This window comes from Oncorhynchus clarkii, chromosome 17, assembly GCF_045791955.1.
Source record: "Oncorhynchus clarkii lewisi isolate Uvic-CL-2024 chromosome 17, UVic_Ocla_1.0, whole genome shotgun sequence".
Classification (NCBI taxonomy): domain Eukaryota; kingdom Metazoa; phylum Chordata; class Actinopteri; order Salmoniformes; family Salmonidae; genus Oncorhynchus; species Oncorhynchus clarkii.
The window spans coordinates 34,031,275-34,163,485 of NC_092163.1; the positions used below are offsets into that span (position 1 = coordinate 34,031,275).

The window sequence follows — 132,211 nt, forward strand, 5'->3', positions numbered from 1 at the left end:
ATTGGTAGTGGTGAGAGGTTAGCATGTCTTGGGGGTATGATATAAAATGCTAACCTCCACTATTATTGGTAATGGTGAGAGGTTAGCATGTCTTGGGGGATGACATAAAATGCTAACCTCCCCTATTATTGGTAGTGGTGAGAGGTTAGCATGTCTTGGGGGTATGATATAAAATGCTAACCTCTCCTATTATTGGTAATGGTGAGAGGCTAGCATGTCTTGGGGGTAGGATCCTCTGTAACTTTCTCACTCAACATTATTTACCATTCATTAAATGAAAGGTGACATTCTGTACAGTCACCACATATGAAACATTTGAACTCCAATCCAAAACGCTGGTGTATAGAGCCAAATGAAAAGTTGTAGCTTCACTGTCCAAATAAATACGTAAGGGAGTGTACGTGAGATAAGAAAATACAGTATGTCACGTCACACCACCTTTAATAGTGACAGGTCACAATGGTACAGTAAGGGTGTGGCGTCATTGTAAACATCGTTGATATTAAGCATCTCAATCACATCACGATAAAGGGAAGGAGTTCCCATAGGTTGTTTTGTGACCCGTTTACTCACAGAACCAAGGTCACATCCGTAGCCCAGCATTTTCATGTCTGTATTTATTCAAATGGATACAACTGGAGAGTAACTTCAAAAGATACTCATAGCATCTCTGAATCTTTGTGACATTCCTCCTCCAGACCTGATTGGGTGTTAGAAGGCTCCATTACAGCTGCTTCCCTTTGTCACGTTTCCTGTTAGGACCGGCCTGAATCCCAGACCATAAATCTTCCTGAGTTAAAGAGTTACAACGGTCAACAGAATCATCTTAAATGGGATTTTCTTACATTTGCTTGTCTTTATTAATATTGCAGGTCTTCCGGTGTGACCATGCTGAATAAGAGGTTAGACACCACAGTGTATTTCACAACAGGAGGATTTCAAACCAAACCAAATAGAAGGGATGTTATACCCTCTAAATAATCACACTCTCTATCCACCACATCTACATGTGTACTACATTTAATGTGTATACTTTATACGTTTATACATTAGGTGAAGTAGTCAAATCAAGGGCAGGTATTTATGACATAAGCTACTGAAAGAATGTTCATGCTAGTGTTGAAGAGCAGCATGATTGAAGTTGGGCTGAATGCTGCACCTGTTGAGACAGGTCTGAGTGTGTTGGGGCTGGGTCTTGTTCTGCCCATGTTGAGACTGGGCCTGGTTCTTCCCATATTGAGGCTTGGTTGGGGGTGTTGAAAATGGTCCAGATGCTGCCTTTGTTGAGGCTGGGCTGGGGGTTTTGAGGCTGGTCCAGGTGCTGCCCCTGTTTAGGCTGGTACTGATGCTGGTGGCCCTGTTAGGCTCTGTGTGCTGGGGCCTCCCGCTCTATTGCCCTGTAGGGTGAAAGGAACCGTACACATAAATAGCAACACAAGAATATAGATGGTGAGAGTAAACAGTACCTGAACATATAGAAGAGCATGTAGGCACTCCGGGCTCTGGTCCTCAGCACAGTGGCTACATTGGACATTGACACCTGGCTGTCATTACAGCAGAACCAATTTCCACTGGCATGCAATATGTCACTAATGTAGTGCCCTGTGAAACAAGGAAGACAAACTAGAGGTCAAAGGTCAGGCTATTGTGGGTAATAGAGTGTTTTGTAACAGTTAAACAGGTCATTTGGGAGGTAATTTTATCTGTTACATGTGTCAAGTTTTGAAATCAGAGATAAACAGATACACATGGCATTAAATTAGACATGCCTCTCCATTCTTTTCAATTAAATTGAGTAAACTCTAAACATATTGCAGTGCTTGTTGGGATGACACTTCACTCTGAAGCCTGCAGCCTTGCTAGCTTGGCCGAAATGGCTGTTGGAGGGTCTAATTATCCCCTACACCAGGGTTCCCCAAATGGCGGCCCGCGGGACAACTTTGGCCCAAGGGTGATTTTATTTGGCCCCTATGTTTTCTGTCCAAATAAAACGTAATTGTTAAAAGACTGTAAAAACACCAGCAAATCAGCTCCAAGTGATTTTCATTTTGGAAATCTGTTTCAAAGTGTTCCCACGCACAATAAAGAGATACATGTGGTTGTACACAAATGTAAGCAAGGTTTGAAATTAGTCAAATATTATATCTGTTTGGCCTTCCTACGGTATATTTGCAGTCTACAAATTTTAGTAATTTTGTTCCACACCCCTTCCCATCTGGCTAAGAAAATGGACCCGAGGCTGAATCTAGTTGATGATCCCTGGCCCTCACCCTCGATAATTTTCACTCCCTCAGCTTTGGGATGCTTGTGTATACGGCAGAGGCACACGTGAACATGCAAATTGAGATCCAAGGAGAAGGGAGTGATTTGGAAATCAGCTGATGTCATATGTATTGTGCATCTGCATGTGTGTGTTTGATGGTATTTACTTACCGGAGTTTGCGGAGCCTCCCAAATGAGAGACTACGCCAGTCAGCTGGTAGTAACCATTCACTGACTGTACTGGCTTCTGCTTCTGTAAGAAAACACATGTGATCATAGGATTCTCATTTCCTCTACAGTCCACCACACTGTCTACAGTCTACTACAGTACTAGTCTACTACAGGTCTACTACATCGTGTACTCCTCATAACTATCTCAGTGTTCTGTCATAACTTATTTTTCACTGGTTTCACTCTCTCTCTCTATCTCTCTTCTCACCACTGAGGCTGTCAGCAACACTTTCCCTGGTTCCTGCTCATTTGAACCTGAGGGGTCAAATAAACATATCAAGAGCTGTGAAAACGTGGTCACTTGTCTGAATTGCTCTGGACTAAAACAGCTCCCATACATCACTAAAGATATCTGAGAAGCATTTTAAATTGCAGCTTCCAGATTCTCTGTCAGCAGGACCGTTTTGGGAGTGGGTGGTTTGTGTTGTGTTGGAGCAAGAATAGTGTTATTGTGCCATGACCTACCTGAACAGCAGAGGGCGCTGTCTTTGGCCTCTCCAGGTGGGCTGGAGACTTGGCTGGCGAGGGTCTGGAGGATGGACCCCTGGATGCTGGGGGCCTGGTTGGTGAGGGCCTGTGGGCTGGCACTGTGCAGGTGTGGCACCATGTCCCCACAGAGGGTGGAGAGCCTCAGCTCCGAAGGAAACAAAAGAGGAGCCTCCAGCTTCTCCAACCCCCCAGGTCCTCCAAACCTCTTCAGATGCAGAACCAGCACACTGCCCAGAAAGAGAGAGGAAGAGAGATGAACAGACAGATAATGTAACCAGTCAACAAAATAACAGATGAGTGAAATTTGTTTGGCGGTGCTCACCTCTAAGTCCTACAACATGCTCAGGAAGGTAACTACTCCTAAAGGCTCAAGACATTAAACACTGCTAGTACTATGAGAGGTTATAAAGGGACAACTCACAGAGGCAGTGTGTGGAACTGCTCCACCTTTGAGGCGTGGAGGCCTTTACAGCCCTCACATGTGAATTCAACCTGTTCACTCTGGTTAGAAACAAAAGCATTACATAATGAATGATACCACTACAATAATAAGATAAGATAGCGTATTCTGAGGCAGTGGGCAGCTTGCCCTGGGTGTTAGTCTCTACATGCAGGGCTGAGCCCTAAGTGCTGACTTTGAAAGTGAGTGCTAGGCTGTTCAGCAAGGTGCGCTCAGGGCTGATGTCCAATGAGAGGTGGTTGTAGTCCTCTCTGGTAGACGACTCGCGCCCACAGCTTCAGAAGCAGGACAAAGAGAAGAAAAATGCATCAAGTCTGTTTCTGTTTCAGGTCTCTACAATGTTTCTGTTATGCCATGTGTTTTGTAATATTAATATATACTGTATATATATATATATATATATATATAGAAAGATCATGTTCTCAGTACATACACTACAACCAATGGGATCTCTTACCTGGTACATGTGCGCACCGACACAAGCTGGAACTCCAGCTGGGAAACAGGGCAGGTATAGTTCATCCCGAGTGTCTTCAGAATCATGCCCTCCTCCTTCAGCTGGCACAGCATATTGACAAGTAACTCGTGTGCGTCCTATGATGAGGAAGAGAAAGAAACACACCAAGATAAAAGCAAATTAAAAAGAGAAAATGAACCATTGCAAGAAGAGCACTCGTACACAAGAGAGTAGTGCCTCAGTTACCTGTTGCGTGTCCCCCAGATACTTCAAATCGTATCCCGACAAGGAGTACTTGACCTTCCACATGAGGTCTGCTTTTGAGGCCTGGTTTGCCACACTGTCAGGTAGACCTGAACGGTGCACATCAGACAGACACCTGTAGGGGAGACAGAGAGTAAATTAGCAGCTGACTGGATGGTGTCAACCTACTGGCTTACGCATGAAGAGGCAGATGAGTATATACAAATATGTTTTATCTAGTGGCACCCCATCATTAGAAATGATTCATTCGAGTCGATGCAATTTCACCTTTGAGGACGGACAATGAAGCCAAACAACAAAAATGTATTGTTTATTCTCATAAGATATTTGGTTTGGATACTGCTCTCAATTCCAGAGCATTTTAAAAATCTACCAAATTTCTCACGGTAAGGTGGAATGTTCAGTCAATGAGCATTATGGGTCATGTAGTCATTCTACACTTTCCAAATTGGCCTACAAAATGCCTACATCATAATCAGTGTGTCATTGTTGTTCCTCTTGGTTATGAAGATTCCAAAAACAAAAAGAAACTGGAAAATAAACCATAAATACAATACACAGCAAAATATGAAGTGGTTAAGGTTAGGAAAAGGGTTAGGATTAGTGAAAGTGCTCTCCTAACCTGCTACGACAATCCCTTTCTGTAGAAGTGGCGTGAAAAGAGTGTCCCTTCTTTAATTCATGACCACAATTAATGGGTGTGTGGGGTGAGTGTCTGCTTTTGAGCCTTCCCTTACCTGAGCAGGTTGGAGAAGGGGGAGGAGCTCCAGAGTTGTTCCTGGTGCAGGATTTCCTTTGAGAAGGACGACAGGACCAGGAGGCACTGCAGGGTGGCGTTAAGGAAGCAAGTGTTGCCAATGTTAGGCAACCTGTGAAGAAGAAGCGGTCATCAATACACACATAGAGATTAATCATAACCTTCACATCTCTATAAAGTGATGATAATGGCAGGGGATAAGAAATAAATAATATTTAACACAAAGAAGTGGATGTCCTTTAGACCAAGATTGACATAATTCATGGGTTTATAAATATGTAATAAAACGGACATGCTCGATAGTAAGCCTTATCCCCATAGTATATCAGACACTGATCTCTAAACAATAAAGAACTTATATTCAATGCATTTGCAGTGTGTTGTGGTTTACCCAAGAAGTTCCATGTTGACCAGTTCCCCGCGTTCTCCTCTGGCCCCCTGGGTCTCTTCTGACCCTCTGGTGGCTGAGCTGGCCCTGGGAAGAGTCATGCTTCTGGTGGCTGAGCTGGCCCTGGGAAGAGTCATGCTTCTGGTGGCTGAGACTGGTCTCTGGGGCATTGGACTAGAGTGTTCCTGAAGAGACAGAGGTCTGGAGGAAGGAGAGAAACAGGTCTAACGCCTCCATCACAGAGATATTATCACTCTACACAGTCTCTCTATTAAATACTGTATTGTACTATAAACACAGCTGAGTACTGCTGTCCATATAAATGCAGTGTACCAAGTAGACCAGGCCAATAGGTTAGTACTCTCTTTATCCACTAGATGTAGACAGAAGAGGCTAAAACTACAGTTTCAGGAAAATAACTTTCTGGGACTGTGTTTATCAAGTGTCTCAGAGTAGGAGTCTGATCTAGGACCAGTTTTGCATTTTAGATCATAGATCAATGAATCAGATTATTATGGACAGAGAGGACCTGATCCTAGATTAGCACTCATACTGTTGATTAACACTGGCCCTGGTCTGGTAGCACTAAACCCAACTCTCCAAAGAGACTCTAGGATGGCACTGTACTTTATGTTTGGATTACCTGACTGTTGTGCCCTCCTGACTGGTGTCTCCATGACGGTCCAGAGGGTTGGTAGGAGAGGGAGAACTAGGCTGGGACACCACTGGAGAGAATTTAACTGGGGAAGGGTTTTTGGCAGGTGACCGGGGTACAGAGGGTTGTTCAGCAGGAGAGCAAGGCTGAGAGGAACATTTAACAGGAGAGGGAGGTGGATGGAGGGAGGAGAGTTGGTCAGAGGGTGAGGGGTCAGAGGTAGCGGAGCCATTCCGTTCAGAACGGTCAGATGGAATTGGAGAGGGGGATGAAGTGCCCCTCTCCTTCTTCTTTCTTGTCTTCTGCTCCACATCAACTGAATTTGCTTTCTGACGTTTTTTCTGTTGACAAGAAAATGTTATAGTGCTAAATACTTTCCCCCCCAGATCCCCAGCCAATGGAAGAGGGGGGTCATAAGAGTAGGAAGAGGTAGGCCTAAATGGAGAATCATAGGTATCTATCCTAAACCTCAAATAACACAGTATAGACAGGTTACATTGAGTGACATTTGCAATAGCCGAACTTCATGTACATTTCATGTACACTTTTTACGTATTCGTCAATCAGAATGTAATTTTACTTTTATTCTTCCCACTAGGTTAAAGAGAAAAATACTACTCCAGAATTATAGTAGTTGTTAATTGATTAAATGACCTGATTTCATACCTTTTTGCACCAGCAGAAACAAGCCATGTCGATAACCAATGAAGACTGATACATTTCCACATTAACCCATTGTTCAAATTGGCTTTAAGACCATTGTGATGTCATCGGTCATGTATGACACCACCACCTGGCAACCCAATCTATAACATTTTAAAATATATTGAACAATGAACAAATATGTTTTATTGAAGAGCAAAGTTATGCAGTATACATACAATATTGTAGATAATATGCTCCATTGTATTCTTGTTTCTTTTTACATTCATTTTTTGTATGTTGTTTCATTAAACGTAGGACCACAATTAAGGCATTTTAAGTGCCTTCATCTTCATAGTTTTTTGATAGCTTCCACGTTGTTTTTGGTTTGGTTATCGGTTTATTTAAATGCTAAATGCTTTTTCTCTTATTCACCAGCAGATGGACAAAGTGTTGGGTTAAAAGAATGTGAACAGGTGGTAGAGATTTAGCCTAAACCTCAAACAACAATCCAGGTTGGTTAAGGACAGTTTTCCGTATTCAATCTTGCCCTGAGGGCAGCTCTGTCTCAAGGACATAATGAATGTGATTGGTTCAATTAAAACTCAATGGTCAGTGGGCAGAGCTTACAGTGCCCAGTGCGTGTTAAATACACTTGCTAGGTGATATGTTGGTGTTGAATGGAAGGCATAACACAAGGTTGCTGGCATGAATTGTGTTTTCTAACCTCACTCCAACCCCTAAACAATTATTCTTACCTAAACTTAACCCAAACCTAGCTAGAGTCCCAGGTCTGTTTAGTGCTGTCTTGCCAACTCCTACTAGCTAGAGTCCCAGGTCTGTTTAGTGCTGTCTTGTCAACTCCTACTAGCTAGAGTCCCAGGTCTGTTTAGTGCTGTCTTGCCAACTCCTACTAGCTAGAGTCCCAGGTCTGTTTAGTGCTGTCTTGCCAACTCCTACTAGCTAGAGTCCCACGTCTGTTTAGTGCTGTCTTGCCAACTCCTACTAGCTAGAGTCCCAGGTCTGTTTAGTGCTGACTTGTCAACTCCTACTAGCTAGAGTCCCAGGTCTGTTTAGTGCTGTCTTGCCAACTCCTACTAGCTAGAGTCCCAGGTCTGTTTAGTGCTGTCTTGCCAACTCCTACTAGCTAGAGTCCCAGGTATGTTTAGTGCTGTCTTGCCAACTCCTACTAGCTAGAGTCCCAGGTCTGTTTAGTGCTGTCTTGCCAACTCCTACTAGCTAGAGTCCCAGGTCTGTTTAGTGCTGTCTTGTCAACTCCTACTAGCTAGAGTCCCAGGTCTGTTTAGTGCTGTCTTCCCAACTCCTACAGTGGCTCTTCCTTAAAAAGTTGCATCATATTGCAGCACAACTTGCGGGCTGCCGCAGAATTCTATGGCACATTATTTATTATTTAAGTGTCAGACATTGTTGCCATTAACGCTCGTTAGAGCTAGTTTGACCACCAGAGAGCATCTTTGAGAAACATTTAACCGTTTTTAATATGAAACTAATCGTTGGATAACAGATCTGCTCTCGGAACTCATTTACACACGTTACTGTGTGTGTTTCGATTCTCTCTCGCACAAACACACACATACACGCTCACCCTCTATAACCACTCTTTATATTTACAGTGGTGATGGACAGCTGGAGGCATTTTGTTGTGAATTCTGAAAACAAGCCAACCTAACTCAGAAATACATTTCACTGGTTGCCATGGTGAATAACCCAATAATAATTGGTTGGACACATGAAAGGAAACAAAGAGTTTACCGGAAACTCAAAATGAAAATACTTGCAGATCAATTCAGATCAACAAATGACAATAGTAGATCTAATTACATTTAGAGGATTCTAAATTAATATCTAATGGGCTTTTATACAATGATAATGCAGGGATAATAAGACATTCATATATTTGTAGGGGTTGGGCAAATCTGGTTTTATAGTACTTAAGCATTGAATACATGGAAGTTTGCCATTTTGGCCTTTAGGCTACACTTTACAATAGGACTCATTTTTTTATTTTTTTTTTATTTTACCTTTATTTAACCAGGTAGGCTAGTTGAGAACAAGTTCTCATTTGCAACTGCGACCTGGCCAAGATAAAGCATAGCAGTGTGAACAGACAACACAGAGTTACACATGGAGTAAACAATTAACAAGTTAATAACACAGTAGAAAAAAAGGGGAGTCTATATACATTGTGTGCAAAAGGCATGAGGAGGTAGGCGAATAATTACAATTTTGCAGATTAACACTGGAGTGATAAATGATCAGATGGTCATGTACAGGTAGAGATATTGGTGTGCAAAAGAGCAGAAAAGTAAATAAATAAAAACAATATGGGGATGAGGTAGGTGAAAATGGGTGGCTATTTACCAATAGACTATGTACAGCTGCAGCGATCGGTTAGCTGCTCAGATAGCAGATGTTTGAAGTTGGTGAGGGAGGTAAAAGTCTCCAACTTCAGCGATTTTTGCAATTCGTTCCAGTCACAGGCAGCAGAGTACTGGAACGAAAGGCGGCCAAATGAGGTGTTGGCTTTAGGGATGATCAGTGAGATACACCTGCTGGAGCGCGTGCTACGGATGGGTATTGCCATCGTGACCAGTGAACTGAGATAAGGCGGAGCTTTACCTAGCATGGACTTGTAGATGACCTGGAGCCAGTGGGTCTGGCGACGAATATGTAGCGAGGGCCAGCCGACTAGAGCATACAAATCGCAGTGGTGGGTGGTATAAGGTGCTTTAGTGACAAAACGGATGGCACTGTAATAAACTGCATACAGTTTGCTGAGTAGAGTGTTGGAAGCAATTTTGTAGATGACATCGCCGAAGTCGAGGATCGGTAGGATAGTCAGTTTTACTAGGGTAAGTTTGGCGGCGTGAGTGAAGGAGGCTTTGTTGCGGAATAGAAAGCCGACTCTTGATTTGATTTTTGATTGGAGATGTTTGATATGAGTCTGGAAGGAGAGTTTGCAGTCTAGCCAGACACCTAGGTACTTATAGATGTCCACATATTCAAGGTCGGAACCATCCAGGGTGGTGATGCTAGTCGGGCATGCGGGTGCAGGCAGCGATCGTTTGAAAAGCATGCATTTGGTTTTACTAGCGTTTAAGAGCAGTTGGAGGCCACGGAAGGAGTGTTGTATGGCATTGAAGCTTGTTTGGAGGTTACATAGCACAGTGTCCAAGGACATCTCTGACTGCCTGCAACATCTACAGTGGTACAATATAAATATATTTTTGAATGACTTTTTTAAAATGTACATGTTTATTAAGTTGTCTTGCTTTTCTCAGAGCAGGACAAAACGGTGCTGAAATAGTTGACCATACGCAGGTAGGCTTTTGCTTGAAATCCTATTGTAACAATTGGATGACATTGGGAGTTTCAGTAAGCAACAATTTGTTGCCTTCATTAGCCTACTTTATTCTTAAAATAACTCCAGCACATAAAAGAGAAAGGAGTCTTAATTAATTAAACAATAAAGTGATTTAATTCACAAATGCATTTGACTGTACTTAATATTGGCCATCAACCAGAAACACACCGTGGTAGAAACATGTTATTGATTATTATTTTATTTTTTACTATTTCAAAATGCACACGTTTAATAAGCTACTATGCAGTCTGACAAGTAAACATAGCCCACAGTACATAGTAAACATAGCCCACAGTACATAGTAAACATAGCCCACAGTACATAGTCCACAGTACATAGTAAACATAGCCCACAGTACATAGTAAACATGGCCCACAGTACATAGTAAACATAGCCCACAGTACATAGTAAACATAGCCCACAGTACATAGTAAACATAGCCCACAGTACATAGTAAACATGGCAAAGATGCTTCATTCCTTACATAAGGGAGAGCAGGCCATGTCAAGACTTTCTCAGTGACCTCAAGTACTCAATAACTCTGTCTTGAATGTTTTTTCGAGATGCATCAGTCTTGGTCACAGTATTAATGATGAACACCTGGAGGTTCACTGGTCAGCCACATTTGCCTCGGGATCCATCCCAGTTGGGGTGGCATGTAGTCTAGTGGTTAGAGCGTTGGGCCAGTAACCGGAAGGTTGTTGAATCAAATCCCTAAGCTGACAGGGTAAAAATCGGTTGTTCTGCCCCTGAACAAGGCAGTTAACCCACTGTTCCTAGGACATCATTGTAAATAAGAATTTGTTCTTAAATGACTTGCCTAGTTAAATAAAAAATACAAGTATCTGTCTCTACAAATAATGGGTGATACTGATTCACCTGCACCTTTATCAGATGAGCAGAATGGTACTGCTCTGCACCCCCATTGATTGTGGTGTCCTATGATAGAAATGGTAGATCAATTAAGAATGAAAAGTGACTCCAACACACACATTCTGCATAATGAAACGTGTTTTAAGAATGTAGCAAAACCAACCGCTTTCATGGGAACCATGTGTTTTATGGGTGTGGCCCGTTGTCCAGCCCTTTGTCCACCGATCTCCATGGATGGTTGTCTGCATGGTTGTTTGCTCTGCAAAAACACATTCATGTTTTTAGTATACAAGTATCGATTGTATTACACAGTATGCCTACACATGGACAGACTATATACAAAAATAAAATAAGTAAATGTATTGAAACCAATTTCTTTTTAGTTTTGGTGATCCTATCAGCTCTGGCTCATTTTCTCAAGTCCTCTGGTGGGTACAGTCCTAACCCTGGAACATATAGCACCATAGAATGGGTGGAGTTTGGGGCAGGTAGAAGAGTACTGGAAAGGTGTGACTTTCAGGTTACTATAGGCCACAAGTATACAGCAGATCGCCGAAGGTCCTCACTTTGATTATGCTGTAAAAACATACTGTAACACCATGACCAGGATCTCTATTAATTTAAGTGAGCAGATTGGGGCTTTCAGGGGGAACAGACAATCTACTGGAGACATTTAAAAAATACTGGTAGACTTTAGGATTTTTGTCATGTCATCCAGGTCAGGATAACCAATTATACAGTGCCTTGCGAAAGTATTCGGCCCCCTTGAACTTTGCGACCTTTTGACACATTTCAGGCTTCAAACATAAAGATATAAAACTGTATTTGTTTGTGAAGAATCAACAACAAGTGGGACACAATCATGAAGTGGAACAACATTTATTGGATATTTCAAACTTTTTTAACAAATCAAAAACTGAAAAATTGGGCGTGCAAAATTATTCAGCCCCTTTACTTTCAGTGCAGCAAACTCTCTCCAGAAGTTCAGTGAGGATCTCTGAATGATCCAATGTTGACCTAAATGACTAATGATGATAAATACAATCCACCTGTGTGTAATCAAGTCTCCGTATAAATGCACCTGCACTGTGATAGTCTCAGAGGTCCGTTAAAAGCGCAGAGAGCATCATGAAGAACAAGGAACACACCAGGCAGGTCCGAGATACTGTTGTGAAGAAGTTTAAAGCGGGATTTGGATACAAAAAGATTTCCCAAGCTTTAAACATCCCAAGGAGCACTGTGCAAGCGATACTATTGAAATGGAAGGAGTATCAGACCACTGCAAATCTACCAAGACCTGGCCGTCCCTCTAAACTTTCAGATCATACAAGGAGAAGACTGATCAGAGATGCAGCCAAGAGGCCCATGATCACTCTGGATGAACTGCAGAGATCTACAGCTGAGGTGGGAGACTCTGTCCATAGGACAACAATCAGTCATATATTGCACAAATCTGGCCTTCATGGAAGAGTGGCAAGAAGAAAGCCATTTCTTAAAGATATCCATAAAAAGTGTTGTTTAAAGTTTGCCACAAGCCACCTGGGAGACACACCAAACATGTGGAAGAAGGTGCTCTGGACAGATGAAACCAAAATTGAACTTTTTGGCAACAATGCAAAATGTTATGTTTGGCGTAAAAGCAACACAGCTGAACACACCATCCTCACTGTCAAACATGGTGGTGGCAGCATCATGGTTTGGGCCTGCTTTTCTTCAGCAGGGACAGGGAAGATGGTTAAAATTGATGGGAAGAAGGATGGAGCCAAATACAGGACCATTCTGGAAGAAAACCTGATGGAGTCTGCAAAAGACCTGAGACTGGGACGGAGATTTGTCTTCCAACAAGACAATGATCCAAAACATAAAGCAAAATCTACAATGGAATGGTTCAAAAATAAACATATCCAGGTGTTAGAATGGCCAAGTCAAAGTCCAGACCTGAATCCAATCGAGAATCTGTGGAAAGAACTGAAAACTGCTGTTCACAAATGCTCTCCATCCAACCTCACTGAGCTCGAGCTGTTTTGCAAGGAGGAATGGGAAAAAATGTCAGTCTCTCGATGTGCAAAGCTGATAGAGACATACCCCAAGCGACTTACAGCTGTAATCGCAGCAAAAGGTGGCGCTACAAAGTATTAACTTAAGGGGGCTGAATAATTTTGCACGCCCAAATTTTCAGTTTTTGATTTGTTAAAAAAGTTTGAAATATCCAATAAATGTCGTTCCACTTCATGATTGTGTCCCACTTGTTGTTGATTCTTCACAAAAAAATACAGTTTTATATCCCTATGTTTGAAGCCTGAAATGTGGCAAAAGGTCGCAAAGTTCAAGGGGGTCGAATACTTTCGCAAGGCACTGTATATACAAAGTACTAACCCTGACTCTCGTTTTTTAAGTGTTCATAGGTCTCGGTCTATATATTCCTGGTGGGTTTTCACAAACAATGCTTATTTTATTTAAACGCTCTTCACACACCATGCTTACTTGAGACTCGTATATAAGAGTTGAGGTTAGAAGTAGAAGTTACTGTATTTGAGCACCCTCGCACTCGCACACGCACACCACACACACACACACACACACACACACACACACACACACACACACACACACACACACACACACACACACAACAGGTGAGATTACCCTGTAGTACTATATCTTTATTTGTCCCAATCCTGGATGATACAGTAAAACACATTACCAAAGATCTTTAATCATTTGTGATTCAGTACATGTTCAGTGGTGGGAGAGACCCTCTGGAGTTGCTGCACTGCTGTGTGTTCTCCTACTGGCTGGGATCATAGGCCTGTCTGTCTACTGTGAGTTTAGTATGTTGTCACTGAGACTTCAGTTGCCTACTTAATTATAATTACTCATTAATGGTGTTTTAGTTACATGTTTGATTAACTTTTCCTTTATACAGATGGAGTCACTGTTGATCATGACTCAACAGAGAGAGACCAGCTACAGACCAATTATAACAACCTGACTAAAGAGAGAGGCCAGCTACAGTCCAGTTACAACATCCTGACTAAAGAGAGAAACCAGCTACAGACCAGTTACAACAACCCGACTAAAGAGAGAGACCAGTTACAGACCAGATACAACAACCTGAATAATAAGAGAGACCAGTTACAGACCAGATACAACAACCTGAATAAAGAAAGAGAGCAGTTACAGACCAGATACAACAACCTGACTAAAGAGAGAGACCAGTTACAGACCAGATACAACAACCTGACTAAAGAGAGAGACCAGTTACAGACCAGATACAACAACCTGACTGAATAGAGAGACCAGCTTCAGACCAGTTACAACAACCAGACCGAATAGACAGACCAGCTACAGACCAGTTACAACAACCTGACTAAAGAGAGAGACAAGCTTCAGACCAGTTACAACAACCTGACTGAATAGCGAGACCAGCTACAGACCAGTTACAACAACCTGACTAAAGAGAGAGACAAGCTTCAGACCAGTTACAACAACCTGACTGAATAGAGAGACCAGCTTCAGGTGAAATAATGGTATTACAGACTTGGGGGTATGATCCTCTAACTTTCTCACTCAACATTATTTACCATTCATTAAATTAAAGATGACATTCTGTACAGTCACCACATATGAAACATTTGATCTCCAATCCAAAACGCTGGCGTATAGAGCCAAATGAAAAGTTGTAGCTTCACTGTCCAAATAAATACGTAAGGGAGTGTACGTGAGATAAGAAAAGACAGTATGTCACGTCACACCGCCTTTAATAGTGACAGGTCACAATGGTACAGTAAGGGTGTGGCGTCATTGTAAACATCGTTGATATTAAGCATCTCAATCACATCACGATAAAGGGAAGGAGTTCCCATAGGTTGTTTGGTGACCCGTTACTCTACTCACAGAACCAAGGTCACATCCGTAGCCCAGCATTTTCATGTCTGTATTTATTCAAATGGATACAACTGGAGAGTAACTTCAAAAGATACTCATAGCATCTCTGAATCTTTGTGACATTCCTCCTCCAGACCTGATTGGGTGTTAGAAGGCTCCATTACAGCAGCTTCCCTTTGTCACGTTTCCTGTTAGGACCGGCCTGAATCCCAGACCATAAATCTTCCTGTGTTAAAGAGTTACAACGGTCAACAGAATCATCTTAAATGGGATTTTCTTACATTTGCTTGTCTTTATTAATATTCCAGGTCTTCCGGTGTGACCATGCTGAATAAGAGGTTAGACACCACAGTGTATTTTACAACAGGAGGATTTCAAACCAAACCAAATAGAAGGGATGTTATATCCTCTAAATAATCACACTCTCTATCCACCACATCTACATGTGTACTACATTTAGTGTGTATACTTTATACGCTTTATACATTAGGTGAAGTAGTCAAATCAAGGGCAGGTATTTATGACATAAGCTACTGAAAGAATGTTCATGCTAGTGTTGAAGAGCAGCATGATTGAAGTTGGGCCGAATTCTGCACCTGTTGAGACAGGTCTGAGGGTGTTGGGGCTGGGTCTTGTTCTGCCCATGTTGAGACTGGGCCTGGTTCTTCCCATGTTGAGGCTGGGCTGGGTGTGTTGATGTTGGGCCCCGTGCTGCCCCTGATGTTGCTGGGCTCGGGGTTGTTGATGTTGGGCCAAGTGCTACCCATTTTGAGGCAGGTGTGTGAGGGTTGAGGCTGGGCTGGGGGTTTTGAGAGTGGGCCTGGTACTACCCCTGTTGAGACAGGTCTGAGTGTTTGGAGGCTGGTCCAGGTGCTGCCCCTGTTTAGGCTGGGGCTGATGCTGGTGGCCCTGTTAGGCCCTGTGTGCTTGGGCCTCCCGCTCTATTGCCCTGTAGGGTGAAAGGAACCGTACACATAAATAGCAACACAAGAATATAGATGGCGAGAGTAAACAGTACCTGAACATATAGAAGAGCATGTAGGCACTCCGGGCTCTGGTCCTCAGCACAGTGGCTTCATTGGACACTGACACCTGGCTGTCGTTACAGCAGAACCAGTTTCCACTGGCATGCAATATGTCACTAATGTAGTGCCCTGTGGAACAAGGAAGAGAGACTAGAGGTCAAGGGTCAGGCTATTGTGGGTAATAGAGTGTGTTGTAACAGTTAAACAGTTCATTTTGGTCATGTTTTGAAATCAGAGATAAACAAATACACATGGCATTAAATTAGGCATGCCTCTCCATTCTTTTGAATTAAATTGAGCAAACTCTAAACATATTGCAGTGCTTGTTGGGATGACACTTCACTCTGAAGCCTGCAGCCTTGCTTGCTTGGCCGAAATGGCTGTTGGAGGGTCTAATTATCCCCTACCCCAGGGTTCCCCAAATGGCGGCCCGCGGGACAAATTTGGCCCAAGGGTGATTTTATTTGGCCCCCTATGTTTTCTGACCAAATAAAACGTAATTGTTAAAAGACTGTAAAAACACCAGCAAATCAGCTCCAAGTGATTTTCATTTTGGAAATCTGTTTCAAAGTGTTCCCCCGCACAATAAAGAGATACATGTGGTTGTACACAAATGTAAGCAAGGTTTGAAATTAGTCAAATATTATATCTGTTTGGCGTTCCTACGGTATATTTGCAGTCTACAAATTATTATGCAAATTGAGATCCAAGGAGAAGGGAGTGATTTGGAATTCAGCTGATGTCATATGTATTGTGCATCTGCATGTGTGTGTTTGATGGTATTTACTTACCGGAGTTTGCGGAGCCTCCCAAATGAGAGACTACGCCAGTCAGCTGGTAGTAACCATTCACTGACTGTACTGGCTTCTGCTTCTGTAAGAAAACACATGTGATCATAGAATTCTCATTTCCTCTACAGTCCACCACACTGTCTACAGTCTACTACAGTACTAGTCTACTACAGGTCTACTACATTGTGTACTCCTCATAACTATCTCAGTGTTCTGTCATAACTTATTTTTCACTGGTTTCTCTCTCTCTCTCTCTCTCTCTCTTCTCACCACTGAGGCTGTCAGCAACACTTTCCCTGGTTCCTGCTCATTTGAATCTGAGGGGTCAAATAAACATATCAAGAGCTGTGAAAACGTGGTCACTTGTCTGAATTGTTCTGGACTAAAACAGCTCCCATACATCACTAAAGATGTCTGAGAAGCATTTTAAATTGCAGCTTCCAGATTCTCTGTCAGCAGGACCGTTTTGGGAGTGGGTGGTTTGTGTGGTGTTGGAGCAAGAATAGTGTTATGGTGCCATGACCTACCTGAACAGCAGAGGGCGCTGTCTTTGGCCTCTCCAGGTGGGCTGGAGACTTGGCTGGCGAGGGTCTGGGGGATGGACCCCTGGATGCTGGGGGCCTGGTTGGTGAGGGCCTGTGGGCTGGCACTGTGCAGGTGTGGCACCATGTCCCCACAGAGGGTGGAGAGCCTCAGCTCCGAAGGAAACAAAAGAGGAGCCTCCAGCTTCTCCAACCCCCCAGGTCCTCCAAACCTCTTCAGATGCAGAACCAGCACACTGCCCAGAAAGAGAGAGGAAGAGAGATGAACAGACAGACAATGAAACCAGTCAACAAAATAACAGATGAGAGAAATTTGTTTGGCGGTGCTCACCTCTAAGTCCTACAACCTGCTCAGGAAGGTAACTACTCCTAAATGCTCAGGACATTAAACACTGCTAGTACTATGAGAGGTTATAAAGGGACAACTCACAGAGGCAGTGTGTGGAACTGCTCCACCTTTGAGGCGTGGAGGCCTTTACAGCCCTCACATGTGAATTCAACCTGTTCACTCTGGTTAGAAACAAAAGCATTACATAATGAATGATACCACTACAATAATAAGATAGCGTATTCTGAGGCAGTGGGCAGCTTGCCCTGGGTGTTAGTCTCTACATGCAGGGCTGAGCCCTAAGTGCTGACTTTGAAAGTGAGTGCTAGGCTGTTCAGCAAGGTGCGCTCAGGGCTGATGTCCAATGAGAGGTGGTTGTAGTCCTCTCTGGTAGACGACTCGCGCCCACAGCTTCAGAAGCAGGACAAAGAGAAGAAAAATGCATCAAGTCTGTTTCTGTTTCAGGTCTCTACAATGTTTCTGTTATGCCATGTGTTTTGTAATATTAATATATACTGTATATATATATATATATATATATATATATAGAAAGATCATGTTCTCAGTAGATACTCTACAACCAATGGGATCTCTTACCTGGTACATGTGCGCACCGACACAAGCTGGAACTCCAGCTGGGAAACAGGGCAGGTATAGTTCATCCCGAGTGTCTTCAGAATCATGCCCTCCTCCTTCAGCTGGCACAGCATATTGACAAGTAACTCTTGTGCGTCCTATGATGAGGAAGAGAAAGAAACACACCAAGATGAAAGCAAATTAAAAAGAGAAAATGAACCCTTGCAAGAAGAGCACTCGTACACAAGAGAGTAGTGCCTCAGTTACCTGTTGCGTGTCCCCCAGATACTTCAAATCGTATCCCGACAAGGAGTACTTGACCTTCCACATGAGGTCTGCTTTTGAGGCCTGGTTTGCCACACTGTCAGGTAGACCTGAACGGTGCACATCAGACAGACACCTGTAGGGGAGACAGAGAGTAAGTTAGCAGCCTACTGGATGGTGTCAACCTACTGGCTTACGCCTGAAGAGGCAGATAAGTATATACAAATATGTTTTATCTAGTGGCACCCCATCATTAGAAATGTTTCATTCGATTCGATGCAATTTCACCTTTGAGGACGGACAATGAAGCCAAACAACAAAAATGTATTGTTTATTCTCCTAAGATATTTGGTTTGGATACTGCTCTCAATTCCAGAGCATTTAAAAATCTACCAAATTTCCCACGGTAAGGTGGAATGTTCAGTCAATGAGCATTATGGGTCATGTAGTCATTCTACACTTTCCAAATTGGCCTACAAAATGCCTACATCATAATCAGTGTGTCATTGTTGTTCCTCTTGGTTATGAAGATTCCAAAAACAAAAAGAAACTGGAAAATAAACCATAAATACAATACACAGCTAAATATGAAGTGGTTAAGGTTAGGAAAAGGGTTAGGATTAGTGAAAGTGCTCTCCTAACCTGCTACGACAATCCCTTTCTGTAGAAGTGGCGTGAAAAGAGTGTCCCTTCTTTAATACATGACCACAATTAATGGGTGAGTGTCTGCTTTTGAGCCTTCCCTTACCTGAGCAGGTTGGAGAAGGGGGAGGAGCTCCAGAGTTGTTCCTGGTGCAGGATTTCCTTTGAGAAGGAAGGCAGGACCAGGAGGCACTGCAGGGTGGCGTTAAGGAAGCAAGTGTTGCCAATGTTAGGCAACCTGTGAAGAAGAAGTAGTCATCAGTTCACACATAGAGATTAATCATAACCTTCACATCTCTATAAAGTGATGATAATGGCAGGGGATAAGGGATACATAATATTTAACACAAAGAAGTGGATGTCCTTTAGATCCAAGATTGACATAATTCATGGGTTTATAAATATCTAATAAAACGGACATGCTAGATAGTAAGCCTTATCCCCATAGTATATCAGACACTGATCTCTAAACAATAAAGAACTTATATTCAATGCATTTGCAGTGTGTTGTGGTTTACCCAAGAAGTTCCATGTTGACCAGTTCCCCCCGTTCTCCTCTGGCCCCCTGGGTCTCTTCTGACCCTCTGGTGGCTGAGCTGGCCCTGGGAAGAGTCATGCTTCTGGTGGCTGAGCTGGCCCTGGGAAGAGTCATGCTTCTGGTGGCTGAGACTGGTCTCTGGGGCATTGGACTAGAGTGTTCCTGAAGAGACAGAGGTCTGGAGGAAGGAGAGAAACAGGTCTAACGTCTCCAACACAGAGATATTATCACTCTACACAGTCTCTCTATTAAATACTGTACTGTACTATAAACACAGCTTAGTACAGCTGTCCATATAAATGCAGTGTACCAAGTAGACCAGGCCAATAGGTTAGTACTCTCTTTATCCACTAGATGTAGACAGAAGAGGCTAAAACTACAGTTTCAGGAAAATAACTTTCTGGGACTGTGTTTATCAAGTGTCTCAGAGTAGGAGTCTGATCTAGGACCAGTTTTGCATTTTAGATCATAGATCAATGAATCAGATTATTATGGACAGAGAGGACCTGATCCTAGATTAGCACTCATACTGTTGATTAACACTGGCCCTGGTCTGGTAGCACTAAACCCAACTCTCCAAAGAGACTCTAGGATGGCACTGTACTTTATGTTTGGATTACCTGACTGTTGTGCCCTCCTGACTGGTGTCTCCATGACGGTCCAGAGGGTTGGTAGGAGAGGGAGAACTAGGGTGGGACACCACTGGAGAGGAATTCACTGGGGAAGGCTTTTTGGCAGGTGACCGGGGTACAGAGGGTTGTTTAGCAGGAGAGCAAGGCTGAGAGGAACATTTAACAGGAGAGGGAGGTGGATGGAGGGAGGAGAGTTGGTCAGAGGGTGAGGGGTCAGAGGTAGCGGAGCCATTCCGTTCAGAACGGTCAGATGGAATTGGAGAGGGGGATGAAGTGCCCCTCTCCTTCTTCTTTCTTGTCTTCTGCTCCACATCAACTGAATTTGCTTTCTGACGTTTTTTCTGTTGACAAGAAAATGTGATAGTGCTAAATACTTTTTTCCCAGATCCCCAGCCAATGGAAGAGGGGGGTCATAAGAGTAGGAAGAGGTAGGCCTAAATGGAGAATCATAGGTATCTATCCTAAACCTCAAATAACACAGTATAGACAGGTTACATTGAGTGACATTTGCAATAGCAGAACTTCATGTACATTTCATGTACACTTTTTACGTATTCGTCAATCAGAATGTCATTTTACTTTTATTCTTCCCACTAGGTTTAAGAGAAACATACTACTCCAGAATTATAGTAGTTGTTCATTGATTAAATGACCTGATTTCATACCTTTTTGCACCAGCAGAAACAAGCCATGTCGATAACCAATGAAGACTGATACATTTCCACATTAACCCATTGTTCAAATTGGCTTTAAGACCATTGTGATGTCATCGGTCATGTATGACACCACCACCTGGCAACCCAATCTATAACATTTTAAAATATATTGTTCAATGAACAAATATGTTTTATTGAAGAGCAAAGTTATGCAGTATACATACAATATTGTAGATAATATGCTCCATTGTATTCTTGTTTCTTTTTACATTCATTTTTTGTATGTTGTTTCATTAAACGTAGGACCACAATTAAGGCATTTTAAGTGCCTTCATCTTCATCTTCATAGTTTTTTGATAGCTTCCATGTTGTTTTTGGTTTGGTTATCGGTTTATTTAAATGCTAAATGCTTTTTCTCTTATTCACCAGCAGATGGACAAAGTGTTGGTTTAAAAGAATGTGAACAGGTGGTAGAGATTTAGCCTAAACCTCAAACAACAATCCAGATTGGTTAGGGACAGTTTTCAGTATTCAATCTTGCCCTGGGGGCAGCTCTGTCTCAAGGACATAATGAATGTGATTGGTTCAATTAAAACTCAATGGTCAGTGGGCAGAGGTTACAGTGCCCAGTGCGTGTTAAATACACTTGCTAGGTGATAAATTGGTGTTGAATGGAAGGCGTAACACAAGGTTGCTGGCATAAATTTTGTTTTCTAACCTCACTCCAACTCCTAAACAATTATTCTTACCTAAACTTAACCCAACCCTAGCTAGAGTCCCAGGTCTGTTTAGTGCTGTCTTGTCAACTCCTACTAGCTAGAGTCCCAGGTCTGTTTAGTGCTGTCTTGTCAACTCCTACTAGCTAGAGTCCCAGGTCTGTTTAGTGCTGTCTTGTCAACTCCTACTAGCTAGAGTCCCAGGTCTGTTTAGTGATGTCTTGCCAACTCCTACTAGCTAGAGTCCCAGGTATGTTTAGTCCTGTCTTGTCAACTCCTACTAGCTAGAGTCCCAGGTCTGTTTAGTGATGTCTTGTCAACTCCTACTAGCTAGAGTCCCAGGTCTGTTTAGTGCTGTCTTGTCAACTCCTACTAGCTAGAGTCCCAGGTCTGTTTAGTGCTGTCTTGTCAACTCCTACTAGCTAGAGTCCCAGGTCTGTTTAGTGCTGTCTTGTCAACTCCTACTAGCTAGAGTCCCAGGTCTGTTTAGTGATGTCTTGTCAACTCCTACTAGCTAGAGTCCCAGGTCTGTTTAGTGCTTTCTTGTCAACTCCTACTAGCTAGAGTCCCAGGTCTGTTTAGGGCTGTCTTGTCAACTCCTACTAGCTAGAGTCCCAGGTCTGTTTAGTGCTGTCTTGTCAACTCCTACTAGCTAGAGTCCCAGGTCTGTTTAGTGATGTCTTGTCAACTCCTACTAGCTAGAGTCCCAGGTCTGTTTAGTGCTGTCTTGTCAACTCCTACTAGCTAGAGTCCCAGGTCTGTTTAGTGCTGTCTTGTCAACTCTTACTAGCTCGAGTCCCAGGTCTGTTTAGTGCTGTCTTGCCAACTCCTCCAGTGGTTCTTTCTTAAAAACTTGCGGGCTGCCGCAGAATTCTATGGCACATTATTTATTATTTAAGTGTCAGACACTGTTGCCATTAACGCTCGTTAGAGCTAGTTTGACCACCAGAGAGCATCTTTGAGAAACATTTAACCGTTTTTAATATGAAACTAATCGTTGGATAACAGATCTGCTCTCGGAACTCATTTACACACGTTACTGTGTGTGTTTCGATTCTCTCTCGCACAAACACACACATACACGCGCACCCTCTATAACCACTCTTTATATTTACAGTGGTGATGGACAGCTGGAGGCATTTCGTTGTGAATTCTGAAAACAAGCCAACCTAACTCAGAAATACATTTCACTGGTTGCCATGGTGAATAATCCAATAATAATTGGTTGGACACATGAAAGGAAACAAAGAGTTTACCGGAAACTCAAAATGAAAATACTTGCAGATCAATACAGATCAACAAATTACAATAGTAGATCTAATTACATTTAGAGGATTCTAAATTAATATCTAATGGGCTTTTATATAATGATAATGCAGGGATAATAATAAATTCATATATTTGTAGGGGTTGGGCAAATCTGGTTTTATAGTACTTAAGCATTGAATACATGGAAGTTTGCCCATTTAGGCCTTTAGGCTACACTTTACAATAGGACTCATCTCTGACTGCCTGCAACATCTACAGTGGTACAATATAAATATATTTTTGAATTACTTTTTTAAAATGTACATGTTTATTAAGTTGTCTTGCTTTTCTCAGAGCAGGACAAAACGGTGCTGAAATAGTTGACCATACGCAGGTAGGCTTTTGCTTCAAATCCTATTGTAACAATTGGATGACATTGGGAGTTTCAGTAAGCAACAATTTGTTGCCTTCATTAGCCTACTTTATTCTTAAAATAACTCCAGCACATAAAAGAGAAAGGAGCCTTAATTAATTAAACAATAAAGTGATTTAATTCACAAATGCATTTGACTGTACTTAATATTGGCCATCAACCAGAAACACACCGTGGTAGAAACATGTTATTGATTATTCTTTTATTTTTTACTATTTCAAAATGCACACGTTTAATAAGCTACTATGCAGTCTGACAAGTAAACATAGCCCACAGTACATAGTAAACATAGCCCACAGTACATAGTAAACATAGCCCACAGTACATAGCCCACAGTACATAGTAAACATAGCCCACAGTACATAGTAAACATAGCCCACAGTACATAGTAAACATAGCCCACAGTACATAGTAAACATAGCCCACAGTACATAGTAAACATAGCCCACAGTACATAGTAAACATAGCCCACAGTACATAGTAAACATAGCCCACAGTACATAGTAAACATAGCCCACAGTACATAGTAAACATAGCACACAGTATATAGTAAACATGGCAAAGATGCTTAATTCCTTACATAAGGGAGAGCAGGCCATGTCAAGACTTTCTCAGTGACCTCAAGTACTAATTAACTCTGTCTTGAATGTTTTTTCGGGATGCACCAGTCTTGGTCACAGTATTAATGATGAACACCTGGTGGTTCACTGGTCAGCCACATTTGCCTCGGGATCCATCCCAGTTGGGGTGGCATGTAGTCTAGTGGTTAGAGCGTTGGGCCAGTAACCGGAAGGTTGTTGAATCAAATCCCTGAGCTGACAAGGTAAAAATCTGTTGTTATGCCCCTGAACAAGGCAGTTAACCCACTGTTCCTAGGACGTCATTGCAAATAAGAATTTGTTCTTAAATGACTTGCCTAGTTAAATAAAATATACAAGTATCTGTCTCTACAAATAATGGGTGATACTGATTCACGTGCACCTTCATCAGATGAGCAGAATGGTACTGCTCTGCGTCCCCATTGATTGTGGTGTCCTATAATAGAAATGGTAGATCAATTAAGAATGAAAAGTGACTCCAACACACACATTCTGCATAATGAAACGTGTTTTAAGAATGTAGCAAAACCAACCGCTTTCATGGGAACCATGTGTTTTATCGGTGTGTACCGTTGTCCAGCCCTTTGTCCACCGATCTCCATGGATGGTTGTCTGCATGGTTGTTTGCTCTGCAAAAACAAATTCATGTTTTTAGTACACAAGTATTGATTGTATTACACAGTATGCCTACACATGGACAGACTATATACAAAAATAAAATAAGTAAATGTATTGAAACCAATTTCTTTTTAGTTTTGGTGATCCTCCCAGCTCTGGCTCATTTTCTCAAGTCCTCTGGTGGGTACAGTCCTAACCCTGGAACATATAGCACCATAGAACGGGTGGAGTTTGGGGCAGGTAGAAGAGTACTGGAAAGGTGTGACATTCAGGTTACTATAGGCCGTAAGTATACAGCAGATCGCCGAATGTCCTCACTTTGATTATGCTGTAAGAACATACTGTAGCACCATGACCAGGATCTCTATTCATTTAAGTGAGCAGATTGGGGCTTTCAGGGGGAACAGACAATCTACTGGAGACATTTCAAAAATACTGGTAGACTTTAGGATTTTTGTCATGTCATCCAGGTCAGGATAACCAATTATATATACAAAGTACTAACCCTGACTCTCGTTTTTTAAGTGTTCATAGGTCTCGGTCTATATATTCCTGGTGGGTTTTTTTCACAAACAATGCTTATTTTATTTAAACGCTCTTCACACACCATGCTTACTTGAGACCAAAACTAGGGATCAATTGTAAAGTCGTGCAAGTTGGGTGAATTTTCAGCCTACATTAGCCGGGCTATGAAGAGTCTATTCTCCTGCTAATATTTCATCATGGGTGGATGGCTTCTTTTCTATTCCAATGTATTGAATGAATGTATTAATTACTGTACTTTATCATTCTCATTCTCAAAGGTGAGTTCACAATCTCATTTTCATGTTCATGTTTAAAAAATATTGATATTTTGGAGATGATTTTGTTTTCAAATAACTGAAAATGTGCGGTTTTAATTTGATTAAAGGGGAAAAGGCCATTCATGAACATGGGCTTAGACAATAGGCCCTTTTAATTTTGTCTGGCTTCCCATTCCAAATCAAATTGAATATTTTTTCTCATATAATTTACAGGTCGCTAGGTGTAGGCAAAACCATAAAGTAGGTAAACTGTGATATGACTAAAGAGTTAATCAGGGTGATTCTTCCACAAATAGACAGGTATTTTCATCAAGTACAGGAGATGGAGTTCCTCACAGGTGTGCCTGGCATGGATTGTGACTCAATCTCATTCCTCTTCAATGCATCATTTTTATTATATTGAACTTGGCAAGTCAGTTAAGAACAAATTCTTATTTTCAATGACAGCCTATAGGAACAGTGGGTTAACTGCCTTGTTCAGGGGCAGATCAACAGAATTTTACCTTGTCAGCTCAGCGATTTGATCTTGCAACCTTTCGGTTACTACGCTTTAACCTCTAGGATACCTGCCACCCCATGACTCTCCGCATGACTCTCCGACCAATGCCGCCTGACTCTCCGCTAATGACGTGACACTCCGCCAATAATTACATTTAGAGGACTGGAAGATTCTAAATTAATATCTAAGCAACATTTTTTGTTTGGGCAAATCTGATCTGTGAGAATTCGGTGTATTTTTGGGCTGTGCGTGTAGGAAAGAGAAATAGCAATTCCTACACTATTGTTCTAAATTCAATCACCTTCTTCAATAGGGGCACAAGGAGAACCAGATGCAGACACAGGAGGCAGATGGTTCGAGCCCAAGACATTTATTAACAATCCAAAGGGGGAAGGCAAGATAATAGTCATGGACAAGCAAAAGGTCAAAACCAGTTCAGAGATCCAGAGGTACAGAATGGCAGGCAGGCTCGAGGTCAGGGCAGACAGAATGGTCAGGCAGGTGGGAATGGAGTCCAGAAAACAGGCAAAGGTCAACACTGGGAGGACTAGTAGAAGAGAATAGAAAAGTAGGAGCAGGGGAAATAAACACGCTGGTTGACTTGAACATACAAGACGTACTGGCACAGAGAGACAGGAAACACAGGGATAAATACACTGGCACAGAGAAACAGGAAACACAGGGATAAATACACTGGCACAGAGAGACAGGAAACACAGGGATTAATACACTGGCACAGAGAGACAGGAAACACAGGGATAAATACACTGGCACAGAGAGACAGGAAACACAGGGATAAATACACTGGCACAGAGAGACAGGAAACACAGGGATAAATACACTGGCACAGAGAGACAGGAAACACAGGGATAAATACACTGGCACAGAGAGACAGGAAACACAGGGATAAATACACCGGCACAGAGAGACAGGAAACACAGGGATAAATACACTGGCACAGAGAGACAGGAAACACAGGGATTAATACACTGGCACAGAGAGACAGGAAACACAGGGATAAATACACTGGCACAGAGAGACAGGAAACACAGGGATAAATACACTGGGACAGAGAGACAGGAAACACAGGGATAAATACACTGGCACAGAGAAACAGGAAACACAGGGATAAATACACTGGCACAGAGAGACAGGAAACACAGGGATTAATACACTGGCACAGAGAGACAGGAAACACAGGGATAAATACACTGGCACAGAGAGACAGGAAACACAGGGATAAATACACTGGCACAGAGAGACAGGAAACACAGGGATAAATACACTGGCACAGAGAGACAGGAAACACAGGGATAAATACACTGGCACAGAGAGACAGGAAACACAGGGATAAATACACCGGCACAGAGAGACAGGAAACACAGGGATAAATACACTGGCACAGAGAGACAGGAAACACAGGGATTAATACACTGGCACAGAGAGACAGGAAACACAGGGATAAATACACTGGCACAGAGAGACAGGAAACACAGGGATAAATACACTGGCACAGAGAGACAGGAAACACAGGGATAAATACACTGGCACAGAGAGACAGGAAACACAGGGATTAATACACTGGCACAGAGAGACAGGAAACACAGGGATAAATACACTGGCACAGAGAGACAGGAAACACAGGGATAAATACACTGGCACAGAGAGACAGGAAACACAGGGATAAATACACTGGCACAGAGAAACAGGAAACACAGGGATAAATACACTGGCACAGAGAGACAGGAAACACAGGGATTAATACACTGGCACAGAGAAACAGGAAACACAGGGATTAATACACATGGGAAAATATGCGACACCTGGAGGGAGTGGAGACAATCACAAGAACAGGTGAAAAAGATCAGGGTGTGACATCTTCATCCTCATCATTCAGGTCATTGAAATACAATTTTGAATGCACAATTATGAGTTTATATTTGGTTTATACCGCCCATTCAATGACAGCATTAATTCAGGTAGAGACACATTAGGGGTTGGGACCCAAAAGAATGATCAGTGCAGTATATTAGAGTTGAGGTTAGAAGTAGAAGTTACTGTATTTGAGCACACTCACACACACACACACACACACACACACACACACACACACACACACACACACACACACACACACACACACACACACACACACACACACACACACACACACACACACACACACACACCACACACACACACACACACACACACGGAGACACGCACACACACACAAACATATTTAAAGTTCCCCTCTGATTAAGATGCAGACATAGATTTCCAACATTTCCATCCCCTTCACCATGGAAACGGCCAACAGAACCGGAGGAACCTTTACTGTCGGGAGCCACCAACAATCTCAGATTCACTTCCTCTTTCCCAGCAAGCATCTCTCTCCATGATGGCCGGCCAATGGTACGGTGAGCCTCATGGCGCCCGCCAGCACCCCGTCAGGAACGGATATCACCCTGACCATCGAGGCCGAGGCTGATGGAGCCATAGACTTGAACAACACATTCCTGCTTCTCTCCGTTGTAAGCAAGGTAAGGGTCTTGTTTCAAAACTCTAAAATGGCCTCCTTTTCTCATATCCTCTCAACATGATATGAAAGGAATTGGTTGTGTAAGCTACCAGTTCTTATCAGCTACATCAGTTGTCTGACTAAGCTCTCTCTCTCTCTCTCTCTCTCTCTCTATCTTTCCCCTCTCTGTGTCCCCCCCTTCTCCATCCCTCCCTCCCTCCCTACAGGAGACAGGTTTTACCACTCCCCAGAACGGGTTACCAGGCGTCTCCTCCAAGTTACCAGGGTTCTGGTCTAGAAGCACGATTACGATTGCTAATACAGTTTTGTTTCGGTACTGCAGTATAAGGGACGCTTGGCCCAGAAAGACCATTTCCATACACGGCCACGTAGAGACGTCAGATTTGAAAATGTGTAATAAGTCACTTTAGTCATCACCTACGTGAAAAGAATATCCATTGAATTATTCAAATAATTGTCACTGAGGCCGATAACATGTATTTTTTATATTCATCCAATGTCTGCCATGTTTTAGGATGACATAATGACGACATCGCTGTTCACGCTGCTCCCTGTGTGAACTGAGTGCTAGTGTGGATGTGATGTTGGGCTGAGTAAACCGGATGCATCCTGGATATACACCTGATAACCTTGATAACAACGGGCAGACACACTGGACGCAGACTCCAGTTCTTATTAGAAGGACCGAGCACACCCCCATTCTCATCGACGGGGCTGTAGTGGAGCAGGCTGAGAGCTTCAAGTTCCTTGGAGTCCACATCACCAACAAACTAACTTGGTCCAAGTACACCAAGACAGTCATGAAGAGGGCACGACAAAACCTATTCCCCCTCAGGAGACTGAAAAGTTTTGGCATCAGTCCTCAGATCCTCAAAGGTTTTACAACTGCACCATCGCGAGCATCCTGACGGGTTGCATCACTGCATGGAATGGCAACTGCTCGGCCTCCGACCAAAAGGCACTACAGTGTCATAATGAGTCACCTGTTCAGTGATATAGCTGGTATACAAGCTCAGCCATCTCTATATACACACTGACTTAGGAACAGCTCATCTTCACTGGATCTTTACCTTAACATTTGGATGTAGTGGCAGCATTGACTTCAGATCAGTGGTCAGAGGAAACATCACCCCAATCCTTTAATTTATTGTGATTGATGAACTTAGATTGTGGAGTACATTTTTATAATTTCTATCGTTTAGAAACCGTACATTTCTATCGTTTATTACAATACATGCATGTAGTGGAGAGGGTACCGGAGCGCCAAGTCTAGGTCCAAAAGGCGTCTTAACAGCTTCTACCTCCAAGCCATAAGACTCCTGAACTGCTAATCAAAGGGCTACCCAGAACCCTCTTTTACGCTGCTGCTACTCTCTGTTAATTATCTATGCGTAGTCACTCTAGCTCTACCTACATGTACATATTACCTCAATTACCTCGACTAACCGGTGCCCCCTGTATATAGCCTCCACATTGACTCTGTACCGGTACCCCCTGTATATAGCCTCCACATTGACTCTGTACCGGTACCCCCTGTATATAGCCTCCACATTGACTCTGTACCGGTACCCCCTGTATATAGCCTCCACATTGACTCTGTACCCCCTGTATATAGCCTCCACATTGACTCTGTACCCCCTGTATATAGCCTCCACATTGACTCTGTACCTGTACCCCCTGTATATAGCCTTCACATTGACTCTGTACCCCCTGTATATAGCCTCCACATTGACTCTGTACCCCCTGTATATAGCCTCCACATTGACCCTGTACCCCCTGTAGATAGCATCCCCATTGACTCTGTACCAGTACCCCCTGTATATAGCCTCCACATTGACTCTGTACCCCCTGTATATAGCCTCCACATTGACTCTGTACCCCCTGTATATAGCCTCCACATTGACTCTGTACCCCCTGTATATAGCCTCCACATTGACTCTGTACCTGTACCCCCTGTATATAGCCTCCACAATGACTCTGTACCCCCTGTATATAGCCTCCACATTGACTCTGTACCCCCTGTATATAGCCTCCACATTGACTCTGTACCGGTACCCCCTGTATATAGCCTCCACATTGACTCTGTACCCCCTGTATATAGCCTCCACATTGACTCTGTACCGGTACCCCCTGTATATAGCCTCCACATTGACTCTGTACCTGTACCCCCTGTATATAGCCTCCACATTGACTCTGTACCCCCTGTATATAGCCTCCACATTGACTCTGTACCGGTACCCCCTGTATATAGCCTCCACATTGACTCTGTACCGGTACCCCCTGTATATAGCCTCCACATTGACCCTGTACCCCCTGTATATAGCCTCCACATTGACTCTGTACCTGTACCCCCTGTATATAGCCTCCACATTGACTCTGTACCCCCTGTATATAGCCTCCACATTGACTCTGTACCGGTACCCCCTGTATATAGCCTCCACATTGACTCTGTACCGGTACCCCCTGTATATAGCCTCCACATTGACTCTGTACCTCCTGTATATAGCCTCCACATTGACTCTGTACCCCCTGTATATAGCCTCCACATTGACTCTGTACCCCCTGTATATAGCCTCCACATTGACTCTGTACCCCCTGTATATAGCCTCCACATTGACTCTGTACCCCCTGTATATAGCCTCCACATTGACTCTGTACCCCCTGTATATAGCCTCCACACTGACTCGGTACCGGTGCCCCCTGTATATAGCCTCCACATTGACTCTGTACCCCCTGTATATAGCCTCCACATTGACTCTGTACCCCCTGTATATAGCCTCCACATTGACTCTGTACCCCCTGTATATAGCCTACACATTGACTCTGTACCCCCTGTATATAGCCTACACATTGACTCTGTACCCCCTGTATATAGCCTCCACATTGACTCTGTACCCCCTGTATATAGCCTCCCCATTGACTCTGTACCCCCTGTATATAGCCTCCCCATTGACTCTGTACCCCCTGTATATAGCCTCCACACTGACTCGGTACCGGTGCCCCCTGTATATAGCCTCCACATTGACTCTGTACCCCCTGTATATAGCCTCCACATTGACTCTGTACCCCCTGTATATAGCCTCCACATCGACTCTGTACCCCCTGTATATAGCCTCCACATTGACTCTGTACCCCCTGTATAAAGCCTCCACATTGACTCTGTACCCCCTGTATATAGCCTCCACATTGACCCTGTACCCCCTGTATATAGCCTCCACATTGACTCTGTACCCCCTGTATATAGCCTCCACATTGACTCTGTACCAGTACCCCCTGTATATAGCCTCCACATTGACCCTGTACCCCCTGTATATAGCCTCCACATTGACTCTGTACCCCCTGTATATAGCCTCCACATTGACTCTGTACCAGTACCCCCTGTATATAGCATCCACATTGACTCTGTACCCCCTGTATATAGCCTCCACATTGACTCTGTACCCCCTGTATATAGCCTCCACATTGACTCTGTACCCCCTGTATATAGCCTCCACATTGACTCTGTACCCCCTGTATATAGCCTCCCCATTGACTCTGTACCCCCTGTATATAGCCTCCACATTGACTCTGTACCCCCTGTATATAGCCTCCACATTGACTCTGTACCAGTACCCCCTGTATATAGCCTCCACATTGACCCTGTACCCCCTGTATATAGCCTCCACATTGACTCTGTACCCCCTGTATATAGCCTCCACATTGACTCTGTACCAGTACCCCCTGTATATAGCCTCCACATTGACTCTGTACCCCCTGTATATAGCCTCCACATTGACTCTGTACCCCCTGTATAAAGCCTCGCTATTGTTATTTTACTGCTGCTCTTCAATTATTATTTACTTTTATTATTTATCGTATTATTTTCTTAGCTGTATTGTTGGCTGGGGGCTTGTGGGTGGGCGTTTCGCTGTGGGGTCTACTACGCCTGTTGTGTTGGGCGCATGTGACGGATGCATTTTGATTTGCACTGTTTAGAGAAAGACTTTAAAAATAAGTATATGGTGTTTGTCCATTCCCAAATGAGATGAGAATTAATATGTACCTTTGTATGCTCAATACTGGCTGAGTTTCTGTACAGCACTTTGTGACATCAGCTAATGTAAGAAGGGCTTTATATATACATTAGATTTTGTTTTTTTTACAGAGGGTAGTGCGAAAGGCCCAGTACATCACCAGGGCCAAGCTTCCTGCCATCCAGGACCTCTATACCAGGTGGTGTCAGAGAAGGCCCTAAAAATGATCAAAGACTCCAGCCACCCTAGTCATAGACTGTTCTCTATGCTACCGCACGGCAGGCAGTACTGGAGCGCAAAGTCTAGGTCCAAGAGGCTTCTAAACAGCTTATATCCCCAAGCCATAAGACTCCTGAACAGCGAATCAAATGGCTTCCCAGGCTTTTGCATTGCCCCCCCTACACTGCTGCTACTCTCTGTTGTTATCTATGCATAGCCACTTTAATAACTCTACCTACATGTACATAATTACCTCAATTACCTCGACACCGGTGCCCCCGCACATTGACTCTCAACACTTCTACTGCGGTGTCACGCCCTGACCTTAGAGATCCTTTTAACTCTCTATTTGGTAGGTCAGGGTGTGACGAGGGTGGGAAATCTATGTTTACATTTCTTTGTTGGCCGAGTATGGTTCCCAATCAGAGGCAGCTGTCTATCGTTGTCTACTTAGGCAGCCCTTTTTCACACCTTCAGTTGTGGGATCTTGTCTTTTTGTGTTGCATGTGTTGCTCTCCTAGCTTTACGTTCGTTGAGTTGTTTATTGTTTTTTGGTGGAACATTTATGATTAAAGAAAATGTATGCGTACCACGCTGCACCTTGGTCTCCTTCTATCAATGAGCGTAACAGGCGATGGGCCCCAGGGCCGAGAACGTGACCCTGGGGCATCGTAAGGCTCCATCATTATTACCACTTTTGTTCTAAGATGAACTTAGACTTAAAATTATTTTGGGAAACCGGCCCAGGTCTCTGTCACCAACACTACAGCTGTACCTGTAGTTAGTACTACATCCACCCAGGTCTCTGTCACCAACACTAAAGCTGTACCTGTAGTTAGTACTACATCCACCCAGGTCTTTGTCACCAACACCACAGCTGTAGCTGTAGTTAGTACTACATCCACCCAGGTCTCTGTCACCAACACTACAGCTGTACCTGTAGTTAGTACTACATCCACCCAGGTCTCTGTCACCAACACTACAGCTGTACCTGTAGTTAGAACTACATCCACCCAGGTCTCTGTCACCAACACTACAGCTGTACCTGTAGTTAGTACTACATCCACCCAGGTCTCAGTCACCAACACTACAGCTGTACCTGTAGTTAGTACTACATCCACCCAGGTCTCTGTCACCAACACTACAGCTGTACCTGTAGTTAGTACTACATCCACCCAGGTCTCAGTCACCAACACTACAGCTGTACCTGTAGTTAGTACTACATCCACCCTGGTCTCTGTCACCAACTCTACAGCTGTACCTGTAGTTAGTACTACGTCCACCAGAGGGCCACCTTCGACTCTGTCTCTTTATCTAAGGATCTGTGTGATGCTTTCTCTCCTCCTGTGGAATAGAGTAGAGCTGTGGAGTTGTATAATAGTTAATGTAGGTAGATGTCATGTGGAACAGTGGAATCAGTGCAGGGGCAGTTGTGTCATTAGATGTAACCAGTATGTTTATGTTATGTTGTACTGAAAGACAGGGTGGAAATGTGAACGTTTTGTCATAAAACATGTGGAGGGTTTTTATTCTTCTTTCCCTTAAATCTGCCAAACTGAAACTACGGAGATATTGTTAGACCTTCTGCTTTTTCATTCTGAGAAACTCTTCACAGTCAGCATAGATAAAAAAGGACCCCTACTGTAGATGGCCATTGGTTGCTGGTCACACCACGGAAGGAAGATTCCCCTAGGTTCAGATCTAGGATCAGGTCTTTCTCCCCCAATCCTAACCTTAACCATTTGTGGTGGAAATGCAAAACCGACCTAAGATCAGTGTCTAGGGGCAACTTCCCCCTACACCACCAGTCACAGAGTGAGATCCATAATGTGCTCTCCATTTGAAGGCTGGCGGTGCTGTAAACTCAGTCAGGATATATGTAGTGTATATGTCAATTAACAGGATACAAATTTATTTTAGCAGATACAAAATTGGGACCCTGTGAATTCACACATACAGGTACATCATATAGCATGATTTAGAGTCATATCATGTATTATATTATCACACTAAGGCTGGTGGGAGTCATATCATGTATTATATTATCACACTAAGGCTGGTGGGAGTCATATCATGTATTATATTATCACACTAAGGCTGGTGGGAGTCATATCATGTATTATATTATCACACTAAGACTGGTGGGAGTCATATCATGTATTATATTATCACACTAAGGCTGGTGGAGTCATATCATGTATTATATTATCACACTAAGGCTGGTGGGAGTCATGTCATGTATTATATTATCACACTAAGGCTGGTGGGAGTCATGTCATGTATTATATTATCACACTAAGACTGGTGGGAGTCATATCATGTATTATATTATCACACTAAGACTGGTGGGAGTCATATCATGTATTATATTATCACACTAAGGCTGGTGGGAGTCATATCATGTATTATATTATCACACTAAGACTGGTGGGAGTCATATCATGTATTATATTATCACACTAAGACTGGTGGGAGTCATATCATGTATTATATTATAACTAAGGCTGGTGGGAGTCATGTCATGTAATATATTATCACTTCAGTTGAAACACATGTTTAATACTGATGAGCACTGTGGGAAACATACATGTTTAGATTGGCTGGTGCAAGTCACGTGATGACCAGTGTGGTGTTGATTTGACAGTTTCCTCTTCACTGTGGTTACTGTTTAAAACATGTATCACTATAATAAGTCACACTGATGCAGGACAGTCCAGAGAGAACACATAGATACAGACGTACATTAGAGTTGAGATAAGTAGAAGGTACTGTATTGGACCACAAGTGTGTAAGAATGTCAGAGGGAGTCTACGAAATCGCAGGTGGATTTGAAGACGATGAGCCTGATGCAATGAAGAACACAGATATTGATGGAAAATTATATGCCAACGTAGGAGACTTCAAGCCCAGTCCAAGAAATGGAGTTGTTGCTTCAGGTAAGATTGCACAAACACACACACACACGCATTCACACACACACACACACACACACACACACACACACACACACACACACACACACACACACACACACACACACACACACACACACACACACACACACACACACACACACACACACACACACACACACACACACACACACACACACACACACACTGGCACACAAAAAATGACAGGTGTGACAACCCTGTAGAACTCTAGCTTTATTTGTCTCAATCCTGGATGATACAGTAAAACACATTACCAAAGATCTTTAATCATTTGTGATTCAGTACATGTTCAGTGGAGGAAGAGACCCTCTGGAGTTGCTGCATTGTGTCTGGGGCTGCTGTGTGTTCTCCTACTGGCTGGGATCATAGGCCTGTCTGTCTACTGTAAGTTTAGTATGTTTTTACTGAGACTTAAGTAGCCTACTTATTTTACTTAATCATTAATGGTGTTTTAGTTACATGTTTGATTAACTTTTCCCTTTTACAGATGGAGTCGCTTTTCATCATGACTCAACAGAGAGAGAACAGCTACAGGACAGTTACAACAACCTGACGAAAGAGAGAGACCTGCAACGGACCAGTTACAACACACTGACTAAAGAGAGAGACCAGCTACAGTCCAGTTACAACACCCTAACTAAAGAGAGAGACCAGCTACAGTCCAGTTACAACACCCTGACTGAAGAGAGAGACCTGCAACGGACCAGTTACAACACACTGACTAAAGAGAGAGACCTGCAACGGACCAGTTACAACACCCTAACTAAAGAGAGAGACCAGCTACAGACTGAGAGAGATTTTCTAAGTGGTAGGTCTACCAATCTCAGTGATTAAACCTACAGTTGTACATTTTCATTAATCCCACACACTTTATCGTGTGTCTGTATTCATTCATAAAATATCCAGTGTTTTAAGTTGAAGGAAATTCATGCTTTCATCTTCAAGAACAAAACTGTTCTGCTGGCTGGCAGAAGTTTGAATCCAGTTTGTACTTCCTGTCTAATGATGCTAAAACCTGGAATGAGAGCAGAGAGGACTGTCTGGAGAGAGGAGCAGACCTGGTGATCATAAACAGTGATAAGGAACAGGTGAGAGAGAGAGAGAGAGAGAGAGAGAGAGAGAGAGAGAGATAGAGAGAGAGAGAGAGAGAGAGAGAGAGAGAGAGAGAGAGAGAGAGAGAGAGAGAGGGGATATGGGTGTGCAAGGGGTATAAATACAGTGCCTTGCGAAAGTATTCGGCCCCCTTGAACTTTGCGACCTTTTGCCACATTTCAGGCTTCAAACATAAAGATATAAAACTGTATTTTTTTGTGAAGAATCAACAACAAGTGGGACACAATCATGAAGTGGAACAACATTTATTGGATATTTCAAACTTTTTTAACAAATCAAAAACTGAAAAATTTGGCGTGCAAAATTATTCAGCCCCCTTAAGTTAATACTTTGTAGCGCCACCTTTTGCTGAGATTACAGCTGTAAGTCGCTTGGGGTATGTCTCTATCAGTTTTGCACATCGAGAGACTGACATTGGGAAATCTTTTTGTATCCAAATCCGGCTTTAAACTTCTTCACAACAGTATCTCGGACCTGCCTGGTGTGTTCCTTGTTCTTCATGATGCTCTCTGCGCTTTTAACAGACCTCTGAGACTATCACAGTGCAGGTGCATTTATACGGAGACTTGATTACACACAGGTGGATTGTATTTATCATCATTAGTCATTTAGGTCAACATTGGATCATTCAGAGATCCTCACTGAACTTCTGGAGAGAGTTTGCTGCACTGAAAGTAAAGGGGCTGAATAATTTTGCACGCCCAATTTTTCAGTTTTTGATTTGTTAAAAAAGTTTGAAATATCCAATAAATGTCGTTCCACTTCATGATTGTGTCCCACTTGTTGTTGATTCTTCACAAAAAAATACAGTTTTATATCTTTATGTTTGAAGCCTGAAATGTGGCAAAAGGTCGCAAAGTTCAAGGGGGCCGAATACTTTCGCAAGGCACTGTATATATATATATATATTTTTCAACAACAGGAGTTTCTCTTCAACCTCAACAAGAGAGTCTGGATTGGTCTGACTGACTCTGTTACTGAGGGGACCTGGAGATGGGTGGACGGCACCCCACTGACCACCCCAAGGTAATACACTCCTGCTCTAATAACACTGACCACCCCAAGGTAATATACTACTGTTATAATAACACTGACCAACCCAAGGTAATACACTACTGCTCTAATAACACTGACCACCCCAAGGTAATACACTACTGCTCTAATAACACTGACCACCCCAAGGTAATATACTACTGCTCTAATAACACTGACCAACCCAAGGTAATACACTACTGCTCTAATAACACTGACCACCCCAAGGTAATATACTACTGCTCTAATAACACTGACCAACCCAAGGTAATATACTACTGTTATAATAACACTGACCACAGTGTAAGGAGAAGGACTGATTCTCTGTGTTGTTCATACTCTAGGTTCTCCACACTCAACTGATGGACCAACACTGACCACAGAGTGAGAGATGATAACTACTCTGACAATAAGGCTCCAATGTTCAGTTCATTCAACCTTTATCTATACAGGTTATTGTCATTGATGGCAGCAGTCAACAAAGTTGAATTTAAGCTGAAACATTTCTGTACATTATTTAGGATTGTGATGTTATAACCATGATATCTGACTGTTGTTAAACCTGTAGGTACTGGTATTAACCATGATATCTGACTGTTTTTAACCCTGTAGGTACTGGTATTAACCATGATATCTGAATGTTGTTAACCCTGCATGTACTGGTATTAACCATGATATCTGACTGTTGTTAACCCTGTAGGTACTGGTATTAACCATGATATCTGACTGTTATTAACCCTGTAGGTACTGGTCTTAACCATGATATCTGACTGTTTTTAACCCTGTAGGTCATGGTATTAACCATGATATCTGACTGTTGTTAACCCTGTAGGTACTGGTCTTAACCATGATATCTGACTGTTTTTAAACCTGTAGGTACTATTATTAACCATGATATCTGACTGTTTTTAACCCTGTAGGTCCTGGTATTAACCATGATATCTGACTGTTATTAACCCTGTAGGTACTGGTATTAACCATGATATCTGACTGTTGTTAACCCTGCAGGTACTGGTATTAACCATGATATCTGACTGTTGTTAACCCTGTAGGTACTGGTCTTAACCATGATATCTGACTGTTTTTAACCCTGTAGGTACTGTTATTAACCATGATATCTGACTGTTTTTAACCCTGTAGGTCCTGGTATTAACCATGATATCTGACTGTTATTAACCCTTTAGGTACTGGTCTTAACCATGATATCTGACTGTTTTTAACCCTGTAGGTACTGTTATTAACCATGATATCTGACTGTTTTTAACCCTGTAGGTCCTGGTATTAACCATGATATCTGACTGTTTTTAACCCTGTAGGTTCTGGTATTAACCATGATATCTGACTGTTAATAACCCTGTAGCTACTGGTATTCACCATGATATCTGACTGTTTTAAACCCTATAGGTTCTGGTATTAACCATGATATCTGACTGTTGTTAACCCTGTGGGTACTGGTATTAACCATGATATCTGACTGTTTTTAACCCTGTAGGTCCTGGTATTAACCATGATATCTGACTGTTTTTAACCCTGTAGGTACTGGTATTAACCATGATATCTGACTGTTGTTAAGCCTGTAGGTACTGGTCTTAACCATGATATCTGACTGTTTTTAACCCTGTAGGTACTGTTATTAACCATGATATCTGACTGTTGTTAACCCTGTAGGTACTGGTCTTAACCATGATATCTGACTGTTTTTAACCCTGTAGGTACTGGTCTTAACCATGATATCTGACTGTTTTTAACCCTGTAGGTTCTGGTATTAACCATGATATCTGACTGTTAATAACCCTGTAGCTACTGGTATTCACCATGATATCTGAATGTTTTAAACCCTATAGGTTCTGGTATTAACCATGATATCTGACTGTTGTTAACCCTGTGGGTACTGGTATTAACCATGATATCTGACTGTTTTTAACCCTGTAGGTCCTGGTATTAACCATGATATCTGACTGTTTTTAACCCTGTAGGTACTGGTCTAAACCATGATATCTGACTGTTTTAAACCCTGTAGGTCCTGGTATTAACCATGATATCTGACTGTTGTTAACCCTGTAGGTACTGGTCTTAACCATGATATCTGACTGTTTTTAACCCTGTAGGTACTGTTATTAACCATGATATCTGACTGTTTTTAACCCTGTAGGTCCTGGTATTAACCATGATATCTGACTGTTTTTAACCCTGTAGGTTCTGGTATTAACCATGATATCTGACTGTTAATAACACTGTAGCTACTGGTATTCACCATGATATCTGACTGTTTTAAACCCTATAGGTTCTGGTATTAACCATGATATCTGACTGTTGTTAATCCTGTGGGTACTGGTATTAACCATGATATCTGACTGTTTTTAACCCTGTAGGTCCTGGTATTAACCATGATATCTGACTGTTTTTAACCCTGTAGGTTCTGGTATTAACCATGATATCTGACTGTTAATAACCCTGTAGCTACTGGTATTCACCATGATATCTGACTGTTTTAAAACCTATAGGTTCTGGTATTAACCATGATATCTGACTGTTGTTAACCCTGTGGGTACTGGCATTAACCATGATATCTGACTGTTTTTAACCCTGTAGGTAATAGTATTAACCATGATATCTGACTGTTGTTAACCCTGTGGGTACTGGTATTAACCATGATATCTGACTGTTTTTAACCCTGTAGGTGCTGGTATTAACCATGATATCTGACTGTGTTTAACCCTGTAGGTGCTGGTATTAACCATGATATCTGACTGTTATTAACCCTGTAGGTACTGGTATTAGCCATGATATCTGACTGGCTTTAACCCTGTAGGTACTGGTCTTAACCATGATATCTGACTGTTTTTAACCCTGTAGGTGCTGGTATTAACCATGATATCTGACTGTGTTTAACCCTGTAGGTACTGGAATTATCCATGATATCTGACTGGCTTTAACCCTGTAGGTACTGGTATTAACCATGATATCTGACTGTTGTTAACCCTGTAGGTACTGGTCTTAAACATGATATCTGACTGTTTTTAACCCTGTAAGTACTGTTATTAACCATGATATCTGACTGTTTTTAACCCTGTAGGTCCTGGTATTAACCATGGTATCTGACTGTTGTTAACCCTGTAGGTACTGGTCTTAACCATGATATCTGACTGTTTTTAACCCTGTAGGTGCTGGTATTAACCATGATATCTGACTGTTTTTAACCCTGTAGGTACTGGTCTTAACCATGATATCTGACTGTTTTTAACCCTGTATGCACTGGTATTAACCATGATATCTGACTGTTGTTAACCCTGTAGGTACTGTATTAAACATGATAGCTGACTGTTTTTAACCCTGTAGGTAATGGTATTAACCATGATATCTGACTGTTTTTAATCCTGTAGGTACTGTTATTAACCATGATATCTGACTGTTTTTTACCCTGTAGGTCCTGGTATTAACCATGATATCTGACTGTTTTTAACCCTGAAGGTTCTGGTATTAACCATGATATCTGACTGTTAATAACCCTGTAGCTACTGGTATTCACCATGATATCTGACTGTTTTTAACCCTGTAGGTACTGGTATTATCCATGATATCTGACTGGCTTTAACCCTGTAGGTACTGGTCTTAACCATGATATCTGACTGTTTTTAACCCTGTAGGTACTGTTATTAACAATGATATCTGACTGTTTTTAACCCTGTAGGTCCTGGTATTAACCATGGTATCTGACTGTTGTTAACCCTGTAGGTACTGGTCTTAACCCTGATATCTGACTGTTTTTAACCCTGTAGGTGCTGGTATTAACCATGATATCTGACTGTTTTTAACCCTGTAGGTACTGGTCTTAACCATGATATCTGACTGTTTTTAACCCTGTATGCACTGGTATTAACCATGATATCTGACTGTTGTTAACCCTGTAGGTACTGTATTAAACATGATAGTTGACTGTTTTTAACCCTGTAGGTAATGGTATTAACCATGATATCTGACTGTTTTTAATCCTGTAGGTACTGTTATTAACCATGATATCTGACTGTTTTTAACCCTGTAGGTCCTGGTATTAACCATGATATCTGACTGTTGTTAGCCCTGTAGGTACTGGTCTTAACCATGATATCTGACTGTTTTTAACCCTGTAGGTACTGTTATTAGCCATGATATCTGACTGTTTTTAACCCTGTAGGTACTGTTATTAACCATGATATCTGACTGTTTTTAACCCTGTAGGTCCTGGTATTAACCATGATATCTGACTGTTGTTAACCCTGTAGGTACTGGTCTTAACCATGATATCTGACTGTTTTTAACCCTGTAGGTACTGGTCTTAACCATAATATCTGACTGTTTTTAACCCTGTAGGTTCTGGTATTAACCATGATATCTGACTGTTAATAACCCTGTAGCTACTGGTATTCACCATGATATCTGACTGTTTTAAACCCTATAGGTTCTGGTATTAACCATGATATCTGACTGTTGTTAACCCTGTGGGTACTGGTATTAACCATGATATCTGACTGTTTTTAACCCTGTAGGTTCTGGTATTAACCCTGTAGGTTCTGGTATTAACCATGATATCTGACTGTTAATAACCCTGTAGGTGCTGGTATTAACCATGATATCTGACTGTTTTTAACCCTGTAGGTACTGGTCTTAACCATGATATCTGACTGTTTTTAACCCTGTATGCACTGGTATTAACCATGATATCTGACTGTTGTTAACCCTGTAGGTACTGTATTAAACATGATAGCTGACTGTTTTTACCCTGTAGGTAATGGTATTAACCATGATATCTGACTGTTTTTAATCCTGTAGGTACTGTTATTAACCATGATATCTGACTGTTTTTAACCCTGTAGGTCCTGGTATTAACCATGATATCTGACTGTTGTTAGCCCTGTAGGTACTGGTCTTAACCATGATATCTGACTGTTTTTAACCCTGTAGGTACTGTTATTAGCCATGATATCTGACTGTTTTTAACCCTGTAGGTACTGTTATTAACCATGATATCTGACTGTTTTTAACCCTGTAGGTCCTGGTATTAACCATGATATCTGACTGTTGTTAACCCTGTAGGTACTGGTCTTAACCATGATATCTGACTGTTTTTAACCCTGTATGCACTGGTATTAACCATGCTATCTGACTGTTGTTAACCCTGTAGGTACTGTATTAAACATGAAAGCTGACTGTTTTTAACCCTGTAGGTAATGGTATTAACCATGATATCTGACTGTTTTTAATCCTGTAGGTACTGTTATTAACCATGATATCTGACTGTTTTTAACCCTGTAGGTCCTGGTATTAACCATGATATCTGACTGTTGTTAGCCCTGTAGGTACTGGTCTTAACCATGATATCTGACTGTTGTTAACCCTGTAGGTACTGGTCTTAACCATGATATCTGACTGTTTTTAACCCTGTAGGTACTGGTCTTAACCATAATATCTGACTGTTTTTAACCCTGTAGGTTCTGGTATTAACCATGATATCTGACTGTTAATAACCCTGTAGCTACTGGTATTCACCATGATATCTGACTGTTTTAAACCCTATAGGTTCTGGTATTAACCATGATATCTGACTGTTGTTAACCCTGTGGGTACTGGTATTAACCATGATATCTGACTGTTTTTAACCCTGTAGGTTCTGGTATTAACCATGATATCTGACTGTTTTTAACCCTGTAGGTTCTGGTATTAACCATGATATCTGACTGTTAATAACCCTGTAGGTGCTGGTATTAACCATGATATCTGACTGTTTTTAACCCTGTAGGTACTGGTCTTAACCAGGATATCTGACTGTTTTTAACCCTGTATGCACTGGTATTAACCATGATATCTGACTGTTGTTAACCCTGTAGGTACTGTATTAAACATGATAGCTGACTGTTTTTAACCCTGTAGGTAATGGTATTAACCATGATATCTGACTGTTTTTAATCCTGTAGGTACTGTTATTAACCATGATATCTGACTGTTTTAACCCTGTAGGTCCTGGTATTAACCATGATATCTGACTGTTGTTAGCCCTGTAGGTACTGGTCTTAACCATGATATCTGACTGTTTTTAACCCTGTAGGTACTGTTATTAGCCATGATATCTGACTGTTTTTAACCCTGTAGGTCCTGGTATTAACCATGATATCTGACTGTTGTTAACCCTGTAGGTACTGGTCTTAACCATGATATCTGACTGTTTTTAACCCTGTAGGTACTGGTCTTAACCATAATATCTGACTGTTTTTAACCCTGTAGGTTCTGGTATTAACCATGATATCTGACTGTTAATAACCCTGTAGCTACTGGTATTCACCATGATATCTGACTGTTTTAAACCCTATAGGTTCTGGTATTAACCATGATATCTGACTGTTGTTAACCCTGTGGGTACTGGTATTAACCATGATATCTGACTGTTTTTAACCCTGTAGGTTCTGGTATTAACCCTGTAGGTTCTGGTATTAACCATGATATCTGACTGTTAATAACCCTGTAGGTGCTGGTATTAACCATGATATCTGACTGTTTTTAACCCTGTAGGTACTGGTCTTAACCATGATATCTGACTGTTTTTAACCCTGTATGCACTGGTATTAACCATGATATCTGACTGTTGTTAACCCTGTAGGTACTGTATTAAACATGATAGCTGACTGTTTTTACCCTGTAGGTAATGGTATTAACCATGATATCTGACTGTTTTTAATCCTGTAGGTACTGTTATTAACCATGATATCTGACTGTTTTTAACCCTGTAGGTCCTGGTATTAACCATGATATCTGACTGTTGTTAGCCCTGTAGGTACTGGTCTTAACCATGATATCTGACTGTTTTTAACCCTGTAGGTACTGTTATTAGCCATGATATCTGACTGTTTTTAACCCTGTAGGTACTGTTATTAACCATGATATCTGACTGTTTTTAACCCTGTAGGTCCTGGTATTAACCATGATATCTGACTGTTGTTAACCCTGTAGGTACTGGTCTTAACCATGATATCTGACTGTTTTTAACCCTGTATGCACTGGTATTAACCATGCTATCTGACTGTTGTTAACCCTGTAGGTACTGTATTAAACATGAAAGCTGACTGTTTTTAACCCTGTAGGTAATGGTATTAACCATGATATCTGACTGTTTTTAATCCTGTAGGTACTGTTATTAACCATGATATCTGACTGTTTTTAACCCTGTAGGTCCTGGTATTAACCATGATATCTGACTGTTGTTAGCCCTGTAGGTACTGGTCTTAACCATGATATCTGACTGTTGTTAACCCTGTAGGTACTGGTCTTAACCATGATATCTGACTGTTTTTAACCCTGTAGGTACTGGTCTTAACCATAATATCTGACTGTTTTTAACCCTGTAGGTTCTGGTATTAACCATGATATCTGACTGTTAATAACCCTGTAGCTACTGGTATTCACCATGATATCTGACTGTTTTAAACCCTATAGGTTCTGGTATTAACCATGATATCTGACTGTTGTTAACCCTGTGGGTACTGGTATTAACCATGATATCTGACTGTTTTTAACCCTGTAGGTTCTGGTATTAACCATGATATCTGACTGTTTTTAACCCTGTAGGTTCTGGTATTAACCATGATATCTGACTGTTAATAACCCTGTAGGTGCTGGTATTAACCATGATATCTGACTGTTTTTAACCCTGTAGGTACTGGTCTTAACCAGGATATCTGACTGTTTTTAACCCTGTATGCACTGGTATTAACCATGATATCTGACTGTTGTTAACCCTGTAGGTACTGTATTAAACATGATAGCTGACTGTTTTTAACCCTGTAGGTAATGGTATTAACCATGATATCTGACTGTTTTTAATCCTGTAGGTACTGTTATTAACCATGATATCTGACTGTTTTAACCCTGTAGGTCCTGGTATTAACCATGATATCTGACTGTTGTTAGCCCTGTAGGTACTGGTCTTAACCATGATATCTGACTGTTTTTAACCCTGTAGGTACTGTTATTAGCCATGATATCTGACTGTTTTTAACCCTGTAGGTACTGTTATTAACCATGATATCTGACTGTTTTTAACCCTGTAGGTCCTGGTATTAACCATGATATCTGACTGTTGTTAACCCTGTAGGTACTGGTCTTAACCATGATATCTGACTGTTTTTAACCCTGTAGGTACTGGTCTTAACCATAATATCTGACTGTTTTTAACCCTGTAGGTTCTGGTATTAACCATGATATCTGACTGTTAATAACCCTGTAGCTACTGGTATTCACCATGATATCTGACTGTTTTAAACCCTATAGGTTCTGGTATTAACCATGATATCTGACTGTTGTTAACCCTGTGGGTAATGGTATTAACCATGATATCTGACTGTTTTTAACCCTGTAGGTAATAGTATTAACCATGATATCTGACTGTTGTTAACCCTGTGGGTCCTGGTATTAACCATGATATCTGACTGTTTTTAACCCTGTAGGTGCTGGTATTAACCATGATATCTGACTGTGTTTAACCCTGTAGGTGCTGGTATTAACCATGATATCGGACTGTTTTTAACCCTGTAGGTGCTGGTATTAACCATGATATCTGACTGTGTTTAACCCTATAGGTACTGGAATTATCCATGATATCTGACTGGCTTTAACCCTGTAGGTACTGGTATTAACCATGATATCTGACTGTTGTTAACCCTGTAGGTACTGGTCTTAACCATGATATCTGACTGTTTTTAACCCTGTAGGTACTGTTATTAACCATGATATCTGACTGTTTTTAACCCTGTAGGTCCTGGTATTAACCATGGTATCTGACTGTTGTTAACCCTGTAGGTCACTGGTCTTAACCATGATATCTGACTGTTTTTAACCCTGTAGGTGCTGGTATTAACCATGATATCTGACTGTTTTTAACCCTGTAGGTACTGGTCTTAACCATGATATCTGACTGTTTTTAACCCTGTATGCACTGGTATTAACCATGATATCTGACTGTTGTTAACCCTGTAGGTACTGTTATTAACCATGATATCTGACTGTTTTTAACCCTGTAGGTCCTGGTATTAACCATGGTGTCTGACTGTTGTTAACCCTGTAGGTACTGGTCTTAACCATGATTTCTGACTGTTTTTAACCCTGTAGGTGCTGGTATTAACCATGATATCTGACTTTTTTTAACCCTGTAGGTACTGGTCTTAACCATGATATCTGACTGTTTTTAACCCTGTATGCACTGGTATTAACCATGATATCTGACTGTTGTTAACCCTGTAGGTACTGTATTAAACATGATAGCTGACTGTTTTTAACCCTGTAGGTAATGGTATTAACCATGATATCTGACTGTTTTTAATCCTGTAGGTACTGTTATTAACCATGATATCTGACTGTTTTTAACCCTGTAGGTCCTGGTATTAACCATGATATCTGACTGTTTTTAACCCTGAAGGTTCTGGTATTAACCATGATATCTGACTGTTAATAACCCTGTAGCTACTGGTATTCACCATGATATCTGACTGTTTTTAACCCTGTAGGTACTGGTATTATCCATGATATCTGACTGGCTTTAACCCTGTAGGTACTGGTCTTAACCATGATATCTGACTGTTTTTAACCCTGTAGGTGCTGGTATTAACCATGATATCTGACTGTGTTTACCCTGTAGGTACTGGTATTATCCATGATATCTGACTGGCTTTAACCCTGTAGGTACTGGTATTAACCATGATATCTGACTGTTGTTAACCCTGTAGGTACTGGTCTTAACCATGATATCTGACTGTTTTTAACCCTGTAGGTACTGTTATTAACCATGATATCTGACTGTTTTTAACCCTGTAGGTACTGTTATTAACCATGATATCTGACTGTTTTTAACCCTGTAGGTCCTGGTATTAACCATGATATCTGACTGTTGTTAACCCTGTAGGTACTGGTCTTAACCATGATATCTGACTGTTTTTAACCCTGTATGCACTGGTATTAACCATGATATCTGACTGTTGTTAACCCTGTAGGTACTGTATTAACCATGATAGCTGACTGTTTTTAACCCTGTAGGTAATGGTATTAACCATGATATCTGACTGTTTTTAACCCTGTAGGTACTGGTATTAACCATGATATCTGACTGTTAACCCTGTAGGTACTGGTATTAACCATGACATCTGACTGTTGGTAACCCTATAGGTACTGGTATTAACCATGATATCTGACTGGCTGTAACCCTGTAGGTACTGGTCTTAACAATAATATCTGACTGTTTTTTACCCTGTAGGTTCTGGTATTAACCATGATATCTGACTGTTTTAAACCCTATAGGTTCTGGTATTAACCATGATATCTGGCTGTTTTTAACCCTGTAGGTACTGGATTTAACCATGATATCTGACTGGCTTTAACCCTGTAGGTACTGGTATTAACCATGATATCTGACTGTTTTTAACCCTGAAGGTTCTGGTATTAACCATGATATCTGACTGTTAATAACCCTGTAGGTACTGTTATTAACCATGATATCTGACTGTTTTTAACCCTGTAGGTACTGTTATTAACCATGATATCTGACTGTTTTTAACCCTGTAGGTCCTGGTATTAACCATGATTTCTGACTGTTGTTAACCCTGTAGGTACTGTATTAACCATGATAGCTGACTGTTTTTAACCCTGTAGGTAATGGTATTAATCATGATATCTGACTGTTTTTAATCCTGTAGGTACTGTTATTAACCATGATTTCTGACTGTTTTTAACCCTGTAGGTCCTGGTATTAACCATGATATCTGACTGTTTTTAACCCTGAAGGTTCTGGTATTAACCATGATATCTGACTGTTAATAACCCTGTAGCTACTGGTATTCACCATGATATCTGACTGTTTTTAACCCTGTAGGTACTGGTATTATCCATGATATCTGACTGGCTTTAACCCTGTAGGTACTGGTCTTAACCATGATATCTGACTGTTTTTAACCCTGTAGGTGCTGGTATTAACCATGATATCTGACTGTGTTTAACCCTGTAGGTACTGGTATTATCCATGATATCTGACTGGCTTTAACCCTGTAGGTACTGGTATTAACCATGATATCTGACTGTTGTTAACCCTGTAGGTACTGGTCTTAACCATGATATCTGACTGTTTTTAACGCTGTAGGTACTGTTATTAACCATGATATCTGACTGTTTTTAACCCTGTAGGTACTGTTATTAACCATGATATCTGACTGTTTTTAACCCTGTAGGTCCTGGTATTAACCATGATATCTGACTGTTGTTAACCCTGTAGGTACTGGTCTTAACCATGATATCTGACTGTTTTTAACCCTGTAGGTACTGGTCTAAACCATGATATCTGACTGTTTTTAACCCTGTATGCACTGGTATTAACCATGATATCTGACTGTTGTTAACCCTGTAGGTACTGGTCTTAACCATGATATCTGAATTTTTTTAACCCTGTATACACTGGTATTAACCATGAAATCTGACTGGCTTTAACCCTGTAGGTACTGGTCTTAACCATGATATCTGACTGTTTTTAACCCTGTAGGTGCTAGTATTATCCATGATATCTGACTGTTTTTAACCCTGAAGGTTCTGGTATTAACCATGATATCTGACTGTTAATAACCCTGTAGCTACTGGTATTCACCATGATATCTGACTGTTTTTAACCCTGTAGGTACTGGTCTTAACCATGATATCTGACTGTTTTAAACCCTTTAGGTGCTGGTATTAACCATGATATCTGACTGTGTTTAACCCTGTAGGTAATGGTATTATCCATGATATCTGACTGGCTTTAACCCTGTAGGTACTGGTATTAACCATGATATCTGACTGTTCTTAACCCTGTAGGTACTGGTCTTAACCATGATATCTGACTGTTTTTAACCCTGTAGGTACTGTTATTAACCATTATATCTGACTGTTTTTAACCCTGTAGGTACTGTTATTAACCATGATATCTGACTGTTTTTAACCCTGTAGGTCCTGGTATTAACCAGGATATCTGACTGTTAATAACCCTGTAGCTACTGGTATTCACCATGATATCTGACTGTTTTTAACCCTGTAGGTACTGATATTAACCATGATATCTGACTGTTAACCCTGTAGGTACTGGTATTAACCATGATATCTGACTGTTAACCCTGTAGGTACTGGTATTAACCATGACATCTGACTGTTGGTAACCCTATAGGTACTGGTATTAACCATGATATCTGACTAGCTGTAACCCTGTAGGTACTGGTATTAACCATGATATCTGACTGTTTTACACCCTATAGGTTCTGGTATTAACCATGATATCTGACTGTTATTAACCCTGTAGGTAATGGTATTAACCATGATATCTGACTGTGTTTAACCCTGTAGGTGCTTGTATTAACCATGATATCTGACGGTTGTTAACCCTGTAGGTACTGGTATTAACCATGATATCTGACTGTTGTCAACCCTATAGGTTCTGGTATTAACCATGATATCTGACTGTTGTTAACCCTGTAGGTAATGGTATTAACCATGATATCTGACTGTTGTTAAACCTGTGGGTACTGTTATTAACCATGATATCTGACTGTTTTTAACCCTGTAGGTGCTGGTATTAACCATGATATCTGACTGTTATTAACCCTGTAGGTAATGGTATTAACCATGATATCTGACTGTGTTTAACCCTGTAGGTGCTTGTATTAACCATGATATCTGACGGTTGTTAACCCTGTGGGTACTGGTATTAACCATGATATCTGACTGTTTTTAACCCTGTAGGTACTGGTATTAACCATGATATCTGACTGTTGTTAACCCTGTAGTGGTCTTAACCATGATATCTGACTGTTATTAACCCTGTAGGTACTGTTACTAACCATGATTTCTGACTGTTGTTAACCCTGTAGGTTCTTGTATTAACCATGATATCTGTCTGTTTTTAACCCTGTAGTTACTGGTCTCCACATCAGCCTGATAATGGTGGTGGCAATCCAGAATATGGTGAGGAGGACTGTGTTCAGATACATAAAGAACAGAGTTCTCGAAAGTCATGGAATGACATATCATGTCGCAGCAAACTCAACTGGGTCTGTGAGAAAGTGCTTTAACATCACCATGACAACATACTGTAACACATACAGTAGCCTACAGTACACACAACTTCCTCCTTCATTCTCTCTCTCTCACACACACACACTCCCGTCACACATCCTCATTCACACACACGCACTAACACTTGCATGCACAAACGTATACACACACACACCTATTGTTGTATTTGTTTGTAGTATCATATGAATTAAAGTCCTACTTATTTCCTGTTTGTAACTTCCTGTGTACCAGTTGTATTGTTTGACACATCATCAGGTTCAACATGAAGTTAGTACATTTGACTTTATGCATTCACATAACTTCCCATTCAAATATATTCTACAGATATTTACATGCTCCAATTGAGGCCTGGTGATGACATTCTGAACAGTACCAAACCACCATTACATAAACTGTATAGGAGGTGACTGTATCACCAATCAATGAGTGTAGTAGAGATATCAAAGGGTATCAAAGGATGCTACTTAATAATCTTTGACAGTCAGTCTTTGTTGTCAAGTTACATATAAGCACAATATCAAATTCTTATATTTGACTGTTGTTCCCCTATATGGGTCCCAAAAGAGGGAAGGGAAGTGGAAATTTTCAGTGGTTCAACCAGCTGTCACTCAAAAACTCCTCAACCAATCAGGTTGATCCTCGCTGGTTTAAAAGTACCCACCCTCAATATCCACTTGTAGCAGTTTGTAGTGTCACATCTATTGTCTGGACATTATAATGACCCATGTTTGTAGTTCTGGACCTACTGAACATGTTGATGTATATTTGGGAGTAAACAGAGGGTCCAAATCAGCAGAAAGGTGAAAGGAAGGAGGAGTTCTGGAAACTCCCTGAATTATCTTGGGACTGTTACATATGATATTTAATATATGTTAACAGCTAGTCTTTGTTCTCCATTTCCCCTCTATGATCTATATCTTCCTGGTATAATAGTGTCCTGTCCATCATCACAAATAGCAAGTCAGGTTCCCTGGACAGGAGGACTGTGTTGAGATATACTCTTGATAAGATGACCATGTAGAGACATGGAATGTTTTATATTGTGCTGCAGAAAATGGTTTACCAATAATCACTGTAACAATCTCACACAAGCACAGACACAGTGTGCAAACTTGTTATATTTTTGTATTAGCATAGCCACAAATAACCGTGCCATTTTGTTGATACTTCCCTAGAGTTAACACCTACAGTAGTCACACAGACAGAGACACACAGATGACTCAGAGACAGAGATATCACTAGAATCAGAGACTTAACGTATAGAGGTCTTACAGTTGACGTACGACGCCTCCTGGTGGCCATGTTGGAAGACCACCACATGAATTCTAGAAGCAGAGACTTCATGTATAGTAGACCTACATAGAAAGAAAGACCCAGGCATTGTTAAAGATGTCAAAGGTCATATATGCTGAACCAAATATGAACAAGAAGGTCAAGTTTGACAGAGGTGAGATGGAGGAGAGGATTGTGGATATCTATGTCAGTGCAGATACCCTGAGAGACGGTGAGACCAGCACCAAGAGAGGAGAGACAGCAGACACTGCTCCTAATAATGGACCAGGAGACCATCACTAAAGTAACACACACACACACACACACACACACACACACACACACACACACACACACACACACACACACACACACACACACACACACACACACACACACACACACACACACACACACACACACACACACACACACACACACACACACACACACACACACAATACTTATATTGTATGTGTTCACAGAGCCTGATAGCTCAGGGCTGAAACCCTTCCTAGTTGTTGCATTGTGTCTGGGGCTGCTGTGTGTTCTACTGGCTGGGATCATAGTAAACTTACAGTAGACGGAAAGACCTATGTTGTCACTGACACTTAAGTAGCCTACTTAATCATACTTAATCATCAATGGTGTGGTAGTTCCATGTTTTGATTAGCTTTTCCTTTATACAGATGGAGTCATTGGTCATCACGACTCAAAAGAGAGAGAACAGCTACAGGACAGTTACAACAACCTGACTAAAGAGAGAGACCAGCCACAGACCAGTTACAACATCCTGACTAAAGAGAAAGACCAGTTACAACACCCTGACTAAAGAGAGATCAGATACAGACCAGATACAACAACCTGACTAAAGAGAGAGACCAGATACAGACCAGATACAACAACCTGACTAAAGAGAGACCAGATACAGACCAGATACAACAACCTGACTAGAGAGAGAGACCAGTTACAGACCAGATACAACAACTTGACTAAAGAGAGAGACCAGCTACAGACCAGATACAACAACCTGACTAAAGAGAGAGACCAGATACAGACCAGATACAACAACCTGACTAAAGAGAGAGACCAGCTACAGACCAGATACAACAACCTGACTGAAGAGAGAGACCAGATACAGACCAGATACAACAACCTGACTAAAGAGAAAGACCAGATGCAGACCAGATACAACAACCTGACTAAAGAGAGAGACCAGATACAGACCAGATACAACAACCTGACTGAAGAGAGAGACCAGATGCAGACCAGATACAACAACCTGACTAAAGAGAGAGGCTATCTTCAGGCAAAGCTTTTTGTGATAGGTGATATATAAACTCTGAAAAATTAGAAGTAAAATAAACAGTAATTATATATCAATGGGTTTATGAGTATGAGGATACTGGCTATGTTTCTCAATGTGTAAACCTTTGCTCTACAACAGAGCTGCATTTTCAAAAGGGATGGAGAAACTTTGACTACAGTTGTACTTCCTCTCTACTAAGAAGAAAACCTGGGAGGAGAGAGAAGCAGTCCTGGTGATCATAAACAGCAGAGAGGAACAGGTGAGAAAGAGAGAGAGAGGCAACATAACCAACAAAAACAAGTCACAACTCTTGCAGCTCTTTCGCACGCTGGGTATGTACATAGTCAATGGTAGGCTTCGAGGGGACTCCTATGGTAGGTACACCTATAGCTCATCTCTTGGCAGTAGTACTGTAGACTACTTTATCATTGACCTCAACCCAGAGTATCTCAGAGCGTTCACAGTCAGCCCACTGACACCCCTATCAGACCACAGGAAAATCACAGTCTACTTGAACAGAGCAATACTCAATCATGAGGCATCAAAGCCAAATGAACTGAGTAACATTAAGAAATGCTATAGATGGAAGGAATGCAGTTTGGAAATCTACCAAAAAACAATTAGGCAACAACAAATTCAATCCCTTTTAGACAATTTCCTGGGTAAAACGTTCCACTGTAATAGTGAAGGTGTAAACTTGGCAGTAGAAAATCTTAACACTATATTTGACCTCTCAGCTTACCTATCAAATCTAAAAATCTCAAATAGAAAACCGAATAAAATGAACAACAATGACAAATGGTTTGATTAAGAATGCAAAAACAACAATGATATATTGCATGAATATAAATATATAAACATGAATGTCATTCAATGAGAACTATAGATGTGTTATAGAAACCAGGTAATATTGACACATGAAAATGTAATTGAAAGAGTAAAATATAAAATGTATCGATGGTCCATTCTTGATAATAGTATGATCATCTTACAGAGTGTGTCTTTAAAGCAGATAACACATAGGACTTTTTACCACATTTTCTAACTGTCTGGTTCTCTGTGTTGTTTAGGTACTGGGGGAAAGGACAGCCTGATGATAGTGGGCAGGAGGGCTGTGTTGAGATTTACTATGGACAAGCTGACCCTGTACAGACATGGAATGATGACAATTGTACCAAATATCATAACTGGATCTGTGAGAAAGCGATGTAACAATAACACTCTCTCTCTCTCTCTCTCTCTCTCTCTCTCTCTCTCTCTCAATTCAATTGACATTGACATTGTCAAAGTATACATATAGAAAAATAAAAAATATATATTTATATATAAAATATATATATATATATATATAAATAAATGGTGGGACCAACAGCAATAATAATAGTAGTAGTGGATATGGGATTACCATTAACAACAACTACAACAACAATATTAATGAGAACAACAATACATTAAAGCAGTGGTAGTAGACCAGTGTCAACATGACTGAGTAGACACATGACGTGGTATGAAAGACAGAACAAAACAAGATGGGAAATATTATCGACATTACTTTGCACTTTTCACTGGCTGTCCCTCAGGTTGTGGCAGGAGGACACATATTCGGCTGCCAAAACTGCACATTTTGGCTTTTCACCCAATAAATATTAGATTTTTTCTTAATCTTTTATAGTTTCAAATTCTTTGTATTGAATTATAATTTTGGGAAGGAAATATTCTCTTAGGTCTGAGTATTTGTCACAGTGTAATAGGAAATGCAGCTCTGTCTCTACCTCTCCACTGGAGCAGAGTGAGCACAGCCTGTCCTCTCTGGGCAGCCAAGTTTGTCTGTGACGACCTGTCTCTATAGCCAGACTGTGCTCACTGAGTCTGTATCTAGTCAATGTTTTCCTCAGTTTTCTATCAGTCACAGTGGTCAGATAGTCTGCCACCATGTACTGTCTGTTTAGAGCCAAATAGCATTGACGTTTACTTTGATTTTTTTGGGTGTCTTTCCAATAGGTGATATATTTTTAGTCCAGATATTTAGTCCAGATATGTGTAGTTTTTGGTGTGTTCTAATAGAACTGTGTCCAAATGGAATTTATATTTGTCATCCTTTTTTCCGGATCTTTTTTGGAATATCTTTTTATTTGTTTTCTTTAGGTTAACGGTCAGAGCCCAGGTCTGACAGAACCTGTGAAGACGATCTAGGTGCTGCTGTAACCCCTCTTTAGTGGGAGACAGCAGCACCAGGTCATCTGCGTACAGCAGACACTTGTGCAGGGTAATACCAGGTGCCAATTGCCAATACATTAATGTAGACGTTAAATAGTGTTGGACTTATTGTTGGACTTCTCTCTCTCTCTCTCTCTGTCACGCCCTGACCTTAGAGATCCTTTTTATGTCTCTATTTGGTTTGGTCAGGGTGTGATTTGGGGTGGATATTCTATGTTCTTTAGTTCTATTCTTTGTATTTCTATGTTTTGGCCGGGTAGGGTTCTCAATCAGGGACTGTCTATCATTGTCTCTGATTGAGAACCATACTTAGGTAGCCCTTTTTCCTGTCTTTTTCCTGTCTTTGTGGGAGGTTAACGTTGGTTGTGGCACATAGCCCTTTAGCTTCACGATTGTTTATTGTTTTTGTCGGCGTCATGTAAATAAAGTAATATGTACGCCCACCACGCTGCACCTTGGTCTACTTCTGTTAACGGCCGTGACTCTCCCTCTGTCTTTCTCTGTCTGTCTCTGTCTGTTTCTGTATGTCTCTGTCTGTCTCTGTCTGTCTCTGTCTGTCTCTCTGTCTGTCTCTGTCTGTCTCTCTGTCTGTCTCTGTCTGTCTCTGTCTGTCTCTGTCTGTCTCTGTCTGTCTCTGTCTGTCTCTCTGTCTGTCTCTGTCTGTCTGTCTCTGTCTGTCTGTCTCTGTCTGTCTCTCTGTCTGTCTCTATCGGTCTCTCTGTAGGTCCTGAATGGTTAGGTGGTAATTCCACCTAGTGGTTAAAGTGAGGGGAGGGATCTTGGACCTTCTCTCCCAATAGGGTTGATAGGAGGTGAGGAATTGAAGAAACACAAACTGAGATGAAGAAGAAAATTAAGAGAATGGCAGAAAGAAAATAAGAATAGTTATGTTAAGATTTAATAAAAGGAGTGTGTAGACATACCTTAATGGGTACACATTGGTTGAATCAACATTGTATCCACTTCGTTTCAATAAAATTACGCTGAACCAATGTGGAATAGACATTGAATTGACGTCTCTGCCCAGTGGGACTTTACTCTGTAAAATGCTGGTATTAATAGTTTTCATTAGGAACATGTCATGTGATTTGCCATAGTCTAACACAGTGATCATTTTCAAGGCTCTGAAAGTTAAATAATAAAGAAACAATGTCCCAGAAGGTGTACCAGCTTCCTGATTGGATGTGATTGGATCATTAAAATAATGTGATCTTAACACAACAGAGGGTAGAACTTAGAGGACACACACACACTGAGGACAGGCACATACACTGGCACTTACACAGGCACACAAGCATCCACCCACACAACACATACACACAGACACACAACACATACACACACTTCTGAATAACTCCTCACACTGATGTCAGTATAGATAGAAAACAGACAGTATAGAAAGAGAAAAAGGCCCCTATATGACCATTGGTGGCTGGCCACGGAGCACAAGCCATAACGTGACTTCCTTATGAACAATGACACAAACAGGCCTGCAAAGAATCACTTCCTGCTTGATGTTGATTGGATACTTAAAACATTCTAGCAGCTGTTGTGGACCCCAGATAGAGAGCAGAGAGGTACCTGGTGGAGAAGCACATTAGACCAACTACTCAACTACTAGTCAGTACAGTTAGAATCATACAGTAGATATTACCATTAGGAGACAGTCAGAAAGGTAATCATACAGTAGATATCACCATTAGGAGACAGTCAGAAAGGTAATCAAACAGTAGATGTTACCATTAGGAGTCAGTTAGACGGTCCCCTGTCCGGAGTCTCCAGTGACGGTCCGCATTCCGGAGTCTCCAGCAACGATCTGCAGTCCAGAGTCTCCAGCGGTGGTTCCTAGTTCAGAGCCTCCGGCAACAATCCACGGTCCGGTTCTAAAGAAGCAGAGGGATCAGCGTAGCCCTACGTCCCGAACCGGAGCTGCCATCGAGGATAGATGCCCACCCGGACCCTCCCCTATAGGTTCAGGTTTGCGGCCGGGAGACCGCACCTTTGGGGGAAGCTTATACTTAGGCAGCCCCTTTTCCCACCTTCAGTTGTGGGATCTTGTATTTTAGTACTACATCCACCCAGGTCTCAGTCACCAACACTACAGCTGTACCTGTAGTTAGTACTACATCCACCCAGGACTCTGTCACCAACACTACAGCTGTACCTGTAGTTAGTACTACATCCACCCAGGTCTCTGTCACCAACACTACAGCTGTACCTGTAGTTAGTACTACATCCACCCAGGTCTCTGTCACCAACACTACAGCTGTACCTGTAGTTAGTACTACATCCACCCTGGTCTCTGTCACCAACACTACAGCTGTACATGTAGTTAGTACTACATCCACCCAGGTCTCTGTCACCAAAACTACAGCTGTACCTGTAGTTAGTACTACATCCACCCAGGTCTCTGTCACCAACACTACAGCTGTACCTGTAGTTAGTACTACATCCACCCAGGTCTCAGTCACCAACACTACAGCTGTACATGTAGTTAGAACGACATCCACCCAGGTCTCAGTCACCAACACTACAGTTGTACTTGTAGTTAGTACTACATCCAACCAGGTCTCTGTCACCAAAACTACAGCTGTACCTGTAGTTAGTACTACATCCACCCAGGTCTCTGTCACCAACACTACAGCTGTACCTGTAGTTAGTACTACATCCACCCAGGTCTCTGTCACCAACACTACAGTTGTACCTGTAGTTAGTACTACATCCACCCAGGTCTCTGTCACCAACACTACAGCTGTACCTGTAGTTAATACTACATCCACCCAGGTCTCTGTCACCAACACTACAGCTGTACCTGTAGTTAGTACTACATCCACCCAGGTCTCTGTCACCAACACTACAGCTGTACCTGTAGTTAGTACTACATCCACCCTGGTCTCTGTCACCAACACTACAGCTGTACCTGTAGTTAGTACTACGTCCACCAGAGGGCCACCTTTGACTCTGTCCCTGTATCTAAGGGTCTGTGTGATGCTTTCTCTCCTCCTGTGGAATAGAGTAGAGCTATAGAGTTGTATAATAGTTATTGTAGGTATGTATGTATGTAATATGATATAGAGTCATATCATGTAGAATATTTTCACACTAAGACTGGTGGGAGTCATATCATGTATTATATTATCAAGGCTGGTGGGAGTCATGTCATGTATTATATTATCACACTAAGGCTGGTGGGAGTCATATCATGTATTATATTTTCACACTAAGACTGGTGGGAGTCATATCATGTATTATATTATCAAGGCTGGTGGGAGTCATATCATGTATTATATTATAACTAAGACTGGTGGGAGTCATATCATGTATTATATTATAACTAAGACTGGTGGGAGTCATATCATGTATTATATTATAACTAAGACTGGTGGGAGTCTTATCATGTATTATATTATAACTAAGACTGGTGGGAGTCTTATCATGTATTATATTATAACTAAGGCTGGTGGGAGTCTTATCATGTATTATATTATCACACTAAGGCTGGTGGGAGTCATATCATGTATTATATTATCAAACTAAGACTGGTGGGAGTCATGTCATGTATTATATTATCACACTAAGGCTGGTGGGAGTCATATCATGTAGTATATTATCACACTAAGGCTGGTGGGAGTCATATCATGTATTATATTATCACACTAAGACTGGTGGGAGTCATATCATGTATTATATTATAACTAAGGCTGGTGGGAGTCATATCATGTATTATATTATCACACTAAGACTGGTGGGAGTCATATCATGTATTATATTATAACTAAGTCTGGTGGGAGTCATATCATGTATTATATTATCACACTAAGGCTGGTGGGAGTCATACCATGTATTATATTATCACACTAAGACTGGTGGGAGTCATACCATGTATTATATTATCACACTAAGGCTGGTGGGAGTCATATCATGTAGTATATTATCACACTAAGGCTGGTGGGAGTCATATCATGTATTATATTATAACTAAGGCTGGTGGGAGTCATATCATGTATTATATTATCACACTAAGGCTGGTGGGAATCACGTGGTGGCCAGTGTTTCTAATGCACTGTGATAAAGAGTTTCACTATCATACAGTATGTCAAGGTAGGTTTGTAATCGTTAAGGACTGGAGAGTCTTTCAGAAGAAAAATAAACTGAGTGGAGCTAAACAGGAAACCCTGGTTCAGTCTGCTTTCCACCAGACTCTGGGAGATTAATAAACCTTTCAACAGGACAATAACCTAAAACAGAAGACCAAATATACACTGGAGTTGCTTTCCAAGAAGACAGTCAATGTTCCTGAGTGGCCAAGTTACAGTTTTGACTTAAATCTACTTGAAAATCTATGGCAAGACCTGAAAATGGTTGTCTAGCAGTGATCAACAACCAATTTGACAAACTCAAAGAATTTTTTAAACAATAATGGTCACGTTGCACAATCCAAGTGTGGAAAGATCCTAGAGATTTACCAGGAAATACTCACAGCTGTTATCGCTGCCAAATGTGCTTCTACAAAGTATTGACTTAGGGATGTGAATACTTATGTAAAATCTATATTATATTTCATTTTCAATACATTTGCAAACATTTCTAAAAATATGGGGTATTTTGTACAAATATAAAAATATATTTACTGTATTTTAAATTTAGTCTGTAACACAACAAAATTTCTGCTGTAGTCCAACCTGGTCCCACTTTCTGAAGGCATTGTATGTTAAGATGAATGCTCTAATTGTCAGTCTGCTAAATTACTAAAATGGAAATGTAATAGTAAATAATGTATTGTGTAACTTTGGAGTCATTTTTATTGTAAATAAGAATATAATTCTATGATTAAAGATAATCATGAATGAATTGTGAATAATGATGAGTGAGAAAGTTACAGAGATATAAATATCATACCCCCCCCCCAAAAAAATGCTAACCTCCCCTATTATTGGTAATGGTGAGAGGTTAGCATGTCTTGGGGGGTATGATATAAAATGCTAACCTCCCCTATTATTGGTCATAGTGGAGGTTAGCATTTTATACCATACCCCCAAGACATGCTAACCTCCACTATTATTGGTAATGGTGAGAGGTTAGCATGTCTTGGGGGTATGATCCTCTGTAACTTTCTCACTCAACATTATTTACCATTCATTAAATTAAAGGTGACATTCTGTACAGTCACCACATATGAAACATTTGATCTCCAATCCAAACGCTGGCGTATAGAGCCAAATGAAAAGTTGTAGCTTCACTGTCCAAATAAATACGTAAGGGAGTGTACGTGAGATAAGAAAAGACAGTATGTCACGTCACACAGACTTTAATAGTGACAGGTCACAATGGTACAGTAAGGGTGTGGCGTCATTGTAAACATCGTTGATATTAAGCATCTCAATCACATCACGATAAAGGGAAGGAGTTCCCATAGCTTGTTTGGTGACCCGTTACTCTACTCACAGAACCAAGGTCACATCCGTAGCCCAGCATTTTCATGTCTGTATTTATTCAAATGGATACAACTGGAGAGTAACTTCAAAAGATACTCATAGCATCTCTGAATCTTTATGTGACATTCCTCCTCCAGACCTGATTGGGTGTTAGAAGGCTCCATTACAGCAGCTTCCCTTTGTCACGTTTCCTGTTAGGACCGGCCTGAATCCCAGACCATAAATCTTCCTGAGTTAAAGAGTTACAACGGTCAACAGAATCATCTTAAATGGGATTTTCTTACATTTGCTTGTCTTTATTAATATTGCAGGTCTTCCGGTGTGACCATGCTGAATAAGAGGTTAGACACCACAGTGTATTTCACAACAGGAGGATTTCAAACCAAACCAAATAGAAGGGATGTTGTACCCTCTAAATAATCACACTCTCTATCCACCACATCTACATGTGTACTACATTTAGTGTGTATACTTTATACGTTTATACATTAGGTGAAGTAGTCAAATCAAGGGCAGGTATTTATGACATAAGCTACTGAAAGAATGTTCATGCTAGTGTTGAAGAGCAGCATGATTGAAGTTGGGCCGAATGCTGCACCTGTTGAGGCAGGTCTGAGGGTGTTGGGGCTGGGTCTTGTTCTGCCCATGTTGAGACTGGGCCTGGTTCTTCCCATATTGAGGCTGGGTTGGGGGTGTTGAAAATGGTCCAGATGCTGCCTTTGTTGAGGCTGGGCTGGGGGTTTTGAGGCTGGTCCAGGTGCTGCCCCTGTTTAGGCTGGGGCTGATGCTGGTGGCCCTGTTAGGCCCTGTGTGCTGGGGCCTCCCGCTCTATTGCCCTGTAGGGTGAAAGGAACCGTACACATAAATAGCAACACAAGAATATAGATGGCGAGAGTAAGCAGTACCTGAACATATAGAAGAGCATGTAGGCACTCCGGGCTCTGGTCCTCAGCACAGTGGCTACATTGGACATTGACACCTGGCTGTCATTACAGCAGAACCAATTTCCACTGGCATGCAATATGTCACTAATGTAGTGCCCTGTGAAACAAGGAAGACAAACTAGAGGTCAAAGGTCAGGCTATTGTGGGTAATAGAGTGTTTTGTAACAGTTAAACAGTTCATTTGGGAGGTAATTTTATCTGTTACATGTGTCAAGTTTTGAAATCAGAGATAAACAGATACACGTGGCACATAATTAGGCATGCCTCTCCATTCTTTTGAATTAAATTGAGCAAACTCTAAACATATTGCAGTGCTTGTTGGGATGACACTTCACTCTGAAGCCTGCAGCCTTGCTAGCTTGGCCGAAATGGCTGTTGGAGGGTCTAATTATCCCCTACACCAGGGTTCCCCAAATGGCGGCCCGCGGGACAAATTTGGCCCAAGGGTGATTTTATTTGGCCCCTATGTTTTCTGTCCAAATAAAACGTAATTGTTAAAAGACTGTAAAAACACCAGCAAATCAGCTACAAGTGATTTTCATTTTGGAAATCTCTTTCAAAGTATTCCCACGCACAATAAAGAGATACATGTGGTTGTACACAAATGTAAGCAAGGTTTGAAATTAGTCAAATATTATATCTGTTTGGCCTTCCTACGGTATATTTGCAGTCTACAAATTTTAGTAATTTTGTTCCACACCCCTTCCCATCTGGCTAAGAAAAAAAATGGACCCGAGGCTGAATCTAGTTGATGATCCCTGGCCCTCACCCTCGATAATTTTCACTCCCTCAGCTTTGGGATGCTTGTGTATACGGCAGAGGCACACGTGAACATGCAAATTGAGATCCAAGGAGAAGGGAGTGATTTGGAAATCAGCTGATGTCATATGTATTGTGCATCTGCATGTGTGTGTTTGATGGTATTTACTTACCGGAGTTTGCGGAGCCTCCCAAATGAGAGACTACGCCAGTCAGCTGGTAGTAACCATTCACTGACTGTACTGGCTTCTGCTTCTGTAAGAAAACACATGTGATCATAGGATTCTCATTTCCTCTACAGTCCACCACACTGTCTACAGTCTACTACAGTACTAGTCTACTACAGGTCTACTACATCGTGTACTCCTCATAACTATCTCAGTGTTCTGTCATAACTTATTTTTCACTGGTTTCACTCTCTCTATCGCTCTCTCTCTTCTCACCACTGAGGCTGTCAGCAACACTTTCCCTGGTTCCTGCTCATTTGAATCTGAGGGGTCAAATATACATATCAAGAGCTGTGAAAACGTGGTCACTTGTCTGAATTGCTCTGGTCTAAAACAGCTCCCATACATCACTAAAGATATCTGAGAAGCATTTTAAATTGCAGCTTCCAGATTCTCTGTCAGCAGGACCGTTTTGGGAGTGGGTGGTTTGAGTGGTGTTGGAGCAAGAATAGTGTTATGGTGCCATGACCTACCTGAACAGCAGAGGGCGCTGTCTTTTGCCGCTCCAGGTGGGCTGGAGACTTGGCTGGCGAGGGTCTGGGGGATGGACCCCTGGATGCTGGGGGCCTGGTTGGTGAGGGCCTGTGGGCTGGCACTGTGCAGGTGTGGCACCATGTCCCCACAGAGGGTGGAGAGCCTCAGCTCCGAAGGAAACAAAAGAGGAGCCTCCAGCTTCTCCAACCCCCCAGGTCCTCCAAACCTCTTCAGATGCAGAACCAGCACACTGCCCAGAAAGAGAGAGGAAGAGAGATGAACAGACAGACAATGAAACCAGTCAACAAAATAACAGATGAGTGACATTTGTTTGGCGGTGCTCACCTCTAAGTCCTACAACCTGCTCAGGAAGGTAACTACTCCTAAAGGCTCAGGACATTAAACACTGCTAGTACTATGAGAGGTTATAAAGGGACAACTCACAGAGGCAGTGTGTGGAACTGCTCCACCTTTGAGGCGTGGAGGCCTTTACAGCCCTCACATGTGAATTCAACCTGTTCACTCTGGTTAGAAACAAAATCATTACATAATGAATGATACCACTACAATAATAAGATAGCGTATTCTGAGGCAGTGGGCAGCTTGCCCTGGGTGTTAGTCTCTACATGCAGGGCTGAGCCCTAAGTGCTGACTTTGAAAGTGAGTGCTAGGCTGTTCAGCAAGGTGCGCTCAGGGCTGATGTCCAATGAGAGGTGGTTGTAGTCCTCTCTGGTAGACGACTCGCGCCCACAGCTTCAGAAGCAGGACAAAGAGAAGAAAAATGCATCAAGTCTGTTTCTGTTTCAGGTCTCTACAATGTTTCTGTTATGCCATGTGTTTTGTAATATTAATATATACTGTATATATATATATATATATATATATATATATATATATATATATATATATATATATATATATATATAGAGAAAGATCCTGTTCTCAGTAGATACATTACAACCAATGGGATCTCTTACCTGGTACATGTGCGCACCGACACAAGCTGGAACTCCAGCTGGGAAACAGGGCAGGTATAGTTCATCCCGAGTGTCTTCAGAATCATGCCCTCCTCCTTCAGCTGGCACAGCATATTGACCAGTAACTCGTGTGCGTCCTATGATGAGGAAGAGAAAGAAACACATCAAGATAAAAGCAAATTAAAAAAGAGAAAATTAACCCTTGCAAGAAGAGCACTCGTACACAAGAGAGTAGTGCCTCAGTTACCTGTTGCGTGTCCCCCAGATACTTCAAATCGTATCCCGACAAGGAGTACTTGACCTTCCACATGAGGTCTGCTTTTGAGGCATGGTTTGCCACACTGTCAGGTAGACCCGAACGGTGCACATCAGACAGACACCTGTAGGGGAGACAGAGAGTAAGTTAGCAGCCGACTGGATGGTGTCAACCTACTGGCTTACGCCTGAAGAGGCAGATGAGTATATACAAATATGTTTTATCTAGTGGCACCCCATCATTAGAAATGTTTCATTCGATTTGATGCAATTTCACCTTTGAGGACGGACAATGAAGCCAAACAACAAAAATATATTGTTTATTCTCCTAAGATATTTGGTTTGGATACTGCTCTCAATTCCAGAGCATTTAAAAAAACTACCAAATTTCCCACGGTAAGGTGGAATGTTCAGTCAATGAGCATTATGGGTAATGTAGTCATTCTACACTTTCCAAATTGGCCTACAAAATGCCAACATCATAATCAGTGTGTCATTGTTGTTCCTCTTGGTTATGAAGATTCCAAAAACAAAAAGAAACTGGAAAATAAACCATAAATACAATACACAGCAAAATATGAAGTGGTTAAGGTTAGGAAAAGGGTTAGGATTAGTGAAAGTGCTCTCCTAACCTGCTACGACAATCCCTTTCTGTAGAAGTGGAGTGAAAAGAGTGTCCCTTCTTTAATTTATGACCACAATTAATGGCTGTGTGGGGTGAGTGTCTGCTTTTGAGCCTTCCCTTACCTGAGCAGGTTGGAGAAGGGGGAGGAGCTCCAGAGTTGTTCCTGGTGCAGGATTTCCTTTGAGAAGGAAGGCAGGACCAGGAGGCACTGCAGGGTGGCGTTAAGGAAGCAAGTGTTGCCAATGTTAGGCAACCTGTGAAGAAGAATCAGTCATCAGTACACACATAGAGATTAATCATAACCTTCACATCTCTATAAAGTGATGATAATGGCAGGGGATAAGGGATACATTATATTTAACACAAAGAAGTGGATGTCCTTTAGACCGAGATTGACATAATTCATGGGTTTATAAATATCTAATAAAAAGGACATGCTAGATAGTAAGCCTTATCCCCATAGTATATCAGACACTGATCTCTAAACAATAAAGAACTTATATTCAATGCATTTGCAGTGTGTTGTGGTTTACCCAAGAAGTTCCATGTTGACCAGTTCCCCCCGTTCTCCTCTGGCCCCCTGGGTCTCTTCTGACCCTCTGGTGGCTGAGCTGGTCCTGGGAAGAGTCATGCTTCTGGTGGCTGAGCTGGCCCTGGGAAGAGTCATGCTTCTGGTGGCTGAGCCTGGTCTCTGGGGCATTGGACTAGAGTGTTCCTGAAGAGACAGAGGTCTGGAGGAAGGAGAGAAACTGGTCTAACGCCTCCAACACATAGATATTATCACTCTACACAGTCTCTCTATTAATACTGTAATGTACTATAAACACAGTCTGAGTAGTTATGCATGTACTGCTGTCCATATAAATGCAGTGTACCAAGTAGACCAGGCCAATAGGTTAGTACTCTCTTTATCCACTAGATGTAGACAGAAGAGGCTAAAACTACAGTTTCAGGAAAATAACTTTCTGGGACTGTGTTTACCAAGTGTCTCAGAGTAGGAGTCTGATCTAGGACCAGTTTTTCATTTTAGATCATAGATCAATGAATCAGATTATTATGGACAGAGAGGACCTGATCCTAGATTAGCACTCATACTGTTGATTAACACTGGCCCTGGTCTGGTAGCACTAAACCCAACTCTCCAAAGAGACTCTAGGATGGCACTGTACTTTATGTTTGGATTACCTGACTGTTGTGCCCTCCTGACTGGTGTCTCCATGACGGTCCAGAAGCTTGGTAGGAGAGGGAGAACTAGGGTGGGACACCACTGGAGAGGATTTCACTGGGGAAGGGTTTTTGGCAGGTGACCGGGGTACAGAGGGTTGTTTAGCAGGAGAGCAAGGCTGAGAGGAACATTTAACAGGAGAGGGAGGTGGATGGAGGGAGGAGAGTTGATCAGAGGGTGAGGGGTCAGAGGTAGCGGAGCCATTCCGTTCAGAACGGTCAGATGGAATTGGAGAGGGGGATGAAGTGCCCCTCTCCTTCTTCTTTCTTGTCTTCTGCTCCACATCAACTGAATTTGCTTTCTGACGTTTTTTCTGTTGACAAGAAAATGTGATAGTGCTAAATACTTTCCCCCCCAGATCCCCAGCCAATGGAAGAGGGGGGTCATAAGAGTAGGAAAAGGTAGGCCTAAATGGAGAATCATAGGTATCTATCCAAAACCTCAAATAACACAGTATAGATAGGTTACATTGAGTGACATTTGCAAAAGCAGAACTTCATGTACATCTCATGTACACTTTTTACATATTTGTCAATCAGAATGTACTTTAACTTGTACTCTTCCTACTAGGTCTATATAAAAAAATACTACTCCAGAATTATAGTAGTTTTTCATTGATTAAATGACCTGATTTCATACCTTTTTGCACCAGCAGAAACAAGCCATGTCGATAACCAATGAAGACTGATACATTTCCACATTAACCCATTGTTCAAATTGGCTTTAAGACCATTGTGATGTCATCGGTCATGTATGACACCACCACCTGGCAACCCAATCTATAACATTTTAAAATATATTGAACAATGAACAAATATGTTTTATTGAAGAGCAAAGTTATGCAGTATACATACAATATTGTAGATAATATGCTCCATTGTATTCTTGTTTCTTTTTACATTCATTTTTTGATTGTTGTTTCATTAAACGTAGGACCACAATAAAGGCATTTTAAGTGCCTTCATCTTCATCTTCATAGGTTTTTGATAGCTTCCATGTTGTTTTTGGTTTGGTTATCGGTTTATTTAAATGCTAAATGCTTTTTCTCTTATTCACCAGCAGATGGACAAAGGGTTGGTTTAAAAGAATGTGAACAGGTGGTAGAGATTTAGCCTAAACCTCAAACAACAATCCAGATTGGTTAGGGACAGTTTTCCGTATTCAATCTTGCCCTGAGGGCAGCTCTGTCTCACGGACATAATGAATGTGATTGGTTCAATTAAAGCTCAATGGTCAGTGGGCAGAGGTTACAGTGCCCAGTGCGTGTTAAATACACTTGCTAGGTGATAAATTGGTGTTGAATGGAAGGCGCAACACAAGGTTGCTGGCATGAATTTTGTTTTCTAACCTCACTCCAACTCCTAAACAATTATTCTTACCTAAACTTACCCCAACCCTAGCTAGAGTCCCAGGTCTGTTTAGTGCTGTCTTGCCAACTCCTACTAGCTAGAGTCCCAGGTCTGTTTAGTGCTGTCTTGTCAACTCCTACTAGCTAGAGTCCCAGGTCTGTTTAGTGCTGTGTGTTCTCCTACTGGCTGGGATCATAGGCCTGTCTGTCTACTGTAAGTTTAGTATGTTGTCACTGAGAATTAAGGAGCCTACTTAATCATACTTACTCATTAATGGTGTTTTAGTTACATGTTTGATGAACTTTTCCCTTTTACAGATGGAGCCATTGATCATCACAAGTCAACACAGATAGACCAGCTACAGACCAGTTACAACACCCTGACTGAAGAGAGAGACCAGCTACAGGACAGCAACAGCCTTCTGACTAAAGAGAGAGACCAGCTACAGACCAGTTACAACAACCTGATTAAAGTTAGAGACCAGCTACAGACAGAGAGATTTTCTTAGTGGGAGGCTTACCAATCTCAGTGAGTAAACCTACAGTCATACATTTTCATAAATCCCACACACTTTATCGTGTGTCTGTATTTTTAACTAAGTAAGTATCCAGCGTGATAAGTTGAAGGAAATTCATGTTTTCATCTTGAAGAACAAACCTGTCCTGAAGGCTGGCAGAAATTAAAATCCAGTTGGTACTTCCTATCTACTGAGAATAAAACCTGGAAGGAGAGCAGACCTGGTGATTAGATAGATAGAGAGAGAGAGAGAGAGAGAGAGAGAGATATGATCATGCATATACTGTGGATAAATATATTTACTGTATATATTTATCTTTCTCAACAACAGACATTTCTCTTCAACCTCAAGAAGAGGGTCTGGATTGGTCTGGCAATCAACAAAGTTACTGTAAGATGAAACATGTCTGTATATTATTTAGGATTGTGATGTTGTAACTGTGATGTCTTATAGTTTTTAACCCTGTAGGTGCTGGTATTAACCATGATATCTGACTGTTTTAACTCTGTAGGTACTGGTACTGGTTCATTCTCTCTCTCTGTCTTTCTCTCACCATTATCTGTCTTTCTCTCACCATTACCATGATATCTGACTGTTTTTAACCCTGTAGGTACTGCTATTAACCATGATATCTGACTGTTTTTAACCCTGTAGGTACTGGTATTAACCATGATATCTGACTGTTTTTAACCCTGTAGGTACTGGTATTAACCATGATATCTGACTGTTTTTAACTCTGTAGGTACTGGTATTAACCATGATATCTGACTGTTTTTAGCCCTGTAGGTACTGGTCTTCACATCAGCCTGATAATGGAGATGGCAAACACATACAGCAGCCTTCAATGTACACAACTTCCTCCTTCATTCTCTCTCTCTGTCTTTCTCTCACACACACTCACACATGCACATACACACATGCATACACATATTGTTGTATGTGTTTGTAGTTCAACATGAATTCAGTACATTTGACTTTGTGCATTTACATAACTTCCAATTCAAATATATTCTACAGATATTTACATGCTCCAATTGAGGCCTGGTGATGACATTCTCTACAGTACCAAACCACCATTACATACACTGTATAGGAGGTGACTGTATCACCAATCAATGAGTGTAGTAGAGATATCAAACAATGGTACTTAATAATATTTGACAGTCAGTCTTTGTTGTCAAGTTACAAATAAGCACAATATCAAATGCTCATATTTGACTGTTGTTACCTTATATGGGTCCCATATAAAGGGAAGTGAATATTTTCAGTGGTTCAACCAGCTGTCACTAAAAAACTCCTCAACCAATCAGGTTGATCCTCACTGGTTAAGCATACCCACCCTCAATAACCACTTGGTGTAATCTTGTGGTGTAAAATCTATTGTATGGACATTATAATGACCCATGTTTGTAGTTCTGGACCTCCTGAACATGTTGATGTATATTTGGGAGTAAACAGAGGGTCCAAATCAGCAGAAAGGTGAAAGGAAGGAGGAGTTCTGGAAACTCCCTGAATTATCTTGGGACTGTTACATATGATATTTAATATATGTTACCAGCTAGTCTTTGTTCTCCACTTCCCCTCTATGATCTATATCTTCCTGGTATGATAGTGTCCTGTCCATCATCACAAATAGCAAGTCCCATTCCCTGGGCAGGAGGACTGTGTTGAGATATACTCTGGACAAGATGACCATGTAGAGACATGGAATGATTTATATTGTTCTGCAGAAAATGGTTTAACAATAACCACTGTAACGATCTCTTACACTCACACATGCAAACAAGTAAGTAAACTTGTTCTATTTTATGTATTAGCATAGCCACAACTACCATTTCATCATTTTGATACTTCCCTATAGTTAAGGCAACATTGTTGAACATTTCTGAGGCCATCTATACCAAGCCAGATTTTGACCAATGTGGTTTGACAGAGGTGATATGGAGAAAAGGATTGTGGATATCTACATCAGTGCAGAGGCCAAGGGGGGAACGGTGAGATCGGCACTATGACACATCTGTCAGCTATGTGACAGTTACAACACCCTTACTGAGGAACGAGACCAACTACAGACAATCTAAGACAACCTGACTGATGAGAGAGACCGGCTACAGACCAGTTACAACAACCTAACTGAGAAGAGAGACAAGCTACAGACCCTTTACAACACCCGGACTAATGATAAAAACCAGCTACAGATCAGTTACAACACCCTGACTAAAGAGAGAGACCAGCTACAGATCAGTTACAACACCCTGACTAAAGAGAGAGACCAGCTACAGACAAGTTACAACAACTTAACTAAAGAGAGAGACCAGCTACAGAGGAAGAGAGATGATTTTGAAGGTTGGTTCTACATCTCGACCAAGACTAAAAACTGGAGAGACAGCAGATCGGACTGTACCAACAGAGCTTTGAGGCCTCATTTATCAATACTACTATTACCTAACCCCTCATTTGTGTACACCCTGTTTTGTCCATAGTTTTCCACCATTTCAGTACGCTTCACTGCAGAAACGACCAACAGAACCGGAGGAACCTTTACTGCCCGAGCCACCAACAATTCCAGATTCACTTCTTCCTTCCCTGCCAACATCTCCATGGTGACTGGGGGCGGTGCAGCCAACAGTACGGTGAGCCTCACGGCGCCCGCTAGCACCCCGTCAGGAACGGATGTACTGTAACCCTGTCCGTTGTCAGCAAAGTAAGGGTCTTGTTTCAAAACACTAAAATGCTCTCCTTTTTTCATATCCTCTCTCCCTCACAGCCACTGATTTGAAAGGAATCGGTTGCTGTTAGCTACCAGTTGTTATCAGCTGCATCAGTTATCTGACTAAGCTCTCTTGCTCTCTCGCATTGTCTATACCCTCTCCCTCTTCCTCCCCTTCTTAACTTCCTTCCTCCCTCCAGGTGACAGATTTTACCACTCTCCAGTGCGGGCTACCAGGAGTCTCCTCCAAAGGGCCAGGGTTCTGGTCTAGAAGCACGGTTTTGAATGCTCCAACAGTTCTGTTTCGGTACTGCAGTTTATCAGATAATCGACCCAGAAATAGATTTTCCGTACACAGCCACATAGGAAAGTCAGATTAGAAAATTCCTAATACGACACTTTAGTCAGAACCTTTGTGCACAAAACAATTCATTGTAATCTTCAAATAGTTGTCGCTGAGGCCGATTTCTTTACTTTTTATATTCACTCAATGACTGCCATGTTTTTGGATGACGTAATGATCTCGTTGCTGCTGAAATCAAATCAAATTGTATTGGTCACATACACATATTTACCAGATGTCAAATGCTGTGCAGTGCTCCCCCGATAAATGCGTTGGGCAGACCGTACCACCCTCTGGAGAGCCTCGTGCTGCTCCCTGTACCCACTGAGTGCTAGTGAGCATGTGATGTTGGGCAGACCGTGCCACCCTCTGGAGAGCCTCGTGCTGCTCCCTGTACCCACTGAGTGCTAGTGAGCATGTGATGTTGGGCAGACCGTGCCACCCTCTGGAGAGCCTCGTGCTGCTCCCTGTACCCACTGAGTGCTAGTGAGCATGTGATGTTGGGCAGATCGTACCACCCTCTGGAGAGCCTCGCGCTGCTCCCTGTACCCACTGAGTGCTAGTGAGCATGTGATGTTGGGCAGACCGTGCCACCCTCTGGAGAGCCTCGTGCTGTTCCCTGTACCCACTGAGTGCTAGTGAGCATGTGATGTTGGGCTGAGTAAACCGGATGCAACCCGGATACAGATGTCCATGAATCTGCGTATGTGAACGTGAATACCTTGGAAACAACAACATCTTGGACACAGTCTCCAGTTGTTATTATACCTCAGTGGTCTCCTCTGACTGTCTGTTAGCATGCAGCTCCTCAAACTGTTGTTATTGTACCTCAGTGGTCTCCTCTGACTGTCTGTTAGCATGCAGCTCCTCAAACTGTTGTTATTATACCTCAGTGGTCTCCTCTGACTGTCTGTTAGCATGCAGCTCCTCAAACTGTTGTTATTATACCTCAGTGGTCTCCTCTGACTGTCTGTTAGCATGCAGCTCCTCAAACTGTTGTTATTGTGCCTCAGTGGTCTCCTCTGACTGTCTGTTAGCATGCAGCTCCTCAAACTTTTGTTATTGTACCTCAGTGGTCTCCTCTGACTGTCTGTTAGCACGCAGCTCCTCAAATTGGCAGCTCTTTGCCAACCTCACCGACTGTGTCAGTGGGACAGGAATCATCTGCATCAGCCTATACCAGGGCAATAGGACCCTCAACACTTCTGGGGCAGTGGGCCCCAGGTCCAAGAATGTGACCAAGTTGGACTACAGCTTCACCTGCTGTTCAAAGAAGGTAGAGCTGTTGGTAGTGGGCAGGGCAGGCAACGTGGGTGTGTGTCTGGGCTTGCAGTTAGTACTACATCCACCCAGGTCTCTGTCACCAACACTACAGCTGTACCTGTAGTTAGTACTACATCCACCCAGGTCTCTGTCACCAACACTACAGCTGTACCTGTAGTTAGTACTACATCCACCCAGGTCTCTGTCACCAACACTACAGCTGTACCTGTAGTTAGTACTACATCCACCCAGGTCTCTGTCACCAACACTACAGCTGTACCTGTAGTTAGTACTACATCCAGCCAGGTCTCTGTCACCAACACTACAGCTGTACCTGTAGTTAGTACTACATCCACCCAGGTCTCTGTCACCAACACTACAGCTGTACCTGTAGTTAGTACTACGTCCACCAGAGGGCCACCTTTGACTCTGTCCCTGTATCTAAGGGTCTGTGTGATGCTTTCTCTCCTCCTGTGGAATAGAGTAGAGCTGTAGAGTTGTATAATAGTTCATGTAGGTAGATGTCATGTGGAACAGTGGAATCAGTGCAGAGAGAGTTGTGTCATTAGATTAAACCAGTATGTATATGTGGGCCAAGAGGGCCACCATTGTTCCTGTTCCCAAGAAAGCTAAGGTAACTTCCGTCATCATGAAGTGCTTTGAGAGACTAGTCAAGGACCATATCACCTCCACCCTACCTGACACCCTAGACCCACTCCAATTTGCTTACCGCCCAAATAGGTCCACAGACGATGCAATCTCAACCACACTGCACACTGCCCTAACCCATCTGGACAAGAGGAATACCTATGTGAGAATGCTGTTCATCGACTACAGCTCGGCATTTAACACCATAGTACCGTCAAAGCTCGTCATCAAGCTCGAGACCCTGGGTCTCGACCCCGCCCTGTGCAACCAGGTACTGGACTTCCTGACGGGCCGCCCCCAGGTGGTGAGGGTAGGCAACAACATCTCCACCCCGCTGATCCTCAACACTGGGGCCCCACAAGGGTGCGTTCTGAGCCCTCTCCTGTACTCCCTGTTCACCCACGACTGCGTGGCCACGCACGCCTCCAACTCAATCATCAAGTTTGCAGACGACACAACAGTGGTAGGCTTGATTACCAACAACGACGAGACGGCCTACAGGGAGGAAGTGAGGGCCCTCGGAGTGTGGTGTCAGGAAAATAACCTCACACTCAACGTCAACAAAACTAAGGAGATGATTGTGGACTTCAGGAAACAGCAGAGGGAGCACCCCCCTATCCACATCGATGGAACAGTAGTGGAGAGGGTAGCAAGTTTTAAGTTCCTCGGCATACACATCACAGACAAACTGAATTGGTCCACCCACACAGACAGCATCGTGAAGAAGGCGCAGCAGCGCCTCTTCAACCTCAGGAGGCTGAAGAAATTCGGCTTGTCACCAAAAGCACTCACAAACTTCTACAGATGCACAATCGAGAGCATCCTGGCGGGCTGTATCACCGCCTGGTACGGCAACTGCTCCGCCCACAACCGTAAGGCTCTCCAGAGGGTAGTGAGGTCTGCACAACGCATCACCGGGGGCAAACTACCTGCCCTCCAGGACACCTACACCACCCGATGTTACAGGAAGGCCATATAGATCATCAAGGACAACAACCACCTGAGCCACTGCCTGTTCACCCCGCTATCATCCAGAAGGCGAGGTCAGTACAGGTGCATCAAAGCTGGGACCGAGAGACTGAAAAACAGCTTCTATCTCAAGGCCACTAACATTGAGTGGCTGCTGCCAACACACTGACTCAACTCCAGCCACTTTAATCATGGGAATTGATTGGAAATGATGTAAAATATATCACTAGCCACTTTAAACAATGCTACCTAATATAATGTTTACATACCCTACATTATTCATCTCATATGTATACGTATATACTGTACTCTATATCATCTACTGCATCTTTATGTAACACATGTATCACTAGCCACTTTAACTATGCCACTTTGTTTACATACTCATCTCATATGTATATTCTGTACTCAATACCATCTACTGTATCTTGCCTATGCCGCTCTGTACCATCACTCATTCATATATCTTTATGTACATATTCTTTATCCCCATACACTGTGTATAAGAGTAGTTTTGGAATTGTTAGTTAGATTACTTGTTGGTTATTACTGCATTGTCGGAACTAGAAGCACAAGCATTTCGCTACACTCGCATTAACATCTGCTAACCATGTGTATGTGACAAACAAAATTTGATTTGATTTGATTTTGTACTGAAAGACAGGGTGGAAATATGAACGTTTTATCATAAAACATGTGGAGAGTTTATATTCTTCTTTCTCTTAAATATGTCAAACTGGAACAATGGAGATGTTGTTAGAACTTCTGCTTTTTCATTCTGAGAAACTCTTCACAGTCAGCATAGATAAAAAAAGACCCCTACTGTAGATGGCCATTGGTGGCCGGTCACACCACAGAGGGAAGTTTCCCCTAGGTTCAGATCTAGGATCAGGTTTCTCTCCCCCAATCCTAACCTTAACCATTTGTGGTAGAAATGCAAAACCGACCTAAGATCAGCGTCTAGGGACAACTTCCCCCTACACCACCAGTCACAGAGTGAGATCCATAATGTGCTCTCCATTTGAAGGCTGGGGGTGCTGTAAACTCAGTCAGGATATATGTAGTGTATATGTCAATTAACAGGATCACAATTTATTTTAGCAGATCCAAAATCGGGACCCTGTGAATTCATACATACATCATATAGCATGATCTAGAGTCATATCATGTATTATATTATCACACTAAGACTGGTGGGAGTCATATCATGTAATATATTATCACACTAAGGCTGGTGGGAGTCATATCATGTATTATATTATCACACTAAGGCTGGTGGGAGTCATATCATGTATTATATTATCACACTAAGGCTGGTGGGAGTCATATCATGTATTATATTATCACACTAAGGCTGGTGGGAGTCATATCATGTATTATATTATCACACTAAGGCTGGTGGGAGTCATATCATGTATTATATTATCACACTAAGGCTGGTGGAGTCATATCATGTATTATATTATCACACTAAGGCTGGTGGGAGTCATATCATGTATTATATTATCACACTAAGGCTGGTGGGAGTCATATCATGTATTATATTATCACACTAAGGCTGGTGGAGTCATATCATGTAGTATATTATCACACTAAGGCTGGTGGGAGTCATATCATGTATTATATTATCACACTAAGGCTGGTGGGAGTCATATCATGTATTATATTATCACACTAAGACTGGTGGGAGTCATATCATGTATTATATTATCACACTAAGACTGGTGGGAGTCATATCATGTATTATATTATCACACTAAGGCTGGTGGGAGTCATATCATGTAGTATATTATCACACTAAGACTGGTGGGAGTCATATCATGTATTATATTATCACACTAAGGCTGGTGGGAGTCATATCATGTATTATATTATCAAACTAAGGCTGGTGGGAGTCATATCATGTATTATATTATCAAACTAAGACTGGTGGGAGTCATATCATGTATTATATTATCACACTAAGACTGGTGGGAGTCATATCATGTAGTATATTATCACACTAAGGCTGGTGGGAGTCATATCATGTATTATATTATAACTAAGACTGGTGGGAGTCATATCATGTATTATATTATCACACTAAGACTGGTGGGAGTCATATCATGTATTATATTATAACTAAGACTGGTGGGAGTCATATCATGTATTATATTATCACACTAAGGCTGGTGGGAGTCATATCATGTATTATATTATCACACTAAGGCTGGTGGGAGTCATATCATGTATTATATTATCACACTAAGACTGGTGGGAGTCATATCATGTATTATATTATCACACTAAGACTGGTGGGAGTCATATCATGTATTATATTATAACTAAGACTGGTGGGAGTCATATCATGTATTATATTATCACACTAAGGCTGGTGGGAGTCATATCATGTATTATATTATCACACTAAGGCTGGTGGGAGTCATATCATGTATTATATTATCACACTAAGACTGGTGGGAGTCATATCATGTATTATATTATCACTTCAGTTGAAACACATGTTTAATACTGATGAGCACTGTGGGAAACATACATGTTTAGATTGGCTTGTGCAAGTCACGTGATGACCAGTGTGGTGTTGATTTGACAGTTTCCTCTTCACTGTGGTTAACTGTTTAAAACATGTATCATTATAATAAGTCACACAGATGCAGGACAGTCCAGAGAGAACACATAGATACAGACGTATATTAGAGTTGAGATAAGTAGAAGTTAGTGTATTTCACCACCAGTGTGTTAAGATGTCAGAGGAAGTTTATGAAATCTCAGATGGATTTGAAGACGATGAGCCTGATGCAATGAAGAACACAGACATTGATGACCAATTATATGCCAACGTAAAAGCCTTCAAGTCCAGTACAAGAGATGGAGTTGTTGAATCTGGTAAGATTGCACGAACACACACACACACACACACACACATAAGCACACAAACAAATACAGGTGTGATAACCCTGTAGAACTCTAGCTTTATTTGTCCCAGTCCTGGATGATACAGTAAAACACATTACCAAAGATCTTTAATCATTTGTGATTCAGTACATGTTCAGTGGTGGAAGAGACCCTCTGGAGTTGCTGCAGTGTGTCTGGGGCTGCTATGTGTTATCCTACTGGCTGGGATCATAGGCCTGTCTGTCTACTGTAAGTTTAGTATGTTGTCACTGAGAATTAAGGAGCCTACCTAATTATACTTAATCATCAATGGTGTTTTAGTTACATGTTTGATAAACCTTTCCCTTTTACAGATGGAGTCATTGATCATCACAACTCAACAGAGAGAAACAAGCTGCTGGCCAGTTACAGCAATCTGACTGAAGAGAAAGACCAGCTACAGTCCAGTTACAACAACCTGACTAAAGAGGGAGACCAGCTACAGGCCAGTTGCAACAACCTGACTAAAGAGAGAGACCAGCTACAGGCCAGTTATAGCCTTCTGATTAAAGAGAGAGACCAGCTACAGACTGAGAGAGATTTTCTTAGTGGGAGGTTTACCAATCTCGGTGAGTAAACATACAATAGTACATTTTCATTAATCCCACACACTTTATTGTGTGCTGAATTTTTTTACTTAAGTATCCTGTGTGGTAAATTGAAAGAAATTCATGTTTTCATCTTGTAGAACAAACCTGTGTCAAAGGCTGGCAGAATTTTGAATCCAGTTGGTACTTCCTGTCTGATGATACTAAAACCTGGAAGGAGAGCAGAGAGGACTGTCTGGAGAGAGGAGCAGACCTGGTGATCGTAAACAGTGACAAGGAACAGGTGAGAGAGAGAGAGAGAGAGAGAGAGAGAGAGAGAGAGAGAGAGAGAGAGAGAGAGAGAGAGAGAGAGAGGGAGAGAGAGAGAGAGAGAGAGAGAGAGAGAGAGAGAGAGAGAGAGAGAGAGAGAGAATATTTATTTATCTTTTTCAACAACAGGAGTTTCTCTTCAACCTCAACAAGGGAGTCTGGATTGGTCTGACTGACTCTGTTACTGAGGGGAACTTGATATGGGTGGACGGCACCCCACTGACCACTCCAAGGTAAGAGACTACTGTTATAATAACACTGACCAACCCAAGGTAATATACTACTGCTGTAATAACACTGACCAACCCAAGGTAATATATTACTACTGTAATAACACTGACCACAGTGTAAGGAGAAGGACTGTTTCTCTGTGTTGTTCATACTCTATGCCCTCCACACTCAACTGATGGACCAACACAGACCACAGACTAAGAGATGATAACTACTCTGACAATAAGGCTCCAATTTTCAGTTTATTCAGCCTTTATTTATACAGATTATTGTCATGGATGGCAGCAGTCAACAAAGTTGAATTTAAGGTGAAACATGTCTGTATATTATTTAGGATTGTGATGTTTTAACTGTGATGTCTGACTGTTTTTAACCCTGTAGATACTGGTATTAACCATGATATCTGACTGTTTTAACCCTGTAGGTACTGGTATTAACCATGATATCTGACTGTTTTAACCCTGTAGGTACTGGTATTAACCATGATATCTGACTGTTTTTAATCCTGTAGGTACTGGTATTAATCATGATATCTGACTGTTGTTAACCCTGTAGGTCCTGGTATTAACCATGCTATCTGACTGTTATTAACCATGTAGGTACTGGTATTAACCATGATATCTGACTGTTGTTAACCCTGTAGGTACTGGTATTAACCATGATATCTGACTGTTTTTAACCCTGTAGGTACTGGTATTAACCATGATATCTGTCTGTTTTTAACCCTGTAGGTACTGGTATTAACCATGCTATCTGACTGTTTTTAACCCTGTAGGTACTGGTATTAACCATGATATCTGACTGTTGTTAACCCTGTAGGTAATGGTATTAACCATGATATCTGACTGTTTTTAACCCTGTAGGTACTGATATTAACCATGATATCTGACTGTGTTTAACCCTGTAGGTACTGGTATTAACCATGATATCTGACTGTTTTTAACCCTGTAGGTACTGGTATTAACCATGATATCTGACTGTTGTTAACCCTGTAGGTACTGGTATTAACCATGATATCTGTCTGTTGTTAACCCTGTAAGTCCTGGTATTAACCATGATATCTGACTGTTGTTAACCCTGTAGGTACTGGCATAAACCACAGCCTGATAATGGTGCTGGCAGACTAGACTATGGTGAGGAGGACTGTGTTGAGATACGTAAAGATCAGCGTCCTCTGGAGGCATGGAATGACTTGTCATGTGACAGGAAAATCTACTGGGTTTGTGAGAAAGCTGTTTAACATCACCATGACAACATACTGTAACACATACAGCAGCACACAGTGCACAAAACTTCCTCCTTCATTCTCTCGCTAACTCTGTGTGTCTCTCTCTCTGTCTCTCTCTCTCTCACTTTCTCTCACAGACATTCTCTCTCTGTCTCAAACCCACACACACAACCTCCCACACACATGCACACACACTGCGTGCACACATGCATGCAAACGCATCTATTGTTGTGTTTATTTGTAGTATTATATTAATAAAAGGCCTACTTATTTCCTGTTTGTAACTTCCTGTGTTTTATACCTCATCAGGTTCAACATGAATTCAGTACATTTTACTTTGTGCATTCACATAACTTCCCATTCAAATATATTCTACAGATATTTACATGCTCCAATTGAGGCCTGGTGATGACATTCTCAACAGTACCAAATCACCATTACATACACTGTATAGGAGTTGACTGTATCACCAATCAATGAGTGTAGAAGAGATATCAAAGAATGTTACTAAATAATATTTAACAGTCAGTCTATGTTGTCAAGTTACATATAAGCACAATATCAAATGCTCATATTTGACTGTTGTTCCCCTATATGGGTCCCAAAAGATGGAAGTGTAGTAGACATTTTCAGTGGTTCAACTAGCTGTCACTCAAAAACTCCTCAACCAATCAGGTTCATTAAGAGAAAGGGTGGCAGGTAGCCTAGCGGTTAAGATCGTTGGGCCAGGAACCGAAAGGTTGGTGGTTCAAATTCCTGAGACGACTATTTGAAAAATCTGTTGATGTGCCCTTCAGCAAGGCACTTAACCCTAATTGCTGCTGTAAGTCGCTCTGGATAAGAGCATCTTCTAAATGGCTAAACTGTAAATGTAGAGGAGAGCCCCAGGGGTTACTGTTATCATCTCATCCTCACTGGTTAAAACTACCCACCCTCAATATCCACTTGTAGCAGTTTGTAGTATCAAATCTATTGTCTGGACATTATAATGACCAATGTTTGTAGTTCTGGACCTCCTGAACATGTTTATGTATATTTGGGAGTAAACAGAGGGTCCAAATCAGCAGAAAGGTGAAAGGAAGGAGGAGTTCTGGAAACTCCCTGAATTATCTTGGGGGTGTTACATATGATATGTAATATATGTTAACAGCTAGTCTTTGTTCTCCACTTCCCCTCTATGATCTATATCTTCCTGGTATGACAGTGTCCTGTCCATCATCACAAATAGCAAGTCCCATTCCCTGGACAGGAGGACTGTGTTGAGATATACTCTGGACAAGATGAACATGTAGAGACATGGAATGATTTATATTGTTCTGCAGAAAATGGTTTAACAATAACCCCTGTAACAATCTCTCACACTCACACACACACACACACACGCGCACATGCACACAAGCACAGACACTGTATGCAAACTTGTTCTATTTTGTTGTATTAGCATAGCTACAACTACCCGTGTCATTTTGTTGATACTTCCCTAGAGTTAACACCTACAGTAGTCACACAGACACAGAAACACAGATGACTCAGAGACAAAGATATCACTAGAAGCAGAGACTTAACGTATAGAGGTCTTGCAGTTGACGTACGACACCTCCTGGTGGCCATGTTGGAAGACCACCACATTAATTCTAGAAGCAGAGACCCTTTGTAAATCTTAAGGCAGCAGAGAAAATCCCTTTGTCCTCTTACTGTGGAGGAATGGAATGTATGTTGGGCCTATGGAGAACCTACCTCAGAACAGTAACATGCAATAAAGGGACTGTGGGACAATATGTTTTGTCAGACAAAATGGTGTTAATGACGATAGATGGAATATGAAAATCGATGTCGTTTTTGTTATGTTATTAAAAGTTAAACGATGACGTTATAACAAAAACAGTGTAACTTGAAGAGTTTCCACAATATGTACCTGAAGTTTGCACACTGTACGTTGTGTGGAAAATGTCCAGATCAAATAGAATGTTTCTGAAAAGATGAAATGTGACGTTAGTTGTCTAAATTGGATATGTGTCAAATCCAGACTTTGCCTCGTAACTAGTTACGCCCAGAGAACTTGCCAAAAAGACGGAAACACCTCTTTCTGACCCGAGGGTATAAAACATGTGAGTTAAGAATGAACATAACAGACTACGTGACCATGTGCTGCAGCCAATGTTCTATTAGTTGTAACCCCACAACACAACACGAGGTTGAAGAAGACAAAGGAACCTTTTAACAAATCTGTGCTACGGATGAGTAGCTGTGTCTCTGAATTCAAGCAAGACCACCCGGTTACCACTCTCCAAGGAATCGTGTGTCGACACTCCTTTCATTCCTACGCTACACGGCTGACCATACTCAGAAGACTCCCTTTCAGAACAAGGGCGAGGAAACAGGCCACTATGAGAAAGGACCCTGACATCGTGTGGACAATCAGAGAGTTACACCCGGTAACCAAAGAAGTGCTGCCATCAGAGAAGGAGGAACTCGGTCCACAAGGAGATGCCAAATCGGAGACCTTTGACACGTAATTACATCATTATATTCTGACCCATGAGAGCGGCAGTTCGGGGCGAGGTTAGGGCTAAACTAAGCATGGTTTACAAATGTACCTAGGTGTGCTTTTCATTTGTGCTCTCTCACTTTCTCACTCTTTTTAAATCCCCATTTTGTATAACATGTGTCATATTGTGTTGGCCAGCTAGGGACATGTTTCATTAAACTACGTTCTAATCAATAGACTGTGTTTGTGTATCTTATATTATAATTTTAGCTTGTTAGTAAATAAATATTCAACTAAATTGGTGAGGCACGGACTTATTTAGTGGGACTGGGGTTTGTGCAGATTCACGGATTATGTGACGTTCAGGATGAGATTGTCGAGGAAATTAATTAATTAGCAACGGTTGTAAAATCGATATTCTGATATTCTTTGAGTTAATTTGGGAAAAAGAAACTCAATAAAACAAAACTTTCCCATGGTGCCCCAGGTTGCTGAGTTAATAATTACCTGATTCATTTAATCACGTAATTATAAACAGTTAATCATTATCGATGAACAGCAGCCGTTACAATCAATACATAACAGATGTTAAAGGTCATCCATGCTGAACTAGATATGAACACAAAGGTCAAGTTTGACAGAGGTGAGATGGAGGAGAGGATTGTGGATATCTACATCAATGCAGACAACCTGAGAGACGGTGAGACCAGCACCAAGAGAGAAGAGACAGCAGACACTGCTCCTAATAATGGACCAGGAGACCAGCAATCAGGTAACACACACTCAACACTATTAGAGTAGAAGGTTCAAGGTCCCTCCCCTAGGATTGTATTCTCCAATGATTTTTGAGAAAGAGGGGAGGAGAGAGGATGTGAGGAGGAATTGAGAAAGGATGAACTGAGAAAGAGCTCATGGACAAGTCTGTAATACCTATATTTCACCTCTATGGTGAGTTCATCTCTCACTTTAACCACTAGGTGGAATCATCACCTAACCATCACCTAACCATTCAGGACCTTATCCAACATATATATATATATATGTCATTTACAATGACAGCATCCCAGAGAAGAGTGGGTTAACTTCCTTATTCAGGGGCAGAACGACAGATCAGGGATTTGATCCAGCTACTTTTAAGGTTACTGGCCTAACGCTCTAACCACTAGGCTACCTGCCATCCCATTTATATTTATCTTCCCTTTTGTACTTTAACTATTTGCACATCGGTATAACACTCTACATAGCCATAATATGACATTTGAAATGTCTATATTCCTCTGAAACTTTTGTTAGTATAGTGTTTATTTTTTATTCATTATTTCACTTTTGTTTGTTATCTATTTGACTTGCTTTGGCAATATGTTTCCCATGCCAATAAAGCCCTTTGAGAGAGAGAGAGAGTGAGAGAGGGAGAAAGGGAGAGAGGGAGAGAGGGAGAGAGAGGGCATTATCACAGTAGGTTATTGTTACACCCCTTTCTCACAGATCCAGAAATGTTATTTGTGACAATTGTCATCATTCCATGTCTGTACGGGGTAATCTTGTCTATAGTATATCTCAACTACTCTACTCTTTTGGGTCTCTATCTCTTTATTTATTTTCTGTTGCATCCACCAGCCAAACTATACACCATCTCTCTCTCATCTATTCCTCTCTGCTGTTTATGATCACCATGGAGCTGTTGCTTCAGGTAAGATTTTACACACACACACACACACACACACACACACACACACACACACACACACACACACACACACACACACACACACACACACACACACACACACACACACACACACACACACACACACACAAACACACTTAACTAGGCAAACACTAAAATCATATAATTGTGTGACCTGTAGTTTGAAACACACAAAAAAGACCGTCGACCATGTCCATAGAGGTCTAGGATCAACTTCCCCTCCCCCAATCCTAACCTTAATCATTTAGTGGAGGAAAAACTGACCCAAGATCAGCATCGAGGGCAAACATCACCCGACTCCATATTTTATTTTATCCTGTTACACAAAGGAGACAGACCAGTTAGAGGCCTGTTACAACACCACTGGCCTGACACAAGACAGAGACCAGCCAGTTCAATTTGCACTAGCACTAGACAGCTGATTCTAATCATCAAAGCTTGATGATGAGTTGGTTATTTGAATCAGCTGTGTAGTGTAGGGTAAAACCCAAAATGTTCACTAAGGGGGGCCCCAGGACCGAGTTTAGGAAACTCTGCTTTAAGGCAACATGGCTATAGTCAATAAACATTGTTGAAAATGTGTGAGTCCATCTATACCAAGTCGGATATGACCATTAAGGTTTGACAGAGGTGAGATGGAAGAGAGGATTGTGGATATCTACATCAGTGCAGAGACCCTGAGTGACGGTGAGACCAGCACCTCAACACATCTGCAGAATGACCAGCTACATAACAGTTACAACACCCTTACTGAGGAACGAGACCAACTACAGACCAGTTACAACAACCTAACTGAAGAGAGAGACCAGCTACATAACAGTTACAACACCCTTACTGAGGAACGAGACCAACTACAGACCAATTACAACAACCTAACTGAAGAGAGAGGCCAGCTACATAACAGTTACAACACACTTACTGAGGAACGAGACCAACTACAGACCAGTTACAACAACCTAACTGAAGAGAGAGACCAGCTACATGACAGTTACAACACCCTTACTGAGGAACGAGACCAACTACAGACCAGTTACAACAATTTAACTGAAAAGAGAGACAAGCTACAAACCAGTTAGGCCTCATGTATCAATACTACCTCTACTTAACCCATCAGAGTCTAAGCTCTATTTCATCCATAGTTTTCCACCATTTCAGTCCCTTTCAGGGACTGAAATGGCCTGCAGAACCGAAGGAACCTTTACAGTCCAAGCCACCAACGATCGCAGATTCACTTCTTCCTTCTCTGCCAACATCTCCATGGTAACTGGGGGCGGTGAGCCTCATGGCGCCCGCTAGCACCCCGTCAGGAACGGATGTAACCCTGTCCGTTGTCAGCAAAGTAAGGGTCTTGTTTCAAAACTCTAAAATGGCCTCCTTTTCTCATATCCTCTCTCCCTCACAGCCACTGATTGAAAAATAATTGGTTGCTGTAAGCTACCAGTTGTTATCAGCTACGTCAGTTATCTGACTAAGCTCTCTTGCACTATCTATACCCTCTCCCTTCCTCCCTCCAGGTGACAGATTTTACGACTCTCCAGTGTGGGCTACCAGGAGTCTCCTCCAAAGGGCCAGGATTCTGGTCTAGAAGCACGGTTTTGAATGCTCCTACAGTTTTGTTTCGGTACTGCAGTTTATCAGATACTCGACCCAGAAATAGATTTTCCGTACACAGCCACATAGGAAAGTCAGATTAGAAAATTCCTAATAAGACACTTTAGTCAGAACCTTTGTGCACAAAACAATTCATTGTAATCTCAAATAGTTGTCGCTGAGGCCGATTTTTGTACTTTTTATAGTCACTCAATGACTGCCATGTTTTTGGATGACGTAATGATCTCGTTGCTGCTCAAATCAAATCAAATTGTATTGGTCACATACACATATTCACCAGATGTCAAATGCTGTGTAGTGTGCCCCCGATAAATGCGTTGGGCAGACCGTACCACCCTCTGGAGAGCCTCGCTCTGCACCCTGTACCCACTGAGTGCTAGTGAGCATGTGATGTTGGGCAGACCGTACCACCCTCTGGAGAGCCTCGCTCTGCTCCCTGTACCCACTGAGTGCTAGTGAGCATGTGATGTTGGGCAGACCGTACAGCCCTCTGGAGAGCCTCGCTCTGCTCCCTGTACCCACTGAGCGCTAGTGAGCATGTGATGTTGGGCTGTGTAAACCGGATGCAACCCGGATACAGACGTCCATGAATCTGCGTATGTGAACGTGAATATCTTGAGAACAACAACATCTTGGACACAGTCTCCAGTTCTTATTATACCTCAATGGTCTCCCCTGACTGCCCGTTAACATGCAGCTCCTAAAACTGTTGTTATTATACCTCAGTGGTCTCCTCTGACTGTCTGTTAGCATGCAGCTCCTCAAACTGTTGTTATTATACCTCAGTGGTCTCCTCTGACTGTCTGTTAACATGCAGCTCCTAAAACTGGCAGCTCTCTGCCTACCTCCCCGACTGTGTCAGTGGGACAAGAATCATCTGCATCAGCCTATACAAGGGCAATGGGACCCTCAACACTTCTAGGGCAGTAGGCCCCCAGGTCCAAGAATGTGACCAGGTTGGACTACAGCTTCACCTGCTGTTCAAAGAAGGTAGAGCTGGTGGTAGTGGACAGGGCAGGCAATGTGGGTGTGTGTCTGGGCTCAGTGAAGGACTCTGTGGGGGTGGTTGTGAGCTCTACAGCCCAAGGCCTTGGTTTCTCAAAAGCATTTTTTGTCTAAGTCCATCGTTTCAACAATAGGATCCTATTGTTCTCAGATGAATTTACCCTAAATATTATTTTGGGTAACCGGGACCAGGTCACTGTCACCAACACAACAGCTGTACCTGTAGTTAGTACTACATCCACCCAGGTCTCTGTTACCAACACTACAGCTGTACCTGTAGTTAGTACTACATCCACCCAGGTCTCTGTCACCAACACTACAGCTGTACCTGTAGTTAGTACTACATCCACCCAGGTCTCTGTTACCAACACTACAGCTGTACCTGTAGTTAGTACTACATCCACCCAGGTCTCTGTTCCCAACACTACAGCTGTACCTGTAGTTAGTACTACATCCACCCAGGTCTCTGTTCCCAACACTACAGCTGTACCTGTAGTTAGTACTACATCCACCCAGGTCTCTGTCACCAACACTACAGCTGTACCTGTAGTTAGTACTACATTCACCCAGGTCTCTGTCACCAACACTACAGCTGTACCTGTAGTTAGTACTACATCCACCCAGGTCTCTGTCACCAACACTACAGCTGTACCTGTAGTTAGTACTACATCCACCCAGGTCTCTGTCACCAACACTACAGCTGCACCTGTAGTTAGTACTACATCCACCCAGGTCTCTGTCACCAACAATACAGGTGTACCTGTAGTTAGTACTACATCCACCCAGGTCTCTGTCACCAACAATACAGGTGTACCTGTAGTTAGTACTACATCCACCCAGGTCTCTGTCACCAACACTACAGCTGTACCTGTAGTTAGTACTACATCCACCCAGGTCTCTGTCACCAACACTACAGCTGTACCTGTAGTTAGTACTACATCCACCCAGGTCTCTGTCACCAACAATACAGGTGTACCTGTAGTTAGTACTACGTCCACCAGAGGGCCACCTTTGACTCTGTCCCTGTATCTAATGATTTGTGTGATGCTTTCTCTCCTCCTGTGGAACAGAGTAGAGCTATAGAGTTGTATAATAGTTCATGTAGGTATGTATGTATGTAATATGATATAGAGTCATATCATGTATCATATTACCAAGGCTGGTGGGAGTCATATCATGTATCATATTACCAAGGCTGGTGGGAGTCATATCATGTATTATATTATCAAACTAAGACTGGTGGGAGTCATATCATGTATTATATTACCAAGGCTGGTGGGAGTCATATCATGTATTATATTACCAAGGCTGGTGGGAGTCATATCATGTATTATATTATCACACTAAGGCTGGTGGGAGTCATATCATGTATTATATTATCTAACTAAGGCTGGTGGGAGTCATATCATGTATTATATTACCAAGGCTGGTGGGAGTCATATCATGTATTATATTACCAAGGCTGGTGGGAGTCATATCATGTATTATATTATCACACTAAGGCTGGTGGGAGTCATATCATGTATTATATTATCTAACTAAGGCTGGTGGAGTCATATCATGTATTATATTACCAAGGCTGGTGGGAGTCATATCATGTATTATATTATCTAACTAAGGCTGGTGGGAGTCATACCATGTATTATATTATCTAACTAAGGCTGGTGGGAGTCATACCATGTATTATATTATCTAACTAAGGCTGGTGGGAGTCATACCATGTAGTATATATTCAAACTTAGGCTGGTGGGAGTCATACCATGTAGTATATTATCAAACTAAGGCTGGTGGGAGTCACGTGGTGGCCAGAGTTTCTAATCCACTGTGGTTGACTGATAAAGAGTTTCACTATCATACAGTATGTCAAGGTATGTTTATAATCGTTAAGGACTGGGGAGTCTTTCAGAAGAAAAATAAACTGAGTGGAGCTAAACAGGAAACCCTGGTTCAGTCTGCTTTCCACCAGACTCTGGGAGATTAATAAACCTTTCAACAGGACAATAATCTAAAACAGAAGACCAAATATACACTGGAGTTGCTTTCCAAGAAGACAGTCAATGTTCCTGAGTGGCCAAGTTACAGTTTTGACTTAAATCTACTTGAAAATCTATGGCAAGACCTGAAAATGGTTGTCTAGCAATGATCAAAAACCAATTTGACAAACTTAAAGAATTTTGAAAAGAATAATGGTCACGTTCCACAATCCAGGTGTGGAAAGCTCCTAGAGATTTACCAGGAAATACTCACAGCTGTTATCGCTGCCAAATGTGCTTCTACAAAGTATTGACTTAGGGATGTGAATACTTATGTAAAATCTATAGTATATTTAATTTTCAATACATTTGCAAACATTTCTAAAAACATGTTTTAACTTTGTCGTTATGGAGTACTTTGTGTAGTTGAGTGAGAGAAAAAATATATTTACTGCATTTTAAATTTAGTCTGTAACACAACAACATGTGTAAGAGGTCTAGGGGTGTCAAGGCACTGTATGTTAAACATGAATGCTCTAATTGTAAGTCTGCTAAATGACTAAAATGTAAGCGTAATAGTAAATAATGTATTGTGTAACTTTGGAGTCATTTTTATTGTAAATACGAATAGAATTCCATGATTAAAGATAATCATGAATGAATTGTGAATAATGATGAGTGAGAAATTTACAGAGGTATAAATATTATACCCCCCAAATGCTAACCTCCCCTATTATTGGTAATGGTGAGAGGTTAGCATGTCTTGGGGGTATGATATAAAATGCTAACCTCCACTATTATTGGTAATGGTGAGAGGTTATCATGTCTTGGGGGTATGATATAAAATGCTAACCTCCCCTATTATTGGTAATGGTGAGAGTTTAGCATGTCTTGGGGGTATGATAATAAATGCTAACCTCCCCTATTATTGGTAATGGTGAGAGGTTAGCATGTCTTGGGGGTATGATATAAAATGCTAACCTCCCCTATTATTGGTAATGGTGAGAGGTTAGCATGTCTTGGGGGTATGATATAAAATGCTAACATCCCCTATTATTGGTAATGGTGAGAGGTTAGCATGTCTTGGGGGTATGATATAAAATGCTAACCTCTCCTATTTTTGGTAATGGTGAGAGGTTAGCATGTCTTGGGGGTATGATCCTCTGTAACTTTCTCACTCAACATTATTTACCATTCATTAAATTAAAGGTGACATTCTATAGTCACCCCATATGAAACATTTGATCTCCAATCCAAAACGCTGGCGTATAGAGCCAAATGAAAAGTTGTAGCTTCACTGTCCAAATAAATACGTAAGGGAATGTACGTGAGATAAGAAAAGACAGTATGTCACGTCACACAGCCTTTAATAGTGACAGGTCACAATGGTACAGTAAGGGTGTGGCGTCATTGTAAACATCGTTGATATTAAGCATCTCAATCACATCACGATAAAGGGAAGGAGTTCCCATAGCTTGTTTGGTGACCTGTTACTCTACTCACAGAACCAAGGTCACATCCGTAGCCCAGCATTTTCATGTCTGTATTTATTCAAATGGATACAACTGGAGAGTAACTTCAAAAGATACTCATAGCATCTCTGAATCTTTATGTGACATTCCTCCTCCAGACCTGATTGGGTGTTAGAAGGCTCCATTACAGCAGCTTCCCTTTGTCACGTTTCCTGTTAGGACCGGCCTGAATCCCAGACCATAAATCTTCCTGAGTTAAAGAGTTACAACGGTCAACAGAATCATCTTAAATGGGATTTTCTTACATTTGCTTGTCTTTATTAATATTGCAGGTCTTCCGGTGGGACCATGCTGAATAAGAGGTTAGACACCACAGTGTATTTCACAACAGGAGGATTTCAAACCAAACCAAATAGAAGGGATGTTATATCCTCTAAATAATCACACTCTCTATCCACCACATCTACATGTGTACTACATTTAGTGTGTATACTTTATACGTTTATACATTAGGTGAAGTAGTCAAATCAAGGGCAGGTATTTATGACATAAGCTACTGAAAGAATGTTCATGCTAGTGTTGAAGAGCAGCATGATTGAAGTTGGGCTGAATGCTGCACCTGTTGAGGCAGGTCTGAGGGTGTTGGGGCTGGGTCTTGTTCTGCCCATGTTGAGACTGGGCCTGGTTCTTCCCATATTGAGGCTGGGTTGGGGGTGTTGAAAATGGTCCAGATGCTGCCTTTGTTGAGGCTGGGCTGGGGGTTTTGAGGCTGGTCCAGGTGCTGCCCCTGTTTAGGCTGGGGCTGATGCTGGTGGCCCTGTTAGGCCCTGTGTGCTGGGGCCTCCCGCTCTATTGCCCTGTAGGGTGAAAGGAACCGTACACATAAATAGCAACACAAGAATATAGATGGCGAGAGTAAACAGTACCTGAACATATAGAAGAGCATGTAGGCACTCCGGGCTCTGGTCCTCAGCACAGTGGCTACATTGGACATTGACACCTGGCTGTCATTACAGCAGAACCAATTTCCACTGGCATGCAATATGTCACTAATGTAGTGCCCTGTGAGACAAGGAAGACAAACTAGAGGTCAAAGGTCAGGCTATTGTGGGTAATAGAGTGTTTTGTAACAGTTAAACAGTTCATTTGGGAGGTAATTTTATCTGTTACATGTGTCAAGTTTTGAAATCAGAGATAAACAGATACACGTGGCACATAATTAGGCATGCCTCTCCATTCTTTTGAATTAAATTGAGCAAACTCTAAACATATTGCAGTGCTTGTTGGGATGACACTTCACTCTGAAGCCTGCAGCCTTGCTAGCTTGGCCGAAATGGCTGTTGGAGGGTCTAATTATGCCCTACACCAGGGTTCCCCAAATGGCGGCCCGCGGGACAAATTTGGCCCAAGGGTGATTTTATTTGGCCCCTATGTTTTCTGTCCAAATAAAACGTAATTGTTAAAAGACTGTAAAAACACCAGCAAATCAGCTACAAGTGATTTTCATTTTGGAAATCTCTTTCAAAGTATTCCCACGCACAATAAAGAGATACATGTGGTTGTACACAAATGTAAGCAAGGTTTGAAATTAGTCAAATATTATATCTGTTTGGCCTTCCTACGGTATATTTGCAGTCTACAAATTTTAGTAATTTTGTTCCACACCCCTTCCCATCTGGCTAAGAAAAAAAATGGACCCGAGGCTGAATCTAGTTGATGATCCCTGGCCCTCACCCTCAATAATTTTCACTCCCTCAGCTTTGGGATGCTTGTGTATACGGCAGAGGCACACGTGAACATGCAAATTGAGATCCAAGGAGAAGGGAGTGATTTGGAAATCAGCTGATGTCATATGTATTGTGCATCTGCATGTGTGTGTTTGATGGTATTTACTTACCGGAGTTTGCGGAGCCTCCCAAATGAGAGACTACGCCAGTCAGCTGGTAGTAACCATTCACTGACTGTACTGGCTTCTGCTTCTGTAAGAAAACACATGTGATCATAGGATTCTCATTTCCTCTACAGTCCACCACACTGTCTACAGTCTACTACAGTACTAGTCTACTACAGGTCTACTACATCGTGTACTCCTCATAACTATCTCAGTGTTCTGTCATAACTTATTTTTCACTGGTTTCACTCTCTCTATCTCTCTCTCTCTTCTCACCACTGTGGCTGTCAGCAACACTTTCCCTGGTTCCTGCTCATTTGAATCTGAGGGGTCAAATATACATATCAAGAGCTGTGAAAACGTGGTCACTTGTCTGAATTGCTCTGGTCTAAAACAGCTCCCATACATCACTAAAGATATCTGAGAAGCATTTTAAATTGCAGCTTCCAGATTCTCTGTCAGCAGGACCGTTTTGGGAGTGGGTGGTTTGTGTGGTGTTGGAGCAAGAATAGTGTTATGGTGCCATGACCTACCTGAACAGCAGAGGGCGATGTCTTTTGCCGCTCCAGGTGGGCTGGAGACTTGGCTGGCGAGGGTCTGGGGGATGGACCCCTGGATGCTGGGGGCCTGGTTGGTGAGGGCCTGTGGGCTGGCACTGTGCAGGTGTGGCACCATGTCCCCACAGAGGGTGGAGAGCCTCAGCTCCGAAGGAAACAAAAGAGGAGCCTCCAGCTTCTCCAACCCCCCAGGTCCTCCAAACCTCTTCAGATGCAGAACCAGCACACTGCCCAGAAAGAGAGAGGAAGAGAGATGAACAGACAGACAATGAAACCAGTCAACAAAATAACAGATGAGTGAAATTTGTTTGGCGGTGCTCACCTCTAAGTCCTACAACCTGCTCAGGAAGGTAACTACTCCTAAAGGCTCAGGACATTAAACACTGCTAGTACTATGAGAGGTTATAAAGGGACAACTCACAGAGGCAGTGTGTGGAACTGCTCCACCTTTGAGGCGTGGAGGCCTTTACAGCCCTCACATGTGAATTCAACCTGTTCACTCTGGTTAGAAACAAAAGCATTACATAATGAATGATACCACTACAATAATAAGATAGCGTATTCTGAGGCAGTGGGCAGCTTGCCCTGGGTGTTAGTCTCTACATGCAGGGCTGAGCCCTAAGTGCTGACTTTGAAAGTGAGTGCTAGGCTGTTCAGCAAGGTGCGCTCAGGGCTGATGTCCAATGAGAGGTGGTTGTAGTCCTCTCTGGTGGACGACTCGCGCCCACAGCTTCAGAAGCAGGACAAAGAGAAGAAAAATGCATCAAGTCTGTTTCTGTTTCAGGTCTCTACAATGTTTCTGTTATGCCATGTGTTTTGTAATATTAATATATACTGTATATATATATATATATATAGAGAGAGAAAGATCCTGTTCTCAGTAGATACATTACAACCAATGGGATCTCTTACCTGGTACATGTGCGCACCGACACAAGCTGGAACTCCAGCTGGGAAACAGGGCAGGTATAGTTCATCCCGAGTGTCTTCAGAATCATGCCCTCCTCCTTCAGCTGGCACAGCATATTGACAAGTAACTCGTGTGCGTCCTATGATGAGGAAGAGAAAGAAACACACCAAGATGAAAGCAAATTAAAAAAGAAGAGCACTCGTACACAAGAGAGTAGTGCCTCAGTTACCTGTTGCGTGTCCCCCAGATACTTCAAATCGTATCCCGACAAGGAGTACTTGACCTTCCACATGAGGTCTGCTTTTGAGGCCTGGTTTGCCACACTGTCAGGTAGACCTGAACGGTGCACATCAGACAGACACCTGTAGGGGAGACAGAGAGTAAGTTAGCAGCCGACTGGATGGTGTCAACCTACTGGCTTACGCCTGAAGAGGCAGATGAGTATATACAAATATGTTTTATCTAGTGGCACCCCATCATTAGAAATGTTTCATTCGATTTGATGCAATTTCACCTTTGAGGATGGACAATGAAGCCAAACAACAAAAATGTATTGTTTATTCTCCTAAGATATTTGGTTTGGATACTGCTCTCAATTCCAGAGCATTTAAAAAAACTACCAAATTTCCCACGGTAAGGTGGAATGTTCAGTCAATGAGCATTATGGGTAATGTAGTCATTCTACACTTTCCAAATTGGCCTACAAAATGCCAACATCATAATCAGTGTGTCATTGTTGTTCCTCTTGGTTATGAAGATTCCAAAAACAAAAAGAAACTGGAAAATAAACCATAAATACAATACACAGCAAAATATGAAGTGGTTAAGGTTAGGAAAAGGGTTAGGATTAGTGAAAGTGCTCTCCTAACCTGCTACGACAATCCCTTTCTGTAGAAGTGGCGTGAAAAGAGTGTCCCTTCTTTAATTTATGACCACAATTAATGGCTGTGTGGGGTGAGTGTCTGCTTTTGAGCCTTCCCTTACCTGAGCAGGTTGGAGAAGGGGGAGGAGCTCCAGAGTTGTTCCTGGTGCAGGATTTCCTTTGAGAAGGAAGGCAGGACCAGGAGGCACTGCAGGGTGGCGTTAAGGAAGCAAGTGTTGCCAATGTTAGGCAACCTGTGAAGAAGAATCAGTCATCAGTACACACATAGAGATTAATCATAACCTTCACATCTCTATAAAGTGATGATAATGGCAGGGGATAAGGGATACATTATATTTAACACAAAGAAGTGGATGTCCTTTAGACTGAGATTGACATAATTCATGGGTTTATAAATATCTAATAAAAAGGACATGCTAGATAGTAAGCCTTATCCCCATAGTATATCAGACACTGATCTCTAAACAATAAAGAACTTATATTCAATGCATTTGCAGTGTGTTGTGGTTTACCCAAGAAGTTCCATGTTGACCAGTTCCCCCCGTTCTCCTCTGGCCCCCTGGGTCTCTTCTGACCCTCTGGTGGCTGAGCTGGTCCTGGGAAGAGTCATGCTTCTGGTGGCTGAGCTGGCCCTGGGAAGAGTCATGCTTCTGGTGGCTGAGACTGGTCTCTGGGGCATTGGACTAGAGTGTTCCTGAAGAGACAGAGGTCTGGAGGAAGGAGAGAAACTGGTCTAACGCCTCCAACACATAGATATTATCACTCTACACAGTCTCTCTATTAAATACTGTACTGTACTATAAACACAGTCTGAGTAGTTATGCATGTACTGCTGTCCATATAAATGCAGTGTACCAAGTAGACCAGGCCAATAGGTTAGTACTCTCTTTATCCACTAGATGTAGACAGAAGAGGCTAAAACTACAGTTTCAGGAAAATAACTTTCTGGGACTGTGTTTTCCAAGTGTCTCAGAGTAGGAGTCTGATCTAGGACCAGTTTTGCATTTTAGACCATAGATCAATGAACCAGATTATTATGGACAGAGAGGACCTGATCCTAGATTAGCACTCATACTGTTGATTAACACTGGCCCTGGTCTGGTAGCACTAAACCCAACTCTCCAAAGAGACTCTAGGATGGCACTGTACTTTATGTTTGGATTACCTGACTGTTGTGCCCTCCTGACTGGTGTCTCCATGACGGTCCAGAGGGTTGGTAGGAGAGGGAGAACTAGGCTGGGACACCACTGGAGAGGATTTCACTGGGGAAGGGTTTTTGGCAGGTGACCGGGGTACAGAGGGTTGTTTAGCAGGAGAGCAAGGCTGAGAGGAACATTTAACAGGAGAGGGAGGTGGATGGAGGGAGGAGAGTTGATCAGAGGGTGAGGGGTCAGAGGTAGCGGAGCCATTCCGTTCAGAACGGTCAGATGGAATTGGAGAGGGGGATGAAGTGCCCCTCTCCTTCTTCTTTCTTGTCTTCTGCTCCACATCAACTGAATTTGCTTTCTGACGTTTTTTCTGTTGACAAGAAAATGTGATAGTGCTAAATACTTTCCCCCCCAGATCCCCAGCCAATGGAAGAGGGGGGTCATAAGAGTAGGAAGAGGTAGGCCTAAATGGAGAATCATAGGTATCTATCCAAAACCTCAAATAACACAGTATAGACAGGTTACATTGAGTGACATTTGCAAAAGCAGAACTTCATGTACATCTCATGTACACTTTTTACATATTTGTCAATCAGAATGTACTTTAACTTGTACTCTTCCTACTAGGTCTATATAAAAAAATACTACTCCAGAATTATAGTAGTTTTTCATTGATTAAATGACCTGATTTCATACCTTTTTGCACCAGCAGAAACAAGCCATGTCGATAACCAATGAAGACTGATACATTCCACATTAACCCATTGTTCAAATTGGCTTTAAGACCATTGTGATGTCATCGGTCATGTATGACACCACCACCTGGCAACCCAATCTATAACATTTTACAATATATTGAACAATGAACAAATATGTTTTATTGAAGAGCAAAGTTATGCAGTATACATACAATATTGTAGATAATATGCTCCATTGTATTCTTGTTTCTTTTTACATAAATTTTTTGTATGTTGTTTCATTAAACTTACGACCACAATAAAGGCATTTTAAGTGCCTTCATCTTCATCTTCATAGTTTTTTGATAGCTTCCATGTTGTTTTTGGTTTGGTTATCGGTTTATTTAAATGCTAAATGCTTTTTCTCTTATTCACCAGCAGATGGAAAAAGTGTTGGTTTAAAAGAATGTGAACAGGTGGTAGAGATTTAGCCTAAACCTCAAACAACAATCCAGGTTGGTTAAGGACAGTTTTCCGTATTCAATCTTGCCCTGAGGGCAGCTCTGTCTCACGGACATAATGAATGTGATTGGTTCAATTAAAGCTCAATGGTCAGTGGGCAGAGGTTACAGTGCCCAGTGCGTGTTAAATAAACTTGCTAGGTGATAAATTGGGGTTGAATGGAAGGCATAACACAAGGTTGCTGGCATGAATTTTGTTTTCTAACCTCACTCCAACCCATAAACAATTCTTCTTACCTAAACTTAACCCAACCCTAGCTAGAGTTCCAGGTCTGTTTAGTGCTGTCTTGCCAACTCCTACTAGCTAGAGTCCCAGGTCTGTTTAGTGCTGTCTTGTCAACTCCTACTAGCTAGAGTCCCAGGTCTGTTTAGTGCTGTCTTGACAACTCCTACTAGCTAGAGTCCCAGGTCTGTTTAGTGCTGTCTTGTCAACTCCTACTAGCTAGAGTCCCAGGTCTGTTTAGTGCTGTCTTGACAACTCCTACTAGCTAGAGTCCCAGGTCTGTTTAGTGATGTCTTGACAACTCCTACTAGCTAGAGTCCCAGGTATGTTTAGTGCTGTCTTGACAACTCCTACAGTGGTTCTTCCTCAAAAAGTTGCATCATACTGCAGCTCAACTTGCGGGCTGCCGCAGAATTCTATGTCACATTATTTATTATTTAAGTGTCAGACATTGTTGCCATTAACGCTCGTTAGAGCTAGTTTGACCACCAGAGAGCATCTTTGAGAAACATTTGACCGTTTTAAATATGAAACTAATCGTTGGATAACAGATCTGCTCTCGGAACTCATTTACACACGTTACTGTGTGTGTTTCGACTCTCTCTCGCACAAACACACACATACACGCTCACCCTCTATAACCAGTCTTTATATTTACAGTGGTGATGGACAGCTGGAGGCATTTCGTTGTGAATTCTGAAAACAAGCCAACCTAACTCAGAAATACATTTCACTGGTTGCCATGGTGAATAACCCAATAATAATTGGTTGGACACATGAAAGGAAACAAAGAGTTTACCGGAAACTCAAAATGAAAATACTTGCAGATTAATTCAGATCAACAATTTTCAATAGTAGATCTAATTACATTTAGAGGATTCTAAATTAATATCTTATGGGCTTTTATACAATGATAATGCAGGGATAATAATAAATTCATATATTTGTAGGGGTTGGTCAAATCTGGTTTCAGAGTACTTAAGCATTGAATACATAGAAGTTTCTCTGACTGCCTGCAACATGTACAGTGGTACAATATAAATATATTTTTGAATTACTTTTTAAAAACGTATATGTTTATTAAGTTGTCTTGCTTTTCTCAGAGCAGCACAAAACGGTGCTGAAATAGTTGACCATACGCAGGTAGACTTTTGCTTCAAATCCTATTGTAACAATTGGATGACATTGGGAGTTTCAGTAACCAAAAATTTGTTGCCTTCATTAGCCTACTTTATTCTTAAAATAACTCCAGCACATAAAAGAGAAAGGAGCCTTAATTAATTAAACAATAAAATGATTTAATTCACAAATGCATTTGACTGTACTTAATATTGGCCATCAACCAGAAACACACCGTGGTAGAAACATGTTATTGATTATTCTTTTATTTTTTACTATTTCAAAATGCACACGTTTAATAAGCTACTCTGCAGTCTGACAAGTAAACATAGCCCACAGTACATAGTAAACATGGCCCACAGTACATAGTAAACATAGCCCACAGTATATAGTAAACATAGCCCAAAGTACATAGTAAACATGGCCCACAGTACATAGTAAACATAGCCCACAGTACATAGTAAACATAGCCCACAGTACATAGTAAACATAGCCCACAGTACATAGTAATCATGGCAAAGATGCTTCATTCCTTACATAAGGGAGAGCAGGCCATGTCAAGACTTTCTCAGTGACCTCAAGTACTCATTAACTCTGTCTTGAATGTTTTTTCGGGATGCATCAGTCTTGGTCACAGTATTAAGGATGAACACCTGGAGGTTCACTGGTGAGCCACATTTGCCTCGGGATCCATCCCAGTTGGGGCGGCATGTAGTCTAGTGGTTAGAGCATTGGGCCAGTAACCGGAAGGTTGTTGAATCAAATCCCTGAGCTGACAAAGTAAAAATCTGTTGTTCTGCCCCTGAACAAGGCAGTTAACCCACTGTTCCTAGGACATCATTGTAAATAAGAATTTGTTCTTAAATGACTTGCCTAGTTAAATAAAAAATACAAGTATCTGTCTCTACAAATAATGGGTGATGCTGATTCACGTGCACCTTCATCAGATGAGCAGAATGGTACTGCTCTGCGCCCCCAACGATTGTGGTGTCCTATGATAAAAATGGTAGATCAATTAAGAATGAAAAGTGACTCCAACACACACATTCTGCATAATGAAACGTGTTTTAAGAATGTAGCAAAACCAACCGCTTTCATGGGAACCATGTGTTTTATCGGTGTGTACCGTTATCCAGCCCTTTGTCCACCGATCTCCATGGATGGTTGTCTGCATGGTTGTTTGCTCTGCAAAAATACATTCATGTTTTTAGTACACAAGTATCGATTGTATTACACAGTATGCCTACACATGGACAGACTATATAAAAAAATAAAATAAGTAAATGCATTGAAACCAAAAAAACTTTAGTTTTGGTGATCCTCTCAGCTCTGGCTCATTTTCTCAAGTCCTCTGGTGGGTACAGTCCTAACCCTGGAACATATAGCACATTAGAACGGGTGGTGTTTGGGGCAGGTAGAAGAGTACTGGAAAGGTGTGACTTTCAGGTTACTATAGGCCGTAAGTATACAGCAGATCGCCGAATGTCCTCACTTTGATTATGCTGTAAGAACATACTGTAACACCATGACCAGGATGTCTATTCATTTAAGTGAGCAGATTGGGGCTTTCAGGGGGAACAGACAATCTACTGGAGACATTTCAAAAATACTGGTAGACTTTAGGATTTTTGTCATGTCATCCAGGTCAGGATAACCAATTATATATACAAAGTACTAACCCTGACTCTCGTTTTTTAAGTGTTCATAGGTCTCGGTCTATATATTCCTGGTGGGTTTTTTTCACAAACAATGCTTATTTTATTTAAACGCTCTTCACACACCATGCTTACTTGAGACCAAAACTAGGGATCAATTGTAAAGTTGTGCAAGTTGGGTGAATTTTCAGCCTACATTAGCCGGGCTATGAAGAGTCTATTCTCCTGCTAATATTTCATCATGTGTGGATGGCTTCTTTTGCATTCCAATGTATTGAATGAGTGTATTAACTGCTGTAATTTATCATTCTCATTCTCAAAGGTGAGTTCACAATCTCATTTTCATGTTCATGTTTAAAAAATATTGATATTTTGGAGATGATTTTGTTTTCAAATAACTGAAAATGTGCGGTTTTAATTTGATTAAAGGGGAAAAGGCCATTCATGAACATGGGGTTAGACAATAGGCCCTTTTAATTTTGTCTGGCTTGCCATTCCAAATCAAATTGAATATTTTTTCTCATATAATTTACAGGTCGCTAGGTGTAGGCAAAACCATAAAGTAGGTAAACTGTGATATGACTAAAGAGTTAATCAGGGTGATTCTTCCACAAATAGACAGGTATTTTCATCAAGTACAGGAGATGGAGTTCCTCACAGGTGTGCCTGGCATGGATTGTGACTCAATCTCATTCCTCGTCAATGCATCATTTTTATTATATTGAACTTGGCAAGTCAGTTAAGAACACATTCTTATTTTCAATGACAGCCTAGGAACAGTGGGTTAACTGCCTTGTTCAGGGGCAGATCAACAGAATTTTACCTTGTCAGCTCAGGAATTTGATCTTGCAACCTTTCGGTTACTAGTCCAACGCTCTAACCTCTAGGATACCTGCCACCTCATTACTCTCTGCATGACTCTCCGACCAATGCCACCTGACTCTCCGCTAATGACGTGACACTCCGCCAATAATTACATTTAGAGGACTGGAAGATTCTAAATTAATATCTAAACAACATTTTTTGTTTGGGCAAATCTGATCTGTGAGAATTCGGTGTATTTTTGGGGTGTGCGTGTAGGACAGAGAAATAGCAATTCCTACACTATTGTTCTAAATTCAATCACCTTCTTCAATAGGGGCACAAGGAGAACCAGATGCAGACACAGGAGGCAGATGGTTAGAGCCCAAGATATTTATTAACAATCCAAAGGGGGAAGGCAAGATAATAGTCATGGACAAGCAAAAGGTCAAAACCAGTTCAGAGATCCAGAGGTACAGACTGGCGGCAGGCTCGAGGTCAGGGCAGACAGAATGGTCAGGCAGGCGGGAATGGAGTCCAGAAAACAGGCAAAGGTCAAAACCAGTTCAGAGATCCAGAGGTCTATACCACCCATTCAATGACAGCATTAATTCAGGTAGAGACACATTAGGGGTTGGGACCCAAAAGAATAATCAGTGCACGGAGAAGACACAGGTACAGACGTATATAAGAGTTGAGGTTAGAAGTAGAAGTTACTGTATTTGAGCACCCTCGCACACGCACACACACACACACACACACACACACACACACACACACACACACACACACACACACACACACACACACACACAACAGGTGAGAGTAACCTGTAGTACTATATCTTTATTTGTCTCAATCCTGGATGATACAGTAATACACATTACCAAAGATCTTTAATCATTTGTGATTCAGTACATGTTCAGTGGTGGGAGAGACCCTCTGGAGTTGCTGCACTGCTGTGTGTTCTCCTACTGGCTGGGATCATAGGCCTGTCTGTCTACTGTGAGTGTAGAATGTTGTCACTGAGACTTCAGTTGCCTACTTAATTATAATTACTCATTAATGGTGTTTTAGTTACATGTTTGATTAACTTTTCCTTTATACAGATGGAGTCACTGTTGATCATGACTCAACAGAGAGAGACCAGTTACAGACCAGATACAACAACCTGAATAAATAGAGAGACCAGTTACAGACCAGATACAACAACCTGAATAAAGAAAGAGAGCAGATACAGACCAGATACAACAACCTGAATAAAGAGAGAGACCAGTTACAGACCAGATACAACAACCTGACTAAAGAGAGAGACCAGTTACAGACCAGATACAACAACCTGAATAAATAGAGAGACCAGTTACAGACCAGATACAACAACCTGAATAAAGAAAGAGAGCAGATACAGACCAGATACAACAACCTGACTAAAGAGAGAGACCAGTTACAGACCAGATACAACAACCTGACTAAAGAGAGAGACCAGTTCCAGACCAGATACAACAACCTGACTAAATAGAGAGACCAGTTACAGACCAGATACAACAACCTGACTAAAGAGAGATACCAGCTACAGACTATATACAACAACCTGACTGAATAGAGACCAGCTTCAGACCAGTTACAACAACCTGACCGAATAGACAGACCAGCTACAGACCAGTTACAACAACCTGACTAAAGAGAGAGACAAGCTTCAGACCAGTTACAACAACCTGACTGAATAGAGAGACCAGCTACAGACCAGTTACAACAACCTGACTAAAGAGAGAGACAAGCTTCAGACCAGTTACAACAACCTGACTGAATAGAGAGACCAGCTTCAGACCAGTTACAACAACCTGACCGAATAGACAGACCAGCTACAGACCAGTTACAACAACCTGACTGAATAGAGAGACCAGCTTCAGACCAGTTACAACAACCTGCCTGAATAGAGAGACCAGCTTCTGACCAGTTACAAGAACCTGACTGAATAGACAGACCAGCTACAGACAAGTTACAGCAACCTGACTGAATAGAGAGACCAGCTTCAGACCAGTTACAACAACTTGACTGAAGAGAGAGACCAGTTACAGACCAGATACAACAACCTGAATAAAGAGAGAGACCAGTTACAGACCAGATACAACAACCTGACTAAAGAGAGAGACCAGCTACAGACCAGATACAACAACCTGACTAGAGAGACCAGCTACAGACCAGATACAACAACCTGACTGAAGAGACCAGCTACAGACCAGATACAACAACCTGAATACAGAGAGAGACCAGCTACAGACCAGATACAACAACCTGACTAAAGGGAGAGACCAGCTACAGACCAGATACAACAACCTGACTGAAGAGAGAGAGAGAATAGAGAGAGGAGGAGGGGAGAGGTGAGAGAGAATAGAGAGACAGAGGGGAGGGAGGGAGGGAGGGAGGGAGGGAGGGAGGGAGGGGTAGAGAGAGAGAGAGAGTTAGAGAGGGAGGGAGAAGAGAGCGAGGGAGGGGAGAAAGAAGAGAGGGAGGGAGGGGAGAGAAGAGAGAGGGAGCGAGGGGAGAGGTGAGAGAGAAAAGAGAGGGAGGAGGGAGAGAGGTGAGAGAGAAGAGAGTGAGAGAGAGAGAGGGGGGCAGACCTGGTGATCATAAACAGCATAGCGGAACAGTTGAGAGAGAGAGGGGGGAGAGTGAGAGAGGACAGAGGAAGGGAGGGGGAGAGAGGAGAGAGGGAGGGGAGAGAGGTAAGGGGGAGGGGGAGAGAGGTGAGAGAGAAGAGAGAGAGAAGGAGAGAGGGGAGAGAGGGAGGGGAGAGGTGAGAGAGAGAGAGAGAGAGAGAGGTTGACAGTGTTTGAACAAGTATTTTCATCAGTACACTTATATTTGGGAAGTATTTTAAAATATATTCAAAGTGACAGTTTGTCTTCAACCTCCACCTGAGAGTCTGGATTGGTCTGACTGACTCTTTTACTGAGGGTGAGATATTTTACCATTTTACCTTGTGATATGGAGATACAAAACAACAATGATGTATTGCTTCCAATCATATTCATCAAAATGTTTGTTTAAAAATAATGAATGTAATTCAATGAGAACTAGAGATGTATTATAGAAACCAGGTAATATTGACACATGAACATGTAATTGAAAGAGTAAAATATCAAATGTATTGATGGTCCATTCTTGATAAGGGTATGATCATCTTACAGAGTGTGTCTTTAAAACTGAGAACACATAGGACTGTGTACATTATTGAGGAGGATGTTTGTACCACAGTGTCTGACTGTCTGGTTCTCTGTGTTGTTTAGGTACTGGGGGAAAGGACAGCCTGATGATAGAGTGCAGGAGGACTGTGTTGAGATTTACTATGGATAAGCTGACCCTGTACAGACATGGAATGATGACAATTGAGAAAGCGGTGTAACAATAACCGTCCGTCCGTCCGTCCCCCCCCCTCTCTCTCTCTCTCTCTATATATATATATATATATATATATATACATATATATATATATATATATATATATATATATATAGTTATTAGGTTAATGGTTGGATAAGGTCCTGAATGGTTAGGTGATGATTCCACCTAGTGGTTTAAATGAGAGATGAACTCACCATAGAGGTGAAATAATGGTATTACAGACTCTGTCTCAAAACTCACTGGAGATCCTAGGGGAGGGATCTTGGACCTTCTCCCCTAATAGGGTTGATAGGAGGTGAGGAATTGAAGAAACACAAACTGAGATTAAGAGAATGGCAGAAAGAAAATAAGAATAGTTATGTTAAGATTTAGACATACTTTGCTGGGTACACATTGGTTGAATCAACATTGTATAAACTAAATTTCAATAAAATTATGCTGAACCAACGTGGAATAGACATTGAATTGACGTCTCTGCCCAGTGGGACTTTACTCTGTAAAATGCTTGTATTAATAGTTTTCATTAGGAACATGTCATGTGATTTGCCATAGTCTTACACAGTGATCATTTTCAAGGCTCTGAAAATTAAATAATAAAGAAACAATGTCCCAGAAGGTGTACCAGCTTCCTGATTGGATGTGATTGGATCATTAAAATAGTGTGATCTGAACACAACAGAGGGTAGAACTTAGAGGACACACACACACCGAGGGTAGGCACATACACAGGCACACAAGCATCCACACACACAACACATACACACAATTCTGAATAACTCCTCACACTGATGTCAGTATAGATAGAAAACAGACAGTATAGAATGAAAAAAAGGCCCCTGTAGGGCCATTGGTCGCTGGCCACGGAGCACAAACCATAACGTGACTTCCTTATGAACAATGACACAGGCCTGCAAAGAATAACTTCCTGCTTTATGTTGATTGGATACTTAAAACATTCTAGCAACTGTAGTGGACAACAGACAGAGAGTAGAGAGGTACCTGGTGGAGACCCACATAAGACCAACTACTAGTCAGTACAGTTAGAATCATACAGTAGATATTACCATTAGGAGTCAGTTAGAAAGGTAATCATACAGTAGATATTACCATTAGGAGTCAATTAAAAATACAGTAGATATTACCATTAGGAGTCAGTTAGAAAGGTAATCATACAGTAGATATTACCATTAGGAGTCAATTAAAAATACAGTAGATATTACCATTAGGAGTCAGTTAGAAAGGTAATCATACAGTAGATATTACCATTAGGAGTCAGTGTCACGCCCTGACCATAGTTTACTTTGTATTTTCTATGTTTTGATTGGTCAGGGTGTGATCTGAGTGGGTATTCTATGTTTCATGTCTTGTTTGTCTATTTCTATGTTCAGCCTGATATGGTTCTCAGTCAGAGGCAGGTGTTCGTCATTGTCTCTGATTGGGAACCATATTTAGGTAGCCTGGGTTTCACTGTGTGTTTGTGGGTGATTGTTCCTGTCCTATGTGTCCCTGTGTTCACACTATATAGGCTGTTAGGGTTTCGTTACGTTTTGTTTTGTAGTATTGTATTGGAGATTCGTGTTTCGTATTATTAATAAACATGGATCGTAAATCACATGCTGCATTTTGGTCCGACTCTCCTTCTCATCAAGAAAACCGTTACAGAATCACCCACCACCAACGGACCAAGCAGCGTGTCAACAGGCAGGAGCAGCGCGAGGAGAAGCGCAATAAGGATTTCTGGACATGGGAGGAGATCCTCGACGGGAGAGGACCCTGGGCTAAACCAGGGGAGTGTAGCCGCACTAAGGTGCAGCGGGAGAAGAAACAACAGGAACAGCCCAAGGAGGAGTACAGTATGGAGTATACTACTTGGGAGGAGATCGACAGGTGGGCGGCCGACCCAGGGAGAGTGCCGGAGCCCGCCTGGGATTCGCTGGAGCAGTGCGAGGAGGGTTACCGTAGAATGGAGGCGGTGAAAGCAGAGGCGCTGGTATGAGAAGGCAGCACGGCGACGCGGATGGAAGCCTGAGAGGCAGCCCCAAAAATTTATTGGGGGGGGGCTAACAGGGAGTATGGCTATGCCAGGTAGGAGACCTGAGCAGACTCCCTGTGCTTACCGGGGGGCTAGAGAGACCGGACAGGCACCGTGTTATGCAGTGGTGCGCACGGTGTCTCCAGTGCGGGTGCATAGCCCGGTGCGGTATATTCCAGCTCCGCGTGTCTGCCGGGCTAGATTGAGCGTCGAGCCTAATGCCATGAAGCCGGCTCTACGCAGCTGGTCCCCAGTGCGTCTCCTTGGGCCGGCTTACATGGCACCAGCCTTGCGCTCGGTGTCTCCGGTTCGCCTGCATAGCCCAGTGCAGGCTATTCCACCTCGCCGCACTGGCAGGGCGACCGTGAGCATTCAACCAGGTAAGGTTGGGCAGGCTCGGTGCTCAAGAGCTCCAGTGCGCCTGCACGGTCCGGTTTTTCCAGTACCACCTCCACACCCCAGCCCTCCGGTAGCAGCTCCCCGCACCAGGCTTCCTGTGCGTGTCCTTGGCCCAGTACCACCAGTGCCAGTACCACGCATCAGGCCTACAGTGCGCCTCGTCTGTCCAGCGCTGTCGGAGCCCTCCTCCTCTCCAGCGCTGTCGGAGTCTCCCGCCTGTTTAGCGCTGTCAGAGCTTTCCGCCTCTACAGCGCTGCCGGAGTCTCCCGCCTGTTCAGAACTGCCAGTTAGCATAGAGCTGCCAGTTAGCAAGGAGCTGCCAGTCTGCAAGGAGCTGCCAGTCTGCAAGGAGCTGCCAGTCTGCATGGAGCTGCCAGTCTGCATAGAGCTGCCAGTCTGCATGGAGCTGCCAGTCTGCAAGGAGCCGCCAGAGCTGCCTGTCTGCAGGATGCCGCCAAAGCTGCCAGTCTGCAAGGAGCCGCCAGAGCTGCCAGTTAGCATGGAGCCGCCAGAGCTGCCAGTTAGCATGGAGCCGCCAGGGCCGCCAGTCAGCATGGAGCAGCCAGGGCCGCCAGTCAGCATGGAGCAGCCAGGGCCGCCAGTCAGCATGGAGCAGCCAGGGCCGCCAGTCAGCATGGAGCAGCCAGTCAGCATGGAGCAGCCAGTCAGCATGGAGCAGCCAGAGCAGCCAGTCAGCATGGAGCAGCCAGAGCAGCCAGTCAGCATGGAGCAGCCAGAGCTGCCAGTCAGCATGGAGCAGCCAGTCAGCATGGAGCAGCCAGTCAGCATGGACCAGACTCTTCCAGATCTGCCAGTCGACCAGACTCTTCCAGATCTGCCAGTCGACCAGACTCTTCCAGATCTGCCAGTCGTCCAGACTCTTCCAGATCTGCCAGTCGTCCAGACTCTCTCAGATCTGCCAGTCGTCCAGATTCTCCCAGATCTGCCAGTCGACCAGATTCTCCCAGATCTGCCAGTCGACCAGATTCTCCCAGATCCGCCAGTCGACCAGATTCTCCCAGATCCGCCAGTCGACCAGATTCTCCCAGATCCGCCAGTCGACCAGATTCTCCCAGATCCGCCAGTCGACCAGATTCTCCCAGATCCGCCAGTCGACCAGATTCTCCCAGATCCGCCAGTCGACCAGATTCTCCCAGATCCGCCAGTCGACCAGATTCTCCCAGATCTGCTAGTCGACCAGGATCTGCTGAAACCGCCAGCCAGCCAGGTTCTGGTAGTTTCTACTACCTGCCTGGGCTTCCTCTCAGTGCTGAGCTTCCTCTCAGTGCTGAGCTACCTATCTGTCCCGAGTTACCTCTGTCCCGAGCTGTCCCTCTGTCCCATGTTATCATTGTGGTGGGTAACCTATTTAGGGACGTTTAGGAGGGGGATTAAAACTGTCATGGAGTGGGGTCCACGTCCAGCGCCAGAGCCGCCACCGCGGACAGATGCCCACCCAGACCCTCCCCTATAGGTTCAGGTTTTGCGGCCGGAGTCCGCACCTTGGGGGGGGGGGTACTGTCACGCCCTGACCATAGTTTACTTTGTATTTTCTATGTTTTGATTGGTCAGGGTGTGATCTGAGTGGGTATTCTATGTTTCATGTCTTGTTTGTCTATTTCTATGTTCAGCCTGATATGGTTCTCAGTCAGAGGCAGGTGTTCGTCATTGTCTCTGATTGGGAACCATATTTAGGTAGCCTGGGTTTCACTGTGTGTTTGTGGGTGATTGTTCCTGTCCTATGTGTCCCTGTGTTCACACTATATAGGCTGTTAGGGTTTCGTTACGTTTTGTTTTGTAGTATTGTATTGGAGATTCGTGTTTCGTATTATTAATAAACATGGATCGTAAATCACATGCTGCATTTTGGTCCGACTCTCCTTCGTATGAAGACGAAGCTCGTTACAGTCAGTTAGAAAGGTAATCATACAGTAGACATTACCATTAGGAAACAGTTAGAAAGGTAATCATACAGTTAGTTAAGATGGATGACTACATCAAGAGGTTATTGAATTAAACAAGATTATTGAAGAAAATGAGAACAGAGCAACGAGGAGAGTGACGACAGACCCATCACTCAGGTATAAACTAACATAACGTTTTGTCAGCTGTTGATTGTCAAGCAAACAACTGTCTGTCTCACGGCAATTGACAGTTAATTAACAAACAATTTTATCATCTCCTGGCTTCCACACATACCCTGAACAAGCCACTGATGCAGACCTGTGGAAGATCCACATTTTAAAAGTCTAATAAATGTATTTACTATAACCTACACCATCACAATAAATCCATAATTTATTTTAGACAGGTTTAGACAGACATGAAGAAAATGATGTTCATTTCAGAAGAACAGAATAGCCGTCTCGTTCGTTGAATGGAGGAGACCAAGGCGCAGCGTGATATGAATACATGTTACTTTAATGACGACGAAGAAACACATAAACAAACTACAAAAACAACAAAACGACCGTGAAGCTAAATAGTGCTGACACAGGCAACTAACACATAGACAATATCCCACAAATTACCCAAAGAATATGGCTGCCTAAATATGGTTCCCAATCAGAGACAACGATAAACAGCTGCCTCTAATTGAAAACCAATCTAGGCAACCATAGACTTACATAAACACCTAGACGGTAAACAACCCCATAAACCTACAAAACCCCTAGACAGTACAAAAACACATACATCACCCATGTCACACCCTGACCTAACCAAAACAATAAAGAAAACAATGAATACTAAGGTCAGGGCGTGACAATAGCATACTCTGAGTTGTCCTTATTTTAGGTCCTGATGGCTGTGGGCTACATTAGTTCATTTAGCAGACAAGATCTGATTAGAATTCCCTTGGCATTATTTTATATTATTTTATAGTGTGTAGAATACAATTGAACATATCTGAATAAAACAAAAAGGATATTTTCTCCAAACGATTTGAGGGAGTGGGCACATGGTGCTATTCTGTGTTGAGAGGTTAACAAAGAAACAGGGACTCCTGTATGCTTCATTTAGAGTTATTTATGTTACTGTGCCACTTTTAAAAACCCATGTATTTTGCAGCCAAGCATACTCTGGAACAGATGTGTGATGCGATAGATCCCAAATTAATACAACCACTCGCATCAACTTTTTTTTTTAAAGCAATGAGGCTGATGCAACAGATCAGAACGTTTAGCTTAAAATGTTGATAAACTATTAGGTTATTTCTTCACCTTATAAGAGCAGCAATTCACACAGGGCAGTAGGCAGAATGTTCCTTAATGCAATCAGTTAGAGGGAAAACACTGTTCTCGAAAGTGATGGCAAATGCGATTATGCATGTAATGGTTTATTATAAAGGTGCATTTTTATGGTGAAAATGAGCTTCCCCAAACACATGTGAAGCCTACATGCCAGTTAAGCTCTACAAATCGAATCACATTTTATTTTTCACGTGCGCCGAATACAACAGGTGGACTTTACTGTGAAATGCCGAATACAACAGGTGGACTTTACAGTGAAATGCTGAATACAACAGGTGGACTTTACAGTGAAATGCTGAATACAACAGGTGGACTTTACAGTGAAATGCCGAATACACCCGGTGGACTTTACAGTGAAATGCTGAATACAACAGGTGGACTTTACAGTGAAATGCCGAATACAACAGGTGGACTTTACAGTGAAATGCCGAATACAACAGGTGGACATTACAGTGAAATGCCGAATACAACAGGTGGACTTTACAGTGAAATGCCGAATACAACAGGTGGACTTTACAGTGAAATGCCGAATACAACAGGTGGACATTACAGTGAAATGCGGAATACAACAGGTGGACTTTACAGTGAAATGCCGAATACAACAGGTGGACTTTACAGTGAAATGCCGAATACAACAGGTGGACATTACAGTGAAATGCCGAATACAACAGGTGGACTTTACAGTGAAATGCCGAATACAACAGGTGGACTTTACAGTGAAATGCCGAATACAAAAGGTGGACTTTACAGTGAAATGCCGAATACAACAGGTGGACTTTACAGTGAAATGCCGAATACAACAGGTGGACTTTACAGTGAAATGCCGAATACAACAGGTGGACTTTACAGTGAAATGCCGAATACAACAGGTGGACTTTACAGTGAAATGCCGAATACAACAGGTGGACTTTACAGTGAAATGCAGAATACAACAGGTGGACTTTACAGTGAAATGCCGAATACAACAGGTGGACTTTACAGTGAAATGCTGAATACAACAGGTGGACTTTACAGTGAAATGCTGAATACAACAGGTGGACTTTACAGTGAAATGCTGAATACAACAGGTGAACTTTACAGTGAAATGCTGAATACAACAGGTGGACTTTACAGTGAAATGCTTACTTTAAGAAACACAAGTGAAGTAAAATATAGTTAAGTAAAAAATACAATGAAATACAAATTAAAAAATAAATAATTAATATGTAGCAGTAAAATAATGCTAGTGAGGCTATATTCAGGGGGTACCGGTACAGAGTCAATGTGCTGGTCGAGGTAATTGAGGTAGTATGTACATGTAGGTAGAGTTAAAGTGACTATGCAAATAAACAGAGAGTAGCAGCAGCACAACAGAGGAGGGGGAGGGGGAGGGGGCTGTTCTATCTTGCCAATGCAGTGTAAACCCTGCTAGCTGTATGTTATTTATGTTGTATTTCAGCCACGACTCAGTTTTTAATGTCCCGTTGGTAGGATATTTGTGATCGTAGCTCGTCTATTTTGTTGATCGTACGTTGGCTAATAGGACTGATGGTAGAGGCAAATGACCCACTCGCCGTCGGATCCTTACAAGGCACCCCGACCTACGTCCTCGATATCTCTGTCTCTTTCTCATGCGAATCCTGTGGATTTGGGCCTTGTCGGGTGTCTGACGTAAATCCTTCGCATCTGACTCGTTAAAGAAAAAAATCGACAGCCATCTCCTCCGACGCCATTATTAACACCAATGTTCCCTCAAAAGAATGTCAGTACTGAGCAAATTTCAGGTCTGCTGAGCTCAAACTTGAACTTAAATTCTGTACAACTTCCAGCGCGCATTTACTGCAAACACTGAGGCTGTACCCACTTTAAGTTAGTTTTAACAGTGGTCAAGCAAGCTATTGTGGCTATTTGATCGTAATGGCCTACCAGAGTGGCCTACCATCAAAAACAATGGAAAACACTATTCTATCGTTCAGCCTACAGTAGGAGTCGATGTGTGGATTCAATGTAGGTCTGCATTCCATGAGACTTTTGAAAAAAACATGCATGGCTTGACATTAACCTGTTTATTCACGTTTTCTTCAGACAAGGAGGTGACTGAAAAGGCTGTTGTGTTGTTTGATGCAAGAAACCACTTTACAAAATAAAATGCACTATTATACCCATATCATTATTACAGTGAGTCAGACAAAATCTACTACCCTTTGCCTATTGGCTACTTAGCTTATTCAAGCTGTCTCAAAATTGTAACGAGTTTCGTCTTCATACGAAGGAGAGTCGGACCAAAATGCAGCGTGTGGTTTACGATCCATGTTTATTAATAATACGAAACACGAATCTCCAATACAATAAAACAAAACGTAACTAACGTAACGAAACGAAAACCTAAACAGCCTATCTGGTGAAAAACACATAGACAGGAACAATCACCCACAAACACACAGTGAAACCCAGGCTACCTAAATATGGTTCCCAATCAGAGACAATGACGAACACCTGCCTCTGACTGAGAACCATATCAGGCTGAACATAGAAATAGACAAACAAGACATGAAACATAGAATACCCACTCAGATCACACCCTGACCAATCAAAACATAGAAAATACAAAGTAAACTATGGTCAGGGCGTGACAGTACCCCCCCCCCAAGGTGCGGACTCCGGCCGCAAAACCTGAACCTATAGGGGAGGGTCTGGGTGGGCATCTGTCCGCGGTGGCGGCTCTGGCGCTGGACGTGGACCCCACTCCATGACAGTTTTAATCCCCCTCCTAAACGTCCCTAAATAGGTTACCCACCACAATGATAACATGGGACAGAGGGACAGCTCGGGACAGAGGTAACTCGGGACAGATAGGTAGCTCAGCACTGAGAGGAAGCTCAGCACTGAGAAGAAGCTCAGCACTGAGAGGAAGCCCAGGCAGGTAGTAGAAACTACCAGAACCTGGCTGGCTGGCGGTTTCAGCAGATCCTGGTCGACTAGCAGATCTGGGAGAATCTGGTCGACTGGCGGATCTGGGAGAATCTGGTCGACTGGCGGATCTGGGAGAATCTGGTCGACTGGCGGATCTGGGAGAATCTGGTCGACTGGCGGATCTGGGAGAATCTGGTCGACTGGCGGATCTGGGAGAATCTGGTCGACTGGCGGATCTGGGAGAATCTGGTCGACTGGCGGATCTGGGAGAATCTGGTCGACTGGCGGATCTGGGAGAATCTGGTCGACTGGCGGATCTGGGAGAATCTGGTCGACTGGCGGATCTGGGAGAATCTGGTCGACTGGCGGATCTGGGAGAATCTGGTCGACTGGCGGATCTGGGAGAATCTGGTCGACTGGCGGATCTGGGAGAATCTGGTCGACTGGCGGATCTAGGAGAATCTGGACGACTGGCGGATCTAGGAGAATCTGGACGACTGGCGGATCTGGGAGAGTCTGGACGACTGGCAGATCTGAGAGAGTCTGGACGACTGGCAGATCTGAGAGAGTCTGGACGACTGGCAGATCTGGAAGAGTCTGGACGACTGGCAGATCTGGAAGAGTCTGGACGACTGGCAGATCTGGAAGAGTCTGGACGACTGGCAGATCTGGAAGAGTCTGGACGACTGGCAGATCTGGAAGAGTCTGGTCGACTGGCAGATCTGGAAGAGTCTGGTCGACTGGCAGATCTGGAAGAGTCTGGTCGACTGGCAGATCTGGAAGAGTCTGGACGACTGGCAGATCTGGAAGAGTCTGGACGACTGGCAGATCTGGAAGAGTCTGGACGACTGGCAGATCTGGAAGAGTCTGGACGACTGGCAGATCTGGAAGAGTCTGGACGACTGGCAGATCTGGAAGAGTCTGGTCGACTGGCAGCTCTGTCTGCTCCATGCTGACTGGCTGCTCCATGCTGACTGGCAGCTCTGGCTGCTCCATGCTGACTGGCTGCTCCATGCTGACTGGCAGCTCTGGCTGCTCCATGCTGACTGGCTGCTCTGGCTGCTCTATGCTGACTGGCTGCTCTGGCTGCTCTATGCTGACTGGCTGCTCTGGCTGCTCCATGCTGACTGGCTGCTCCATGCTGACTGGCTGCTCCATGCTGACTGGCGGCCCTGGCTGCTCCATGCTGACTGGCGGCCCTGGCTGCTCCATGCTGACTGGCGGCCCTGGCTGCTCCATGCTGACTGGCGGCCCTGGCTGCTCCATGCTGACTGGCGGCCCTGGCTGCTCCATGCTGACTGGCGGCCCTGGCTGCTCCATGCAGACTGGCAGCTCTGGCGGCTCCTTGCAGACTGGCAGCTCTGGCGGCTCCTTGCAGACTGGCAGCTTTGGCGGCATCCTGCAGACAGGCAGCTCTGGCGGCTCCTTGCAGACTGGCAGCTCCATGCAGACTGGCAGCTCTATGCAGACTGGCAGCTCCATGCAGACTGGCAGCTCCTTGCAGACTGGCAGCTCCTTGCAGACTGGCAGCTCCTTGCTAACTGGCAGCTCTAATCTAACTGGCAGCTCTATGCTAACTGGCAGCTCTATGCTAACTGGCAGTTCTGAACAGGCGGGAGACTCCGGCAGCGCTGTAGAGGCGGAAAGCTCTGACAGCGCTAAACAGGCGGGAGACTCCGACAGCGCTGGAGAGGAGGAGGGCTCCGACAGCGCTGGACAGGCGAGGCGCACTGTAGGCCTGATGCGTGGTACTGGCACTGGTGGTACTGGGCCGAGGACACGCACAGGAAGCCTGGTGCGGGGAGCTGCTACCGGAGGGCTGGGGTGTGGAGGTGGTACTGGAAAAACCGGACCGTGCAGGCGCACTGGAGCTCTTGAGCACCGAGCCTGCCCAACCTTACCTGGTTGAATGCTCACGGTCGCCCTGCCAGTGCGGCGAGGTGGAATAGCCCGCACTGGGCTATGCAGGCGAACCGGAGACACCGAGCGCAAGGCTGGTGCCATGTAAGCCGGCCCAAGGAGACGCACTGGGGACCAGCTGCGTAGAGCCGGCTTCATGGCATTAGGCTCGACGCTCAATCTAGCCCGGCAGACACGCGGAGCTGGAATATACCGCACCGGGCTATGCACCCGCACTGGAGACACCATGCGCACCACTGCATAACACGGTGCCTGTCCGGTCTCTCTAGCCCCCCGGTAAGCACAGGGAGTCTGCTCAGGTCTCCTACCTGGCATAGCCATACTCCCTGTTAGCCCCCCCCCAAGAAATTTTTGGGGCTGCCTCTCAGGCTTCCATCCGCTACGTCGTGCTGCCTCCTCGTATCTGCGCCTCTCAGCTTTCGCCGCCTCCAGTTCTTCTTTGGGGCGGCGATATTCTCCTGGCTGAGCCCAGGGTCCTCTCCCGTCGAGGATTTCCTCCCATGTCCAGAAATCCTTATTGCGCGTCTCCTCGCGCTGCTCCTGCCTGTTGACACGCTGCTTGGTCCTTTTGTGGTGGGTGATTCTGTAACGAGTTTCGTCTTCATACGAAGGAGAGTCGGACCAAAATGCAGCGTGTGGTTTACGATCCATGTTTATTAATAATACGAAACACGAATCTCCAATACAATAAAACAAAACGTAACTAACGTAACGAAACGAAAACCTAAACAGCCTATCTGGTGAAAAACACATAGACAGGAACAATCACCCACAAACACACAGTGAAACCCAGGCTACCTAAATATGGTTCCCAATCAGAGACAATGACGAACACCTGCCTCTGACTGAGAACCATATCAGGCTGAACATAGAAATAGACAAACAAGACATGAAACATAGAATACCCACTCAGATCACACCCTGACCAATCAAAACATAGAAAATACAAAGTAAACTATGGTCAGGGCGTGACAAAAATACAACACTGCCCCTTTAGGACAAAAAAAGCTCTTTACCTGACTCTCTTTTCAAAGATGTCTAGAAATGTACACGTTTTGTGCTCTTGTAGGAAGAAATCAGTCCCCCATTGAGGACTGCAAATGATCTATATCTGGGATAATAACTCACTAACTGGCAAAGGATAGGAACAGATATGCATGTGGCTACATGCAGCTCTCACTTTGATCTCAAAACAAGCACATCTACTCACGTCTGCTCACGCTGTAAAAACAGTCCAGTTCAAAGGGAATGGCACTGATCCATGTATGGCAATGGTCTATTTGCATAACTACTGCAGCTCTGATTGGTTATGGCGCACCAGTCTGTGTAGATAGAGTATGGGCCTGAGTTGTGCCTGTCATTGCAGTAGAATCCTACTCTGATGCGTTCTGCCTACAACAAAATCTCTTGTGCAGTTAGTTTTGCATACTAAGTTCTTGCATAGTTTGTTTTGTGTCGGTATGTTGCATTGAAAGTGGCTAATAATCGTTGATTAGATCACATTACCCACAGTAAAGGGAACGCTGATAGTGTTCACTAATGAGGAAAACTCTATAAAGTGCACGTGCTGATATTTCCTCTGCGCTGCAGTCCCAGGGAGCTGTGCACCTGCACCAACACGCAGTTTAGAGGGAACATTGCTCTATACAGTTATAATGCAGATTAATTAGCCTAATTTTAAGAAGTTATTTGGCCACTTTAGTTCTGATACAATCCTTATTAAAACATACAGGCCTGTGGGCCTGTGACTATGATATAAAATAGTCACAGAAAAAAGTATGCACTGTTTCTTACATTACTGCAAGAAAACATTCACAAGTGATAATACATCATTCACAAGTGATAATACATCATTCACAAGTGATAATACATCATTCACAAGTGATAATACATCATTCACAAGTGATAATACATCATTCACAAGTGATAATACGTCATTCACAAGTGATAATACATCATTCACAAGTGATAATACATCATTCACAAGTGATAATACATCATTCACAAGTGATAATACATCATTCACAAGTGATAATACATCATTCACAAGTGATAATACAATCATACACAAGTGATAATTAGTCATTCACAATTGATAGGTTAATACTGTCACCCATCACACTTTTCTTAATTGAATGTTATCTTTACATATACTAAATAATATATGTGTGAAAATAGTTTTGATATAGGATGGATCATTATCATGCACCTGTCTTGGAACAGGGATATGGGGTAGTGTTCATTTTCATACCAGCCAGGTAGGTTATACTCCTGTTGTAAAGCGAAGCAATGTGCTTAATATTAGGAACGTTGAGAAATAAATAAACATAGTAGGCCTAACCTATAGAAAGCTGATGGGATCCTCTTCTTTTTCAGAAAGGCCCTCTAAACTCTGTTTTCTCACACACATAGCCTATAGAAATGTTGCTCAGCATGAGCTCATGGGCTCTCAAGTCTATAATTTGAGTTTTGATTACATTTGCATTAAGGGACAATAGAGTGCTGAGTAGCAGGCAGTTAGCAGGTTTGGTAGGCTACTAATGACAATCAGCAGCATCAGAGCTTGGAGAAGCCTAATTACCATGACTAAACGGTCACATGGAATTTGACTGCCATCATGTGACCGCAGGTGTGGCGGTAATATGGTCACCGCATTAGTCCTAGCAAGGACTGACCATCCAGAAGATCAAAATTGTTGTTTTAACCATGTTGAGGCTATACAGTGTTACAATGGAGTAAAAATGCATATGTTTTGTATGACTGTTAAACCAACCTCATGAGGCATTTCTATGTTATAATCTTCAAGAATCTATGGGGTTATATATGCAAATATTAATGTAGAAACTGCAGATTGCCCCTTTAATGATTGTAACATGGTATACTGATACAGTAACTTCCTCTTTAATGACTGTAACATGTTATACTCATACAGTAACTTCCTCTTTAATGATTGTAACATGTTATACTGATACAGTAACTTCCTCTTTAATGATTGTAACATGTTATACAGTAACTTCCTCTTTAATGATTGTAACATGTTATACATTATCTTCCTCTTTAATGATTGTAACATGTTATACAGTAACTTCCTCTTTAATGATTGTAACATTGTCACGCCCTGACATTAGAGAGCCTTTTATTCTCTAATTTGGTTAGGTCGGGTGTGACTAGGGTGGGTATTCTAGTTTTTCTTTTACTATGTTGGCCTGGTATGGTTCCCAATCAGAGGCAGCTGTCTATCATTGTCTCTGATTGGGGATCATATTTAGGCAGCCTTTTCCCACTGGGTTTTTAATGGGATCTTGTTTTTGGTTAGTTGCCTGTGAGCACGCCATAGCTTCACGTTTCGTTAGTGCTTTATCTTTTTTTTTTGTGCCGGTTCACTAAATAAATATGTTGAACCCATACCACGCTGCACTTTGGTCAGACAATCCTTACAACAACATTCGTGACAAACATGTTATACTGATACAGTAACTTCCCCTTTAATGATTGTAACATGGTATACTGATACAGTAACTTCCCCTTTAATGATTGTAACATGTTATACTGATACAGTAACTTCCCCTTTAATGATTGTAACATGGTATACTGATACAGTAACTTCCCCTTTAATGATTGTAACATGTTATACTGATACAGTAACTTCCTCTAAAGCAGCTGTGAGAAACAGTCCTCTTGTTGCTGATTATGTCATACCCTCAAGTGTGTGTGTGAGTTTGTGTGTGTGTGTGTATGAGGGGGGGGGGGGGTATGTGTGTGTGTATGTGCATGCTTGCTATGATGTGTGAGTGTATGCATGTGTGTGTATGCGTGTTTATGCATGTGTCTGTGTGTATGGGTACGTGTGTGTTCTCACATCAGTGTGTATCTCCTCAGGACCTGAGGATTCAGGGAGAACACTCTATAGGATGGTTGCTGTGAGCTTTGGGATGCTGTGTGTTCTACAAGTATCCCAAATTATACTCTACTAGTGCACTACTGTTGGCCAGGGTCCATAGGGTTCTGATCAAAAGGATGCCATTTTGGACCCTATTTCATTTGTAGTGCATTCTTTTTGACCAGAGCCCATATCCCCTTTGTAGTGCACTACTTTTGACCAAGGCACAAAGGACTAGTGCACTATATAACAAATAGGGTGCCATTTAGGACCCATTCCCAGAACATCTCTTTTCTTTCTTTCTGCCTGCTCTGATAAAGAGAGAGACCAGATACAGGCCTGTAATAACACCACTGGCCTGGCGCATGACAGAGACCATCCAAACACCAGTAGTGGTATCATTGGCCTGGGTACAGAGAGAGACCAGTGCCGGAAGAACAGAAACCAGCTAGAGAGGGAGAGAGACCAGTTACAGAGTGAGAGAGACCAGTTACAGAGTGTGAGAGACCAGTTACATAGTGAGAGAGACCAGTTACATAGTGAGAGAGACCAGTTACAGAGTGAGAGAGACCAGTTACAGAGTGAGAGAGACCAGTTACAGAGTGAGAGAGACCAGTTACAGAGTGAGAGAGACCAGTTACAGAGTGAGAGAGACCAGTTAAAGTGTGAGAGAGACCAGTTACAGAGTGAGAGAGACCAGTTACAGAGTGAGAGAGACCAGTTACTGAGTGAGAGAGACCAGTTACAGAGTGAGAGAGACCAGTTACAGAGTGAGAGAGACCAGTTAGAGAAAACAAACCAAAACCAGTTACAGGAGTGTTACAATGCCCTGACTAAACAGGGACATGTTGAGAGACAGGGTCAGTCTTCTGATCAATGAGAAGGTGACGCTGGAGAAGGGGCTCTCTGGGTGTGGTAAGTTGCCAAGTCAGTCACCAGGACTGTATCTATACTGAACAAAAATATTTTACTGACTTTGTTCATATCAGGAAATCAGTCAATTGAAATAAATGCATTAGGCCCTAATCTAAGGATTTCACATGACTGGAATACAGATGTGCATTTTTTTTTAAAGGGCCTCACAATGGGCCTCAGGATCTCATCACAGTATTTTTGTGCATTCAAATTGCCATCGATAAAATGCAATTGTGTTCGTTGTCCGTAGCTTATGCCTGCCCATACCATAACCCCACCACCGCCATGGGGCAATCTGTTTTGACATCAGCAAACCGTTCGTCCACACAACACCATACACGTGGTTTGCGGTTGTGAGGATGGTTGGACATACTGCCAAATTCTCTAAAACAACGTTGTAGGCGGCTTATGGTAGAGAAATTAACATTAAATGATCTAGCAACGGCTCTGGTGGAAATTCCTGCAGTTAGCATGCCAACTGCCCATTCCCTCAAAACTTGAGACATCTGTGGCATTGTGTTGTGACAAAACTGCACATTTTAGAGCAACCTTTTATTGTCCCCAGCACAAGGTGCACCTGTGTAATGATCATGCTGTTTAATCAGCTTCTTGATATGCCACATCTATCAGGTCGATGGATTATCTTGGCAAAGGAGAAACGCTCACTAACAGGGATGTAAACAAATGTATGCACAAAATTGGAGAGAAATAAGCTTGTTGTGCGTGTGGAACATTTCTGGGATATTTTATTTGAGCTCATGAAACATGGGACCAACACCTTACAGGTTGAGTTTATATTTTTGTTCAGTGTCGATTCTATACCCTTCCTTCTCCTGAAGTGTGCGAATCTAGTGTGCACTTGGACACTGTGTGCAGTGAACCAATAGTTCAATTTCAGTGTTAACATTTGTTTAAAGGAATGTTGCAAGATTCTGGCAACTAAGCCAGTTTTTCTACTTAGGGTCACATGAACTCTGGATGCCACGGCAACACACGCAGGCACGGCAACACGCGGGCACGGCAACACACGCAGGCACGGCAACACACGCAGGCACGGCAACACGCGGGCACAGCAACACATGCAGGCACGGCAACACGCGGGCACGGCAACACACGCAGGCACGGCAACACGCGGGCACGGCAACACACGCAGGCACGGCAACACGGGGGCACGGCAACACACGCAGGCACGGCAACACGCGGCACGGCAACACACGCAGGCACGGCAACACGCGGGCACGGCAACACACGCAGGCACGGCAACACGCGGGCACGGCAACACACAGCCTTTAGAAACTGAAACAGGTTTGCTGTATTTAAGTGTTATTTCCTTCTCTGTTTGTCTTCTCAAACAGAGAAAATGTGTCCTGAAGGATGGAAGTAGTTTGGCTCCAGCAGCTGTTACTACCTCTCGGCTGAAAAGAAACCCTGGGAGTACGCTGAACAGGAAGGTCTGGAGAGAGGAGCACACCTGGTGATCATAAATAGTAGAGAGGAACAGGTGAGAGAGAGAGAGAGAGAGAGAGATGAAGAGAGAGATGAATCAGGTAAATAAATACTTACATGCAATTGACAACATCATTATCTTTCACCTAACAGAAATTCCTCATTGCATTAAGGACATTTTCCTGGATGGGTCTGAATGAAAGAGTGACAACGGGGACCTGGAAATGGGTGGACGGTACACCACTGACCACATGGTGAGAGATAATAATCTGTCCATAAGACTGTAACCATTTTAAATAGATCTGCATTGGTATGACTTAGAATTATGTTAACCAGTGTCTGTCTAGTTCTCTGTGTTGTTAACCCTCTAGGTACTGGGCGGAGAAACAGCCTGATAATTCAGGTCCTAATGGGGAGGAGGACTGTACTGAGATGAATTATAGATATTGTGACCATGTATATACATGGAATGATGTAGGATGTACCGAGGAACCAAATTGGATTTGTGAAAGAGCGATTTAACAAACAATAGCTCGGTATGTACAGTTGCATTGCATGTAGTCTGTACACAAAGATCTCTCTCCCCCAATGGGTTTTTATTGGCATGGGAAATGGGTTTATATTGCCAAAGCAAGAAACAAAAGACAACATCATTAAAAAACAATGTTTACAAGGGGGGAGGAGTGGTAGGATTAGGGGAAAATAATAAAGGAAAATATATAGATTTTATATACATCTACCCTAAAAATATATGTGGGATTGGAAATTATGGAGACAATTACATTGATGGAAGCCACAATCTATCCACAATATTAAAGCTGGTCTACCCAATAAAAAAATAAAATAAAATGTACTGTAAACATTGCACTCAAATGTTTCTAATTCTTTGTGGGCAGTGTGCACATAGCCTGTCTTCTCTCGAGAGCCAGGACTGCCTATGGCGGCATCTCTCAATAGCAAGGCTAGGCTCACTGAGTCTGTACATAGTCAAGAATTTTCTTAATTTAGGGTCAGTCACAGGGGTCAGGTATTCTGCCACTGGGTACTCTCTGTTTAGAGCCAGTCACAGGGGTCAGGTATTCTGCCACTGGGTACTCTCTGTTTAGAGCCAGTCACAGGGGTCAGGTATTCTGCCACTGGGTACTCTCTGTTTAGGGTCAGTCACAGTGGTCAGGTATTCTGCCACTGTGTACTCTCTGTTTAGGGCCAGTCACAGTGGTCAGGTATTCTGCCACTGTGTACTCTCTGTTTAGGGCCAGATAGCATCCCAATTTGCTTTGTTTTTTGGTTGATTCTTTCCAATGTGTCAAATAGTTATCTTTTTACATTATTATAGTTTGGCTGGGTCTAAACATATTCATGATGAAGGTATTGATTATAATAAACATATTAATGATAAAGATATTGATTATAATAAACATATTAATGATAAAGATATTGATTATAATAAACATATTCATGATGAAGGTATTGATTATAATAAACATATTCATGATGAAGGTATTGATTATAATAAACATATTCATGATGAAGGTATTGATTATAATAAACATATTCATGATGAAGGTATTGATTATAATTAACATATTAATGATAAAGGTATTGATTATAATTAACATATTAATGATAAAGATATTGATTATAATAAACATATTAATGATAAAGATATTGATTATAATAAACATATTAATGATAAAGATATTGATTATAATAAACATATTAATGATGAAGATATTGATTATAATAAACATATTCATGATGAAGGTATTGATTATAATAAACATATTCATGATGAAGGTATTGATTATAATAAACATATTCATGATGAAGGTATTGATTATAATAAACATATTCATGATGAAGGTATTGATTATAATTAACATATTAATGATAAAGGTATTGATTATAATTAACATATTAATGATAAAGATATTGATTATAATAAACATATTAATGATAAAGATATTGATTATAATAAACATATTAATGATAAAGATATTGATTATAATAAACATATTAATGATGAAGATATTGATTATAATAAACATATTCATGATGAAGGTATTGATTATAATTAACATATTAATGATAAAGATATTGATTATAATAGGCTTCCTAAAGCTTAACGCTTATTGATGGTGATATTTGTTAATTTGATGCTATTGTCTGTTGACCAGTCTCAGCCCCTTTTTCAGAAATGTGACATTATGAATATCTCATTGGTTCATTCTGTATTCCCTGTGTATAGCAAATATACAGACTAATGACATGGTGATTTCTAATCCATCTCTCGGTGTAACACATGCTACCACTGTACTCTGTACTGACGTTGTTGACTTGGTTCTTTCCTATCTCAACCAGTGATTTTTCAGATGCTTCATTGCGTATTAGGTTGAATATCTATTCACTCGTCATGTTATTCTGTTACCTACAGGTCCTGGTTTTTACCATATTGGACTTGGTCGTCCACAATGCTTATAATTAAACAAGCTGTGGATATTAGGTAGAAATAAGCATGGCATGTGTCTTTGGTGCCATCTTGTGGGAGTTTTGGTAATAACAACTGCTGAACAAAAACAGATATTTCCCCAGGCAACAGAGACTTCTCTTGGTGGAGGTGGTGCAGGTTCACGTATACATATGCCCATATGTACCAAGATTTAGGATCAGGTCCCCTCTGTCCATGTAATCTTATTTGTTGCGATCTAAATCGTAAACCTGATCCTAAATCTGTATTCCTACTCTAAGACGCTTGATCTCTTCTTCAAATGTATCTCAGAGTAGATTCAACTGAAATGGTGATGTTCTGAACGACCAGTTGAAAAACGGGGAGGGGTTGGGGAACACTGCCCTTTAAATATTCCCACTCTCCAGGGTGCATACTCAGAGCATGCACTGACCAGCTGGCAAGGGCATTCACTGACACTTTAAACCTCTCCCTGACCCAGTCTGTAATACCTACATGTTTCAAGTAGACCACCATAGTCCCTGTGACCAAGAACACCATGTTAAACTGTCTACAGCTGCACCATCGAGAGCACTACAGATGGTAGTGCATATGGCCCAGTACATCACTGGGGCAAAGCTTCCTGCCATCCAGGACCTATATAATAGGCGGTGTTAGAGGAAAGCCCCAAAAAATTGTCAGACTCCAGTCACCCAAGTCATAGACTGTTTTCTCTGCTACCACACAGCAAGCGTTACAGTTTTTGCCCCCAAGCCATAAGACTCCTGAACTGGTAAACAAATGGCTACCCAGACTATTTGTATTGTGTGCCCCCCCCAACCTCTCTTTTATGTTACTGCTACTCTCTGTTCAGCCTATATGCATAGTCACTTTAACCATATCTACATGTACATACTACCTCATTCAGCCTGACTATCCGGTGTCTGTATGTAGCCTCTACTTTTATAGCCTTGCTACTGTATATAGCCTCACTACTGTATATAGCCAGTCTTTTTACTGTTGTTTTATTTCTTTACTTACCTATTGTTCACCTCACACCTTTTATGCACTATTGGTTAGATCCTGTAAGTAAGTATTTCACTGTAAGGTCTACACGTGTTGTATTCACGGTGTGCAACGTTCAGCGCACGTGACAAATAAACTTTGATTTTATTTGATCACTAAGCTAAGGACCCTGAGACTGTTTTCTCTGCTACCGCACGGCAAGCAGTACCACCAAGTCTGCGACCAAAAAATCTCCATAACACTCCTGCCCCCAAGTCATAAGACTGCTGAAAAGTTGATCAAATTGCTACCTGGACTATTTGCATTGACCCCCTTATTAAATGATAATTCTTTGGACGGACTTTCTTGCACAGGCTCGATGTACACAGAATCAACTCTAACCACACACACACACACACACACACACACACACACCATGTTTATAGACCCGTTATTATTTTATTGTGTTACTCGTTTTCCTTTGTCTTGCCTACTGTTTTGATACTCTGCATTGTTGGTTAAAGGGCTCGTAAGTAAGCATTTCACACTAAGTTCTACACCTGTTGTATTAGGAGCATGTGGCCAAAAGGCAGTTTTAGCATCTTTATCTGTACCATTACAGCATCTGTGACAGCATGAGCTGCGTCAGAGGGATTTCACCATGGTTCCGCCATTTTAAAGTAGTCAACTGGGTGGGTTTTCCTATGGGTTGTAGCCTCAATGGCGCTGCCCATGTTGTCACAGACGCTATAATGGAACAGATATAAAGATGAGTCCTCGATCTATCTCTATGGTAGAGATCTAAAACAAGTGTGCTGTTTTGTGCTCTTGGTTTCCTGTAATAAACCCCAATTGCTGTATTTTAGTATAGCACAATTCTACATTCTAATATCTCTTGTGTTTTTCAGAGGTAATGTATTTGTCTGTGTTTCAACACTTCTCAATGCAAGTGACAGACGCAAGGTGGAGGCGTGGGGCTCGTGGATAAATGAACTTGTTTAATTATTCTGAAGTTGGTGGTTCAATCCCCCATTAGATATTTTTTACAATTATAAAAACGTAAAGAGAACATTGGAATGTTAGATACGTTTGTGGCTCAGATCAAATCTGAGTTCTGTCATTCTGATGATTCAAAATTGAACTACTTACCCTTCCCTGAGATTAAAAAAAACATGTTTTGGCTGACATGCAGCTGCTGGTGGCTCAATGGTTAAAGCAACTGTTTCAGAGGTTGTGGGTTCTCATCTAGATGCATGTGCTTTTGTTTGTGTTCTGCCATTTTGAAATGTCACTGTCAAATACACGTGCAGATTTGAAAAGAAAGGGCATTAAATCCCTGCTGCTCTTCTAAGAGATGTTTGCTTCATATCCCATCTCTTCTGCTTTACTGGTTATTTCCACAAATGTTTATGCCAAAATTCAGAAGAGAAGGTGAATACGTGTGTTGGACTTGGTGGCTCCTGGCCTGAGTCCCTGCCTTCCATCCATCCATGACTTTAAGGTTACACTTTAGTGGACACTTACATCAATGTTCAAATTAAAAACAAAATGGCCATGAATGTGGAGGTATTGGTAGCTTTGTGGGTGGAGGTATTGGTAGCTTTGTGGGTGGAGGTATTGGTAGCTTTGTGGGTGGAGGTATTGGTAGCTTTGTGGGTGGAGGTATTGGTAGCTCTGTGGGTGGAGGTATTGGTAGCTTTGTGGGTGGAGGTATTGGTAGCTCTGTGGGTGGAGGTATTGGTAGCTCTGTGGGTGGAGGTATTGGTAGCTCTGTGGGTGGAGGTATTGGTAGCTCTGTGGGTGGAGGTATTGGTAGCTCTGTGGGTGGAGGTATTGGTAGCTTTGTGGGTGGAGGTATTGGTAGCTCTGTGGGTGGAGGTATTGGTAGCTCTGTGGGTGGAGGTATTGGTAGCTTTGTGGGTGGAGGTATTGGTAGCTTTGTGGGTGGAGGTATTGGTAGCTTTGTGGGTGGAGGTATTGGTAGCTTTGTGGGTGGAGGTATTGGTAGCTCTGTGGGTGGAGGTATTGGTAGCTTTGTGGGTGGAGGTATTGGTAGCTCTGTGGGTGGAGGTATTGGTAGCTTTGTGGGTGGAGGTATTGGTAGCTTTGTGGGTGGAGGTATTGGTAGCTTTGTGGGTGGAGGTATTGGTAGCTTTGTGGGTGGAGGTATTGGTAGCGCTGTGGGTGGAGGTATTGGTAGCTTTGTGGGTGGAGGTATTGGTAGCTCTGTGAGTGGAGGTATTGGTAGCTCTGTGGGTGGAGGTATTGGTAGCTCTGTGGGTGGAGGTATTGGTAGCTCTGTGGGTGGAGGTATTGGTAGCTCTGTGGGTGGAGGTATTGGTAGCTCTGTGGAGTAAATGCTTTATAAATAATAAGTTATGGGTTCAAATCCCATCTCTTGTCCTTTAGCAGCTGAATGTCGATGTCTAAACTACAAAGAGAAGTGTAATGAGTGTGAAGGAGTCTGTGGGATCTCACCCCATTAGCACAGGGCTGTAGGTTTGAACCCAGTGCTCTGGAAGACGGGTACTTCACCACTGAGGACTCTGTCACAGTGTAAGTCAGGACTGTGGTTCCAGAACAGTAAGCAGCAGTGGTTGTGGATCTCACCTCAGTAGCACAGGGCTGTAGGTTTGAACCCAGTGCTCTGGAAGACAGGTAGTTCACCACTGAGGACTCTGTCACAGTGTAAGTCAGGACTGTGGTTCCAGAACAGTAAGCAGCAGTGGTTGTGGATCTCACCTCAGTAGCACAGGGCTGTAGGTTTGAACCCAGTGCTCTGGAAGACAGGTAGTTCACCACTGAGGACTCTGCCACAGTGTAAGTCAGGACTGTGGTTCCAGAACAGTAAGCAGCAGTGGTTGTGGATCTCACCTCATTAGCACAGGGCTGTAGGTTTAAACCCAGTGCTCTGGAAGACAGGTAGTTCACCACTGAGGACTCTGCCACAGTGTAAGTCAGGACTGTGGTTCCAGAACAGTAAGCAGCAGTGGTTGTGGAGGGAAACACCTGCAGGAGAAGTAGACCTTTGTGTTTTAAATAGGCAAAAAGCACTAATTAAAATCAAAGGGTCTACTTTTTCCAGAGGTTTCCCTGCATAGCCACTGCTGTTCACAGGAGCGGAAACCCCAGGCATTAAACCCCATCAGCTGCCAACACAACCACACGCTCTGCCTGGAATCCAACCCACAATCACACACTTAACAGGCGAGAGCCTGAGCCACCAGCTCATTCACACTTCACAACCTTCTCCTCATGTGATTGACGTTGAGATTCCAGGAAACATCCAAGACTATGTTAAGAGGCCACTAGGTGGCAACATGGCAGTTGAAAGCAGTCCGTCAGTGACCTCTACTGGTCAGTTCCATACTTACCAATAATGCTGACCATACTTACCAATAATGCTGACCATACTTACCAATAATGCTCACCCACAGTGGTGTAAAGTACTTAAGTAAAAATACTACTTAAGTTGTTTTTGGGGGTATCTGTACTTAACTATTTATATTTTTGACAACTTTTACGGCAGGGTAGCCTAGAGCGTTGGACTAGTACCGAAAGGTTGCAAGTTCAAATCCCCGAGCTGACAAGGTACAAATCTGTCGTTCTACCCCTGAACAGGCAGTTGACCCACTGTTCCTAGGCCGTCATTGAAAATAAGAATTTGTTCTTAAACGACTTGCCTAGTTAAATAAAAAAAATAGAATTTACTACATTCCTAAAGAAAGTCATGTAATTTGTACTCCATACATTTTCCCTGACACCTAAAAGTAGTCATTACATTTGAATGCTTAGCAGGACAGGTAAATGATCTGATCTGTCAGACTCACTAAACACAAATGCTTAGTTTGTAAATTATGTCTGAGTGTTGGAGTGTGCCCTTTGCTACCTGTAAGTAATTTAAATGGCACCCCCTGGTGTGTTTAATATAAGGAATTTTAAATAATTTATACATTTTTTCACTTAATATTTAAGTGCCTTTTACTTTAGTCATTTTCTATGATTGCCTGGAGGCCAGATCAGACAAATACCTCTGGGCAGGAACACAGAATGCAAACACACCTCACCTCACCTCACCTCAACTCAACTCAACTTACCTTACCTTACCTTACCTTACCTTACCTTACTACAGCTCACCTTAGCTGTCATGTGAACCATGGGTATTCAAATCTTACCCTATAAGGTCCAGAGCCTGCTGGTTTTCTGTTCTGCCTGATAAGTAATTGTGTCCACCTGGTGTCCCAGGTATAAATCAGTCCCTGATTGGAGGGAAGACAAAACATTTTTGTGCTGATCTAGGATCAGTTTTGTATTTTAGTTCATAATGAATAAAACTGTAGGAACAGATACATTTATTAAAAACACTCCAAAAAATATGAATACATTATTTTATCAAAATCATTTATACAGTGTTCTTTTTTATGAATGAAAAGTCTTAAGCAAACATACACTGAATGCACAAAACATTAAGAACATTTTCCTAATATTACGTTAGAACAGCCTCAATTCGTCAATTCGGACTCTAATATACTGGCCCATGTTGACTCCGAATGCTTCCCAGAGTTGTGTCAAGTTGGCTGGACGTCCTTTGGGTGGTGGACCATTCTTGATACACAAGGGAAACTGTTGAGGGTGAAAAACCCAGCAGCGTTGCAGTTCTTGGCAAAAACCAGTGTGCCTGGTACCTTTCAAAGGCACTTTTGTCTTGTCCATTCACCCTCTGAATGACACACACACACACACAGTCCAGGTCTCTGTTGTCTTGTCCATTCACCCTCTGAATGACACACACACACAGTCCAGGTCTCTATTGTCTTGCCCATTCACTCTCTGAATGACACACACACACAGTCCAGGTCTCTATTGTCTTGCCCATTCACCCTCTGAATGACACACACACACAGTCCAGGTCTCTATTGTCTTGCCCATTCACTCTCTGAATGACACACACACACAGTCCAGGTCTCTATTGTCTTGCCCATTCACCCTCTGAACGACACACACAGTCCAGGTCTCTATTGTCTCAAGGCTTAAACGTCCTTCTTGAGCCTGTTGCCACCCCTTCATCTAAACTGATTGAAGTGGATTTAACAAGTGACATCAATAAGGGATCATAGCTTTCACCTGGATTCTCCTGGTCAGTCTGTGTCATAGAAAGAGCAGGTGTTCATCATGTTTTGTACACTCAGTATGAATTGCAGTAGTTTATTTTGTTGCCATGGCCACCGTAATCCAGTGCAGAACAAAAATTGAAGAATGTAAAGACAATTGTGATTGTGTGGCACAATCCCTGGTCAAGGGCAAAGATACACACAATTGTTTAAAAAATATATCTCTACTTATTCTGCCAACAAACAAAATGTTTTCAGTTAAACATTGTGCTTCACTTAAAAGCCACAACACTATATATAGATGGATGGGCTTCCAGTTGGTTCAACAATAGAATCATTACTGTATTGGTCCTTTATCAAAGAGACATTCAGGAGGATTTCAACAAAGTACAAATAACACTGACAGAAACTATAGGAAAGCACCCTTCATACAGTAGATGCCAACCGAGTAGGTCTGGCTGTGTGAAAACAACCCCGTCCCTGCATACAACTCATACAGTACCTGGGCCTAGTCTGTTTATAGACGCTAAATAGACTTAGGGTTACTGTTCCCACATGGTCATTTCTCCATGTTACAGCTCGTTTTTACAGAAGACAGACAGGAAACAGAGGGACCACCTGTGCTAATTGCTATATCTGTCTCCGAACATCTGTGTGTAACAGAACAAGGCCGTCTCAAATGTTACTGAAAATACTGTCGGCTGCTGCTGGTGTTAAAAACTGTTAAAACAGTGCACAGTTAGTGTGTGTTTTCCATTCTGAAATGATTTTGATTTGACATGAAAGTAGAGGGCTTTATGTTTAGATGGAGTATTTGGTTGTTTTGGCTGCCAGAGCCAGTCTACCTCTGAAAATATAAGGACCTAATGGAGTAACAGTAGGCTCCTTAAGAGTACATCTCGGGCTACAAGTACAGGTACTTCTCGTTGTTTGGCCCAAGTTAGCTCTGGAAAACACTTCTCTCCGTAGTGTTTTCAGCGGTTAGTTTCACCCAAGGCTGCGTCTGTGTGAACTACAGTCCTGATGCTGTGTTTTAACGTTTAGAAACAGGTTTCAAAACGTATGCTGATAGGACCATTATCTTTCATATCAGCAAAAAATGATCTTAAAAAATAAATCTATACACTTACTGTAGGAGGTTTGCACAGGTCAATACACTGTGTCAGAGATACTGGATATAATGACGAGATGCTTGTGTCTCTGCCCTAACATTGGGATTCCATGTCCACAGAGCAGAACAGTGAGCTGTCAAGCTCCCGCCTATTCCTCTCTTTGGATTGGTGGATACATCTCGTTATTCTAATTATTTTTTTGAATATTATATGAGGGGTGTTGACGTCAACTGCCTGCATTCAATGGAGAGTGAGATGCTATGCTAGCCTCATAAATACGTATATAGACCATCTCGAATTTCAAACAGGGACAACTCCTATATGGAGTTTTTCTCTCAAAGTTACCGGGTTGTCACGTGCATCACACTTATATCAGTACACTCATAACACCTTGAGCGTCACGAAACTTCCATTTGATCAGATAAACCTCACGTATTAAAATAGCAATACATTTTGTCCTCACTAAATTCGACACTCATTGACCACCATATAAAAACTCCTCACCTGCTTAATATTAATGATCTGCTTAACGTGGACAGATTTTGGGCGGAGTTAACCCTCTCGCTTCGCCTCTTCCTCGCTGGCTGTGAATGCCTCCAGTTGACCAACTACACACAGGTGTTCAGAGCACGCTAGATAGCCAATAGGTACAGGTGGTCGCCTCTGTCTTCCGCAAACAAGCACTGTGACATGGAGACATGGCAGTGTGGGAACATTAACCCTATAAAGGTGTGTATCACTTGAACATTTTAATCGCTGATGTGGTTCTTGTGCTTCCAAAACCGTACCGCAAGAGATGCTTGTTAAGGTTCAGACCGAATGCTGAGGCTCTTAACAAAACTCCTCTCTACAGAAGGGTCGTTCAATGACTCTTCTGTGTAATGATGAAGGGTTTACAATACTTCTAGGCTGGTCTGTGGTATACAAACTGGGTCAGAATGTACAACTTTTCTAGAAAATATACCCCAAACTGTTTAGGAGGGTGAGGTGGACAACACACATGAGGAACCTCCTCATTAACTTGTCATTATAAACAGGCTAGTAACTACTTGTGTTAAGGAGGCAGTAAAGCAAGGCTTGGCACTTGAAACTTAGTTAGAAGCAGGTTTAAAACTATAGATTTGACATTTCTCTAGTTTTATAATTGTAACCTCTAGTATTTTGTACTTTTCCTGTACATTTTCAACCTGCATCATTAACTGACAAATTCAACCCCCCCAGGTGCACGTTTTGGTTTCTTCCCTACACTACACAGCTGATTCAAATAACCGACTCATCATCAAGCTTTGATTATTTGAATCAGCTGTGTGGTGCTAGGGCAAAATACAAGATGTGCGCCCAGGGGGTGCCCCAGGACCGAGTTTGGGAAACCCAGATATTGATCACTGTAGACAGAAATAACACCTGTAAAATGTAAGATTCCAACCGTACTGGTTTGTCTCAGCTTGGGACAGACAGACAGAAACGTGTAGATATGACTTCTTCATCTGGAGAACATCAGAGGACTTTGTATTATCAGTCAGTTAACAGAGCAGAAGAGTGAGAGGATTTACTCCGCCCAAAATCTGTCTGCTTGAGATAAGCCCTTTTTATGGAGGTCTATGAATGTCAAATTACGTGAGGCTTATTTGATCTAATAGAAGTTTCCGTAATGTTTAGGCTGTTACAAATGTACTGGTATCAGTGGGTGCACGTCGCATTCCGGCAACTGAGAAAAACGACTTAGTTGTGCCTGTTGTTCACACGCATATCTGCCCTCTCATTGGCTAGAATGAACCCACCTGATCTCGCCTGCCTTCAATCATTGAGGACATGTATTTCCATTGTTACTTGGCTATCTCTATCAATATAATACAGTAGATAATCTTTGGCATAGCTACAAACAAACTTTCACCTGTGTTTGTGACTGTCCCCTAGTGGAGGAACAACACACTTTAACACTGGCACCGTCTCTAGAAAAACACATGGGTTATACTAGCTGGGGTGTATTCCACAGACCATTGCAAACGTTGTCTGTTGCCGTTTACTCTAAAAACTGTTGAGTTCCGTTCTGTTTTCAAACAGAAGCTGTAATTCAGAAGAAATTGGAAAGAACCCCCAAAAACTTGATTTTAATTGTATGGTTCTAAAGTGAACTACAACTTCCATTTAAGAACCAAACATATTTTATGTTATGTTGAGTGTTTGGAGTAACAGGCGAAACGTTTTGCAGCAGAATCCAACTAAGAGCCAATTTATGCTTGATCCGAAGATGTGATCGGAGGCACCGTATGGATGGTGTGACCAAAGTGCGTAGCCTCCTGAGGCAGGCAAATTGAGCTCCATACTGCACCGCTGTGCACCTCT

At 42.3% G+C, this 132,211-nt stretch overlaps 1 protein-coding gene and 3 pseudogenes across 1 annotated transcript; 3 read left to right on the forward strand and 1 right to left on the reverse strand.

Annotated features, from left to right (window-relative positions):
- The first annotated feature begins 63,417 nt into the window (after positions 1-63,417).
- LOC139369413 (C-type lectin domain family 4 member M-like) lies at positions 63,418-81,925 on the forward strand (annotated as a pseudogene).
- An 8,561-nt stretch (positions 81,926-90,486) lies between these two features.
- On the reverse strand, positions 90,487-94,553 carry LOC139369414 (ubiquitin carboxyl-terminal hydrolase 37-like). The gene is made up of 11 exons (XM_071108690.1): positions 94,420-94,553; positions 94,009-94,140; positions 93,254-93,386; positions 93,027-93,163; positions 92,745-92,844; positions 92,536-92,615; positions 92,091-92,341; positions 91,834-91,880; positions 91,564-91,645; positions 90,593-90,728; positions 90,487-90,523 (listed from the first exon to the last, which is right to left on the reverse strand). Exons 1-11 carry the CDS (start codon positions 94,551-94,553, stop codon positions 90,487-90,489), a joined length of 1,269 nt encoding a protein of 422 aa, XP_070964791.1.
- Positions 94,554-100,483: 5,930 nt separating this feature from the next.
- LOC139369416 (uncharacterized protein MCAP_0864-like) lies at positions 100,484-101,654 on the forward strand (annotated as a pseudogene).
- A 14,894-nt stretch (positions 101,655-116,548) lies between these two features.
- Positions 116,549-120,586, forward strand: LOC139369417 (leucine zipper protein 4-like; annotated as a pseudogene).
- Positions 120,587-132,211: the final 11,625 nt, after the last annotated feature.

What these genes read in the sequence shown, in the direction of transcription:
- LOC139369414 (XM_071108690.1), bottom strand. Translation starts at nt 94,553, where the DNA reads ATGACTCTTCCCAGGGCCAGCTCAGCCACCAGAAGCATGACTCTTCCC. An exon ending in CAGTTCCACACACTGCCTCT is followed by an intron (nt 92,342 to 92,535) that starts GTGAGTTGTCCC and finishes CTTTCTGGGCAG; the next exon opens with TGTGCTGGTTCTGCATCTGA. An exon ending in GGGAGGCTCCGCAAACTCCG is followed by an intron (nt 90,729 to 91,563) that starts GTAAGTAAATAC and finishes CTTGTCTCACAG; the next exon opens with GGCACTACATTAGTGACATA.